A 144,179-nucleotide genomic window follows, 5' to 3' on the forward strand; every position below is an offset into this window, starting at 1 on the left:
GCTTGTTTTTATTCAAGATGGGTCAACTACTCTCCTGGAAGAAATCTGCAGCTCTAAGCTTATACTCCCTCCCCCCCACACACATACACACACTCTCCTCTGGAGGAAAACAGTTATTTGAAATCTAAGAATCAACTCTGCCCATCCATTTTCCCAGCACTAGGAGAAGAAGGTAAAAAAAAAAATACTTGGTTTTGAGTTTAACCTCCCCTTCAAGCTGGCACAAGAGAGCAAAATTATAAGTGAATAGGAAGTTAAAGGCAGTTTTAAGATCTATTTCTAAGTCCGCTGTAGATCTTGTCTTGATTGGAGCCATCTCATTTCTCCATCTTGGCAATTCCCCCCAAATTTTCATAGTGGCCCCGCTTGGGATTCTGGAAGCCACAAGCGTGAGGGAGGTGCACAAGAAACAGATACATAGTGGTGGACAGTTGCAACACAATGAACACAATCAACAGCCAGTGCTGTATTTCTGATCTGCAGGATAAGTAGATGCTTTGTCAAACTCAACCTTACGGTACGAAGCAAGAATGCATTCTTGATATTATTGAAGTTTTTAATATTAAAGAGATGCTAACTCATTGAAATTATCTGTATAGAAGTGATAATTTATATTTGCTTCTCTAAGTTTCCTAATATCCCTGAACCCTCTTAAAATTCTAAAGATGCCCACTAGCTGAAAAAGATTGGAGATTCCTACTATGAAACACAGGGTCTCCCTCTGTATACTTAAGGGCATAATGGTTCAGCCTGCAGCTCAGGGACCTGCTCTTATCAATGAAGAAAGAGATCAAATAACATTGTTCATGTTGCAAACTTATTAAGATAGGACTCACAATAATGGTGACAGGCTCTTGGCATTTGGTTAGATTTGAATAATTCATGTCCCTGGGACATGAATCTATGTGTATAAATGCTGTTAAATTCCAAAATTTTATACAGCAATGGGAAATAGCCATTACAATGAGGGGTGGGCTTCAAATTTTTTTAGCAAAGGGCTCTCTGCCCTAATGACTGGCTGGGTGGGCATAGCTGGGTGGTCATGTGACTGGGTAGGTGTGGCCAACTCAACATTGCTTCTTTGCCCTAATTACCTAAAAAAAGATATATACCAAAAAGTTGTTTATTATTTTGTGCATGTAATACTTAAAAAAAGACAGGGTGAAAACAGGCTTAATAGCAGTGACTGTGAGAGTCTTGAAGTGTTAGTGGAGTTTCTGGTGAGTTACGTGATTCTTACTATTTGGAAATTAATCCCCTCGGAGGCTAATGGCTATGTTACCTGATTTTCTCAATGGCTCTCCCGCACAAGCGCTGAGGATTGTTTATCTAGCTTGTAACACTTTTATAAGGTGTGAAATGCTCTTGGCTGAACGCCCAGAAGTTCAATTAAGCCTATTAAGAGCTTTCCCTTGCTGCTTGTCTTTCTGAGGTTACTGGGGGCTCTCTGAGCCCCACAGTGTCTTAGCTAGGACTCTTGAGCCCCTGCGAGCCCCCAGCAGCCAACCCCATTACATTGCAATGAAAGGTATTAATACTCTACAGGTGGAAGTTATTTTAAATTTTATGTCATATAGTATGCCTTTTTTAATTGTGATGCTTCTGACATGAATAAACAAATGACATCTACAGGTGGGATGCCCAAACGTTTTTGCATTAAGGGTTGTACTTTGAGGATAAACTTCCTCAAACAGATGAGGCCAAAACAACCTCCATATTTAACATCTAATTTAATGCCATGCATAGTTACTCATACGCACACCTACATACTCTCACACTGTAGTTCTATATATTTAATAATTTTCTACTTTGGTACATTAAAAATTGCTTGGCAAGTTTTTTTTGAGGGCCAGAGCTGCTCTTAAAAGACTTTCACATGCCTGAAGAAGCTGATTATTTCAAGCATTTTGTTACAAAAAACTGGATCACTTTCTCAGAGATTTAACTTGGGAAATACTTCTGCATAATTTCTGTAATATCACAAAGGACTTTATAGCAGTAAAAATATGTGATTTGTTGTTTCCTATAAGCAAATCATGAAAAGGTCAAACAACTTTAAGGTTACAGTACAAGTTGGTTTTTCTCCATGACTGTGAACACAGATTGGTCAAACATGCATATATAAACCACAAAATTTATCTAGTAGGGAAATTTAATGAGAAGACATTATTTGGCACCTGCTGTTTGTAACGACTTTAGTAAGGAGTTCAGCTTTGTATTGTGTATATAAAATATTGGTTGTGGTAAAGAAGCAAGTAGTAATCACTATCAGAAATGTAACTCTCAAAGAAACATTATATTTGAAGCTAGAAACAGAATGGTTAAAGTTCTGAACTTTTTAAAATAAGGATAAAATTACAAACATTTTATAATATATAGGAAGATATGTATCTACAATAGCAGGGTTTACTGATTTAAGAAATTAAGTACATTAGAAAGACAACTCCATTTTTTTTCCTCTTCCAGCTGTTCTTTTTTACATTATTTTATCTTAATTTTCTGTTGTACCACAAGTGATTACAGTCAGAAGCATGACAAGTATAAATCCCATTTAAGAAGCAGGAGCAGATATGAAGACTATTTTCCTCTGCTGAAGAAATGCACTGTGCATGAATGCCAGCTTATAAAATTCAGTTTGATGAGAGTAGTAACTTATGCGTCAGATATTAATTACTGTATGGAGAGCTATCCTTCAGAAGCATTCAGACAAAAATTCTGGAAAGTGAAGCAGCTTTTTTCCACCTTCCCAGAAATTAAGCATAATTTAAAATATGCACTCATATATTATATTGCTGATTTTTAAATGTAAGTATTGGTTTTTTTGTTTTTAATTTTAATTTATTGCCAGTAGCTATTATATGTTGTGAAACAGCTATATTTGAACTACTAAAACTTTGTTAGTTATTCAAGTTCAGTACATTATATAGAATGCTACATGTGAAGTACATACTTTGGATTGCCTTACAGGTCTTTAAATTAATTGTTAGTTGTAATTTAACTTTATTAAGACTTTATTGTGATTTACTTCTTTTATACTTGGCCATATTTTTTGTCTAGATGGAAGAAGATCTGGGTAAAGAAACTCTGAAGTTCTAATAAAGACTGTATACATTGGAAATCAAATATTTCATAAAACCTTTAGCTATTAAAAATAGATGTCATTTTAATTTTTCATATAATAATCAATAGCTTGAATTAAACGGGTTTAATTCTCCCAGATTATAATTCCTAGCAAGTGTTTAATATTGCAACAGAAAATATGTCTGGATAATATGAACAAATACTCCTGATCAGACATTATACAGTGCAAAGTTAAATACAATACAAAGTTTATTAAAAATAGGTTGCAAGTGAAATACAGTAGAAATGGGAAACCACAGCAGTTCTTATGTTGTTTTCTCCACAATGCACCAACTTATGAAAAGCATTTTAATTCATATTCACATGGCTTGAATGCCCAATAAGCAGGGGTGGACAACTATGGCAGCTTTATGACCTGTAGACTTCAACTCCCAGAATTCCTGGCTCAGGAATTCTGGGAGTTGAAATCCACGGATTGTAAAGTTGCCTGCCCCTGCCAAATAGTGTTCAAATCCACTCCACAGTAAGTAATATTTCTTTTCTTAAATTCTAGCAGCAACAGTATTCCAGCCACAGAATATCTAGTGTTCTTAAGATAAATTGGGGGACACCTCCTTTTTCCCTGAATAACAGACATAACAAGCATGCGATCCTTCATTAACACTTTCAACCAATTTAATCTCCTACTTCATATTTAACAGGTGAACATTAAAAGAACACTTTCAAATAAGAAACCTGAACTATGTAAAAAAAATATTTACACTCCAATTTTATCATTAACTTGCATTTATTTTTTTTATCATACAACTCTTATTAAAAGTGATTTCTAAGGCAGTAAAGTCTACCCTCTGCATTTGGAAGTGTGCATAATTCCCTAAATATATATTTATAAGAGAACATATTATACAGAAAAATCATCTAAAACCCAATTAAGGACTTTTATCAAATAGAAAATTTGTTTAGAATCACAATATATTGTTTTAAGCATCACACAATGCAAAAACAAACTAAGATGAGGTCTTTATTCTTAACATCAGCTATACATGTAGCTGAAAGATCAGTGGGTGAAACAGATTTCAACCATTTAAAAATTAAATAATCCTGCAACATAGTGTGTAAAATAGCTTGAACTGCCAACATCTTCTACAATATAAACAAAAAGAACAATAGCAAACTAGAGGTACCTTGACCAGCACTTTTCTATACGAATGTCTGATGACCATGCCATCAGAATATTGCCAGGTTCCCTCAAAGGAAATTCTTACTGAAAGGCAATTTTTCTTTCCTTTTGCAGCCACAAATAACCACATTTCCCCTGCGTGTAGTGCTTAATTGCCTGCTACTGATAATTGACATCTTTAGTCTATTTGTGAATATTTAACTTTGGTTTTATCTTGGCTACAATGGAGCTACCGCTTGAAGTTTATTCCATATTGCTAAAGTGTGAAATTTCAGAATAGCTTTAAAACAATACATACGCATACACGCACACGCGCACACACCACCAGACCCAGTGTCCAATATTACTTATTTTTAAGCTCTTATCAATGCTTCAAAACTCAAGTTTTAGAAGTGATTAATACTTCAGTGTAAGAAGAGAGAAGACAGTGGGAAAAATAGGATGCATATCTTGTTACATTGCTGGACTGCCATCAAAACAAGTCAAGTATTTAATATGTCCAAAATCTAGATGTACATAGAATGTTCTATGTGGCTTAGTATGGACATGATAATGGAGCCCTTTTATTTCTAATAATCAAGTGTGTTTATAGCAAGGGTTTATAGAAATTGGACTCCTAATACTAGTGTTCACTATTATGATACTAATCTGAAAGACTAGCTCCCAAGATCTCTTAAAATTTTATATTACCTTACACTTGTATCAAATCTACAGTGCAACAAGCCGTGGTAGTTAGGCAGTTCAAGCTACAGCCACTCTTTCTGCTTAACAGATGTTTACATGTTTTGTAAAAGACTAGGAAGCAACAATTCCAGACAGTTCCAAAAGCAGCTAAAGGACAATGATGTGGAAAAGGACATGACACTTGATTTATTTAATTAAAATATATTTTACAGTGCCTCAATTGTATAAACCACAAGCACTTGGCAAATAATTGATTTTCTTGCTATTGCAACATACAGTTTAGAAAGAAATAGTCCAGACGGAAAAAAATATCTCATTTTATATGAGATGCTCCTCCTCCTTGAACTGCCCCAACTCTAGTTCCATAGAGATTTTCTGATTATTTGATAAGGTGACAGTTATCCTACTTTGTATTTAATTCATTTTCCAATTCTGTTAATTTCCTAGATGCCTTTACTTTGTTAGACACATCTTGACCCTGGGAAAAGAGTCTTTGTCGCTCCCGGAAAGTCAAGTTCTCTGGTGCACCAGGTATATCTGTATCTTGACTGCAGGAAATATAAAAAATATTCAATGTTATAAAAATACATTATTAATGCAGCTATTCTGTTCTTCTAATTAGGCTTGGTCTACAACATTCGCATCCTTTAAAAAAATCAGCTAGATTAATTACTAAACATTAAAAACTGACATATAATTAAATAACAATTTTTCATCATTACATTATTCATACTATTAGAGCATTTGTAGTGTAACTATTAGGAAATCTAAAATATTGTATATAAGGTGGGTTAACATTTGAGATGACTCCAATGCCCTACTTCTGGATTTCTACATATGAACTACATAATGTCAAGATTACATATACTGACTTATATATGACATTTAGCTTCTTGCACTTACATGCAAGAACAGTACAAGACCTATTTTCCTCTCATCACTTCTTTTTATGATTTAGGCTGGACTGAGATAGAATGACTTACCCAAAGTTACCCAGAAAGCTTCTAAAGTTAAAAAATGAATTAAAAGTTGATGTCCTAGTCCAACACTTTACCCAGGCCTAAACATTTTTATTGGATGCATTACTATGTTCAAAAATATTTTAGATCCTTAAAAACCTTTAATTACCTAAACATCAACCAGGAGTATATGTTAATATCTCGCACCAATAAAGTAGCATTTAAAAGCAAACTTATTTCCATTTTACCTTTTCAATTTCTTCTCTCTTGAGTCTGAATAAGGTTCCTGTGAACCTGCAAGTGCTCCAGTAGATCCAGTGTAGTTTGAGCCTTTGTAAAAGAAAAGTAAAATAACAATAACTATTTTTTTTCTCAAAAGGTGCAGTGCTTTAAATGGATCTGACTCTACTTTTAGGTCTAGTCTCCTATCACTTTCAGCTCCCTTATAAGAAAGGGAAAAATGATTGAAAACTGAATATAATGGCAAATATTTCTATCATGACAACTTTTCATCATGGACAATATAAATGAAATCAAATATAAATGAAATAAATATCCAAACTTGCCAAATCTTGCATATACAAATTGCCAAAATTCCAGTGATTTAAATGAAATTTAAGCAGTTTGCATGAATAATTGTAAAATAAGCTTTAGCCTTTCTGTTTATAAGACTAGATGAAAACATATTATAAGATATTAAGAATGTGCAGAATTTGAGAATATAGCCTTATGACAACTTTCCAATATATTCTTTCAACTGCAGAGTCCACAATGAATCTATAACTCTATAATGCCTATTTAGAAATTCTGTTTTTAAAATGTCTATTTTGTTTACATTTTGCAGCACTGCACCTTTATACTTTGCTCTAGTATGAACAAACACAATTGCAAAAACAGCAAACCCTTTACACTACCAATAAATCTTCCCCAAAGGCCACAAGATTAAACACATCATTTGCATTTGAAATATGAACCCATTCCCCACATTTCATAGATTCTCACTTTTTAGTTTTTAAATACTGCATGTGTTTTTCTTGTAAGCCTTGTTCACAAAAGCTATATCACACACTCCTTCCAGTAGTAGTCTTTATTCAGTCATTGAACTTAAATGTTTTATAGATTTCAGTAGTATAAAGCTGTATTTAATATCAGACTGGTGCCCAACAATTAGTTAAAGAGAACTTAATGCATGGGTATTTCTAAGAAATCCCAACTGAATTTAGTGAGATTATGAATTAAGTGAATTAAGTGTGAAACTGAATTTAATGAGGTAAACTTCTAGGGAAACACTAGGAATCTACTCAGAATATTAATATGATGGTTAGAAATTAACTTTGCTTCATGCCCAATTTTGAGCTTATTGTCAGAATAGCAATAGCACTTAATATACCGCTTTATAGTGCTTTACAGCCCTCTCTAAGCAGTTTACAAAGTCAGCATATTGCTCCCAACAATTTTGGATCCTCATTTAACCCACCTCGGAAGGATGGAAGGCTGAGTCAACCTTGAGCCTGGTGAGATTTGATTTGCCAAATTGCAGACAGACGGCTGTCAGCAGAGGTAGCCTGCAGTACTGCACTCTAACCACTGCACCACCAAGGCTCTGTGGATATTATCGTTTTTATGTTGAAAAGTTTATTTAAACATAGAAGCTCATCCACATTAGTATTAGTTATAGTTGCTCACATTTTATTCCCAGATTGAGGAGTGCCAGTCTTCTAAAGTAATCCCAACAATCTAATGGAAGGAGCTTAATTTTGCAGGAGCACCGTTTGCCATACATTCGTTTAAGGACAGCAACATGAGTGTTAATGAGATGAAGAGAGAAGCTGCATAGCGATTTTGTATTATGTGCAAAGAGCTTTTTACTTTAAGCAGACATCCTTCACAGAAGATTGAAAGTTCAAATGGAATATGTGACCTATTTATAAACTTAAAAATATTAAAATAATTAAAGGGATGTTATAGACCGTATACGGAGGTCAGATGATACATTAAATTATAAGGTATTTTTGAGTAACAACTCTTAGCTTGTTTATATATCTTAATAAAAATTATTAGATACAGAAGCACAGAATCATAATTGTTAGGGACTTTGGGAATAATCTAGTACAACCCTCTGCCAAATGCAAGAAGTGACAGATAACTATTTACTTTCTAGTTGAAGACCTCTGGTGAAGGTCTTCATGTAATAGCCTGTTCCACTAACTGACTGCTTATACAAATATACCTTGCATTTTTCCTACTTAAATTGGAGTTTTTAAAATTTCTGTTAAATTCCATCTACTCATTTCAGCAAAATGCTCAATTCTTTCTAGACCTCTTTTAATGTTCTCACTTATATCTAAAGCATTAGCTGCTTCTCATCGCTTTGTGTCATCATCAAATTTTCTAAAGAGTCCCCTCAGCAACCTCATCCAAGTCACTATTGAAAGTGTTGATCATGACAGGGCTCAAGACAGAGTCTGCCATACAAATATTTCCAAGCTGAAGTGGAGCAATTAATAAGCATTTCTGGGTGCAGTCATTCAGTTATGGGTTTATTTAACAGTGATGTTTATCACATTATACTGTTTTATAAACATATTATATAGCATTTCCAAAATACGAAATAATGATTGGCAAAATTTATCTATAGGCAGGGTTCTCTTATGGCTGCCTGGGGAAACATTACATTTAGGAAGTGAATGATAATTCTGAAGTTTCTTATCTTAACTATAATAACAATAGCATTATTATCTGCTTTTACTAGAAAGAGCAATGGTCTGGTATGACCCACTTTAGATTACAGGCTTTTTCCATGATTCCTTGACTATCTTACTAATGCTCCACCTTCTTCCAAAAATATGACTTTTACTTGTATCTTGTCAAAGAATAAATCAGCTACAACCTAAAGCTTTGTAATTCTTTGACATCAGAGTTCCAGTGGACCTACTTATGGCCAGTATTATTCAGTTACATATTTTATAATGAAGGGGAAAGAAGAAAGTGAGGAATGTAAATAGGATAAAGCAAAATAACATAATGGAGAGAACCTTACTTCAATATTGAGCAATGTGTAGTAGAACCCTCATAAAAAGTATACTATATCTATCTGCTTTGTTTGCTTTTTCTAAAACATACACCCATTTCACTTCAAATGTAATTGTTGGTTTATATACTTTCAAAGCCTTTTGCACACTGTTTACATGGCAAGTAATAAGCAGAAAGCCCACTGTTTCCCACAGCAAATAAATATTCTTATTGCAAAAAACATGTACCTCAGAAATGTGAAAGCACCATGGACCAATGAATAACAGTAATAAAAATGGTGAATGAAAGAGGTGTAGATCAAAGCCAAACCCAACAGTACTTTTAGTGGAATTTTGAGAATCATTTGCTTTCAATATATGAAAGTTAGAATTATAGAATTTGATAAAGAAATGGAAAGACCACAGGTTTAAAATAAAATTTATAGCAACAAATCAGATTGAGAGTTGGATCACCACGCCCAAGATTGTGATCAAGTAAGAAAGAATCATGAGAGTGATTTTGTTCAGTAGAGTACTTTAGTGGGAAATTTGTAGAATTTTCAGAGAGATTGTACATTAAAATATTCCGTCTACCTTTTGTGTTGCTGGGATTGATGAAACTTGGCTTGTGTGGTGGGGGAGGGGGTTGGCTCATTTTGTTAGCAGTACTGTTGGCATTGACAACGGAGGGCTGGCATGAGTTGGACAGACAGAAACCATCTGAGACTGGGCGTGGCTGGCGGGAGGGCTGCTGTGGCTTAGGGGGGACAGGAGGAAGGTCATCGCAAGACTTTCTTGTACTGGTGTACTTATTCTGACCTGTTGCTAGACAGGAGTCCTCCTCCTCCTCATCATTGTATGCAACAAACTTGGCAGTATAAATCGTATCAGGAGAGAGGACCTGAGTTTTGAGGTAAGAAGTGTTTCGTTGAGGTGGGGGAGGAGGAGCATTAGATGAAAGGGGTGGGGAGGGGAATTCATATTCCCGTGGAAGCGGAGGTCTGTACAGACCAGGCTCATCGGGCTCCAGCAATCGCCGTTCTGCTTCATCATGCTGGCGGCGCCTCTCGGCTTCCAAGCGATTATAATATTCTTCTTCCTGTCGCCTCTGTTGAGCCAAAGGGAATAAAAGGATGTCAGCAAATGTCAAATACCAAATGCATGCATGGAAATGTTCACATTAGAAAAGGTCTGGATAACTGTTTCTTTTATCAAGGAAGAAAGTCACACTTTCTCCTTTAAATACTGAACTTTGGGTGAAATTCACCCTTTCCAACTGCCTCTTGAGAGGCAGGAAATCCTATGAAATAGATTTTGAGTGGGGGAGTGGTATTACAAATGCAATGCAGAAAGTGTTGCAAGGAGGAAGAACATAGTCTTAGGTCAGCTTTACAAGTAATTTTACTAAACATGCAGAGCAGAGATAATGACAGTCTTTTTGTTGTTGATGTTTTGCTTTCCTTAAATGGGATATAGGAGTTTATACAAAGACAGACACCACTGAAGGAACACTCCTATAGACTGATTCCTAAACCCTGGCTTGACTTATACCATTGTTTTCCTTAAAAGAGGGCTAAATATTTTTTTAAGCCATAAAGCATATTTAAAATAGTGACCACTCTGAAAAAAACAAAGCTATGGGGTGTCCATGACAAGGCATAAGATGCCTATTTAACAGGATGATGAAGTTGCTTTCCATCACTACCTCTAAGGAAAAAAACCAAAACACTTCCCAGCCCTGCTTACCTTTGCCTTTCTTGGTAGCCAGTGGTCTACTTCAATACAAAACACAAGTAACTCCTTTTTTATTTTCAATCAATGTCACTTCCTCACTTTTCTTTTAAATTAAAAGAATACTGACAGGGAGTCTGAAGGATAGTGAAGTTCGGTATGCTGCCTAACCAGTTTCATTCATTAATATTAAGCTTCCAACATTTATTCAAATATTTATCATTTGGAAAAAACGGATGAGATTTCAATCATTAGAATGGTATAACACAGTATCATATATGTCTTAAATGGAAGGGACATGAAAAATTAAAAATGGTGGTGGTGGGAAGATGAACTACAATTAATATTATATGCTAATATTTTACTTGGGATTCCTTCATGTTTAAAATTTTTCCTAACAACCAAAACATTTCATAATCAGACCACTGTCTATCCATTCCCTTCTTTTTGTTTAATGAATCCCACTTATTTAAACCCACTTAGTGTCATTGTCTAACTGGATATGGTTTCTTCTGAATTAAGTTCTTCATTTAATTCTTCTGAATTAAATCTGACAGATTTTTCTTTCTACCTTTTTTAAAAATAGGATTTCAAAACTTCTAACTTTATTCTTATTGCTTTAAAAATAATTTTACCCCTTTAGACTTACTTCCTGGAGGGGATTTCATTTTGATTTTTTTCATTATACTTAATATCTGAGGTCCTTACATTTTTCTTGTACTTTCAGCTTCCTATATCTTTTTATTTTATTTGGATTTCATTTACTAGTTTATATACTGCCTGCTTCTCAAAGACTCTTGAAGAATAATGAAATATATTTTTCTTTTCCTTAAATTGCAAATCCACAAACAGGGTCAGCTTGGCTTTTTATTTTAAGTAGTATACAGAATTCAATACAGTACATGTTAAGAGCCATAAAACCCACTATTGACAATTCTATTCCTAGCTTTGTTGAAGACTTAGTAATACCAGTGGGTCAAACTAATTTAAGTGAAGAATGCAACATTACAGAAGATTAAGTGAAACCTTTTGCTCAGCCTCTCGCTTTGTCCGCTCCTCCTCTTGGCGACGGCGCTCTTCTTCTTGCCTGGCCCTATCTTCTGCTTCCCGTTTGCGCATTTCCTCCAATTGCTGCTGCCGTCTTCGCTCTTCATCCTGTAACTAATGAAGATTTATCTTGTGTTTTACCTCAGATCCTTTCGAAGACAGAAATAATATCTCATGAAGAAAAATCCCCATTACTGTTCAAAAGAACCTTTTTTTTAAAAAAAAGAGCTAATTAATAATTATTTCCTCTTGGGAATTTTCTTTGTATTTTGGAAAAAAAACTTATAAAGGAAATTTTCTCCTGAAGAAATGATATTCATCAGGAATGTACAACCTGTGGCCCATGGCCTGCATGACGACCTGAACAGCTAGTAATGAGGCCCTACAAGATTGTAAATTTTAAACTTATTAACTATATATTTTATATGCAGACAAGATAGTTCCTCTTCATTCAATGCAGCCCAGGCAAGGTAAAATGTTGGACACCCATGCTATAGATTTTGTAGGTATTTCTGTTCTGAGACATTGTTTTTATAGTTCAAACTCTTATGTTTTACCAGTTCTTCTGGGAAGATGCACTAACTATGGTCAATGATAAGTTTCTATTCTTTTCCCACTAGATAACATTCCTCTGGTCTTGACAGTAAACCCAACATATCAGTTATTTAAGCTGTGTATGATTTCATTTTTTCATATAGTAATGTTTTTTTTACTGCAAAAGAGCATTTGGAATCTCTGTAAAATAGGAAAAGTAACAAAAACCCATGCTTTAAAGTGCAAATATTTAATCACATTAAATAAGGATCTCTAGCTATTTCAAATTATCAAACATCTTGTAGAAATCAAACATTTTCAGAAAAGTGTTCCTCAAAAAAGGACTATCATCTCCTTTAAACACCTGTGAGAAGAAGTGTGACAAAAGAATAAAGGAGAACTACTGGACTCTGTCCCACACTTTTTAAAACAGCTAAAATTATACTGTAATTCCAAGCATTGCACCAAGTGGTGTTATTTTAAAGGGGGAAAAATCTAAATTAGTATTTTTTATAAAAGGGAAGGAGGTAAAATCTTTAATTATAATTCCATTTGATAGGTTTCTTGTGTCATGATCAACTGCACTTTGAAATATATTGAGTTCAGTAAGTCTGAATTAGATACCAAAAACTCTTTACATTGTTGAATTGTAGTATCTATGGTTTTCAGTTTAATACTCAAAATTATTTTTAAGAAAGAGAAACTGAATATTGCACTGAGTGATTTACTCAGATCTGATTCTGTCATAATAGATTAATAAAACTGATCAGTACAATACATCTTATACTGATTTCAGTTAATAAAATAGCTAAAACATATCATGAAATTATAAAACTATTCATATATTTTGATGCTTTTAGTGTAACATACAGTTCTGCTCTTCCATCAGTATAGGTAACAACGAGTGTGAAATATTTTTTGTAAAAATATTTTAAATCATCTAAGTTCAAAGGTTTAACCCTAAAGTTTATTCCAAAAACTAAATCATTAAAACTAACTGTAAATACCAAATTATCAAAAGCTTGAATAAGAAGACAAATAATATATTGGAATGCTAAAATACATTAAAATATATGATGTTGGGAAGTTTTGTTTTTTTAAACCATGTGGAAATGAACAATGGAAACCCACCTGTACAAAATGTTTTCAATCTACTGATATATGTTAAATTGTTAATATATGGTTAACTATAGTAGTTCACAAGTAAAATATGCAAACAGAATACAACTTTAAAAGAAAAGTAGAAGAAAAAATTAGGAGCATTCCTCAAGCATTAGGTAAGTATCTTTGCTTACCACTAATTTAATGTATTATTCCTTGCCCTGAAGCACTCTAAAGATAAACAAATATCCAATGCACATTGGATTATCAATAATTAAAAGAAAAAGAAAAAAAGTATTAAGGAAAGGCATTAAAGAGAAAGAAATAAGAACATACCAAATCTAGAACAGAGATTGCTGGCAAAGCAGTCTGCTGCAGGTAATAAGAGAAGGAAAAAGAAAGATGCACAGTGAAAATAAGGATAAATTTAGATTGCACTTTGCCAAAATCATTTTCTTTGTTACTACAGCTGAATAAAAATAAAAGTCAGTGTGACAGTCTAATATTATGTTAGCAAATCTCTCAAAATAAATCAGGAAAGGAGATTTTTTAAAAATATTTTCTGTATACTCTGTTAATTCATTTATTTGTTCTTAAAGATTTACACGATATCAAGAGAACAGAGTATTGTGGGAAAATGGCCAATTGGTTATATTACTTTAAATTTATCATTAAAAAGTAGCAGATCTAATGTGAGCTCTAAAACTCTGCAAAACAAATACAAGATATATTTTGCACAATTTAGAAAGAGTTTAACAATGCATATGGTGCAAATTTGATAATAGTAATGTCAAGCTGCTCAGTAATGAAGAAGAAATGTTTTAAAATTGTATAGTATGTAGATTTTTATCCATACAGTTAGGTTAGAAAGCTGAATGGCAACATCAGAATTAGCAACAATTCCATGTATAGTTGGTTACATTCATTTTATCTACCTAATTTTCAGTATAGAAAAGTTAACCAAATGAAAAATAAATAAAAACAAAGCTATGCATTTAGCAAGAAAATGTGTTAAAAGCAGCAATGGAGAGTAAAGCTTTTAAAAACAGGAAAAGAAGCATAACGTAGAAAGCAATTGCTGTAAAAAAATAACACCCAAGTTGCTGAAATCAAGTTTCTGTTATAATTTGATCATTTATCAATGTTATTTTTTATAGCCCCTAATACAGATTCTACAATTTGTTTTTTTTTTAAAGTATGGGATTGTTTTTGAAGCTGTATTCTTGAAAGCAGATTTACTAAAGAGCTATTTTTCCTGATAAAGATAAAATTATTACTCTTTGGAGTGAAAATTCCAATTCCTATTATGCTATGTACTAACAGATAAAACAAATTCAAAACAGCTTTTAGTGGTCAAAGATTTAAAAAGCTACACTAATGTTCTGGAATATTACATTTGTATCGTACAAATTTAAATTATATAAAAAAATAAGGATAGGGATTTTGTTTTTGAAAAAAAAGGAACTCAAAAGACGGTTACCTCCCCCTAGCAATTTCTGGGTAATAGCTTGCAACACCACTTAATCGACAAATCAGAATAATCAACTTCATTATATGCAATGAAAGACAGGGACATTATGAGAGTCCAGTCCTCCTTTATCCTATAGTGATAACTAATTTATATTTATGCTAGCAATATGTGGGAATTTTAGCCCATGAAATTCATTCTCTTATTTTACCCTCACTCTTCTCTCAGCTTCTAGTCGTTGCATAATCAGCATAGTATCAATGTCATCATCTTCTTCCTCATCTTCATCCTCATCTTTTTGCTTTGACTCTTGAAGTCGTTTTTGGAACTGCCATTCCAGCATGAGCTTGCGTAGGCGGTCATTTTCTTCACCTGTTCGATCTGGCTTATTTTGAAGTTCTTGAATCTCTTTACTGAGCATATCCACAATATGCATCTGCTGCTGCTTCTCCAGCTTCTCCTTAGCATCTCTTTTCCAGGGATCAGGAGAAAGACTATCACTAGAGGACAGTTCTTCTTTACTTATGGTGATATATTGGAGATCTCTTCTTTCAATGGTTCGGGGTTGTTGTTGGGGCTGCAATTCTCTAATGACCGTCTCATGAGACCTTTGCAGTGTTGAAGGCTTCTCCGGTTTCACCTGCTGAAGAGGAGGAAGCAATGATTGAGCTGGCATTAGTGGCTGAGCACGCATCTGCCCCAGTTTTCTTTCCTGCTCTCGACGTTTTCTATCTCGTTCTTCCTCCAAGCGTGCTTTTTCCTTTTCATACCATCTCTGATGTTCTTCTCTCTTTTTGCGCTCTGCAGCAGCAGCAACCTGAGATGACTGGGACCCCAACTGATTTGCAGGTGGAGGTGGTGGTGGGAGAGGTAAATCCATTTGCAGTCCATCAAAGTCAGCTGCATAGTGCATTGGTGGGGGAGGAGGAGGTAAGTCTGTCCTTGTGGACTGAGAAACTGCCAGCAACATTGGTTGAGTAATTATAGGTGTTTTCCAACGGCCAGGTCCACTTTTGGTTAAAGAAGATCCAGAGGGGATACATTTAGAGGAACTGTTTAGATGCTCCTGGCTTGATGTGCTAGAATCCACAGAAGAATTCATCCATGGATCGCTATCTGATTTTCTATCAATATATTCCATATCTTTTTGCATGGCAACTTCTAATTGATTCCTTTCTGCCTGATAAATGTTGTTATCCCGCAGTTCCTCTTGAGAACGTGTTACACGCTTAAAAAAATAATAATATAACATTAGTTTCCATATATTAATAGGCCATACAGCAAGAACTAAATGGCAATTTATTACCTTTGTACGATGATTATGAAATGCTTATTCACTTGTTCTTAAAATCGGCATTGTAACAAGTGACATTACAAGTTTGAAGCTCTACATTTAGCTTTTCATTCCAATCAAGTTAAACTCTAAAACGACTTGAGACAAGATTTTGAAAATATCTTGGAATATGTCCAATATCAGCAGAATCCAGGCTTTTCCTCAGAATAATGCCAAACTATTATCACTTTTAATAGCTTGTGCTCCCAGAAATATTTAGGTCTAAGAGCTTACATGAATAACTAACCTGTCATTCCCCACATTGCTTTGGCAACTTTTATTAAAATTACACACACACACACAAATATATTGCAAAGAAAAAGGAACTATTTGTTCATCCCACTTATTGTTAATCTCCTATTCATTTTTTTAGTTTCTGCAATTATTTAAATGCAATATAAATTCCTTATTAAATGCTACAGTGTCAAAATATACTGTGTTGCTAACTGCAAAGATCTGCAGTATCAAATACAAAATACAACTGCTATATAGAAATATAATAATAATGTACCACATACCTGAAAATTTCTAATCTGTTTATAAGCTTTACAAACTTTGCTGTGTACTTCTACAAGTTATTTTAAGTACAAAACAGACCAGGCAGAAGAGCTGGCAGCTATGAACAAAAGCAACATTTCTGTACTCTTTCAAAGACCTTCATTATGACCTAAAAATGCTTTGTTTTCAATGAATGTATTTCTTATGCTCTATTAGTCCAAAAGCAATGAATACAATGCACATATTAAAATTCACTGACAGATTAGTAATGTCTTGGACATTTAGAAAAAAAACCAAAGACAAACCAGGCATTCTACACTTGTTAAAAATTAACTTATTCTTATACAGTCATTTTTTTTCTCAAAAGCTCTAAATGTGATTCTGTATTTCAACCATCAATTCTAAATATAAGTTGACAGCTTTTCAAGAACAATACAAACAAGCAGCAGGTTTCAAATACAATATAAATGAGTGTAGGATTCTAGTCTAGAAATTGGCCAAATACTATATTTTAGAGACAGTAAAATTGGATAAAATATGAAGATATTTTTAAAACAATGTAATACTAGACCAGTCCTAGTTATAATTCTTATTCTATCTACAATCTCCAAATTACTAATATGATGAAGCAAATTATTTCTAACCTGATTTGCATTATTGATATAGTGATTACTTTCAGCAGGAATTTGGGGCTTTTCTTCATAACTTGCCCATTGATTCTGAATGGGACCCATTCGATCTTGAGACCTGGAGGCTGGAAATGTGAAATACTCTCTGGTATAAGTTTGTGTTGGAATTGGATATGCTTCAGGTCTAGCTGGTAGTACCTGTTCCTGTGTAAATATAGAAATATCATTTATAGATGTCAAAAATAATATCAAGCATTTTTATAAATATTCACAGGTAAAGTTTTTTTCAGTACTTCTAACCTCTGTGCAAAGATTTCCAGTAGACACTGAAGTTATCTTATTTGTAGTTCCTCCAGTATAAACCTTTTTGGTCCCAGGACTTGGAGGCTGATCTATTGAGAGCAAAGAGATTTAAATGTAAAATCAACATTCAAACAAGGAAAGCAAGGCCCACAGGACTTATTAGCTCTTCTTTAGCGATGTTTTCCACCGTGGTGCCAACTCTTGGGAACAGTCTCCCCCATAAGATGTGGCTGGCCCTAACCCTGTCAATCTTCAGAAACGCAATAAAATTTGGATATTTCCCTTTGGCTTTGAGTTCCTCTGTGTGTGTGTGTGTGTGTGTGTGTGTGTGTGTGTGTGTGTGTGTGTGTGTGTGTTTGGGGGTGGTGGTGGTGGTGATGAATGTAATTATTCATCTAAATTTGTTCCCGAGTCTAGCATACTGGGAATAGCAAATGCAGTATCCACGGTCATTGTTTGAGTGGCGCAGCCATATAGATTATTTAAATAATTAATACAAAAATAAATTTCATTTTTACTAATTTAATTTATATGATAGTTATATAAATTCCAATGTTTAGACTTATTTCAGGTCTTAGTTCACAAAAACAGTTGTAAGCTAATGCTTGCTTACTTGCTACATTGGGACTAGATCGGTGATCAGCTCGATTTTTCAGCAGTCTATCATCCCCTGGTAATTTCTTTGGTTCATTATATTCTGTCCAAGGCATCTGAGGGCTTTCAGGTGATCCATTCTGAGCAGAATTGTTATATAGCTCAAAACCTTCACTCTTTGGACGGGGTTTACCTGAGCCACGGCGATCTGAAACTGAACAATGAATATGTATGAGAGAGAGGGAGAGACACAGAGACATAATAATTCGTCTGGTCTGCAATGAAGCTAGAAGAGATTCCATTTCTAAATTCTTCTTTAACCTTTTTCATATGTACAGTTTCAAAAAGCAAAATGTAAGTAGAGTCAGGCAGATACAAAAAAATTAGCTACAAATTTGCTTGGATTTCCTAGTCCTATAGAACTCAAATGGAATGCTCTATACCAGAGGTCTCATTCTCGCGGGCCGTGGGCCAATTGCAGCCCGCAGAACGATATCCTGTGGCCCCCCACCGTGATATGAAAGTATAATATTAGTGTATAATATAAAGTATAATATTATGCGGCCCAGACTCTGCCTCCAGCGGCCCCCAGGTAAATTGTGTTTGAGACCCCTGCTCTATACTTTCTTCAGTCTATACTACCTACACAATGCTCCAGGTTATAATTCCTAGTTTCTTACTAAAACTATAACCATGTTTTTTAGTTAGAAAACATCATTGAGAGTTTCAAGAACAGCTAAAATTCACCAACAGTAGTAGACTACACAAATTGACTTCAGACTAATTTTATACTAAATAAGATCATTAGAAAAAACAGACATCTTTTTATAAAACCTCTTAACATTCAAATTGCTTTACAACACAAATCTCTATTTTTTCATCAAATCATTATAATCCCCCTTTAAGAGCAACAAATTGAGAAAAGAGTGTTGTTATTATTCTGAGGATATAAATCCCACTCAATTAAGAGGGCAATCCTACATGGAATGCTAAACATCCCATTGAATTAATTCTAAGCATCCCATTGAATTCTGTAAGTTTTTAAGAGTAAACAATAAGGTGCTTGCAAAGTAATACTTGCAAGTCCTCTCATGGATGTTCAAAAGCAGATAGTAGCAGGTTAATCCTGAAAAAGCTTTCCAAGATTTTTGTTTGTACCAAATGGAGACCACTGGAAAATTCTCCAATAGTATGCTAATCTGGAACATTGAAAAAACTTCTTAGAAAAAGGAGGTGGCAAGCCAATTCCATATCATTGCTTAGAGCAGAACTTAACTAGCTCTATAAGGTCATTTAACCTTCTTGAGGGAGAGAACAATTAGCATATCAGATCACATGCTAGGTACTTGAATATGCCTTATTTTTATATTAATTTTTCATGTAGATTTTATCTGTGGACAAATGTATTTTAGTTGTTTACCTCTTTGCATCATTGGAGATGGTTGATTTAACAATGTTGCTAAACCATGGTAAATTGCTCCTTGTTTTGCCACTTCTAGTGTGACGACTGATCCTGTTCTTGTCATCAGTTCTGCGGCTCTGAGTAAGATTTGGAAATAAAATGGTGAGTTTGCAAGAACCAGTAATAACAAATTATTGTAGAGCAAATTCGAAGCATTTAGTCAGTAGAAAAATGTACACAATGGATATAAATAAACTATTAAAAGGAATCCTATAGAACCATTTATAAAATAGAAAAGAAACATAAGAAACACATTAAATCCTAGTAAATAATTTTGTCATTTTAGCAAATAATTTCTATCTGGCTAAGTTTAACAGGAAAAAAATCAGAATGTTCTTGTCACTTTGGGTTTTGGCCAAAGCAAAACTTCCAAGGACCCTGGAATAATTTTAGCAAGGAAGTACAAAGCATACTTTCTCTCTGTTTCTGTTGCTTAGAATATTTCACTAGCCTGTGCATCTCTTGATCTTCCCTCTCTTTCCTGTCTCTCTCTCTCTCTTTCCTGTCTGCCTTCAGCTATAGTTACTGATGCCTCTGGCACTTTTCTGTGCTCTTCCCTTTGGTCCCAAAAATTCTGCCTGAAACAAGTTTGAAACAGAAACAGAAAAGCCTTTTTCCATTCCATATCTACATAAAATTTTCTAATATTTGAGTACAAACCACCTGAAATCAAATATTAAGTTTTTATTTGCCATAATTATGTGCCTAAGACTCATTTATAAGCAATGGTGTTTGCACATTAGGAACAAGAACTGATTTTTTGGGCACTATGTTTTAGTTCTAGTGAGCCCCTTTGGGTTCTATAAGGAGTATCATAGTAAAAACAAGTGGATTATGCCATATCTTTTTCATAACCCAACAAAAAGAACTTATTTATATACTACTGAAATGTTTGTATCTGTTTTGAACAGAGGTAAATGCTGCTTCATAAGGGAAGGGAAAGGAAGGGAAAGGGCAATTTCTGATGCTCATTGCCAGCTTCCCACAAGGAATATCAATGGGGAAGTCGACAGGAAGTCAGAAGTTGCTCCCATTCCCACTGTATTTTTGCTCACGTTGTCATTCTGTTCTCTTTATTAGGTAAGAAAATGAAACAATGATCCAATAAGTTACAATTTGTTTAATTGTCCTTAAAATTCTAATAGTGATACTACAATCTGCAATACAATGCTCAAGTATATTACTCAGTAATATTATATCTTACTCATTTTATAACTTCCAGAAATACTGCAAGCTACAACGGTGCTTAAAAGTTTGTGAACCCTTTTGCTGTTTAATTATTTTTTCATAAATATGACCTATGACCTTGAGTTCCCACTCAAATCCTAGGAGTCACTATCAGGAGAACACTGAATAACAATAGCATGCATGGAAGTGTTGCAAGGGTGCCACTATTCTCAGAAAAGAACACTGATACTTGCCCACAGTTTGTGAAAGACCCTGTGGAAAAGCCAACCTATTGGAAGTACGCTCTATGGATGGATGAGACTAAAATAGAACTTTTTGGCTTAAATAAAAAGCATTATGTTTGGCTAAAGATAAACATTGTATTCCATCATAAGAATTTTTACTCCATGTGTAAAACAGTGTCAACTCATAAAACATTTTGTGTACATGTTTTATAGTTGACAACAAAAAGAGGGTGGGTGGGGGGGTTCCAAGAGCAGGCAACACTGTGAAATTGAAAGTACATTCTGTTCATATTTTCTTCAAAGACTGATTAGATGGCTGAAACTTCTGCCTAGAAAAAATCTAATTGGAAAGTATGATTGATGACTCTTGGCTATGGACGTTTTTTGTTGGATGATACACCCAGAGGGGTGTGGGGTGGGGAAACAGGATCAAGGGTGACAGTGAATTACGTATCTCAGAGTTGGCTATGCCCAGGTTAGTGCCGGACATAGAATGTTAACTTCAAATAAATCCTCTTTAATTTTGGGAGAGTGGCTCAAGGCTCATGATTTAATTGGAGTAACTGCCAGAATCACACAGTGGCAGTATGAAAGCAGTTTAAGCCTGCTTTGCTACCTCTGGACAGAAATGGCTTGCCATCATTGACGGAATATAAATTTTGAATTGTACCAGTAAATTCTATTGAAATCTTAATGTAGTGGTTAAGGTGATTAAAAGACACTGGAAACAATAAGCTGCTGCCCACATACTTCCGTTAGACACAAATTTGTAGGGTAGCTTTGGACCATTTTCCATAATAAATGAGGAAGTATAATTTGAAAAATCAAAAGGGTTCACAAAGTTTTAAGCACAATCATATATGGATGGAATGGGACAATTCACTGCAGGCAATTCCATGTGAGATAACTCAATACCATAAATGTTATCCTCCACTGTTTCTTTGACATTATTGTCAGAATAATGACAAAGAAATAATGTCAAAGAAACAGTGCTACATTTATAGCATTGAGTTATCCCACATGGAGTTAGCTATGGTGAGTTGTCCCTTGGTGAGTTGGCCGCAGCAAGATGGGCACAACGAAATGGCTGCGGCAAGTTATTCTAGGCCCTATCATATATATCTATACTAAAAATGTTCTGCGTGAAAATGATTCATTTCAGCCCTTGTGGTATGAGCAATAATATATTGAGCTATGATGGAGAAACATAAACTAGGTAAGAAGAAAAAATACAGAAAACAAACAAGTCACTCCTGTTTTACATCATGTACAAATCTCTGCTACTATGTTTACAATTTCCAGAGAGTATGATATACCTTTCTTGAGAAAGTCCAACCAAACTGCGCCCATCCACACTAAGCAACTGATCCCCTGCAGCCAATCGACCATCCTGGTTACATATTTGACAAAGTAAGAGTTCCATTATTTCACGACATGAAAACAGATTTCATGCAGTTTAGAAATATTTGAAATTAAAACACTAAACAATTTTTTTACAATAATTACAAATAATACTAACCACATCTGCAGCACCACCTTTTACCACAGATTTGACATAGATGCCAAGTTTATCTTGACCAGCACCCTAAAAAGATATGAAGCAATTTAAAAAATATATAAATGCTAAGGCTATAATCATAAAGACATTTTATAGGAGAGTGGTCTAACTGATTTAGATTCTCTTATTTACAAATATCCATCGAATGGATCACAATGTAATTTTTTGAAGCAATCTTAGGAAATATATTTAACTATAAATGTATTATAGAATATAATGCATTTACTATAACACACTACAGAAGACAACACATTTTTAGCAACAAAGTAAAATAAGTAGCACTGCTTAACAATGACTGGTGAGAAATCAAGCTAGCAATGTCTGGAGAGGTATATTCCAGCAATATTTTACACACTTCTACAGAATTTACCATCATCTTATGCATCATCTCAATGTCAGCAATAAAGCCATCTCAAGTACCATATGTATAAAGCATTTTACAGACTTTTAAGAATTCTAACAAGGATAGCCACTATTTCTGTTTTTGTATTTCAGATTGGAATGAAAGAAATTGCATATCTGGAAGTCAGTCTATTAAATTTGAAGGTAAATTATTCCTAAACGTAATGATTTCCCCTGTCCGGTCATATCCAACTCTAGTAGGCAGTGTTCATCTCAATTTCTTAGCTGAGGGAGCCAACGTTGCCCATAGCCAACAGCACTACCTGCACTTAAGTCAGACCTTTGGCAACTAACTGTACTGTATTTTTTATTCTTTTGGTTATGGACATCAAGTATGAGAAATTTCCTTTACAGAAGCTGGGGTGCAAATAGTAGCATTTGCAATAGAGTTGCTCCTTCCTCCAGCAGAGGCCAATGCAAACAATTAATTCCTGACAGTCTGAGGAGCTTAGACAACCTATGTACATGTTTCTAACAATGTTTCTAAGTTAAAAAAAAAACTCTGAATGCATTTAGTCTAAAAATGGTATATGTTATCTGTGATGATTGTCTTTTTCCACAGAGTATACAGCTTTGGGAAAGACACCTGTGCAATGGTGGAGAAGAAAGGGAGCAAGTAAATCACCTGAACCAACTCTGATGATGAATGGATTGACCATTTTCACAGAGAAGTTACTCACAGCCACAAGATTAATCTATTTGTTAAAGGTTTTCTAATAGCTGTTACCACTGGAATATATCAACTCCCATCATGCTTTGTAGTCACATTTCATTTAAAATAATGTTCAATCAGAATAAGATTCTGCTTTCCTTAAACATTTTGACATTTCAGGTGAGTACAATAAAAAGATCATCCTGCAGAATTACACAAAACTCAGCATTTAATAAGCATATAAGGAGAAAAGAGTTCCCTGCAGCATTCTTTGAAGATCAATGAAGAATTATCTCTGCAGTACTTTATTGGAAATAGGGAACATTTTGTATTTGAAGAGTAGTGCATCACAACAATCCTGGTAAAGCTCACAGTACTTTAATGAGTTGCTGATAAGGCAAGTATATGAGCACCTCTACATCCTACAAAATGATTTTTGTCATCAAATCCAAAATACAATATTATACAAGCTTAACAGCCTTATCCCTTTCATTGGAAATATTGCATGGTAAACGTTAATTAACTCAGTTGCAGTGGAGTGGGCAGAGTAGAACAAGGTTAATACTCATAATTAGAAATCTCATGTGTAACACTGGAGATGAATTCCAAGTAGCTGGTAAGCTAATAGCCAGAGGAATGTTTTAATATTGCAATGAAAAAAAAATATTTTCATGAACACTCAGCAATTCAAGCTACAAAGAAACCAGTTGTAAAGGTTTTTAAAAATTACTCCCTCCAGAACTAAACCAGAAGAAAATATAATTCCACTACATTTATAAAGTCCTGATATATCCCAAAACATAATCAAATTTATTCATAATAGCCCCTTATAAATGGTAAAGATTCTTCTATTAGATATTTTATTAATTTCCTATTTCTTCCTAATAATCTGTACAGTATAGGTAGTTTTTAGATGATGAAAAGGAGTACAGAGGAAGCAATTCCAGTGAAAATGGCCTGCCTCCTCCCTCTGGTGAGTGGTTACGTTACAAATTTTGAGGAAAGTCTTATTTCTATCTGATGAATTTATCTGCTTCCCCCAAGTGTGTGTACAATTGTCACTTATCTCCGAGACAAAAAAGTGATTAAATACTCTTATTTCCAGCTTCTATGTTATTTGAGAGAGGCTACTAAACAGAATGTAATAGTAACTGAAAATTTTAAGTGAGACAAATTGAAAGGAAAAGTAAGACAAATCTTACTTTAAAGAAAATTAAATGGGATCAAGCACTTTAAAAAGAGGGAAGGTTTAGAAGTCAAGTGCAATTGTATCTTTTTTTATGAATTGGAATAAAAAAAGAGCTTCAGCTGTGAATATTAAACACAATTATTGTGGGTATATATACACATGCCTACAAATAAGCATGCCTAACATTATGCTGTTTCCTAGTTATACTGTTCCATACCTAAAACTACACAGGAGACAGATAGACATCTACGCACACACACACACACACACACACACACACACACACAGAGAGATAGAGGGAGGGAGGGAGGGAGAGAGGGAGGGAAAGAGAGAGAGAGAGAGCGCACAGATAAGGTTAAGCCTTTTTGTTTGGCTTTTAAAGATTATTTAATATAAAATAATTTTCAAGTTTCCCATTTAATTCCTCCCCACCCTTTTCTCTACAATTTCAATAATTTTAAACTGATTTTTTTTCTTCACCCTTTCTTTGTAAAAGCAACTGAAAACAAAGAATAGCAAATGTGATCAGATAACATTGGTTGTCAATCTATTAAATAACCTGTTAAGACATTTTAAAATACTTTTGCTTTCTAACATCAGAATCAAATAATGTCATGCTTTCTAACATCGGAATCAAAATGATGCCAACATTTATTTTACTTACATGAAAATTTATGAAATGGGAACATTGCAGTCTATTAATTCTTTTATTTATTAATGTCAAATACTTCAATTTTTGTATATCCAGGATTTAAATGCACTTCCATTTTATCAAGTAACATGAAAAGTGCTTAAATTAGATCTGATCTTTCAAACTTAATATAATAATGGTTACTTACAAGTTACAGAAATTAAATCCTGCCACTGTACTTTTCATTTCATATCAGATAACAGGAACAAGCTTCATGTACAAATTCATTTGCTTTTGTAATGCCATAGCTTCAAATAGTAATGTTATAAAAAGAGTGCTCTAAAAATTCATTTGGCTAACAATTTTAGATTAAATAGAAGATTAGGAAGAATATTAAAACTATAAGTTTACAAGGAAACTTTCTCTGTAGAGACTTACCAAGGATTCTGTTCTTCCAACGACTGAAAACCACATTATAACTCCAGAAAATATAACTCCTCACTTGTTTCTTAGATTTTAACCACAACTTTCAGTCTGCTAGATTTTCCAAAACACCCAGCAGGATAATTTGGCCAGGAATTGATGCTGCATAATATCTATCAACACTAGCTACAATCGATATAATAGTCCAAATCATACACAGCTTTGCTACTCTGATTTTCATTTAAAAGCTTTATTAAAAAAAGATACTGCCTAGAAAAAAATCAATCACTCGATTGTACAAGATATAGAAAATCCAAATTAAACAGGAAGTAAAGTGCTGGCTCTCAGATTTGAAGAAATCAAAATGCTAGCTCCTCCCCTCCCTCCCTCCTCCCCCAAGTAATATATTTCTAAAGTAAACTGCATGCACACACTGCTTCCAACTCATCTGGATTTCATAAAATGTAACCATAGTGTGGTTGGAAGTTAAGCAGCATTTAACATCAAAACACATTTTAGACATAATACTACTAAATTTTGCCCTCACTCTCAGAGCATTATTATCCTTGAACCCCAAATAAGCCAATTACTGCCACCCAAAGTGTGCTTCTTGGTACTATTATGGGTACGCAACCATCTAAGTGTCACCAACTAGTTTGCCACTGGAAATCATCACAGCAACAGTGAACAATTCTGAGGAAATCACTCAGAACAGACTGGAATTATAACTATTGCCCTTCAGCTCAGAATGGCTATGCTCATGTAGATTGCCAATATTGTAAACAATATGCTAACAGAAATATAGCTGGCCAGTTAGGCACTTGATCCAATACCACATCTTTGTCATTCACCATTAATGACAGATTTGGTTAATCCCCATTAACTAAAAAGTGATTGAGTATTGTAGTTATTTTATCAGGAATATTATGAATTAGAAATATAGTCTTTAGCAGTGTCAGTAGAATCTCACTATTCCAAACATAAAAGTGATGTAGTGATTGAATTTATTAAAAAAATTGATTAGTTCAGAAATTTGTTTTAAAAAGCAGCCAAATATTTGCATTTGGTTAGTCGAGGACAAGGCACTAAATCAAACATTTCAAATTGCCAGATACTTCTCAACTGCTAAAATGCCATTACAGAATATATGAAGACCAATGACATCCCTTTGCCATTTTCTTCTTCTTTAATTTTAGATAATAGCACCTAAAAGTACCATCTCTTTAGCAGAAAGTTTATATTTATTAACTCTTTATTACAGAACATTTAAGAGCCATTTAAAATACTTAAGATGATTATACATTAAACCTATTAAAATTATAAAAGAAAAATGTGCTTCTCATCTACTAAGGTTACTTTAACTAAGCTTTAATTCTCTACTAAAGGAATCTTGGCTACAAGAGAAAAACAGTCCTGACTCCCTGTTGATTCTTTCCCAAAACCTGCTTCTTGATGAATAAACAAAAATTAATCAATTAATCAGATTAATAGAAATTTTAAGGAGCCTAGAACAGAATAACGTATCAAGCTTATAGCTTGTTCCATTGTCTCATTCTACAAGCTAATTTTTGTCTTGCTTCAAAAAGGCTAGTAAAATTGTTCACTTGTTAATAAATTACACTAGGAACTCTTCAAAACCAAACACCCTTAGAAGTCAGAGATAACCTTACAATGTATTCTATTTGCACCTTAATGCCAAATGTTCAGTGAATCAATAGATTTTGAGACAAAAAAATAGCAAATTCATTTAAGTGGTGCACAAAAGCAATATCACTGCCAAAATAACATTTAGAAATTTTTTACATGTTTAAGAAAAATAAATATCAGACCAAGTTGATCCATGTGAACTTAAAAATCAATAACAAGAAATTTTATTTGTTCATTTGCTATTTATTTATTTTCTGATTAGATTTATACCCCATCTTTTCTCTGGGAGCTAAACATTGTATACATAAAACTTAGGATATAAATAAATAAAAATACCCATAAATAAAAATACATTTACCGAATATATCTAAAAAATGAATTTTCAAACAGCACATTGAATTGGGGGTGCTTTATTTTTAGTTATATGAATTTAGTATTTTTCAATACTGGAGCAGTGCACCATCTGCTGGGTGAAAACTGTTGAGTCAAGAATTTACTTTATTACACTCAGGTTGCTACAAACTTGAAAATCAACAAGCACGCCTTTCTTGCTAGGACAATATAGATGCATAGCCAATGAGATACATTAAAAGTAAAGCCTTTAGTAAATTGAATACAATCTGATGAACACATCCATGTGGTTTCTTGACAGCAATATGGAACTAGTTTGTTGTTTTCTTCCTGATTTTATTTTATTTGAGGGAGGATGAGTTTCTAATCTATAATCATCAATTCATGTTGTAGCTAAATTGACGAGGGTTTCAACTTCCAGGTGCAACATCAACAAAAACTGTCTCTAATTCCACTTTCTTGTTTCCACTTGCTAGGGCAGTGGAAACAAGAAAGACAAAACAGATATTCGTTTGTGAGAAAAAAATGCTGATCTTAACCAAGTGTCCAAACAATCCTGTTGTATTGAGCTTAGACACATGGAAGCTTGGGAAGCTTAAGTTTGTGCCCATTCACCTGAGCAGCCATTCTGCACTTTTAAGTGATTTTCAGCTTTTGGTATTCTACCTTTAGTCATCTGTGAGGTCAAGAACAAGCTGGTCTGCAAGTGTCTCAGAATTAAGAAAGGCTCTTCTCATGTGGAAAAAAATTATGCCATACAATATATGGCACTTGTTATTTTTTCCATATGGGAAACGCCCTGTTTCTCTCATATTAAGATTTCAGTTACATCCAACAGAAAAGTCTAGTGAGATTGCATTGCCTTTTATCTTTAGAAAGCAAGAAATACCATGATGGGCATCACCACATGCTCCCATACCAGCCAGCCTCTTTATTAAGATAGAAACACCCTCCTCGGTCTCATCTGTAATGAAAAGCAGCTGCCCCAAAAATAAAATGGTTATTCTAATACCAGCATTAGTGAAAACTTTAAAAAAAAAATCATTTAGTACCTTAGCAGCAACTATGCTTAGTCCCATCCCATTTTGTTTCTTTAGTGTTACAGTAATTATTTCAGGTTCTTTCCTCAGTGGCTGAGCCTGATGAAACAAAGACAAAATATTGAGAACTGGCTAGAGCGCTTCCTGAGAAATACTTTTGATTTTTTTTAAACATTGACGTTATCCTGCTGTCTTAATTATTCTAGCACTAAAGGGTAAGAAAAAAGCAACAATGACTTATTGGGGGAATGCTTTTTTTTTCCACTGTAAGAAAAAGTTGGGAAATCCTACATTCTAATTTTTAAATATTTCATTATGATGCACATTAGTACAAATCTCATATTTCATTGCATAGTTTAACATATATATTTCTGTTGTCTCTCCTGTAATATGAATACTTGCCAAATCTGCATTGTCTTGTAACAGGTGGCTCTCATAATCTGCACCTTCAAAATATATTGTCCAAGTTCCTGGTGAGCGTGGATGAGGTGTTAACCTGCAAAAAGCTAAATTAAAAAGTTAATGGATAACAAGACTTTTATTTATGCTCAAGTAAGTTAATTAGAACACTAGATAAACCTCCAAACACTTACTCCATAAAGCAGAGGTATCAAACTCACGTCATCATGTTGTCATCACATGACGTATCGGAACTTTTTTCCCCTTTGCTAAACCAGGGGTGGGCGTGGCGAGCACATGATGCATCTGGCCCGTGAGCCGCGAGTTTGACACCCCTGCCATAAAGGATTCATTACTAAAAAAAATATTGGGCATCCATTTGGTAAGTGCATTTATTATAACCTATACCAAACCATAGATTTTGGGTGGTGTACAACAGAGTAATAAAAATACTGGACAAAACCGGCACTAAAAGTATAACTAAATAACTTTATTGTAGCCATTAACCAGCACAAGAAACTAAAACTGTGTAAAGATGGATCTCAGGATGAAATAAAAATATCACTGCACTAAAACAAATTGGATAATGGAATGTGTGAATGATTGCTGGGGATGAGAGAAAGAGATGCTGCTAGGAAACATTCAGTCAAGAAGGGAAGGAGCCTGCAATTGCTTAATTGTCAGGGAATGAAACTTAGGAAGAACCTACCCTAATTGACCAGACTGTTAAAAGTGGTGGTGGAAAGTTTGTACCTTCAGACTTTCAAGGTTCTGTAGCCTTTAAACAAAGTAGATTTAGCTCTCATCTAGTCATGTTTCCTGTCTGGTTTACCTGGGAGGGCTGACATGTAATTTCTACATAAATGCAAGCTTTAAAAAAAGCTAACCTCTTTGGCAGAGTGGATCTAAAAATTCCTGTAATCCATTTGGAATGTTTCGGACAACATCGCATGAGTAACCATCTTCTGGGAGAAGAAAAGGAAGCTGAAGATCAGGGTCCTCTTCTAACTGTACTTCTCTACCATCACTACGAGCTAGTTCATCAGCAGTATTTTCTGCAACAGCTACCACATTTTCTATTAATTCCTGGTGGAAAGAGAAAAATACACAGCATTGTACATGGAACTCAAGGCAAGGGAATTCTACATTTTTGCTTTCTGGAGTTAGTCATGTTATTAATTGATTCAGATACCAAGAGTAATTCATTTGGTAAGATATATTTCAGAAATATTAAATATCAGGAAGAAAATATTTAGGCTATAATCACTGTTCTAGTGATTGTTCAAGGAAACGGATAAACCAAATACAGATAGCCCTTGTTTAATGACCCTTGGGTTCAGAATTTTCATTGCTATTGAGGTGACTGTATAACTTAGTGATGGTAACTGCAGAAGCCCTGGCTGCACACTGTTGTCCGGTGAGGACCCCACACATCTCCTGGCAGCCTCTACATTTTAATCCTTGACCACAGGGGCATGGCAATGGCTTTAACTTTGAGGACTGGTCATAACCATTACAACTTCAAACAACAGCTGAACAAATGGTTGTTAAGTGAGGATATCAATGTCAGAAAATACAAGCTGAAAAAATAAGCATTGGATCATTAAATAAGAAATAAAGTTCCAAATTTTAGAACCATAAGATCTTCTGAACAGAGAATAGCCATCTAATCAACAAAAGCTAGCAGAACTAGAACAACAACATGACTATGGAGAACTCTTTATTTAGCACAGAATATATATTCAGATTGGATGTAATAGTTGCTCGGGAACATCTCCTCAAATAGCTCTAATTTTGTACATATTTAAAAGGTTTCTGACCTTGTAAAATGTACCATAGTGAATACATAATTCAGAGACAAGCTTTTAATTTTTTTTACAGTTAGTCTTCACTTACTGACCACCTGTTCAGTGCCTGTTCAAAGCAACAATATAAAAAGGCAAACTTATGACTTGCCCTTAATGTTATGGCCACTGCAGCATCCCTGAGGTCACATGATTGCTATATGGACAACTGGCAAGCAATCCACATTTACAATGTTTGCACCATCCTTCAGTCATACAATTACCATTTGTGACCTTCACAGCTAGTTCCCAACAAGCAAAGTCAGTGGGGAACCTGGCAGGAAGTCATAACTTGTGATCAGATGGCAGTGCACTTAATGACCCATGGTGATTGGCCTAATAAGCAGCTGGCATTGATGTCTTAAGTTGGTAACATCTCACGTTTCATGTAATATCTGTACTGACAGAATTGCCAACCCCAACTGCAGTAGGTGAGACCTGCCTATATATTCTTTGTAAAGAAAAGTACCATGCACACAATAAAAAACCCTCACTAACTAAAAACTATGTTTTCAATATTAGTATTAGCTTCCTTAAGTAAAAAAGTTTTCATTCACAGCCATATAATTTCCACTGTATTTTATTTAATGCCCTTCAATCACCCACCCACCCCAAATTTAAAAATAAGATTAACTTACTGGTGGGATAAATGGCTCATCTGGGGCACAGTGATAGTTTTGTAGCAATGCATGCAGTTGTAAAGAATTGAGTTTAAAACAGGTACTATTAATATTAGGAATGTCTTCAGGAGAATACTTATCCATAGTAAGTAATGTAGTTGCCTAGAAAAAAAAGATGATTATAAGTAGATCCACTTTGGATTGGTTTAACATTACACATCACAAACCTAATCATCAAAAATGCTTGAGTTTTGTTTGTTCCCCATCATTTGTGTTTGTTTAGGAATGAACTGCAAGACATATAGTATATATTCATTCCAAGCTAAATTAAAAGTGTATCACCACATTTCTATGGAAATTTGACAGGCAAATTTATACTGAAAATTGTTTTAAGGAAATTTTTATAAGCCAAGTAACTCCAACTTTGCATATAGTTCACGTTTATGATTTTTAAAAATTATCTTTTTATCCAAAGGGTAGTTAATAAGAGTGGTTCACAAAATATGATTGTAAATATGAATGTAATAAACATCATATACATCAAATGACTATTTAAATAAATAGTCAATAAAATAGAACATCCAAAAGAGATAGATCTCCTAATTTATGAGGGCCATGAGAGGTCAAGAGACATTTTTAAAATTAAGTATGTTTGAAGCTGGCACTTGGCTGCACAGCATCCCATCTTATCATTTATTAAATATATATGGAACAATAAATAGAACTTGAGATTACCATATCCTTTCTGGTTGCCAGAAGACAGAGACAACAGGAAAGGATTTTCAAAGTGTCTGTGCACTAATACTGTATTCACATTGAAAATTGTGCTGCATGATTTCCCTTTGCTAAATAGTAAGATCTCTTTATTTTCCTTTATCAAAAGTTCCCACTTTCTTCACCAAAACATGAAGTGAGTTTGAAAAGATTCAGTTTAGCAACAACCAAGGCTGTGTCTTTCTTTGAGTTCTGACTGACAAGAAACAAAGGAAATTTTCCTGCCTAGGTTATAATGGCTTCTACCTCTGTGTCAGTAATGTATCAGATAGCTGCCATCCTGTGACACTAAAATACACTGTGCATGTATAAAAAGCCAGTAGGATTTAGTTATATTGTTCAAAAACACTAGCCATGCAGAAAAGCTCTGATGCAAATTTCTGCACTAACAGAAAACTATCAAGACAGCTCCACTTGGGAGGAAAAAGAAGAAAAACAATGCCTCCAGAAACTTCCATCCATAACTTAAAAATGACAGTTGCAGAAAGAAAGGGGCTTTGTCAGAAATCATTTCATGCTGTTTGCATAGTAAAAATAGAATCATAGGATCACAGGGCTGGAAGGGACCTTGGAGGTTTTCTAGTCCAACCCCCTCCCCAAGCCACGAATCCTTATAACATATTAAATATTATAAAATAATATTACAAAATAATTTGAAATAGTACAAAATATGTTGATGTCACAAAGTATACTATGTAGACTTATCCAACCAATTACCAAAGGCATACATCAATTTAGAAATCAGCAGAGCTTTTGCACAATGAAATGGAAATACGGTACAGAACAGAATATGAACTACAATCCAAGGCCTAAAACTGTCTAGTCTAGAAGAACCAAAAATCAGTAACATTATGAAATTTACTAGATTTTTCAACTTTTCAGACCACCCCTTTAAAACTGCACAGAAAAACCAGCCATACTTAGACAAACTGTCCCAACAGTTCTGAATAAACAAAGGCAAGCGAAGGACTTCCGGTTGAGCTTCTTCGGCGAGAGACCAAAATCTGCGATCGTGCGCAGTTTCGATCTGTGCTCACCGCTGGAGCGCCCCGAGCCGGCTGGTTTCAGGGCTAAGCCAACCCGTAGAGGTGGTGAAGAGGGGGGAGACTGCCAGCAGGGTCAAGGAGAGTCGCATCTCTCCTCCCCAGCTGGCCATTACTCTCCTTCTCAAAGGCAGTTGCAGCGGTGGTCAGAAATGGCCACCTCAAAGAAGAACTCGACCGGAAAAGAATGTGCAGGAGGAAGATAAGAAGAGAAAGTTTTGGTTGACCGGGTTGAATCCTGGAATTTGAATTACAAAGAACAACATTGTTCCCAAAGAAGACTTGAAGCGGTGAATGAGAGAGGGAAGGGAAAGGATTTGGGTTTTTTTCTTTTCTTCCCTATATTACAACTAAGAGATTTAAGCAAGAAACCGGCAAAAATCCACTTTGACATTAACAGGTATTTAAACTGAAAATAAAATGTCAAAGGGATGATAAAAGATTTCTGGATTCTCAGAAACTTTTAAAAGAAGGGAAAAAACAAAAGGGTGAGATCTGGAAAAATGGAGGAGACCACCTGGAAGTGAAAGGAATTAACAGTGAAACTTTAACAAGATTCCTAAAAGAAACATTTTAACTGAAACTTTGTAACAAGATAAGAGAACCCCAGGAAGAGAAAGTAGAAAAAAGAAGCAAGAAGAAACAGCTTTGGATTATTTGGATTACTTGGTGATTTTTGGATTTTTGGCTATTGGATCTAAAGGACTAAAATTAATCAGGTGGTTGTTTAAAAGTTTTTAAAATGGTATCACTCTTGGAAGAATTGAGAATGGAACTTAAAAAACAGAAAGAAGATGCACAAGAAGGAAGAGGTTCTTTTGGCTTCATATTTCAATTTTTAGATATTGAGATCCTGAACTATGAGAAACAACAAGAAATGCATGTAGAACAAGAAGGGCGGGACAAAGAAGAAGCAATCTTCAATGACCAAGTATTTCTATGTGGGGAAAAGAAAGGAAAGGGAGGAAAGAGAGTGAAAAATTTAAGATCTGAAAAAACAACCCCCCAAAAGAATAGTTTGAAAAGTAATTACAACATTGGGAAGAAACAGAAGAGAGGATTACAGAAGAATCAGAATTAGAGAGACAAGGGGTCAAAAAGGGAAGGGAGAAGAAGAGGGGGAAGAGGGAAAGGAAAAGAAATTATCACGGACAGAAACAGGATATAGAGAAACAGGGAAAACGTACAAGGATTAAGTCTATTTAGTATAAGCCTATTTAGAAGACACAGAGATAATGGGTGAAAACTTAATTGAAAGGGGGATTCTGCAAGGGTACATAAGATAGTATTATTATATTAGAAATAGAAATGAACTTTGAAAATATGAAACAAGTGCGATTAAAACGATAGATAAAATACTCATTGTAACATAATGGAATGTTTAATAAATAAATGAAATAAAGAGAATGAGAGAATGAAATTAGGAAAGGAGGGGAACATTTTAATTATTATAAATGTGTTATAAAAATTTAAGTGAAGAGAAATATGGAAAACAAAATAATTATGGAAAGTTTATAAGTGTTCACAAGGAAGTATGATATTTAATTGAAAATAAATGTTAAAGATGTTAAGATTTTAATGAATATTAATGATAGAATTGAACTGGAATGGAATGAGTGCTTTAGTTACATATATGTAATTTTTTTTTAAGTATATAGTGTGTATTTTAAGAATGTACCAAGCAGAATTCGATTGGAAGTTATGTGCTATATCGAATGTTATAATCTTAGAGGTATAAATTGAAGCTTAAATAAGAGTTGAATGGATAAAAATTAAAAGATACAAAGGTGTTATCCTTCAATTAGTAACTACAGGGAAAAATTTTGTTTAATGAGAAAAGAAAATATGAAATTGAAACAGCACAGACAAAAGTATAAATATAATGACTACAAAGATATCAAAACTTAGAAAAAGATATATATAATTGAATTTAGAAAAGAATGAGATAATTAAAAGTAAGATTGAAAAAACTAAGGGAAGGGAAAAATTGAGAAAATGTTAAAATAGTAATAAGACATGGAATAGAACACAAAGATGAATATGAAATTGAATTTGTGTCTGTATGGAGAAGTGATAACCCGGGACCATGCTATTCTCAAACAAAGAAAGAAATTTTACTTGTATTATGTTTTGTGAAAACCCAAATAAAATTTTTATTAAAAAAAATATACAAAGGCAAGCATCAGGCACAAATCAAATACTATGGAATCCCATATACTATACAGACTGAACATTAAATAGCACATTCTGAAAATCTACTCATAAGAATTAGATCCACAATTAAATATTGCGTAAGCATTTCCATCCAATTAAGAATTTTCAACAAAAACACCAGAGTTTATGGTACAGAAAGAAACTAGGTCAATAATATGGCAGAACTGAACAAAAAATATGGGGATTTCCTAATTTCCTAAAGCTATTTATTAAAGACAGTCTTATATAATTTGATGAATGTGTCTCAAAAGACTGTGAATTTATTTTTTTCTAATATACTCAAATACCTACTTGTACTATCCGACTGAGATGACAATCAGCAGCCAGCTCCAAACCCTGTTTTTCTGCCCAGGCTTCTATATGACCCAACTGTTGACGAATAATGGCTCCCCAGTAATGTGAACACAGTCCTGAATCTGGATCAGTAACCAATCTGTTAAAAAGCCACATGTTGATAAAATGAAATAGCTGGGAGAAGAGCTGTATTGTCAGGGCTGCATTCACTCTACATCGTCGCAACAGGGACATGGCTCCAGTTAATGTATGCAAGACATCATCTACAAGAAAAAAGTTGCACATGACAATTATTCAGCAATAAATTCTAAATGGAACTATGCAACTATGTTAATATCAAAAGCTAAAGTCTAAATGGAAATCTTTATTACAGAAAGATAACACTGCACATCTTACATTACTTTATAATATATCACATTATATTATAAATTTTTAATATTAATGTAATATATAATACAAATATATTGATATGGATAAAAATAAGCTTTTATTATTTTAATCCTTTACTGCTTTCTCTGACTCTCAGAAACAAAAACAAGCAGTTGGCTATTACTATTGTATAATTGGCAAGTCGCCAAATAAACATAACCAAATAACATAAACAGTATATAAACATGGGAGCAGCAGTCTTTTTCTTATTTGCATCTACAATCTATAATAAATTAAAGGTCACATGTTTCCCTATTTAAGCCATAAACAAGTTAATTAAGGAATCCACTGGTGATTTATAGTTATTACTTCTCAATATAGTTTTATTATTGGGTATTCCAAAACTGTACTCATCACGTCAAAGTTTAACTGAGTTTCTTCTAAACTTTGCACATTTTTTTTAGTAATGCTACTATCTAAATCCTACTCTATAGTATTTCAGTATTACATTATTACACTTTCAGTAAAATAATATAAACCACTGAAGTTTATGTAAAGTATCTTTTCTCCACAATGAAGTTATATATGAGTTTACTGTAAGACCCTCTTAGAGCATAATTATAATATTTATTTACACCTCCACAGGTAAGTTTATGTACTTACATTAACAAGTACATTCTAATATCACACAAACAGTAATGTAATGGATGACCTGGTTTTCAGTAGGTGGCCAAGTTCCCTAAATAAATGTCTTTATTTATAGGTAAATAAAATATTTCTTATTGTGCATGAATATACTCAGCAGGGTTTCCTAACATTCTCGTTATGCTATCACAGTCTTGTTAAGATAACATACGTTATAATTAATATAACATAAAATATTCTAACCTATTTTAGGTCTTTGAGGATTATTCTCTTCTGGATCATCAAGGAATGCAGGCATGTAGTTATTAAGCTCTGACTGAAGACAGTGGACTAAGTATCTGAAAAAGTAAATTGTGTAAAACTGGTGAATAGTAGACAATAAGTTCAAGCTTGTAGTGCTATGAAAAATAATTTCATCACAAACACAGAAAAATCTACTTCTCCCAGATGTTCCCTATATGTATCACCTCAAAAATAAGTCCCATTGTTCTGTGTTGCTTATTTTCAAACAAGTATTATAGTAGCATACATACATTGTGTGTGTGTGTGTGCGTGCGCGCGTGTGCATGTGCACACAGCCTACACACACACATACACATATCACAAGTTGTGAAACATCTGTTACATTATTTCCAAGAAATAGAAATATTCTGGCACTAAAATTGAATTAAACTATTAAAATTTGGACCAGCACAAATTTATAAAAAACTAACAAGTATCTCAAATTAATTATTTTACGGCACTATTATTTTTGTGGGAGGAATTACTGATTGATTTCCCTACTTAACAAGTTAGGAAAGGTGGACAGTGTACAGGAATTTCATATATTTAACATTTTTTTCCTGATTTTTCTTTTGGGGGGATAGGAAGGTATCTTAAATTTCAGGTTGTCTTTAGGGAGGGGGAGCTACCTTAATTTTAAAATACTATGCTAATCCAATATTCCTGAATACTCCTTAGAGCTCCAAACTGAATGTTTCTTTTATAATCATAAAACAATTTATAATTTTTCAGAATATAGTAACTATGCCGGTATATGTAACAAAATTATTTTAAAAATTAGAAAGAATACACATCAGAACAGTTACACTTTTAGAAACATATATTATTTTGTTTCCAAACAGATTTAGAATTTGTTTATCAGAATAAACAATTTCTCATTAAGAAAAATTAAAACAGATCCACAAGCATAAATTAGTTTTTCTTACTTAAATGCCATCTGAACTAGGTGTGCCAAAACATCTTGAGCATCTAATGTGATTCGGCTTAAGTCTCGATCCTGCTTAATAAAGTTTAGCAACTCAGATGCATTTGCCATCCAAAAAGCAAGTGCGCCAGCAATATTCTTCTGTTTCTGCAAATATTGAAAAAGGGCTGTAAACATCAACATAAATTCATCCTGTATTTCAACTTTCATTGTCAAAGGCTCTGTTAGATAGACCAGTACCAACTAATAACCAAACATATCTCAGTTACCAGATATTTGCAAAGAATTTATATGAAACTGCAAATAATACATAGTGCATGTTACAACTGCTTTAAATTGCAAGTTGAATGACAAAATATTAAATTTTCCAAATGCTGTTAATGAAATGGACTTAGCATGTTGTCATGAAATGTTGAAAGCTTAGATGTATGCATTATCTGGTAATCTGTATGTGTGTGAGCACACATTCTTTAATACACACTGTCACCCAGATACTGCCTAGTCACTGGCTTTGACACTAAGCAGTATCAAGTACTGATCTATCTCACCCTTTCCCGACCACAAAGGCTAGGCCAGGCAACCTCAGATGAGATCCAAAGAACAGAACCACAGACAAAATAAACAAAAAAGGAAGGAAAAGAACTTTTGTCATTACATCTCTGTACTGAAGTGCGTTAAGCAGAAATTATGAAATGCTGATAGGCTGCGCAGTCAAAAAAGGATTTTAGTACTGCATGTTCCAGTTGCTGAATGAGTGTTATGTTCAATCCAGCTGTAGAAATACTGTATTTTACATGGAAGCAGCATGAGAAACTGAGCTAAGCCAACATAGCTAGGATCAGTTCCCAGCAATATATCCTACCTGATCAACCTGGTCTACCTCCTGGAGAAAAACGAAGGAAATCAAACAGAAGAAAGAAACTTGTGAACAATCATGACATTTTGGAAATGAAACACTAAAATATGAAAGCACAAGACTTATGCTCAGTCACATTAAAACATTTCACTGGGGGAACATGATATAACTGAGAAATTAAAAGATATATATATATATATATATATACACACACGAGAACTTTTTAGAGGAAGTCCAAGTTTTTCCTCCAGCCAATCTATATATATATGCATTAATACCAATAGTATAATCCTACATGGAATAATGTCTAAATCTGTCCATGGAAGCCAGTAAAGTCTTCTATCTTGGCAATTCTTCACCACACTAGCCATAACAGTTAGTAACAGTATTGTTAGAGAAATAAAAATAAAACCTCTACCAAACAAAATAATGCATTCATTCAAAACTTTATACTTAGGATCCAGGATCTCCTAAGCCACTCTTATATTACTTCTCTATCGTCTTCCTTACTGTTTCTCACTATCATTTTCTATGCCTCCAAATAATACTTCCAAACCACTGAAACAATGCTTCACAGCAAGATCAGAGACTTAAGACCACACAGATATTCAGTGTAAGCCATGGGAAGTGCTGCAGGAAAAGGAGGAGCAATGGCTTAACAGCTCACCTTGGCCTCAGCTGAAAGACTTCCTTGGCCAAGTGGGCCATTGTTGCTATTTGAAAGAATCTCCTACCAAGCAATACAAATGAAACTGAAATTGTACAAGAAAGGGAAAGAGGTTGCTAAGGAGGATAGGTTGATCCACCCTACAACAGTGTCTGCTGGGTAAGAACTTAAACATCAAACAACATTTCCGTCCTAGGCAAAAGAAGTCTCAATCAGGCAAGGAGAGAGAAGAGAATGGAAAGCACAAAAGGAACAATATTTTTGCTCATCAACAAACGAGAGGAAAGGGCAGGATTGTTGTACTCATATCCCCCCATAAACCATCATTGCAGATACAATTAAAAAAAACAAAATTAGATACCAAGCCAATCATAAAATAAAATATTAGTCTTTTGGTTAATGAAAAGTGATGCCAATTAAATAGCCAAACTGAATAGGCCTCATGTGTAGCTTTCTTTTATGAGTGGTTATGCTTCACAGTAAAGCTCTTTTGTTTAATATATCTTTTGTTTAATAGAATATTAGTGATATTCATGATTGTTTTTTTCAATTTTGACCACTACAGGTTTTTTTATAAAAGATCTTTAGTGCTATAGCCCCTGAGGTAACAAACTTGTTTTCCTGTGGTATTCATGCAATCTAAATTTTTCAAGAGAAAATAGAAATGTACTAATTTGAATAAAATTACTGGGGATAGACAAGGGAGATTCTTTTTCTTACTTTTTATATTAGTTTCTTGTATCAGTTTTATACATATAATACAATTCTTAATAAAATTATTGAAGCAATAATTATAGGTCATTATTATGCAAAAATGTTAGCTATTTTTAAAATCTGCATGAAAGACTAACAGGAACTAGTTCAGACAATCACCATAAGTCAAAGACTCACTTAAAGTCACACATATATACACAACGCCTGTCTCATAGAGTATGAGGCAGTGCAGCTAAGCCTGCTAAATAAGATGGCAGCCTGCTTTGAGAAGTGTTCTACTGGCTTCTATTAAACAGTTTTTGCACATTGGTCCTTGCAGAATCATACTTCAGATCTGCAGCATCATTAAAGTAACAGGAGACACGTGAAGACAGAAACAAGACAATTTAAAAGAAAATGAAAATTGAAACACTTAATAAATTGGCTGCATAACTAGGAATATGTTGTTCATATAAATGGAATTATTTGGACACAGAATATAAAAAATAGAGTGATGCCCAAGTTATGGCACCACTTTATATTTAAAAGCTTGCTATATTTAATTATAATTATTATCAATAATAATGTATTGTCCCTGCATAGATGGATAACAGTTTGGATCCAGAGTGTTCATTCCATAAACAGAAGTAATCTTCCCATGACTGAAATCTTGCTGAAGAACACAGTTCACAATTCATCTCCTCCCTACCACTGCCACCCACATCTTTTCATCTTTTTACCAACTTTCTATGCAGTTTTTCTGGAGGAACTGACCCACCAGCCCACAATTTTTGGGAATTACCCACCTACAGCCATCAGCCAAAACATGTGGAAACAGGTTTTTTTATTCACAGCAACTTTCATTAAAAAGACAGAATGATAGGATAGTAACATGATTACCATCATATTCCACAAAACTGAACCAATATTGATAAGTCAAATAAAATTTGAAGATAATTTAAAATAGATTTATGTATCAATAAAACATATGAATATTTACACTATAACAGATCATTTGTACATCTTGTTCACCATTCCATATCAAGAAATATCACTGTTTTTAAAAAACATTTTCAATATTTTTTGTAGGTTCATTGCAAATGTCTGACTGCAGTTTGGTCACAACAAGAATTATTTCATACACAATTACAAATGGCATTATTATATCCAAAAAAAAATGTGCTTATGATCTCTAATATAAATGCAACTTGGTAAAAACAATCCTGCAAAAGCAGTCTTTTTTGTGCATGTAAAAAAATTAGTAGGTTCTCAGACTGAAACTCACTTGTATAACTCCTTCCATCATTTTCACCATCTTGTTGACTATTGCAATGACTTTATGAGTTCGTTCAGCAGGACTGATGTCGGGTCTGTACTGGCTTGATAATACATACCGACATGTCATGTACAGAACATAAGTAGGCGATAGCTTAAAATGAACTGTTGAGCTATTGGTGTAATTGATGATGGCAGACAAAAAAGCATCCTCAGCTGAAGAACAAAACAAAAAAGGGATGAACTAAGTCTGAATTAAAAAATCTAAAAAGCAATAGTAAGACACCATTTCAAGAAAAACCCCAAATTAAATTATTGGGATCACTTTCATAACTCAAACATTAACACCAAAATATTTTTACAAGATTAAATTACTGAAAATTAAATAGAAAAGGGCAATAACAGGCAAGTAAAACAAAATGCAAAAAGGAATTTAATAAATCTGTATCAGAGAACTCTAAATTATGTCCATACTACTAATTTAAATGAATTTTCCCACCATTAACCTAAAACATGGCAATTAATTTAGTAACATTTCTGATTAATTTTATACATGGACGTGGAGTTATTCTTGTCTTAATGACATAATCAAAACCATGCATTTAGCGTAAAGTATTTGATGCCATGATCACTGCTAGCAAATTGGCAAAATGGCTGCAGATTAATCCATTTCGTCTTTCTTGGGCTGCTGCTTTCTAAAATATTTAACAGAGTAGGCCTATCTTAAATTAGAAAGTTCATTCTTGTTAACTAAAGCAGATCCAAATAACTAAGGGCTCTGACCAAATCCAGGACAAAACTTGTATTTTTAAACTGGATTTTATATTCCAAATCATATGGAATCAGAAAGTTGCTTACAGACATAAATTTAAGCACTTATTTTTATATCATTATTGCAGATAGTCAATTTTTATATTCAAAATTATCAAAATAAAACATTTTGTAATAAAAATCATTGTTACTCTTCATTATTTTTGTAAACAAAAATACATACTTACAGTTTTCTCTGAATTCAACACTTGCAGGTAGTATCAATTCTGGACCATCCTGAAGTCTAGAGGCAGAAAGCAGATCTTCAGAAATCCAGTTCAAAGAGAATTAATTTCACTTTCAAGAGATAAAGATTTTTCCAAAGGTTTTTGTTTTATAGTTGTATACATTTTTATGTATACATATGAAATACAAAAACACTGGGACACAGGAATTATATTGTGTTACTTTCCTGCTCTTACTATTAGATTCACTGAGGTTACATTTGCTGAAAAGACAGCAAGCCTACTTGAATTGAAGGTCTGCACTATTAATGCATTTGAAGCACACAATTTCTTGTTCAAGTCAGTTCGCCATCTACTGTAATTAGATCATGTTACTTAAACTTATAACCAGGGAAAACAAAAGTGAACAAGAGGTTTATTTATAAACTATATTATAAAAGTGTTACATAAGGGAGGGTTGTTGATCAGATAGCTCATTCAAGAGTAGTCATCTGATAGATTTCAGTATGCTGCAGTACCCAGAAGTAAAGATTCAGGTAGTATGAGTAGAAAACAAGAGAAAGAATCTCAAAATATGAAGGTTTGGAGATTAAGTCAGGACTTTTAATTTGGCTGAATAATAAGTTATGAGCCATTGAAAATAGTAAATACTGGTATTATATGATTATGATGCCTATTTTTAATTTATTTCAGAAATACAATCTGCAGGTGAATAGATTACAGTACTTACAGAAATATTAAATGCTGAATAGTGTTTGCCAGCTTTAATTAATTTCTCACATAATACTAGATTTAGCATGGCTTAAAAGAAAGCTCCCCCCCCCAAAAAATTAAGGTTGCTTCAAGCATGTGACAAAACAAATGTAGTTTTTTTGGAGATTATCAATCATCTAGGTCATGGTTGTCTCAATGGTACTTTTCAAAAGACATTTGGACTTTCTTGTTTTTTTCCCTGAAAACATTTCACTTCTCATCCAAGAGACTTCTTCAGTTCAGAAAGCCATAGTAACTGAAGAAGCTTCTTGGATGAGATGTGAAACATTTCAAGGAAAAAAACAAGAAAGTCCAGTTGCCTTTAAAAAGCTCTTTGGGATTTCAGATTAGTTGTGATCCAAAGAAGTAAAAAAAACCTTGACCACCCCAAGACAATGGTTCCACCATGAAGAACTGAACACAAGTAGCTTGCTCCCCCTTTCACCACATGGCCTCAAATGCAAGAAGAGTTGGGAATTGTCCAGAAAGAAACTCTATAGGCAGGATATTAGATAAGTATGAACAAATTGTAACAAGCAAAAAAAAGGTACTTTACAGAACTTGTGGCATACTATAGCTGGAAATGGCTGTAAAATTAAAAAAAACCCACTAGTATCTTAATAAAAGATATAACCTATTATTTGGAAAGACTTTTCAAAGTTTTAGTTTTCTCCATAAAAATACATTCAACTTTCTTCTCAAACCCGCCTTTTGTGTATTTTTTAAATTTAAAAATAAATGCTATTTAAATTTTAGTCACAAAATTTTTAAAAATATTTTTGGTACCTGCCATCCTGCTTGTGATAATCTTGCTGTTCTATTCTGATCATTGGTTTCACCATGCTTCGTTCAGCTGTGCTAGAAGTTGACATTCTGTCACAGTCCAATCTATTGCTGCTCTGCTCCATACAACATATATCCAAAAGTTGTTTTAGTGGATTTAAATGTACTTTCATATAAAATTATGAATCCTCACAAGTTTCTTAAAGATTTATCTTATTAAATCTAGTAATAATGAACATGCTTTCTGAAAACTGTCTTTCTAAAACCAAATAAGCAAATGTTTCATCTGAAGATTCCCTGTCCATTCCCATGTGGCATTCCAACAAATCTCCTCCCAATATTTTGCATAAATTCCATGAAAATATTATTTGACAAATCAATGTGAAAAGGACTGCCTGAACTTTTAAAATAAATCATCAAATCATTCAAAGCACTAAACAGAAAACTGAATGGTTATACTGAGATGTTCCTGTGTTCTTTAACATATTTAAAGTACCAACTGTTAAGTCTGATAATAGTCATGCTATTCAGACTAATAATCTGTTACCTTGCTTGTAGATAATCCTGTTACACTTTGGATGTCTCCTTCCAAATCAAAAGTAGTTTCTTGTACACCTCTGAGAAGGCAATATACATTCAAGAACTACATGATTAGGAACATTCAGTAAACATTAAGCATAGATAATAAAAGCAATTCTTACATAATTGCTCAGTAATTATCACCGTTAGCAAATTCACTGTGTATTTGATTCACATAAAAGTATAAAGTATCTGAAAGTGTTAAGAAGAGGTGTGCACATTTCAGTTTAAACTATTTTGAGCATGTAATTTTACATGTCCTGGGCGTTTTGAAAGTATCTTTGGATCAAACAGAGCTGACCCTAGCTCAAAATAATATTCACATCTGAAGTGGAAACCTCTTCATGCTCAATATGATTCAAAATCTATCTTCCTTCCTTCCTTCCTACCTAAATGTAGGCAACCTTTTATTTTTTCCAAGCCTGGACATTTCATTTATCAGTTATTCTATCAATCTTGGATACAGTGGAGAAATGTTTTAACTACCATAGTATTGCAGCATCTCTCATTCTGAAATCTGATTTCAGACAATGTAAAATACCATGAAATACTTTTCCTCTGAATTTATTTCAGATCTTTTTAAAATGGATGGAACAAAAACTAAGTCATACTTTCAGTGGATTTGCTAACAATTATTTATTGATTTCAAGACAGAAATACCATGATGTTATTTTAAAGATCTCAAATACTTAATTAGCAATTGTCAATAGGCGATTCTTTTCTTCTATTGATATAAACTGAATTTTAATACTGCATGACACTACATATTTTTATAATGTAACAAGAACCTGCAAGAATTGCAGTTAATGTATTTAAATACATTAAATGTATGTATATTTGCTTATTTCATCATATTACAGGGTACTGATACTTTTTGTTTATGTTAGTATTTTTTCTAAAAATAAATTAGCAGACCCAGTAGACTTTAGATCCGGTACAAGATTGAAACATCTTTTGTCATCCTAGAATAAGATCTATATTGGAATCTAAACAAAAGGAAAACAATTCTAATTGAATGACTGAACTTTACAGCAAAAAAAGTATCCTTCTTAGACAAAGATGAACTTCAGAAATACTAGACATAGGCAAAATGCCAATCAGTCTCAAAAGATGATAAACAGGGTAGGTCTTATGTTGATGAAAACAGACTTTTTAAGGATTATGCTCATATTGTACAACTCCCTACATTGGAAAGTAAGTGACTTCCTACCATTCAGATGACCTTTTGCCATCAGTTACTTAAGACCCTTTTAATGATGGTATTAGCTTCAGTATCAAAATAAATTCAATTTTAATTACTACAATTTCCCTCTTCTATAACTCTTCTTTGTAACTTTCAATAGCATCATTTATAATGTTTTTAGTTGCCATTAGTTGCCTAAATAGTCCATAAGAAGGGTAAAATATAAATGTATAAATTGATTTCTGCTAATGTACAGTATTATTAAAATCCTAACATTTAATCTAATTATGAAGACATGTGAATTGCAGAAGATTTCATACAATGGAGAACAATTACTGGTGAGCAAATTAACATCATTATCAGCTGGCACATTTCATAAAAGCACGATACATCTTCACCATCTTAAATAATTTTCTAAATTTGAGATTACTTCTTAAAAACTATGGATTTACCCAGATTTGAGACGTGAACTTTTGACCATGTGGCTTGCATCTAGACGTCCTTTAGGAATATGATCTTGAATGGGGTCCACAAATTTAAATACATGAGAGGTCCCAAACTGAACTTTCATACCACTTTGCAGCATAGTGGTCTCAGAGATCCGTTGACCTTCTACGTAAGTTTCAGCATCAATGCTTCTGGGAGTCACTGTAACAACTCCATCCATGTTAGTAAGGTCACAGTGGTGTGACTGAATTCCTGGACCAAATAACTGAAGATACAAATAATCAAAGCAAAAAAATCAGGATTTAAAAAAAATATAATAATAAATGTGCAATCATCTATATAACTCAAAGAGATATCCATTTTTTATAATTAAACCACAAATTGTTGCAAATTGATGGCATATAAGCAGTCATCAATCTAACATTATATAAGCAGAACAGAGTTGGTAGAGTGTAATGGGATCAACAATTAATTAATTGGTAATCAATTCATTTCTAGTAATAATGCTCTTATTGTAGAAAGTTACCATTTATTAATATTTAGGCTATTTCAATATATCACAATTTGCACCTTTAACTACTAAAATGTAGCAGTAAAATTCATTTTTTTAAAAACCAAATAATCATTTAATTTTTTACTATGTTTTATCTTGTTGAAGCAAACTAAGAACATTTATTACTAAGAAGTGATTGCAAACTTGAAATGAGATCTATTCCACAGTATGTTTCCAACCAATTTTATGCTTTTATTTATTTATACTAAGATGTGTTGAACTGACAATTTTCTCACTCAATCATTCCTGCCTAAATATATCCTTTAATATTTCTGTGGTTGTGAATTATTTTTGGAAGTAATTATAGTAAAATGTTTTAATGAAGACAGAAATCATAATTGACAAAATCTATGAACACAGAACAAAATGATACAAAAGTATTTTAGGAATCATTGATGAAACAGAAGCAAATTATATTTTGCATTTATTCAAATTTAATCTAAGTCATGATTAATTAATACAAGACAGTGCTTTAGGTTTGTGAGGACCTTTATCCTCTCAAAATCCATTTGGCACATTAGGAATCCAATACTTCTGAATACAATTTAAAATATATCACAAGTGCCAGCATACCAAGAATATGGATCAAGAGACATTTGTGGATTTGCTAATTTGAAAATCCACATTTTTGCAGATCACTATTTGGTGGGCTTTTTACAAATAGCAATAGACTTATATACTGCTTCACAATGCTTTACAGCCTTCTCTAAGTGGTTTACAGAATCAGCATATTGCCCCCAACAATCTGGGTCCTCATTTTACCAACCTTGGAAGGCTGAGTCAACCTTGAGCCGATGAGTGATCAAAACTTCTCATACAAGGAAAGTTAAAACATAAAGCCAAGATCCTTATGACTCATTTCAAAATGATAGAACACATACCTATATTAGCCTTGGACAGACTCAAAGATTGTCTCTTTTCCCACCTACTGGATACACAGTTGTTTACAACTTTTAACATTCAGGTACCTACTTTTACTAAAGCTATATGCTCAAATCAGTGTAGTGTATAGCTACAAGAAGGATTTGACAATGGTTTCAAAGAATCATTTTAAAATACTGCTCAATTTCATGTTATTAATTTAAGAATTTGGCATGTAATTGCCTTTCTCCAACATCACTCAAAATATTACATCTTCTTCAAATGTTCCAATAGACCTTTGTGCATTGCAATGTTAAAAAACAGTTCACATTCTATGCCCAGCCTCACTTGGAAATTTTGTATTACACATGTCACAAAGATATTTTAGCCTCACAACTGTAATTTGCAACCAATTACATTTTTGTTCATATACACTAAATGTGGCTTACAGACATAATTCTTTAATACTCTGAAACTTGAACACAACTTTTATGTAACTATTTGTCCCAAAATACTATTGCTCACCTGAATGGAGTTGTCATCAAATTTTTCTGTACCAACTTCTGTCACACTTAGTTGCAAACGATAGAGCTTTGGTTTATCTCTGGAGTCAGAACCATCTGTAGCAACAGATAATTTTATCATTAAACTAAGCAAAAGACACTAATTTTTAAAGATATAATCATGTACAGTAGTCCTTGACTTAATAGACCCGTAGCTTAGTGACTATTACCATGGTCTCTTCCAGGACTGTTTATGACACAGCTTCAAAGTTCTGATGCTCCAACCCACCCCCCGCTGAATCACATGATTGCATTTTGGGCACTCAGCAATTACAGTCATTTGCAATACCCCACACAATTTATAACAATTTATAACATTTGTTGCTGGAAACCGGTGTCTACTTCTGATTTCAGGCAAAAAATGCCCATGGATTCGCTTGATAATTGCTTCAAAAAAGGTTGTAAAATCAGGTATAGTCACATGGTGATCTACTTAACGACCAGCACAATGAATGATCTTAATTCTGGGCATAGGTCAAAATTCCCCATATTGTGTCAAATGCCACTTCAAAACTAATTTTAACTATGTTTAAAAATCAATTATCCTCTGTGCCACCAAAAGACTGCTCTAGAGGATCATCCCTGCCTTCTGCTAGCTCTCATTTTCTTCCTCTGCAGAAGGAAAAGGTTGCCTTTTATGTTAATTCATTCTATTCTACATATTTTCATTTGTGTACTACTAAAATATTAAATAGAATACTTCTTAAATTATCAAAGAAATCTTGTAACCAACCAACCAACATATATATGTAGGAAACACACTACAACATTAACGGGGACTTCAATCATCCTGATATCAATTGGAAAACTAATTCTGCACCACCTATATTAATTAGGCCCAATTCTGTTAAAAGTAACTGAATACTAAGCAGAAGTGCCTCTAACCAGGTTAATGCCTCTCTATGCCAGTTTGTCTGTAGGTGAATATTATGGATTCAACTGACTTTCAGGAGCTATTAATATACTGTTGAGAAGGGGTGTAAAAACCACTTTATGCACAAATCGTTGCATGCAAAACTTAGGGGGGGGGGGGGGGGGGGGGGGGGGGGGGGGGGGGGGGGGGGGGGGGGGGGGGGGGGGGGGGGGGGGGGGGGGGGGGGGGGGGGGGGGGGGGGGGGGGGGGGGGGGGGGGGGGGGGGGGGGGGGGGGGGGGCGGGGGGGGGGGGGGGGGGGGGGGGGGGGGGGGGGGGGGGGGGGGGGGGGGGGGGGGCGGGGGGGCGGGGGGGGGGGGGGGGGGGGGGGGGGGGGGGGGGGGGGGTCTCGCCCCCTCCTCCCCCCTCTGCCGCCCCCCCCCCCCCCCCCGGGGGGGGGGGGGGGGGTGGGGGGGTGTCCCGGATGTGCTCAATTGGATTCAGGTCTGGGGAACGGGTGGGCCAGTCCATAGCATCAATGCCTCCATCTTGCAGGAACGGCTGACACACTCCAGCCACATGAGGTCTAGCATTGTCGTGCATTAGGAGGAACCCAGGGCCAACTGCACTAGCATATGGTCTCACAAGGGGTCTGAGGATCTCATCTCGATACCTAATGGCAGTCAGTCTACCTCTGGCAAGCACGTGGAGGGCTGTACAGCCCCTGAAGAAATGCCACCCCATGTCATTACTGACCCACTGCCAAACTGATCATGCTGGAGGATGTTGCAGGCAGCAGAACGTTCTCCATGGCGTCTCCAGACTCTGTCACGTCTGTCACATGTGCTCAGTGTGAACCTGCTTTCATCTGTGAAGAGCACAGGGCGCCAGTGGCAAATTTGCCAATCTTGGTGTTCTCTGGCAAATGCCAACAATCCTGCACCGTGTTGGGCTGTAAGCACATCCCCCACCTGTGGACGTCAGGCCCTCATACCACCCTCATGGAGTCTGTTTCTGACCGTTTGAGCAGCCACATGCACATTTGTGGCCTGCTGGAGGTCATTTTGCAGGGCTCTGGCAGTGCTCCTCCTGTCCCTCCTTGCACAAAGGCGGAGGTAGCGGTCCTGATGCTGGATTGTTGCCCTCCTACAGCCTCCTCCACGTCTCCTGATGTACTGGCCTGACTCCTGGTAGCGCCTCCATGCTCTGGACACTACATTAGACACAGCAAACCTTCTTGCCACAGTTCGCATTGATGTGCCATCCTGGATGAGCTATACTACCTGAGCCACTTGTGTGGGTTGTAGACTCCATCTCATGCAACCACTAGAGTGAAAGCACCACCAACATTCAAAAGTGACCAAACCATCAGCCAGAAAGCATAGGAACTGAGAAGTGTTCTGTGGTCACCACCTGCAGAACCACTCCTTTATTAGGGATGTCTTGCTAACTGCCTATGCTTTCCACCTGTTGTCTATTCCATTTGCAAAACAGCATGTGAAATTGATTGTCAATCAGTGTTGCTACCTAAGTGGACAGTTTGATTTCACAGAAGTGTGATTGACTTGGAGTTCCATTGTGTTGTTTAAGTGTTCCCTTTATTTTTTTTGAGTAGTGTATTTAATGTCAGAAAAACCTAAAACCAATGTGATGGATAGATGATAGACATACAGCAGAGAACTGTTATTGAAATCTTTAAATGGTTTTTAAATGGTTCAGGTATTCTAAGATAAATTATTTCCCAAAGCAGTAATTTATATTTAAGTTTAGCTAAATAGAGATGTATAACATTCATTGATCCAGGAAAGGAACTCCAGAATACTGTATTTTCCCCAGAACTATGCTGAACGTCCTTCCAGATAATGTTGCTTGATTTCTACAGTTTGCCTTTTTAATAGTAGCTTTAAGATCGTAAGAGTTAATGTAGCACTATCCAAGAGATGGCAGTTTAATAACCTTTTAAACCTTTATTTGAAATCACATTTCTAGAATAAACTGCATTCTGTATTTCTTTTAGGCTCCAGGTTCCCTCTGACTACATTCAGAATAATGCTGATTAGCAAATGGATCCTTGTGAAATGCTCCACGTACAAGAGAAATATTAAGCATTACATTATTTGGTTTACTTGTCTCAGGAGCCATTAGGAATTAACAGAATCTCTACCCTGAGATACCCAAAGAATTTATGAAGAAAAAACATTATTGCAATGAATATTACTGCAATGATGACACCATTAAAGCCAACCTCTTTAACACATTCTTTGGCTCAGTATTATAAACAGCAATGGATCATGCCCAGTATTTCCTAGTCAAACCACAGACAACTACAATGATCTAATACATATCGATTTTACAGAAGACAATGTTGAAAAAGCACTACGCAATCTAAAACCATCTCTATCTATTGGACCGGATGGAATATGTGCCTATTTCTTAAAAAGGCTATCCACTGCCATAGCTGAACCTCTAAGCATAATCTTTGGAAAATCTTTCAGGACCAGCTCCTTGCCAAAACTATGGTCACAAGCCACAGTCATCCCCATTTTCAAAAAGGGAGACCCCAGCCTAGTTGAAAATTACAGACCAATCTCTTATTGCTGCGTCACCTGTAAAGTCATGGAATCAATTGTTAACCAATCCATTATCCTCCACTTAGAGACAAACAACCCAGTCTCCAATAAACAATTTGGTTTCAGGAAAAAACTATCCTGCAATCTGCAACTCTTACATTGCAAAAACATATGAACTACACAACTCGATCAGGGCAAAGCAATAGACACAATCTACACAGACTTCTGTAAAGCCTTTGATTCAGTGGTACATGGCAAACTACTCCTAAAACTAAAATCTTATGGTGTCTCTGGACACCTTCATAACTGGATAGAAGCACTGCTGTCAAACAGAAAACAAATGGTCAAAATTGGGAGCGTCCTATCAAATTCTGTAACTGTCAACAGTGGTGTCCCCCAAGGCAGTGTTCTAGGACCAACTCTTTTCATACTCTACATAAATGACCTCTGTGATCATATCAAGAGCAACTACGTCCTCTTTGCTGACGATGTAAAGCTATTCAACACCACCGACAATACTGCTACCCTTCAAAAAGACCTCGACTATTTATCAGAACGTTCAAACAAATGGCAACTTCAAATCTCAACAAACAAATGCTCTGTCGTAATTACATATTGGCAAAACAAAATCAGAAAATAAAATATAGGGTGAATAGTCAAGACCTTGTTGATGATCCAAACGCTGTCAAGGACCTTGGAGTACTCATCTCTAATGATCTAAGTACTAGAGCCCACTGTAACTACATAGCCAAAAAGGCATTAAGAGTTGTTAACCTAATCTTACGTAGCTTTTTCTCTGGTAATATCACACTACTAACTAGAGCATACAAAACATTTGCTAGACCAATACTCGAATACAGCTCATCAGTCTGGAACCCACATTACGTATCTGATATTAGCACAGTTGAGAAAGTCCAGAAATATTTCACAAGAAGAGTTCTCCACTCCTCTACTCGTTGCAGAATACCTTATGCCAACAGACTTGAAATTCTAAACCTAGAAAACCTAGAACTATGCTGCCTTCAGTCCTATCTAAGTATAGTGTATAAAATCATACATTGCAATGTCCTATCTGTCAATGAATACTTCAGCTTCAGCCATAACAATACAAGAGCAAACAGCTTCCGGTTTCCCAGGCTTCGGCGACGGCAGGGATTCGCGACTCTGCGCGATCCCTGCCGTGCTAGCCGTCTTGGTGCCTCCGATCCCGACGGATCTGGAGGATAAGGCTGCCCTGTTGGGGCAGCCGAAGATAGGGGGGATCCGGACAGGGGTTGAGGGGTATCACAGACCCCCTCCCCAGCCGGCAAAACCCCCTTTTCTCAAGGCGGTGGAGCGGCGGTCTTAATGGCCGCCACGAAGAAGCCGGCAACTGGCTTAAGAATGTGCAGGAGGAAGAAGGAGGAAGTTACAAAGTGTAAGTTCTTCTTGGCTGAACTTTAAGGACATATTCAATACCTTGAAAACTACTATTTTTTTGGATGTTACAAAGTTCCCAATGGAGGTTTCCTAAAGCGGCGAATGAAAGTGCTGAAAGGGAAAGTTACTCTCCCTCCCTTACGGAACTAACAAATGGACATGGAAAATCTACTTTTTAACAGAAGGTAAAAATTTAAAGCCCTTTGTTACAAGTGGGAAGGGAGAGGCTTGGAAAAAAAAAAATTATATTAAGACTTTGTTGGAGGAGATGCCTTGAAGATTAAGAGACTAGAAGCTAACTGCCAAAAGGATTTAAAATACAGATTGGTTTTTTTTTCCTAACTGATATTACCCCAGGAAGAGAAACTGCAAAGGGAAGAACTTCGTGCTTTGCTTGGACTGTTTGATGACTTTGGGGAATTGTTTTAAGTTTGGAAATATTTTGGTTGGCTTAATAACAAGAAGAGGATAAAGAAAAAGAAGAAGAAAAAGGTTATAATCGCTCTATCTCTCGATGAACTAAGAAAACAATACGTAAAAATAAGGAAAGAAGGCAAGGACGCTATGGGAGAAGCCTTTTGTTTTTTAGAAATGGCGCTTGCTATTTGTCAGCAAGTTCAACAACAGCTGGAAGAAGCGGAGGAAGAAGCCATTTTTAATTAACTAAAAAGTTTGATCAAGAAAGAAAGGAGAAAGAGAGGAGGGAAAAGGAAGGACTTAAGACTTAAAAACATATCTATGAAAGAGAAAAATAAGATGCAAAATCAATATAATGTTAGAAAGCAAAAGGAAAGAAGAATACAACAGAGAGGGGAAGCCAAAAAGGTGGAGGTTAGGAGAGAAGTGGGTAAAAAGGCTAGGTGGGTCAAGAAAGAAAGGGAAAAGGGGGAAAAAAGTCACAAAGGTATAAAACAAGATGGGAAAAAGAAAAAAAAATTTAGGGACAAAGGGTAATGTATGATTTTTAAAAAAAAGGATTCTGCAAAGTACACATGATAGTATTGTATTTGTATTAAAAATAGAAAATTAGAATTTTATAAGATTCAGTAAAAGATTAAAATATTAAAGTATAATGTTAAAATGTTTAATAATGAATGACTTTAAGTTTACTAAGCAGAATCAGATTGGGATTTAGGTGCTATTTTAAATGTCAATTTAGGGGAATGATAGAAAGGCATCATACTCTGATTAGTGATTTCAGGAGAAATTATCTTTTTTTATATTGAGAATGAGATAAATGTTTAAATGGAAAAGAATGGACAAAAGATATAAATATATTGACTTAAAGCAAGATGAAATATATAAAATAGAATTAAGAAGAGGGAAAAGTGGGGAGGAGTTATATAGAAGATATAGAATGGTAAACAAGATAGGTAACGGTATATAAGAAGAGCATGAATTTAATTGAAGTCCATACAAAAAGAGGTAATCTGGGGCCAAGCTACTTTCTAAAAGGAAGTTTTATGTTTTTATGTTTTGTGTGTGTATGTTCAATTGAGAATTAATAAAATCTCAGAGGAATGTCAGATGAGAATAATTGTAAACAAGTCAGAGGGAAATATAAATATGATGATTTAATAGTAGATAAATATAGAAAAGAAATTTGATTGAATAAGACTAAAGAGAAATAATGTGAAATTTGTTAAAGGGAATTTATGTGTCTATATGGAAATGGGGTAAATTAGAAGTATGTGATATAAAATAATGTTTTACGTGCCTTGTAAAGATTTATAATGGAAAGAGGTTTTATGTTTTCAATGTTTAATGAAGTTTTGTTTGTCTTTAAAATTAATAAAATTTGTTTAAAAAAAAAACAATACAAGAGCAAACAATAGATACAAACTCAAGGTTAATCGCACCAAACTAGATTGCAGGAAATATGACTTCAGCAACAGAGTGGTCAATGTCTGGAATACTCTACCTGACTCTGTGGTTTCTTCCCCAAACCCCAAAAACTTTAACCTTGGACTTTCTACTATTGACCTCACCCCTTTCCTAAGAGGTCTGTAGGGGGTGTGCATAAGCGCACCAGTTCACCTACTGTCCCTGTCCTATTGTTTCTTTTATTTTTCTTATATGTATCCATGTATTCATAACTATGTTTTTACTTATACCTATTATCTTGTAAGCAGTTGACAAACCAAATAAAATAGATTAAAAACAATGTGTTGTGATTACAATGTGATTATAAAACTGAAACTTTCATTTACTTTGTCTCAACACTGTTTATAACTAAACAATTATTGAATATATTGCATATATAGTCCTACAAGAGCATTATGCAAAAGCAGCAGATATAGTGTATCTGCTGCTTTAACTAATTTGTTGAGCTTTTCCCCTACAATGAGAACATCAGGAGAGAATCTTAGAAGATGCTGAGTTTTGGTAAATTGTTTAGTCAACTTCCATTCCTGCAGTATCCAAAATGTTTTTAGGAGAATAGTTCTGAAAAATTAAATTTGGGAGTTGCTATCAAATTCAAAATTGCCATAACCAACCCCAACTATCTGTGGCATCAGCAAGGACTAGGCTGGGCTATAAATAAGCTACCCGCTGATACATTCCCCCAAGCAGAACCATCAAAGTGAAAATCTGAAACAAGAAAGATCTGCATTTTTCCATACCAATGTATAGAGGTTATTTTTAATTCTGCAGGAAGGGAGACAGATGTTGGAATTAGGAATAAGACATATCCCTTATTTTTAAACCGTCCATTCACTCCCCCACAATCATGTGTCTATCATTACTTTCAATAATCTCCAACAATTGAAAGCAATCCCCATTGTCAATGAATTAGAGGATCCATTTTTGCTTGTCACACTGTTTTTTTCTTAACTGCTTCTTGTATTACATATTAAACAGAAATAAAGACAAATGCCTTAGCAAAGCTGAGATAGCAATTAAAATTGACCCTGTATTTGTTCCTTTTCTAAAGTACCATTAAAGAGAGTTGAAAGAATTCTGTAACCCCACAGATCAGATGGCTGCTTTATTAAGCCAGTCTCTCCTCTGAGTGCTAATAGAAAAAAAGAGAATATGATACAAAAAGGCCGGCCTTTCTCTTTAATAATAAGAGGAAATGCCTTAGGGTAGTAGATAGAAACTGACTGCTGACTGCCCAGTTTAGCAAAGGGGAAAAAAGTCCCAATATGTCACGTTAACATGACAATGATGTGAGTTGGGTCCCACAGTATATCAACTGAATCAATTTTTCTGGGTAGTCAGTAAGAATTAGAGATTATCAAGACTGCAAATAACCAGGCCCAAATGCACTGCAGGCTTTAATGATAACCAGAACTTTGAATCACTCTCAGAAACCCACTTGCAACCATTGCAGTCACAACAAATAGTGTTACAGGGGCAAACGAAGGATTGGGCCCCTTGCTGTGGCTTTCAAATAGTTTTCAAAGTCAATCCCATATACAGCAAATTGCAATAATCCATATGGGAATTGATGAAAGCATGGATGACTAAGTATGGGCTCTTGAACTAGGAATGGGCATAATTTTTGCATAAATTCCTGCAAAAGCCTCTGAGCCAAGATGGTCACTTATCCTTGAAAGAAAAGTCATGAATCTAAGATTTTCTCTCTAAGATGGCACCGCCAACGGCTGCCTTGGTGAAATGCTCTCTATGGATTTCATACTCAAGAGACCATCTGCTAAGAATTGGGCAATATTTCTTTAAGGAGTAGCTTTCTCTGTCCTCATCCCACTCACCTCTTTGCAAACACAGGAGGAAGCAAATTACCTGGAGCACCACCAAGCACATAACAGTAGGTATCATCCATGCCATTAGGCAAATATTCGCTGCTGCATAAGCACTCAACACCAGCCTTCCACCATTTTGCAGCGTAGGACCAAGCAGCTGATTGGCAGTACTTTCAAGTAAGCAAATGTAACTGTTCAACAGCTGATCAGCAGTATCACAACTATGGCTGCTAAGTGGGTATAGCTACTTCATATCTTCCCCAGCTGCTAGACTGATTTTGACATCTCTGGGATCCTGCTTCTTGCAAGGCTCCTCTTCACCAGCCATTTTGGCAGCACTGATTGCTTCAGCTTCCACTACTATTGTAATCAAAGTTCTTAAAAGTGGCCAACAGTTCCAGTAGCACCAGAAGAGTTTCCACTTTTTCCATAGCCATTATCATCAACCTTCCTAAACATACTAAACCACCTAAATTCTGGTTTCACAGACCTCTGTACCTTTATGAATAAGCAATAACTCCCCAGCGTGTTCTTTTATTAACTTTTTTCCTCACTGAGACCTTAAAGAATTGACCATTTAAATGAATCTTAAGCTGACTGATTAGTTTACCTGCACCATCACCATAAAGACAAGTTTGAAACACAAACAAGTTTCATCATTCTAGATGTAGTCAAAATGATTCAAAGCACTTAACGAAACTCTACAAGAAAATATTTAGATTTTTTTTTATATAAGATGGATAATTTTGGAATTATTATTTTTTTAAAAGGCAAATGATTTTTTTTTAAAGGCAAATGATTACAAGAAATATTGTTACCATACAATCAAGACAAATTTTACTATCAGCCTAGCTTTTTTGCAAATTAGGGAATAAATAAGAGTCAGCATGAACTACAACCCTAGTTCAACTTCTTATAGCCCAGAGGTGTCAAACTGTTGGCCCGCAGGTTGGATGTGTCACATGCAGACCACGGCAACTCCAGCTCCATGAAGGGAAAAAACATCACGAAACATCATGTGATGGCAACATGATGCTGCAAGTTTAACACCTGTGTTGTAGCCCTAGCATAAAAAGCATGAATAAAATAATTTTTTCTCACTCATATTATCTTTTATGGTTATAGCATTCTAAAGTTTTTGAATTTTTGTCCCATCAGTGGTTTCATGTGGGGTTGTCAAAATAAAGCCATCCTTAGTTTTTAACTGTAATTATAATAGAAATGAATAATATATGGATTCAAGTTATTGAGCCCAAACTAAATACTTTTAATTAACACTGGCCAATTATAAAGCCAATCTATCTTCTGTAGATCCAATATGAGCTGGTTCTTCTCAGTTAATTACTATGACAGCAAATTCTCCCAGAAGTTGGAATATAATCACAAAGCAGCCAAACTTAGTACTATTCTGACTGGTTCTCTCATCAATGTTATGCTAGCAAAGTCAAAGACTAAATCCTATGGTAGTACTAAATATCATTATGTGAGCTCCAAGTAAACAAGCAGATTGACAAGACAATTAGATACAGAGTATAGTAAGGACATTGTATGTCAAGGTAGTAAGCAGACAAAGTTGACCTGGGATGCAAACTGCCTCTATAAATCAGCAAAGAGCCATAGGGGAGAAAGAGAAAACTAGGAAGGCAAATCAGCCAAACCCTCTGTTAAGAATGCTAATGCAAATGAAGCAGAGTGCAAGCCTAGGAAACACAAAAACATTCCAGTTTCCCTCCAGGTTGTGGTAATCTAACTTCCGGGAAACTGCTATTCTTCAGTTGTTCTCTGGAATGTTCCATTCTTGGAATGCATGTTATACACATATAAAACTGCTCAGCACAGTTTGTTACAAGTCTGAGAACAAACTTACAGTTTGGGATTAGGAACCAAAAATAAAAATAAAAAATATGTTTTGCACTAGTCAGCTCTCATTACTTAGACATATTTTTTTTGTTTGAGCTCAGATAAAGACTGCTCCCACAGTATCAACTCCTGCTTCAGACCGGATCAGCTCTCACTTTTATTTTAATTATAATAATAAAAACATATGAAAAAGGGGTGTGTGGAGAGAAGTATGAATGTATGTGCATGTGTGTGTGCATATACACAAAGACATATATACACAAACAGAAATCTTCTTCCCAAAATACGTGCCTTTTTCCTATATTTGTAAGGAATTCATTATGGTGAAATTTATGATACAAAAGTCTGAGATCATTGACTGTGGACACACTGTTTATTATTTTTTAAGAAAGGTAATAACCCAAGTCTCCAATGTATTGAAATTATCAATGACAAATAGGAAAACCGTAATCTTTCAAAAGTCATATATCCTGACCATGTTTCGGTGTATATGAGAAAGAGAACAATTTTATTATACTATTTAGCAATAAAAGAAGGAAAATGAAAGCTTTGTTATCAAAATGGACAGAAGCTCTTTTTGCTAACATAATTTTAGTGATTAGTGAGAAACAGCAGTATTAAATTATAGAATTACCTTCGTAATTGGGATAGTTGTAGTAGGCAAAGTGATTCCTTCTCCCTGGGATTAGAAACACATGCACAGGACCCAGGTGAAGGCAGCATCAGCAGGACAGATACCATGCAGAACATGCGGAGGAGGGCAGCGAAAAGAAAAGATAGGAAAGAATGAAACTGTAGGCTACCAGCACTTACTCAATTTAAAAGGATGCAGTGTGTTTAATACTTTCAACTTTAAAAACTGCACAGAATATATAGACATAGGTGTTGTGGATGGATTAATATGATTAAGTAGTTGGCAACAAACTGCTAGAAGAAAGCACAGAAAAATCACCATATGAAATGAAAAGGTCATAATCGATTGTACACAGACAAGAAAATAATTTTTTATAGTTCTGTTTTATTATACTCACTGTTCTGTCTTTATTTTTTACAATTATACCAGGATAATATAATATACATTTAAGCAGAGAGTCCTGTAACTATATATCCACCAAAGATTTATTTTTTGCAAATATAGATATAACAAAATATTAGAATCTTGTCATGTGATGTACATTATATTGAAAAGTATGTCCTACGCAGAGAAAACTTGCACATGTTCTATCTTATTTGACGGAAGTATACATTTATTTTGTTTTCAGCAGTATACTGACAAAAATATGAACAATGGAACTTACTGAGCGATTCAGGCCTAGTCAATTTCTCATGACAGCCTAAATCATTTATTTCTGTGAGAATGAAATAAGGAAATATCTGCATCTATCATATTTTAAGCTGCCAGGAGAAAGGTAATATATAAATGCAATAAATAAATAGGGCATGGAACATAGCAACTAAAAGCTAGCATACTAATTGTAACATAAAATTCATATCCCATTTCCTTTATTCCAGTTCACAAATAATTCCATGCATTACAAATATTGAAAATTTAAAAGTAGCTTTGCTGACATAATGTCCTCAATTCCCAAGACCTCAATTATAGAGGGAAAATTCAAAGAAAGATCAATTTAATAATATAATAGCTTTATTAATTATATTAATAATAATCTTAAAATAAATAAAATCAATAATGCTCCTAGGAGAATAAAAATGCCAAATCTAATCTGAACATCTGGCTGATTGTGCAATGAGTCATTAAAATGAATTTGACAAATATTTTAAATAAGTTATTTTTAATATAACTTTTTCTATAAAAATATAAATCTGCTTGAATAAAATTCCTTTTCAATAAATTAACTGCCCTACATAACTAACTCTTAAGGGACAGAAAAGTTGCAGTAGAATTAGAACTGGTATCTAACGCTATATTTTTCTATTCTATATTTTCTTAGAATCCTATTCCAAGATTCTAAAAATCTTAGAATAAGTATACTTAGACTATTAAAAACTATTATTTAGTCACGCATTATGTAAAAGAAAGTTTATTAACTAAACATTTTTAATCTATAGTATAATTCAATCCATAATGAAAGCTATCAAATTAAATACATAATTGCTCCTACTAAAAGACTGAAAACTATTTTTCTTCCTCTTTTCAATTAAAAATATAACATTTCAGAACTTACAAACATAATAGTAATAAAATAGGAAGACAGTGACAGTGATAAATGGTAATAAATACCAAAGCAAAAATAAAAATAGGGCTAAAGTAAAGTTAAAACATCATCCAGTGATTAGAACAAATCTTGATGAACGTAAGAAAACAACATGTGAGGAAAATATTCTAATTTGCAAGATGGCATCATCAAAACAATACATCCCTTTGTCACTCTCAATTTCATTTTGCAAGGACATTGGGAGAGACCTCTTCAAATATTGGGTCCACAAGACATATAGGGACTTAAAGGGGCAGACAAACAGTTTAGATAGTATTTTGGAACAGACCAGAAAGCAATGCAGTTGTAAACTCAGTTCTGAAAAAAACAAAGTTCCAGTTATGTGATCTCAGCAATTTAGCAGATACAGTACATGTTCAGTTAGCTTCAGTTTTAGGGAAATCTTCAAGCAAATCTAAAAATTCAAATGATTACTTTTCTTTTTGCCATTTGTCTACATTTCCTAATCAGAAACATTAAAAAGACACTTCCTTAAGCAAAGAAGATACTTTATAGTGCCTTTTGGGCACCAGGGACTGGTTTCATGGAGAGAGATTTTTCCATGGACCAGAGAGGGTGTGGTTTCATGTACTGCCTGCATCCCACGGATGGGGCTTTCCTTGTTTGAGCAGCTTGGTTTCTGACATGCCACGGACTGGTGCTGGTCCACGGATCGGGGGTTGGGAATCCCTGTTATACAGTACATTTGTGACTCGTCAAATCTGTAGCTAACCAATTGCCAAGGTGAATTTACTGATGAAAAACATCAAAGTCTATTACCATTCATGATGACACAAAGTTTTTTAAGTAATATTGATCATTTCCACATGCTATAGCACAGTGGTCCCCAATCTTTCTTGGTCCATGGACTGGCAGCGATGGCTGGGGGAAGTGATGGTTTCACACACGCAACTTAGCTCCCATGCATGTGCAAATGAAACTTCATGCGATTGCCCGCTGCTTGCGCAGCCTGGTTCCCAACAAGCTGTGGACTGGTACTGGTTTGTGGACCAGGTTGGGGACTCCTGAATGCAGTACTGCAGGCTACTTCTGCTGACCGTCAGCTGCCAGCAGTTTGGCAGTTTGGGTCTCACCGGCTCAAGATTTCCTTCCGAGGTGGATAAAATGAGGAGCCAGATTGTTGGGGACAATATGCTGACTCTGTAAACCACTTAGAGAGGCTATAAAGTACAGTGAAGTGGTATAGAAATCTAAATGCTATTGCTATAGCATCAATAATACTTAAAACTATGCACCATTACACAATATATTTAATGCTTTATAAAAGAATCATTCTGTACTTTTGTTATTAAAATTTAGGTTCCAAAGACCGCATCACTCATATAGAATATCTCACGTACTTTTCTTTTTTGATCCCCTGCCCTTATCTCAAAAGTATTATCTTTATTTTTAACAGGTCCTGCCACACTTCTGCTGTAACCATATCAAATATGTCTGATGGACATTCATAGAAGAGTCGTTCTTCAGAATCATATTTCAACAAACCAAGTATTTCAACAAACCAAGACGCCATACTTGTTCCACTTTAATTAGAAGCTATGATCTTATAAGTGATTATACAAAAATAAGTGAATACAATTAATTATCAATCAACACACTATAAAACCAGGAATTTAGAAGTATAGAAATGGCATGCAGCTCTAGTGTTATACTGGAAATAATTTGATGTTTCAAGAAGCACCTTATCAAACAATAAAATATAAAGATGGTTGACTGCATCGGAAAGCAATGTTCTATTCTACAATGGTCCATGTGAAACATAAACATAAAATAATGGGGGGAGGGTATGAAACTGGTTACTTTTACAAAAGAGAAAGTACTTTCACTTTACATATTTCACTACTTATTCCCACTATATGAATTCTTGTACAACCACTTATAGTATCTTAGAAATAGCTATTTTTCTTCTGATGATAATCTTTGAATGTATCCCAGTATTTAGATTAGGCACAAAATGTTTGACTAGACAGCTAGAGCATAAAACTGTAAATGCACGCATGTAGTTCTGTGAGTCATGCCTTCTGTCCTCCAAATCGTTTTTGGCCCACAAACTCGTTTTGTAAGCACTAAAGATGCTGCCTAGCAAGGCATGGGCTCACTGGATCATGGGATGCCCTCAGAAAGAACTGCGGCCTAGCTGCACTGCACTTTAGTCCAACTCAGTGGATCTCCCGGCAACAGCAGGTTCGTTGTCTAGATCAAGCAATTAGCACCTTGAGGCCTCTTGCACCCTGCCCTCTAGACGACCCTCCCCTAATCTCATGCTGTGTGGCAGGCGTTCCTTCTGAGGAGACAAATCCTCCACAAAGCAGCAGCAGCAGCAGGAAAATAAAGTTCAACCAGGGAAGGCCTGCTGGAGGCAAAGGCTGTCTGAGAGAAAAGGAAGGAGGCAGTAGATGCTCTTCCACTTCAATGGTCTCTTTTTCCAGGCAAGGCATGAAAAAGATGGTGAGCAAGTAAGAAAAATCTCTTTGTCAGGGGAAGAGATAGAAGGAGGGAGGGAGAACTCACTCTGCAAGGCAAGGAGGCAGAAAGGAAAGCAAAGCAATATTTGGGCAGCTCCAGTGGAATGGATTTCCTACATTATACCATTCTTGATATGTTCTTCTCTGTCAGCTATAGTCAAAGTGAAGTGGTTCTCTTTCAAAGGAAAGTTTTTTATTTAATACATTTATCTTTAAAGGCATATCGTGTGGTACTCTACATTCTCAGCTAATCAGGAACATTTCTATCAATATATGAAAAGACTTTAATGTTATGGTCTTTAAGGTAGTGACCTTTTCCTTGTGTAACACTCCTTTGATTATTTTAAGACAGACCCCAGATTTATGCTAACGTAGTTAGACTTTAAGGAAATTATTTTACTATTGCTACACTTCAGAAACACAAATATTATACATCGAATATGTATAACAACTCCTATTCTGGTTCTGTGTAGATATAGTTTATCTAAAATATTTAACATGCAAAAAAGCTCCAATGGCTTTTTCTGGATAACCCAGAAAAACACAAAGAATATCCTCTATTTCTTTTCTTTTCTATAAAGGTGTGCAAATTGAGCACATATATTCCAGACTGGAAGTCTCTGAAAGCCAATCACTCCAAACACAAATAACATTTTAATAACATAATTCTTACCTGGACTTAGTTCAACCAGGTAAGGTAGTTTCTCAGGTGGAAGAGAAGAGCCATAACCAGACCTATCAATTCTTTCCTTTCCTTTTAATAGTTTTACATCAACTTGCTTCTTCAGCTTCTTTGGGACATAATCAAGTGGCCGTCTTTTTAACTGAAAGACTAATATTCCTAAAATACAGAAGCACAAATAGATCATTTGAATGTGACCTAAAAAATATAGAAGCATAAATTAATTACACTAAATGGTCAATGGCAATCTTATTGTCCTATTACAAAGTTACAAAATTAAAATTCTCTATCACATGCAGCTTCATTACAAAATCCACTTCCATTCAGATGTACTACCAATGTTTATTTAGTGCTAGGCAATGGGCCTACACAAACTTCACTATATAAGTCCTACTTTTTTTTAGGCCATATAAACACTTTGGACTGTTTGATAGTTCAGCCACTGAGGAACTTACAACATCTCAATTCAGATTCAGGTGCTTCAAGAAAGTCTTTTGTTATTTATTCAAAAGTCTGGGCAAAAATTTCATACCCTCTGGATTTGTTTACAACTCACCAATGGTAGTGTGTCAAAATAGTCACTAAGTTGTGTTACATACCTTAAAAAACGAAAATTACCTTTATCACTTGGCCATTCCCTAAATATCTGAAGTGGACACTCATCATCATCAAGGATAGATTCTTTAGCACCACTATCATCAGAATGTTGAGCACCAGGAGGAAGCATGACCTAAAGAAAAGCCAGGTAATAATAACATGCTTCAATCTACACCCTGCTTATACTTCAGTTTAACTTGCTACTCAAGGACAACGTTTTAAGCAGAGCTTTTACTTCTGAGTTTCAGTATTACAAAGTAAAAAAGGTAGAACAGTTATAATATGACTGAAGTATGAACACTGTGTCTTTGGTTCTTTTAGCTTTGCCTCTCCTATCAGTAGAGAGTTGAGGACTAGCTCTTTCTAGTAATACTGGGTCAAGGCACTATGCATCTTTTTACTAAGTAAAACAAAATAGTAAGGTCCTCCTTCCTACCTATATATCTCATGCTTAAAGCAAAATTCATAGATTTGGGGTCATTGGAGGAAGACTGTGAGAGGGTGAAAGAGGTACAAAGATGGAGAAAGCAAAGGAATTACTTTTTTGTTAGCTATAAATGTGTTTGTACAACTCCTTAATGTCTATAGAGCTATTTCCTCTATAACACAAATTGAAGATGGATCCAGCAAAAAAGTTTAAAGGTTATTTCAAAAGAATTACCTTGAAAAGGGCTTATTTATTTTTATGTTTATTCCATTGGATTGCTTTACTAAAGCTGCTCTGAGAATCATACATTAAAGCAAGAAAAAACAAATCATTTCACTAATTTAACCAGTCCAGAATAACTCTTATTTTAAATTACTACTTGACTACTAATAGCCAAATCAAATCAGAAAGACAAAACACTTACTGTGTTAACACTGGTACTGACTAAGAAATAAGTGTTCTCTTGTCAATAATAATGTAAAATAGCAGATATAAAAATCAAATGAGATAGCATTGAAAGACAACAAATGTTCAGGAATTAGTTTGACATTATTATTTTTTCAATAATTTACTCACACGAGCAATACAATATTCCTTGGGGTTTTCCTTTTCTAGGCTGTACTTCTCCAGGGCCTCAATAACTGCAAAATCTGCAGTATCTGTAGTAGATAGTAGGATTGTCTTGTATGGTATATTTGGTTTCAAACTATCTGCATAAATTCTTAGTGTTCCACCTAAAAAATAAATTATTAATTCAAGTTATACGTACCAATATATGATTTGATTTCTTTCATAAATTTCATGGAATTCCCAATAATAATTTCAAAATGAAAGATCTTTCTCAAAATACAATGACTTTTTCTGAAAAACACCATGCTTTCAATAACAATTATAACAAATGTAATTATAAACCTCTAATTTTCTAGGAGTATTTTCAAAAGGTAGCCTTTTAGGAATATTGTACTCTGATTGAAGAAAGATTTACTTGTCAAAGAAAATGTCTAGTTTTGTACACTCTTGCTAAACATCCAACCTTCAAACATCAAATAAATTCCTTGGTTTTAATCTAAACTTCCACCTGAATCTGGCCTGCCATCAGAACTCCGAAATTCTTGCATTCTTTTTTCTAGCTTCTGTTGTCTCCGCCGTTTCATTACCACTTCTGGGTTAGATATTGTTCGAGTGAAACTGGTCTCAGGCATATCTTTGTAGACTTCTGCTGCAAGACGAGAGTTTTCACTGCCAAAAGAAATTTCAAGAATTATTCAGAATCTGCAAGTTTATAGTACTTTTCCTTTTTAAAAAATAAAAAACTTATACTTTCTATACATAAGTTTTATACATATTAATGTGAAGCCAACAGAGGTATGTACCTCTGTTACTTAAAGGTACTTGACCAGATAAACAGTTAATTTATTGTAGTCATTAATGGACAAAACCATTTATCTGAAACCCAACCCAGCTTATCATCTCATCAACCAGTTTTTTGAACATTCTCATAATTTTTAGGTGACAAACAGTTCTAGGATCTTAGTGGTATAAAATGGTCACTAAGTGATGAGGAAGCTTTCTTTACATTTTCTCCAAAAAGTTTGCTTAAAGTAATTCCAAGAATAAATGTTAGCCTTCAAGACTCCTTTCTTTCGTTATCTTTTTGGCTGCCATAGTAATGGGGGGAGGGTAAATCATTTGGGCTTTGTGGGGTGGGAAGTGTGCTGAAGGCTTTAGAGAATGAACTGTATAACTTGGGGAAAATTTTATTGCTTATGCTTATTTGCTTGCTTACTGCACAACTGCAGCTCTTTATCAAACTAGGCCAAGGTGAACACCCAGATGCCTGCATCACCACCTGAAGATGTCCCACATGACATTATACACATCTTTGATTGGACGGACCGTTTGAACTATTGTGGGTGGGAATGTTGCCATAACTTTGTATATGTGTTTTCCACGCGTAAATTCTCAGATCTAGAATTCTTTTGATGCTACCACTTGATTTCCAGTAAAAGTTTCTTTTCTCTATAACAATGGAGTCTAAGAGTGTCTTTCTTGGATTTTGAATGGAGCACCATCTGACAATTGAGGGATGAGCAAACATGTATGGCTTTTTGCATATGAAGACCACGTATTTGAAAACTTATTACAAAAAAGGGCACTAATAATTCTTAATTTCTGGTTACTATTAAAAGTATAAAAAGTATGGGTAGTCCTCAACTAACAACCATTTGTTTAGTGACCATTTGAAGTAACAACAGCACTGAAAAAAGTGAATTATTCTTCACATTGACAATTGTTCTTCACATTTACAACTCTTGCAGCATCCCCATGATCATGTAATCAAAATTTGGATTCTTGTCAAGTATATTTGGCACGTATATTTATGAATGGAAGTGCTGTTCTGCACATAAAAATTTTTTTACAAATAAAGTTATGTGGTAAGAACCAAACAGTAAAGTAATTTTAAAAAGACCTATTTTAATAATTCTTGTAATTTTGTGATTTGAGACTCACGTATCATCTCCATGAAATGGCCCGTGATTGTCTAAAGTTTGTTGCTGTGCTTCTTTTTCTCGCCTCTTTTTTTCTTTTTTTTCTTTCTTTGATAGGGTCCGCTTAAAGTTTTGTATCACTCCTTCTTTTTCTTGTTTTTCAGGGCCATTGCTCTGAGCCTTCTGAAACATGTCAATTTTATTAGTATTTTGATTCATTTGTATTTTTTTTCAAAGCAACACCATTCAATTGTAAATACCAATGGTGATAATAATAGTAAAATTATACTTTTGGCAAATAATCAGCAAGAATTATCTCAACATTTGACCAAGATGATTAACACAGAATGGTTACAATTTATTCACAATGCTGAACCAAAGTTTACTCCTATGTGGATACAGTTCTGTGTGCCTTCAAAATGACAACTTTTACACTGTCTGGAGAGTGACTATTTTTACTTTGACAGAATTCAGCTTCAGTGTCATCTTCCAATCAAAGATTATTTTTAAAGGAAGTTCTGATTATTTCAACAAACCAATTTCATTATTCTTGACCTATAATCAGGGGTGGGATTCAAATTTTGTAACAACTGGTTCTGTGGGCGTGGCTTAATTTGTGGGTGTGGCTTGGTGATCATGTGACTGGGTGGGCATGGCCAGGTGACTGGCAAACCAAATACAAGTGGTCCTCACTTAATGGCCAGTTGCTTAGCAAGTGTTCTAATTTATGACTGACCTTGCCAGAGAGCTACTTGACCTGTTTATGGAGCTTTGACAGTCATGCATGCACGCACGCACGCACGCACGCACGCACACACACACACACACACACACACACTTTCAACCCTGATATTCTTTGATTCTGTAAGGATCTCCTGCTGGAGGGGGTTGGACTAGGTGACCACCGAGACCCCCTATAGTCCAGCCCTAGATTGCTGTGCTGCTTCAAATAATCTTCTGAAGCCAGGGTTTGTGTCCTTCCTTCCCCTTCTTTTTTCTCTCTCTCTCTCTCCTTCCATGTATTTATCTATCCATCCATACATCTCATTCATGTTCTCCTCTGTCCCTCTTTTTCTTCCTTTCTTCTCTTCCTTTCTTCTCTTTCTTTCTTGTTCTCTTTCTTTCTGTCCCTTCCTTCCATCACCCTTTCTTTGTCTATCCCCTTTCTTCTTTTCTCTTCCTCTCTCCCTTTTTTCTCTTTTCTTTCTTTTCCTGTCTCTTCCTTCTCTCTTACTTTCTCTCTCTCCCCCCTCTTTCCCCCCTTCTTTCTCGCTATTTATTTCTTTTCTTTCTCTTTCTTTCTTTCTTTCTTTCTTTTTCTCTCCCTTTTTTTTCTTGCTCCGTCTCTCTCTCTCTCTCACACACACTCACATACACACCTCTCACACACTCACAACCACACCACACACACACACACACACACACACACACACACACACACACACACACCTGGGACGAACTGAATGATCCGGCAATCTCAAGTCAGCACTGAGTGGCGGAAAAAGGAAAACTACCTCCACGCATGGCGGTGGCTGCAGCCGCGCTTTGCTCACCCGCCCCCTGGACCTCGCAAAACACCTCCGCGGGTGGCAGAGGCAGCGATCCTGGCTCTGGGGACCTTGTGTAAGCGGCTGCAGTGGTGCTTTCCCAGCAATAACAGGTAGGAGAAGCAGTCCGGAGCCGATACAAGCTTCTCCATTTTTGTTTCCAGCTGGGAGAATGAGAGCGCCTCTCTCCCAACAAAGCAAGAAGCCTGAAAGTCCCCCTCTCATTGAATGGGCTCCCGGGCGGCAGAGAGAAACAAGATTCAAACGAGCTGCTTCTCTTTTGATGAGAGGGGGATTTTCAGGCTTCTTGCTTTGCCAGGAGAGAAGTGCTCTCACTCTCCCAGCTGGAAAGAAAAATGGAGAAGTTTGTATCAGCTCCGGACTGCTTCTCTTACCTGATCTTAAGGAGCGTCTCCCCGCATGTGTCCACCCTCCCGGCCCCACCACAGCCACCAATGGCAAGAGGGGGAGGCGGAGAAGGGTTGCCTGAAGGAACACTTCCACTGCACGCACACATGCACACACAAAGCGGGGGGAGAGAGGTGGCTGTGCATCCTGGAAACGCGCCGGTAGTGGGGAATTTCCTTGCTTTGGAGGCAGCAGCAGCAGAGCACACTGGGGCGTTCTCCCAGTCGGATCCAGCAGCACCAGGGGAAGAAAGAGAATGTTCCCTACTCTCCCGGCCAGTACTGCCATGGCCCCGCAGCTTCTTCATGGCCAGGGGAGAAATACAATGTTCCCTTCGCTCCCGGCCATCACGGCCATGGCCTTGCAGTGGGGAGGCAGCTAGCTAGCTAGGTCATGGCAAAGCAAGCCAGGCAACCCCGGGGATGGGGTGAGGGACAGTGCAGCGGCCTAGGCTGGCCCAGGAGTCGACTCAACCGGGGCTTGCTTGTAGGCTCACTCACCCAGGGAGATCAGGGCTGCGGTGGAAAGCAGGCAGCAATGGCAGGTGAAGGCAGGTTAGCCGTGGTGGGCGAGATGAGGAATAATGGGCAGGGTGGCAAGTGGGCAGGCAGGAAGGGGCAGGGCCAGCCAGGGGCGTGATTTACCGGTTCTCCAAACTGTGCAGACTCATAACAACTGGTTCTATAGAACCGGTCCAAACTGGTAGAATCCCACTCCTGCCTATAATTTATTTCAAACCAGAATTATTTGAGTGAAGTTTCTGTAGAAGTTAAATTACCAAAGGGGTATAAGGAAAAGATTTCCCCTATCTTGTCTGGTCCAACTCTAGGGGACAATGCTTAATTCTGTTTTTTAGTCCAGGGAGCCAGCCCAAGGCACACAAAACACTGTTACCTTCCCACCAAAGTGACACTTATTTATCTACTTTCATTTGCATGCTTTCAAACTGCTGGGTAGGCAGGAGCTGAGGCAAGGATCGGAGCTCACCCCATGCTCAGGTCTTGAAACTGGGCTGTCAAGCTCAACATCTTTAACCACTGAGCCATTGTGCCCCTCAAAGCGTGTACTATAAGCCTAATAAAGGTAGTCTCTGGACGTCAAGGAACAGCTTGGGGCAGGGTATGACCTGGGTTCAGAAAGCACCTTGCTATTAGGGCCCTGGTTGTCAGATGGCTCTGCTTGAGAGCAAGGCTCTGTACTTATCTGGGCCGTGGTCCTGGCCTTCTGGAGTAGAGATATAAAGAGTGCTGGGCTGAATAGCGCAGTGAAGGCGGGTGGGTCAGAAATAAATCTTCATCTTCTGAAAATCCCTGCTCCCTTTGGTCTTTCTCCCCATCACTGATGCCCTACTCCTAATTGAGTGGGCTGGTGATTCTGCCCTCTGGTGCCTAAGTGCCTCCATAAGTACTTGGTATTGCATGGTCTGCAATGGAGGCTCAGACCCCAAGGAAGGGGGGGATGGCTCTACCTCTGCAGGGTAGAGGAGTGGAAATGGCGTGAGATATAAGGGCCTTAATTTCCTCAGACAACTCTGGTCCAAGTCTGTCTGCTGAGCGGAGCACCGCCACAGTGGGAATACATGTGGCCTCTGGAACCCTGGGTCTATTGCTAATCTGTGATTCTGCAGGATTAGGGGCCATGGAAGCAAAGGGAAATGTTTGTTTGAATTTCCTCTACTAAAGCGAGATAAACCTGCTCTCTATCACCCTCTAGTGACCATGCTCTTTGAATTGCAGTCAAGTCTTGCATTACTGGCTGTTGAGGATGGGAAAAGCCAGCCTTGGCTGGGGGAAGGGGGAATACCTCTCCTGTTCAGCTTGCTTCTCAGCTCTGGAAAACTGCTTTTCAAGGGCTTCTTGCCTTCTACTTGCATCCCTTTCTTCTGCTCTGGTAGGTTTCCTTGAATAAATGGCTTTTACCCTTATTTTGTCTGCTGCATCCCTGCTTGCAGATCTAGCTTTTCTGGAATTCTGTTTAGAAGATTATTTAGAAAATTTGGGCTCCACGCTATCTGCTGAGTGATCAGCCATTGTATAAGCTTGAGCCTTGAGACTGCCCTGGGAGGAGAGGCTAATTGCTCAATCTTCCTAAGCCCCTGTTAATCTTCAGGCAGTCTTCAGCCTAGGTCTTCCTCCCCTGGCTGTTAGCAGTGGCAGCAACACCAGATCCCTGGGCTAGCCTGTACATACGCCACGTGGTCACAGTCAAAATGGCACCTGCTGGCCCTGACAATCTTCTGCAGGGCACTGTGATCGTAAACGGCTGCTCCGGAGGTACCCAGGTGAGCCGAGACATGCATTCTGTGTGTTGCTTTTGGCGGCGGCTGGGCTCTAGGGTGCACCTTCCCAAGGGTGGGAATTAGATGTAGAGCTACCCCCTTTATGCCAGGCTGGTTTGGGCCGTTATTGGTAGTTCAGGGAAGCCGTGCGATAATAGGGCAAGAAGAACAGGCTGTTAGAAATCCTTTTGCTACCCGTCTTCTATTCTTTTCAAACCTTTTGGGGAATCCACACTTTAGAAATAGCTGCTTTTACAAAACATGGAGCCAATCTTTACCATGTCTCTATCGGGCCAAGACTGAGTCGTGACTGGGGCTTCCTGGGTCTGACAGGAAGAGGCGTGGCACAGATTGATGACTCTGGGCAGAAAGGCAGAATCAACCCATGTGTGTGTGGATTCTCCAATCAGCATGCTGGAGAACTCAGATATACACACTAACACAGCTCAAATATGTATACATATACAGAATATTGCTTCTTTTTACCTTTGGAGGAAGTGCATCGTTTTCATTCTTAAGCACAAATCTTCCTTCACGATCATCTTTGTTCCAATTTAATTGTACAACCAGAGGCTTCTCATCTATATCCAATCTTCTTTCTTCTTCAAAATAAGAGAAAAAAGACAAGATCAAACACTGCAGAATGTTGACAATTAACATAGCAGCCAAGAAATGATACAGCAAACACATTTAGTTAACAGACTTCTCTTGTACCATAATGGAAGACTATCAAGTCTTTCAGTTTATCAAAATGAATAAACTTCCAGTAATTGAAATTTGAACCAACCATTTCTCACCTGACACTTATCAGGTGTGTTAGAACTACAATTTCCAAAATGTCCAGGCAGCAGAATTTTTGGATGACAATTCTGGGAGTATACAATATAAAAAGGATTTTATTTTTTTAAAAATGTTGCTTTGAACATTTAAAGTCTGTCCATAGGCTTCAAAAGTAGGTTATAGTTGTCCAAAAACCAAACATGTAATGAAATGTTTAACTATATAAACATGTACATATACAATTTAAAGTTTCTTCAATAAATGGGGAGGGGAATCACTCCTTTTTAACTTACTAGTCTTTTTTTCACCAGAACCTTAAGAAAAAATCTTCCTCTTTGACAACGTAAGTTAATACTGTCAAGGGAATCATTTTGTTTTTAGTCATTCATCTATTAAAAAGTAATCAGCCTAATAATATATAATTATGAACAGATCAGATTTAATAAGGACAAGATTTAAAATTAAGAATTAATGTAAGTCATCTTAAGTTTCTAAAAATTTATTAAACTAATGGGATATAAAACAATGCTTGCTTTAAAACTACCTGATACAACTATGTAAACTTCAATTTACTAATTATTCAAGTAACTACTGCAGTTCAACATCTATTAATATTCAAAAGACATGTTCCTAAACCAATCATGAATTAAATGAACAGCTTCATTATCATATAAAATGCACTAAAATCAAGTATAAGACAACAAATGAATAACATCAAGTATAACCATCAACCTTAGAAATGCTAATGAAGATACTGAAATGATAGCTTCTGCCTTTTAGGATCAACAATAAAAAACATCAAGTCAAGAAATATACCACAGATTAGCAGTGTATTTAAAATCACCCATGAAAAGATACTCATGCCATGATGTTTCTATACCTACTACAATGATCAGAATAGTGCAAGCACTTTTCCCTGTGATACTTTAAGGCAATGAAAGTTGGACTTTGAAGAAACAAGATGGAATATTGATTTTGGTGTTAGAGAAGACTCTTGAAAATATAATGAATGACTAAGGAAATGAACAAATGAATCTTCAAACTGCTCAATCCAGAGTTTTACTTAAAGTACAAATGACCAGACCCAAATTATCTTACTTCTGACACATTACGCAAAGACATAGCTCTCTACCAAAAGCTCTCTCTAATACTGGAAAAGAGAAGAAGAGAACAGCCATGAACAAGGTGGATAGACTCAGGTACAATAGCAATGGGTACTGTAGATCAGGTTAAGGACAGGTCATGATAGAAAAAATCTATATGGTCAGTAAAAGTTGCCAATGGCACAATGACTCAAAATTAGTCAACCAGTGTCAAATACAGGTTATCAGATCACTATAAGTCACTGTAATCTCTTTAAAGCATAAACAAATCACTCAGCTAAATAGAGCAGTAAACAAGTATTTCTTCTTAGTTGCTGTTACCTGGATGCACACCAACCTGAACTTTTTTTATTAAACCAAGAAACAAAAAATAGTGAAACTTGGGTTTTTTTTTGCCTCTGTAGAAATACCATATTCTACTTCAGAAACACTGCTAAATTTATGTCAGTAAGTGATTAAATTAGAAACTCATTATATAGATTATTTAAAAATATCATTTGGAAATGTCTTGTATCATTTTATTATGCTACAAAAATATGTATGGAGATCAAATAGTAGTAAGAAAACTATGAAAATCACGTAAGATTAATGAAAAGCTTCCCTATATCAAGAATAAACCTTCTGTTGCAGCAAGAGCATCTCTATAATAAAATATGAAAAAACAACATGCTAACAGGAGAACAATTTGGCTGTTTTATTATAGAAGAAATACATTTTACAATATTTGTCTTCCAAATGTTGGAGATGAGGCTACTAACTTCTGGTCTTCTTTAGAAGTCTAGCTGCAGAAGATGTGGCCTGTTTCCCAAATGTTAATCTTCCAGAGAGTATGCAGCAGAACAGCAAGAGAAAATTCTCATATGTACATGCACATCTGCTCACTTAATATTGCATTTAGTCCATCATTAGGTATTTGAATCTTTGACATATCATTTTGGAAACCAGTTATATTCTCTGCATTATTTGATGACATGGAAAAGTAACACCTGCATTCTTAATTATAGGTTTAGCCTCTGAGTTTCTGTGATGACTAAAGCAGGTAAAATAGAAAAAGTTTATGCACACTGGAACTGCTTTTAAAGAGGATTCTCCAGACTGTCCTATTAGTTGCACTCAGCATAGCTTCAGAGTCATCAAACCTAGGTTTCTTCTAGTGACTGGGAGCAGGAAGAAAATGCTCTCTTTTTACTTATGAATTAGCTAATCTGTCTCCACAATATAATGAAAAAAGTAAAGTGCTTTGCTATAATTCTTATACATGTATCTTCATAAATTTCTTGATATGTAGTTCTAACATTAGGAGAGAGAAATGAAAACAAACAGGGCAGAGTAATAAAACAGGTTTAAAAATGAATGAATGAACAAATATGGTGAGCAAAAAGATGTGGAAAGAATAAGGAAAACATGGCTAAATGAAAAATTTGAAGACTAAATTGGTTAAAATGCTGATTTTTTAAAGCAGACAAATATCATCTACACGGAACATTGTTACACCTGAAGAAAAGGGGGGAGAGAAAGACATTTTTAAAAGAAACACATAGAGTCTGGCTTAAGGTCTAACTACTTTCAGTACCAAACGTTAATGCATCTTTCTGAAAAGTCTGTAGAAAGTTTCTGTTTTCGTATGATAATAGAAGCCAACATATTATTATGCTCAAATATGCCTTTCCTTTTTGTTTACCACAAAGCTGATTATTCTATTTTAATGTTTTATTTCTTCCTGCTCACAAATTGACAAACAGTATTCATATAAGAATGTAGTAGCACTGAGCTTTAGCTTTTCATCTATTTATCAGCAAACTATTACATAAGATCCACGTTTTATTTTATCACGCATATACAAATAAAGGTATTTTTTTATTCTCAGAGTTCTTTTACATAAGCAAAGAAGCAATTGTTCCCTCTCTGTCTAAGGAACCAGACTTTTTCTCGTATACAGAAAAGTGGACCCAGAGCATTTCTATCTACAAGTCAAAAGGGGTATCTATAGGAATTAAATCATTACACTTATTTAAATATTAAACTTGTATAGCTGCCCATCCCACTTGGAGGTGACTCTGGGTAGCAAACAACAATCAGATAAATAAAATAAAATAAAAACAAAATATACAATATAAGCATCCTTAATAATACATGTCATAACAGTGAAACATACAAATCACAAGAGAGGGAGGATAAAAATGGCCATCTCAACAATGGAGCCATCTGAACAAGTCTTTGGTTATCCCAGGTCTGACAATGTAGTCAAGACTTCAGGGCTTTTGGGAATATCAAAAAGGACCGTGTTATTCTCCTCCATGCTGCATCGAGAGCCCAGGATGGGTTGACTCCTTCCTATGATGCCATTTAATTGAGTCTGTACTAAAATATAAACTCCAGCCCCCGGAAGAGACCCCAGCTTTTGACTCAGCTCCTTTCAGTCAGTAGCTGTGTCTGAAAGTTTCTGTTATCTAACACTCACCAGAGATCTTCAGTGCCGTTTTTCCTCGTTTCAAGCAGCCCCCAGGATCTGGGCAGCTGCTCTTCCAAGAGAGCAGGGCTCTCTCTCGCTCTCTCTCCTGCAAGGTTGGGAACAGCGTTGCCAGAGCGCTGTTCAGGCAAGTTGGGCAGCGTCTGTAGACCTCCCCCACGCCTGCAGTTTGAGCGGTCGTAAAAAAGTGATCGGCAAACCGGTACCAGCGTTAGCTAGCTGATCGTGTGCCCAGAGGCTGCCCTTTGCTGACTTCACTCGGGGCTCTTTATAGCCTAAGGAGAAATTCTTCAATCTCAGAGCCTGTTTCCCATAGTCAGTGGCCATCTTAGATTGAAGCCTTCCACCACGAGATGAGCAGCCATTTTGTAAGCCCGGGGGCCAATTTATACCCTAAGGGGCTTAATACAAAAAATTTACAAACCGTTTGTTTCCATTGTAAGAGCCTTTATTCTTCAGATGGAGCAAGGGTCAGGCAGAGTCTGACTTCCTAATGCACCCCCAAAAAAAAATTTGACCTGTCCTGTCTCTCGGGACATTTCAAGGCAAGACCTCATGAATCAGGCCATTCAACTCCTTGAAATCCGAGCTATTCAAACCTGTTCCCCCCTCTCAATGGGGACGTGGGCTTTATTCCCATCTTTCATCATTCCCAAAGCCTCAGGGGGGATAGCGAACCATCCTGGATCTAAAATTTCTCAACCAATTTGTAAAATACAGGCTATTTAAAATGCAGACTCTGCATTCTATTTTAGAGAGCATTCGGGAGGACGATCTCCTCTCTTCCACTGATCTCATGAAGGCTTACCTCCATATCCCCATTTGGCCTCATCATTGCCAGTTTTTCCATTTCTGTTATCAGAATACCCATTATCAGTATCAAGCACTTCCCTTCGGCCTCTCATCGGCTTCAAGGGTCTTCACGAAGGTTCTGGTGGCATTGATGGCATCTCTGCTTTCTGTTCCAGTGAGGATCCAATGCTACTTGGACAACATTTTGATTCTGTCCTCCTTCATTCATGCAGCCCATCGGGATCTGCAAATTACCCTGTCATATCTCCAGAGTCCAGAGATTTTTCCACTGCTGTCCACTCTAATGGTTCCTGCTTCCCTACCAATGAGCAGGAACCAGCCACTCATCCATCAAGGTCCCGCTCCCGCCACAAATCCGGAGATCTCTCAATTGGTGGTATTCCCCATTAATCTGGAAGGGACTCCTTTTCAGGGTCCCAGACAGATTAGTGATAACCACCAATGCCAGCCTCCTGGATTGGGGTTCCCATATGCAGGGCCAGATAGCTCAGAACCTTGGTCCAGGTCAGAGCAGGCCCTTCCCATAAATTAGCTAGAGCTCAGAGCCATTTTTCTAGCTCTCAAGCATTTCAGGCACTCAGTAACCGGCTCTCATGTTCTAGTCCTTATGGACAACATGGCCACCATGGCTCATGTCAACCGGCGGGGGCGGATGAGGTCCAGAGCCCTCATGGGAGAGGCTCTACGGTTGGGGTTATGGGCGAGCAACACCTGTTGTTGATCTCGGCGGACCACTTCTCCGGGATCAACAACTCCCAGGCTGACTGGCTCAGCAGCCTAGTCAACCAGCCAGAATGGTCTATTCCTCCTTCTCTATTCAGGGATCTTTCCCTCAGATTCGGAATGCTGGAGATGGATCTTCTCCACTCCTCAAATTGCCCAGGTCACCAGATTTCCTTGCCAGGGAGCGGAGGGGACCAATGCCCTTTGGTGCAGATGGCCCAAAAGTCTCCTCTATGCCTTTCCCCCACTCCCATCATTCCGGCAGTAATTCGGAAGATGTTGGGGGAACAGCGGAGCTCCTCCTCCTGTCACCCTATTGGCCAAGGACGCCCTGGTTTGCGGACCTGGTCAACCTGCCAGTGGCTTCTCCTTGGAGGATCCCAGCCCATCTAATCTCCCTTCATCAGGGGATTCTGCTCCACCCGGAGCCCCAGTGGCTCAAGCTGACCATGTGGTACTTGAGCGGCAATGGCTAGAGGTGGCTGATCTTCCTGAAAGGGTCATCATCACTATCCTGGCATCTTGCAAACCTCCCACAAGGCACATCTATGATGCCACCTGGAAGGCCCTTCCTGATGGTACCTTAGGGAGGGTCTCTCTCTCCCGCTTTAGCCTAGTTGGCAGAGGTTCCTTCAGCATGATCTGGAGAAAGGTTTGGCCCCCAACACCTTACGCAGGCAAGTTAAGGCCATCTCCTCAGTTCTTTCATGGGGTTCACTTCCTTCCTTATCCCATCACCCTTCAGTCAGGTTTTCAAAAGGGGCTTCCAACCTGCACCCTCCGATGGTTCACAGGTATCCTTCCTGGGATCTTCATGTGGTCCTTTATGCCCTTACAAAGCCCCCTTTTGAACCCCTTAGAACAGTGTCTCTCCGTTTCCTGACTCTGAAGGTAGTGTTCCCCGTTTCCATCACTTCAGCCAGACGGGTATCCGAGCTCGCTGCTGTTTTCATCAGACAGGACCTTTGTTCCTTTCACGATTATAGGGTTGTCCTCAGTCTGGACCCCTCATTTATTCCAAGGGCTAACACCTGTTTCACAGGTCCCAGGACATTATGTTGCCTGGCTTCTGCCCCCTCCCACACCATGACTTAGAGCAGCAGTGGCACTTGCTAGACGTAGGTAGGGCTCTTAGAATATACATTAAGCGCACTTCCTCCTTCAGGAAGTCTGAAGCCATTCTGTTTCCTTTTCCCTTCTCACTTGGGGCACAAGGCCTCTTCTCCTACTATTAGCAGGTGCATCAGATCTTGCATTGAGCAGGCCTACAAAGCTGCGGCCCTTCCAGTTCCTCGAGGTCTGACGGTGCACTCTACCAGAAACGCGGCCACTTCAGCTGCCTGGGCAACCCAAGCACCCTTGGAGGAGATCTGTCGTGTGGCCACATGGACATCTCCATCTCCTTTCATCAGATACTACCGTCTGGATGTCTTTGCCTTGGCAACTGCAGCCTTCAGCAGACGAGTGGTTCAACAATCGGTGTGATGAGCCGGACAAGGACCCACCCATGGACATGCAAGCTTTGGTATGTCCCATCCTGGGCTCTCGATGCAGCATGGAGGAGAATGGGCGTTGGTAGAAGTTACCATGAATGCCCTTTCTATCTATGCTGTGAGAGAGCTCAGCCCCTCCCTTGATTCGTCCGGAGAGGGTAAGTCATATTCCTGTATTCATTTGTGCTTTCAGAGACACCTTTCAGTCTATCAAGTATCTTCGCCAAAGCTGGGGTCTCTTCCGGGGGCCGGATTTTATATCTTCGTACAGACTCAACTAAATGACATCATAGGAAGGAGTCAACCCATCCTGGGCTCTCTCGCAGCATAGATAGAAAGGGCGTTCAGGATAACTTCTACCAATGCCCAATCTAATTTGGGGGGAGTCAAACAGCTTAGATAGGGAGGTTGCCAAGAAGCAGAGTGTTTGGTACAATATCAACAGTCCCAACTGATTCCTAGAGCCCAACTTAATAAGTAGGGCCTCACAATTGGGGACATATGGGGCAGGGCCACTTCATAAGTATCTGTGTATATTCTTTTGCCAAAACATCTTTCTCACCAAATGCATAGAAAACCATTTCTTCTCTTAACTGAATAAATATTCTTGCTCTTTCTTTTTGAAACTAAAAAAAAATGAAACCTTATATAAAAGTCTATATCACGCAACTCTCCACAACGAGCTTTACCAACTGCCATAAATTGCAATCTATTGTTTCCAACTGGGATCTTGGAAGCATTCATTTTATCACTGTCTTCCTCAAAATTAGATAATGAAACTAAATCATATATATCACAAGAACTATACAGTTATCTCAAGTTATCTCTTATTTAAGCTAATTAAACTGCACTAATATTCTTGATCTCAGAGGAATAAAAATATCACTTTTTAAAAAAATCCCCAATGCAGATAGTAACAAAGGTGAAAGACATAAATTAAGCAACTTGCAGAACAGAAGAGCAAATATTTTTCCCCACAATAAAGTGGTAAAACAATGAGGATTAAATATTCTGTTTTTAGCTCATGAATTTTAGTAAGTCATACCAATATTTTTTATCTTTTTGAAACCTTAAAGATTGTCCTTGAGAATCCAAAATAATAACAAAATTCTATCACCAATCACTTTTTTCAATTATGATCTTCCTACAATGATTAAGAAGTCAATCTGAAAGTCCACTTTTATTTTTTTATAAACAAATTTCACCTACCTGAGGAAAAGTACCTTTAAGAAGGCTCCATTTCAAATGGTATAAAATAAAATGGCTCATTCTGGAACACTATCTCTAACTCTGCTAACCTTGGATTAGACAGTGTTTTATAAAAAATATTGGTATTCTAAATGGTTTCTCAAAATAAATTGTAGTTGTAAGAAAACTTACTGCATATGAGCCTTTTTATTCCTGTTAGGAGGAAGGTTATCATATCTGTGCCAGCTGAAAATTCCAGGTCATTTTCACTGTTTCTTTAGCATAAATGACTTCAGAAGGCGATAATGTTTAAATACCATCTCACCTTTTTATATACGCTGCTCAAAAAAATAAAGGGAACACTTAAACAACACAATGGAACTCCAAGTCAATCACACTTCTGTGAAATCAAACTGTCCACTTAGGTAGCAACACTGATTGACAATCAATTTCACATGCTGTTGTGCAAATGGAATAGACAACAGGTGGAAAACATAGGCAGTTAGCAAGACATCCCCAATAAAGGAGTGGTTCTGCAGGTGGTGACCACAGAACACTTCTCAGTTCCTATGCTTTCTGGCTGATGGTTTGGTCACTTTTGAATGCTGGCGGTGCTTTCACTCTAGTGGTAGCATGAGACGGAGTCTACAACCCACACAAGTGGCTCAGGTAGTGCAGCTCATCCAGGATGGCACATCAATGCGAGCTGTGGCAAGAAGGTTTGCTGTGTCTGTCAGCGTAGTGTCCAGAGCATGGAGGCGCTACCAGGAGACAGGCCAGTACATCAGGAGACGTGAAGGAGGCCGTAGGAGGGCAACAATCCAGCATCAGGACCACCATCTCTGCCTTTGTGCAAGGAGGGACAAGAGGAGCACTGCCAGAGCCCTGCAAAATGACCTCCAGCGGGCCACAAATGTGCATGTGGCTGCTCAAACGATCAGAAACAGACTCCATGAGGGTGGTATGAAGGCCCGACGTCCACAGGTGGGGGATGTGCTTACACCCCAACACCATGCGGGACATTTGGCATTTGCCAGAGAACACCAAGATTGGCAAATTTGCCACTGGCGCCCTGTGCTCTTCAGATGAAAGCAGGTTCACACTGAGCACATGTGACAGACGTGACAGAGTCTGGAGACGCCATGGAGAACGTTCTGCTGCCTGCAACATCCTCCAGCATGACCGGTTTGGCAGTGGGTCAGTAATGACGTGGGGTGGCATTTCTTTAGGGGCCGTACAGCCCTCCATGCACTCGCCAGAGGTAGCCTGACTGCCATTAGGTACCGAGATGAGATCCTCAGACCCCTTGTGAGACCATATGCTGGTGCGGCTGGCCCTGGGTTCCTCCTAATGCAAGACAATGCTAGACCTCATGTGGCTGGAGTGCGTCAGCAGTTCCTGCAAGACGAAGGCATTGATGCTATGGACTGGCCCGCCCGTTCCCCAGACCTGAATCCAATTGAGCACATCTGGGACATCATGTCTCGCTCCATCCACCAACGCCACGTTGCACCACAGACTGTCCAGGATGTAGGGGATGCTTTAGTGCAGGTGTGGGGGGAGATCCCTCAGGAGACCATCCTCCACCTCATCAGGAGCATGCCCAGACATTGTAGGGAGGTCATACAGGCATGGGGAGGCCACACACACTACTGAGCCTCATTTTGACTTGTTTTAAGGACATTACATCAAAGTTGGATCAGTCTGTAGTGTTGTTTTCCACCTTAATTTTGAGTGTAACTCCAAATCCAGACCTCCATGGGTTGCTAAATTTGATTTCCATTAATAATTTTTGAGTGATTTTGTTGTCAGCACATTCAACTATGTAATGAACAAAGCATTTAATAAGAATATTTCATTCATTCAGATCTAGGATGTCTTATTTTTGTGTTCCCTTTATTTTTTTGAGCAGTGTACAATTCAAGGAGTATACTATTCCCTCCTCTTATTTTCCCCACAAGAGCAAAGCTGTGAGGTGAGGGTGAGAGCAAGGGACTGGCCCAAAGTCATCTCAAATGTAAAAAAAAGCCTGAAGTTCAGACTCCTGATTTCTAAGCCAGCACCTTAGCTATTATACTAGACTGACTCTCTATACAGGACTATTATAGCATAATCATTCAGATCAGTGATGGGATTCAAATTTGTTTACTACTGGTTCTGTGGGCGTGCCTTGGTGGGCATGGCAGGGGAAAGATGCTGTAAAATCTCCAGTCAGAGGTGGTATTTGCTGGTTCTCCGAATTACTCAAAATCTCCGCTACCGGTTCTCCAGAACTGGTCAGAACCTGCTGAATATCTCTGATTCAGATGATCATTATGCTATTATTGTACACTCATGAATTGCAATTGCTCCTTTAGGAAAAAAAAGTATTCATAGCCACAATCCCAATATTCCAGGCATGTTTCCTAAAATGACCCAACTCTGAACAAGCTTCCAATCCTTCAAAACTTAATGTAAGATTTACATCAATGAGATATGCTGAGATTCTTTTTGAGCCCACAAACTTACTAAGGTATTGGAATGTTCTGACTGTACATGTTTTTACTGGTAACATATTTTGACATTCTTAAATTTTAGTATATCACTGCCAGCTAGCAATTTCTTTTTCTTAAATGTTAACTGCTGAAATTGAGTTAAACAAGGTACTTTATGAAGCCTTTTTTTCACTCCTGCTGTTATTTCTTTTTTTAAGAGCCCAAATAGAATACACTAACCTCCACTGACGTGCACCTCATAAAGTGAATATTTGGGGGATGATAACATTCGCATATCTGGCCGGAATTTTTCTGCAAGTGTTTCTATCACATCCTGAGTTGTGGCAGTACTAGACACACGAATACACTTTGTTGCAAAATTTCCAGCTGCTTTGTCTTGAAAATAAAATCTCATAACTCCATGGAATTCCAGATCCTGCAATGAAATAAACAAAGTCAATTTGATTCATTTTGATTAAAATAAGCTTAAATGTGATTAACTGCATTACACTAAGAAGAAAAAGTATACTAATAGAGGGGTTATTCTACTTGTACTATATGTACAAGAATATTAAACTGGAAAACTTTCACAGTATAACAGGGAGAGAATAAACTAAAACTTCTTGGAGACTATCCTGTTTTAAATTTTAGTGTTTTTCATGTAAAGTATATTTAGATCTTTGAAGAACCAGAGGACATATAAATTATATAATACAGGCAAAAATTACTACTTTGACAGTGTCTAGAGATCATCTCCAGACGCACACATTTTACCACATTTCTTAATGCTTTCCAATTGTAGTGGTACTATAAAAAAAACAAATTCTTGGTCAAAATAAAAGTTGAAAAGTTAAATTTGAGAACTCTAAACATCAAAAAACCAGAACAATAAGCTATTATTGTTTTTAGCCTTGTATATTTTTACAAGAAATGTCTTTGTTATTTCATTTCCAGTGAGATCAATGTTTTAATTAGTGCTGATCACAGAAAGTTGGTGCATTTGGTCAAGTTAATTAATCATCCTAAAAGATGCATGACTCCCATAAACCACGAGTGAACAATCACTTGACAGAATGGGTGTTGGTGGAAACCTGGTGAACTTATTTGGGTATGGAAAAGTAAGCAACCTGGTAGCCCTGGCTGTTTCCCAAATCCCTTGTTCTTAACCCTCATGAAGAAAAATTGGACTGTGAATGACACCGTTGTTCCTGTTGAACTTATGGAAAATTAGAAAAGTTGGAAGCTTTGCTCCAGGCTCAATGTGCCAGAACTTCTATTCTCTATGTTATTCTGCAAAATTAAGCATATATAATTCAGATTTCTCAAAATTAATACTTAAATTGTATTAATTTTAGGAAAATCACAGCATTACTATTTTAACAGCCTTATAAATCATTTTCAATTTTTATAATCGCTTAATTTAAGCAGTCAAACTGATTGCCACTTTAAATTCTGACAAAACGTAATTCATATGTGTGAACCAAACAGACTTTTTGTTGTAATAACATGCTATAGCTAAGAGACTCTGATAATTTAATTTTATCTAAGCAATTAAATAGTATAACAACCATGAACAAATCTCAAGCCCTTACTAGATTAAACTATTTTAATCAATAATCTTAACCAAATATTCAAGTATGTAAATAATGTTCATCAAATAATTATTTCACTTTTCCATATTAATGTAACCAAATTGATTTTTACTATGAGGGGCAGTCAGTTTTTAAAGCAATTATGTGGAATCTCAGGATTGGAACCAGGAGCACTGTAATAGCCTTAAGATAATAACTTCATGACATCTACCCAATCAATTATATAAGAGTATTTTAACCCAATGCAATATTTAGGCTAACAATGTAACATAATACATCTATTGACTGCAATTTGATGTGTACATAAATAATTTCATTCTCTACTTCTCCCAGCAGATTCTAAATTTGAGAAGTATTAACTACAGCAACAAATGCAACATAAAAATGTTTCAACAAATGTAACATAAACTGCAGTTGCATACTTTTAGGAACATTATGAATAGCTTTACTAAACAAAGCAACAACAAATAGAAGTTTTAAAACATTTTGTTCACCAAATGAAATGCTCATAGAGCTTTGAAGATGTTCTATATGGAAAAAGCAAAAGTGTTAGCAGTCCTTTTATAATAAAAACACTATAACAATTAGACAGACAGAAAGGTTAGTGGTTAATTCAAACAAGCCCTCAACAAGCAACACTGTGATTGCTGTAGCTTGAAACAGAAAAAAATGCAGAAGCAACTTGATACTTTCTAGTATCACTATCAAATTGAGATGCTCAAGAAGGTACATTACATTGGTACTTTCTTATCCTAATGTTTGGGATTAATAATTTGCTCAAAAGTAAAATGGGCCTGTTGTCAAGTACAATCCAATTTATTAACACGCATGTACCTAGAAAGAAAGAAAAACCCACCTCAGCAATGACAGCCTTCTTGCTGAAAAGCAAGCAACAGCATTCAAAGATAAAAATGGGTACCCCTCAAATATTTAGATTCAGTAATAAAGATTCTTGAATTAAACAATCCCTAACCCTAACCCAGAATTGCCCACTCCAGCCTTCTCCCAAATCAAGCAAAATTTCCACTCAACCCCTCCAAAAAGACAATCACATGGCCTATTTCTATGTACGTTATGTATGCAACTATTTATCAAAAATCACTCCAAAGATATAATAAGTACACAGAAACATATTTCCTATGGGTTAGCTATACTGGGAAGGGAAGAGAAAGGGGAAACAATAAAATAAAAAGTGACAAAAGTTCTATTTAGGTATTAGGAGATGCTTAAAATCCACTAGCCATCAACTCCCCTAAAAAAGTTAATTTTCAATGCTTTGCAGCCATTTTCACTTCCTTCTATTATGTGTTTTTAATACTAGTATCTCCTCAGCCAATATAGGACAACCCCCCTTCCCCTAATTCACAGGTAATTATGAAGATGGAGGAGAGCGAGCTTGTTTTGTTTAGCTAGGATTAGTATCTGGGTGAATGTACTTAGCATAGATTCCTTAGCACTCAAAGCTTACATGAAGAATAAAAACACTGAAATGCAGCAAAAGTAAAATTAGGTTTTCAGATACACTTAAAAACTAAAATAATAATAATAATAATAATAATAATAATAACAACAACAACAACAACAACAACAACAACAACAACAACAATAATTCAAAGACAATATGAAGTTAACAATGCTAATAATTCCATGTCATTCCTATCAGTGAAATGACATCAGTAAAACTATTATATGAACTACCATTTTATAGAAATACAAAGTTCTCCCTATTATTTTGTTTTGCTAAATTGTAACACTGCAAGTTTGGGATATTTACCTTCAAAAGTAATTTTTCAATTTTCTGAATAACAGAGCTTACTAAAACTGTAATTTAATAGTATATATATATGGAAATAGCTTTTCTGCTTTAAAAAAAAAAGCTGTTTTAATTCTACAAAGCCACTTCTCAGGTGATTCTAGCAGATACACTGTAAGCACAGTTAAAAGAAGTTAATGCACATATTCTTCATTGAACAAATATTTTATAAAATTTGCAAATTTCAATTCCAGCTAGTCATGTGTCCCAGATTTTGGACACATTTTGTAGATTAGACCATTTGAGGTTCCTTGGTTCAAAGGGTTTTGTCCAAGTTGCACTGTTTTACTTAGTTAAATAAATGTTACAGGAAAGAGAGTGTTAATATATATACAATAGATATATTTAATATATACAGTAGATAAATGTGCACAATGCATGAATAAAGCATCTCTTTTTTGGTAATTTCTATGCATCATCTAAGTCATCAGGATCAGCCTAGGGAAATGAAGGTGAGCTAAATGAAGAACAATAACTAAACTGAAACTCAGTAAATTAGAGGCACTGTGAATGGCTGAGTTTCATTCAATAATTAGGAAAGTAATTAGGGAAGGAAGGCTGTACAATGCTCATGGAGCACACCCCTCATATTTAGTTCCTTAAATATCAGATGCATCTTTTTCCGGGTGGGGGGTGGATCTCACTTGGCCTAAAGAACTGCTGATAATACACTGTTTGCCTTCAAATTGGAAGCTCTACACAAGTATGGAGAGAATGTACTTTTTATATAACAGAACAGGGTCATGATCTGCTGGTATTTAGAGACTAGCTGTAGGAAATCTACATTGCTATAAGGTCCTGTTTAGGATCCTACTGTCCTATTTTTCATGCGCCTCCCACCAAATTTCTGTATGGTGACATGAGAAAGGACATTCTTGGTACACATGACCAGGTAAGAGAATGCTCTTGATTGAGTTACAGCTGACACCATTTTCATTTGATGCTGGTGTTCCACATCACATAATTTCAAGATATTTATGTTTTTAGAAATTTTAACCCTTATCGTAATTAAAGGGAAACTGGGGTTTAAATGAATGTACCCTGTTTCTCCAACAATACGGCCTCCCCCAATAGGAAGTCCCAGCATGTTTTATAGTCATGAAATGAAATTAAGCCCCTCCCCCCCAAATTAAGGCCTATATTAAAACATGTGAAATGGGGGGGAAATGGCGGGGGGGGCTTGCTGTTAGGAATTACTTTTGTTGCACACCCACTTATGGTGCTGCCTGCGTTGACCCTGATACAAACTGCCCCACCAACGGCGAGGTCAACATCCAAGCCGTCGCCGCCTGCCCTAAGATGCAAGAGGGGGAATTAAGTCACCCCCGAAAAGACGGCCTAGCCATTTTTTCGGGGCTCAAAAAATAATAAGACCTGGCCTTATTATATGAGAAACACGGTAATCACCATGTAGTTTTTTTCCAAAAAGAAAGATCAGGATATAAATGTTATGATTAGAATTGGAAAAGTTGATCCCAGTTTTCCACTGGTTTCATTTAAATACTATGTATAAAACCCATTACACTAACTTATCAATTCCATTGATAGAAGCAAATCAGATGCAGAAATATTAAAAGAGATTATCTGTTAAAGGATTATTTTATCAATGACTCTAGGTAGTAATAGTTGTATAATTCTTATTGCACACTGAAGAACTAATGAAATGGCAGTCCTGAAGAACAATTTGATAGGACATTTCTAACAGGAAAAAAAAAACACTGCTGTTGAATAAAGATGTATTTATTCCAAAGGTTTCTATGAAGCTTTTTTTCCAAATAATTTTATTAAGAATAATTCATGTAAATAACATAAGTCAATACAAACTACAAAAAATGTAAATATAAAATACAAAAGGGGAATTGGGAGGTGAAACAGGAAAAGAAAGAAAAGAAAGAAAAGAAAAAGAAAGCAGAGATACGGTAACTTCTTTTTTCATCCCAGTAGGTAAAAACAAATTTAATAGTTTATCGCCATCTCTTAAATAAAACATAATCCCTTTTCTCAAAACGTATCTCTTAGGTAAGGAAAATCAAATCAAATGCTGCATCAGTCAATCTTTATCAGCAAAATCCAGTGAAGATAGGTTGTCTATGGTACTTAATAGCTTTAAATAATATGAATTCTAGCCATATAAATAACACTCACTATTTAATATGAAATGTATGCCAACTGATTTCAATAGAATTAAATAAGAAATAAACTATTTTGTGTTCATGGGCTTAAATATGCCCACCAATACTATTCCAATGTAGTGCACCTACCTAACTAGGGGGGAAAGAAAAAAAGAAGAAATGTAATAAGCACTCTGTATACATTGTGGTAAAGTTGGAAGCTAGACTTTGTCCACCACAAAAACTCCTACATGTCCATCAAATAATACATATTTTTTAAAGAATACTCACAATATGTCCTCAAAATTCCAGTTGTACAACTAACTGTGATTCTTTTTAGTAGATCTAACTTCACAATTACTTATCATTTGAGGAACTATCACACAAAACGTTGATACAGTAATTATTTGTTATGATACAAATAAATGTTTACTGACATATTTAATCGATAAAGCTTCAGAATACACACAGCATATTAACTATGGTGATAAAACATTCTGAGTTGGAGGGCAATGGAGCAATGGTGGTATTCTACTGGTTCGGCCCGGTTCTGCCAAGCCGGTAGCAGTGATGAGCAGCGGAGACCAAACTGGTTCTCTCCACCTCTCTGCTGTTAGGCCCACCCTCTTGCCCGGGCTCCCATACTCATCTTTATCCTCTGAATTTGAAGCGCAGCTACTTTGCGCTGCACAGCAGTGTTCCACAGCAGTTTTGAAGCAACCGGGAGAGTGCAGGCTTGCAGGAGGTGAGTTAGAACACCTCTACACCTGCACAAATGCCTCTGTACCTGCGTAAAGTGCGTGTTTGGCACACGCACGCAAAATGTGTGCACGCGTGCAAAGCGTGCCCATCAAGTTACGCCCACCAAACCAGTGGTGACAATATTTGAATCCCACCACTGCAATGGAGAGTATTTTTTAAATTTTGCATACCTGTATAAAGCCAGATATGAATCCCATCCAATCTCACATGTGACCCTTACACATTTTGACCTCTAATTCTATCCACTGCTGTAATATTTTTCCATAATACAGTGTATATGTATTACAAGAGCTGTGGTGCAGTGGTTAGATTGCAGTAGTACAGGCTATGTCTGCTGACTGTTGGCTGCCTGCAATTGGCAGTTCAACTCTCATTAGGCTCAAGGTTGACTCAGCCTTCCATCCTTCCATATTGTTGGGGGCAATATGCTGACTTTGTAAACCACTTAGAGAGGGCTGCAAAGTACTGTAAAGCAGTATATAAGTCTAAGTGCTGTTGCTATTGCTATATTTTGGCAAGAAAACTGAATTCATGTTTATACTAGTTCTAGTGGAAACAATAATATTCAACTTTCATAAAATGATGTTTACATATTTCAATTCAAAAAGGCTATCACATCATTTATTTTGCTTATTCATTTACTACTGTATATATAGTCAATTTCCTCATGCAATTAACTGATATCTGTCTTTTTGTAAATTGCAATCAACTAAAACTTGACATGGCAAAGAATATTACTATGTTCAATTAAATAAAATTTAAAAACAATATTTCAGAAGCCCTGTCAATATATTTACCATCTTTAGAATTCCCTTGCTTTCCTCTTTTTGCAAACTCCCATAAATATCTTAATGAGATTTCTTGGCAATGAATTTAGACAGTTCAAAGTTTTCACACTGAACACTCAGAACAAAACAATGCCACATATCTGCCCTTTCTATTTTACATATCACTTCTTTCAGTCAACTCTTGTATATAAATGTGAGTCATAAATTACCAATTAAATCTTTAGACTGTCAGTCTGGATCAGTCCACAATTACATTTCAAATATGTTCTTTTACATAAATTGCAAGTAATATCAGTAAGAAAATGGCAGTGTCAGACGTGCCCTACAATTATTACAAATGCTGCCACAACATGTCCTTGACTGACAACGTATTAATACAAGATAATTTACAATTTATTCCTGTATATATTAAGATCTACAGATTATTTAATTAATTATATGGTTTTAATAACAATTATCAAAAAGTTATGAGACAGTGGTATCTTGGCCTGCTGAGAGTCTTTAAAGAATCTACAACTATGTGCATCAGTCTACAGCCCTCCTGTCCTTAATGAGGCAACATCCCAGTCCTAAAATGCCAATCAAATACATTTCTCATCAAAAGCTTCACTTGGACATAAAGTTTGAGTTTAAGAAACACAATTATAGTTCCTTCTATTTTCGGTCAATCGTATTGCCCTTGCTTATGATACTTTTTCTCTGTTTTGTTGTTGCCTGATGAAAACTGAAAAGGATGTTGGCTTTCTATCCAACCCACAATGGCAGGCTGAAAGTATCTTTTTCCAATATATATCTAGCTGCCAACACATCTCTCCTGCTACTGCTGAGTGCCTGTTATAGTAGTAATGCTACTTAGCAACAGCAATAGCACTTAAGACTTATATACCACCTTTACAGCACTCTCTGAGCCATTTACAACATTCAGCATATATTGCCCCCAAAAACCTGAGCCCTCATTTTACTGATCCTGGAAGGATGGAAGGGTGAATCAACCTTGAGCCTATCAGGATCGAATTGCTGGGCAGAGTTTGCCTGCAATACTGCATTCTAACCACTGTGCCACCACACAGCGATTAGAATGCAGTATATAAACGGATATGGAATTCCTGTCCTTGACTACCGAAATCACAGAAAATGTTTGTCAGCTATGAGGGTTATCTAATGCTGAAATGCTGCTTAATTTGACAGGCTAACCTGTTTAACAGCAAGCCCTCTCTTGCTGAAAACTTTCTGAAAGAGAACTCAAATTTTATTTTGATCTTCTACCCTTAGGCTGTTTGGGGAAGTGAAGACTGGCCATGAAAGCCAATTGGGTGACCTTGGGTTAGTCAGTTTGGTCTAATGGTTAAGGCACTAGGCTAGAAAGTGGGAGACTATAAGTTCAAGTCCTACCTTAGTCATGAAAACCAGCTGTGTGATCTTGAGTCAGTAACTCTCTTTCAGCCCAGCTCACCTCACAGGGTTGTGAAGAAAATAGGAGGAGGAAGGTGTGTTGGATATTTGTTTGAGTTATTTGTAAAAATAATTTTAAAAGGCAGGATACAAATAAATAAACAAACAAACATACAACTGAAAATGAACTATGTATGAAATTCTGCTGCTGGTATAAAAAAATCTCAAATTAGCTACAGCTCTGCATGAAGGAAGACAAGCAATTCCAACTCCTTCTGCTAGCATAGTCTACATGTCTATTTAGAACAATAATTATCAAAGAGTGGATAAAGGTCTACCATATGATTCTCTGCAGCCTCTTGACATTCACAGATCAAAACATGCTTTCTGCCCAAGTCACACTCAAACATTAACAATTAGCTGATATGTCAGTGTTCTACCTTTCTGCATGCAGCAGCAGTAGATGGCTCATGAGACAGTGACTGAAAACTAGTTCCCCATTGATAGGTCAAACAGTAAAAGGAAATAGGTTTCAATTATAGTTACGGACTGTGAGCCTCAATATTAAGTGAACTAGAACCTTATATATGAAACACAAATAGAAAAGCACAGTTAAAAATATAGTAAAATGGAATATCATTGGGCTTCTAGTTCTTTGAGTCTCAGAGATTTTTACTGAAGAACATCATTTACTGAAGAACATATAGCAAGTTTATGCTAAGAATTATTATTATGGCATGAAGTGCAAAAAAGTTAAATAGTCTTTTTCTTTTGGTTAAAATTTAGTTTAAAAAGACCATTAGAATGGAAGGAATGAGAAGGCATATAGAAATGTAATTATAATCATTATGTCAACAAATAAAAAAACCCATGCTTCCAAAAATGAAAATATTGGGATAGGGTATATACTGTATGTAGCCTTCAACTTATGACCTGTCTTTTCACAATTCAGTCATGACTGCCTTGGAGTGGGTGCTTTACAGCCCATAAAGCATTTTTGGGCATCATAAAACATTGTGCCAGTTCTCCTTTACACATACACACACACACACAAACACTCATATGGCCACATTTCCAGCACTTAGCAACCTGTTTGCATTTATAATGGGCTATCTAGTGTCCTGTGATCACCATCTTCTGTGCCAGTTTCCCCAGAAAGTCAATGGGGAAGTCGAAAGGGAAGGTTGCAAGCAGAGGGGACATAGGATTAGAGTTCCATTCCCGCAGCATGCCAAGGAATTTCTTCCCCACTCCATACAGGGAGAAGTAATCTTTCCTTGCGCTGGAAGAATGGATCTCAAATCTGGCAAAAAACTACTGTGGTTTTTTTTTCCCCTGTAAGCTTTTTTCCTAACATTAAATGGGTCTTTTACTCTTTATCCTTCTTGTAACTTAAAACAATATATATAAATATATATAAATATTTTGGATAATAGATGAATGATAGTGTTCTTCTATATGAAAAAACTTCTTTAAAGGTGCAATGTTGTTTAATTTTCTGTAAGTTTTCTCAAGACTAAAATATTATGTTTATTGCCTTTCTTCTCAGTTTTTGGTCTTCATTCTTTTAACCATTTTCTCTAAAATTGTTCCTACTGGAATACTGGGTACGATATTTGATATGGGCCCTGACCAGCAGCACCGGTAAGAATGAACATTACATACAGAGTTCTGCTTTCCTGTTATCTTGTGCCTTACAATCTTGTGATTGTAAAACAATCTGAAAAAGAAAGTATGATAAATCTGTTGCTTGAACTTGCTAAGCAGGAAGAGTGGTAGTCCATACTGAATGCTATCTGCCATCCAGCTTATAAAAACATATAGCTAGAGCAGGGGTGTCAAACTCAAGGCCTGTGGGCTAGATCCGGCCCATGGGGCCAGGCCAGAAATAGCAAAGGACTGTCCCATGGTGCCTCTGCTAGCAAAAATGGGGCACGGGGGACCGTGTGCAGTTCCCATGCGCCCCATTTTCTGCCATCCATGCACATCCCCCCATTTTGGTGCGCCATTTTAGCCGGCAGGATGCTACAGGAGGCATTGGTCCCATCCTCCACCCACCACCTGGCTGGCCAGTCCCAGAGGAGAACTACAATGCTGATCTGGTCCTCAAAGAAATCCAGTTTGACACTCCTGAGCTAGAGGATGAAAATCTAAACATTTTTAAAAGTACAGGAAACAATGGAGTATATTTATTAAGATTTCTGCCTATCCGCCTTTTTCTTTTTCAAACAGGTATGTTTATTCTTAAGAATATTGAGATTAGTTCTTTTGTTCTAGTTTTATATAGAGAGACGTTGTTTCAGGAGTAGAAAATATAAGGCCATCCAAATATTATTCTACTACTTTTATCCAGCATTTCTAATATGAGATAAAAGTTGTATTTCAATAATATATAGGAAGTTATACTTTCCTTTCACTTGTTTTAAAAAAATCATTAGCCTTGTTCTGAGTCAATTATCTTTCTTGTAAAAATATAAATTCAATTTATCAATGAACATCCTAATAAATTCTTTGTAAAAGTTTTAATTTCAACTTCTATAATTATAATATATAATTATGCTTTCTAGAACATAATAAGAATTTATAGAAGAAAATCTATGAAGAAAAACATCTATACAAAGAACAAAATTTGGAATACTTGAAAATTTCTATGTGAAATATAAAAGCTTGACTTTTGATTTTTGTAAAATGAATAATTCAGCACCATTCAGTACTGTATTTAATTGCGAAGCCCTTTTGAAAGTAGCTTGCATATTTTGTTCCTTAAGAAAGCACTGTGCTATGTCACTAATAGTACAACACTGGGAGTAGGTAACAGTAAATAGCACCCCACATATTGTTGACCTACAACGGTGACCAATCCAACAAGTATAACTAAAATGCTGGAAGTTGCAGTTAAGCAACATTCAGAATACCACACTTAGCCTACACTGTATTATGTTTTTCAAAACGTATATTCACTGCCTGTAATAAATAAAAACGCTGCAGGATGAAGGTCAAGTGAATTGTAATAGATAGGACAGAACTGCTGGGGGAGGAGAAAGATTAGGTAAAGGCAAGATATGCCATAGAGAACCTGTGCTTTAGAGCTCTTATTAGGTGTGGCATATTGCAAGGGATTCAGAAGCATACATTCTTTGCCAGGGAGTCTCTTCTATGAGACTTCAGGTAATCTTTGAATTACAACCATTTGTTCAGTGACCGTTCAGTTACAATAGAAATGAAAAAAGTGACTTATGCCCGTTTTCACACGACCGTTGCAGCACCCTAGTGGTCAGGTGATCAAATTTCAGATGCTTGACAACTGACTCATATTTATGATGGTTGCAGTGCCCTAGGGTCAGGTGATCACATTTTACGACATCCTGACAAGCAAAGTCAATGGGGGAGCCAGATTCACTTAAGTTGTTACAACGTTAACAACTGAAGTGATTCCATTAACAACTGTGGAAAGAAAGGTCACAAAATAGGGTAAAATTCACTTAGCAATTGTCTCATTTAGTAAGATAAATTTTGGCTTAATTGTAGTTGTAAGTCAAGGACTAAAACAAGATCCTCATTCTTGCTCTTAATATTCATAAAAGTTACTAATACTTGCCTGTTTAAGTAGACATCTGGAGATGGAAAAGGTATTGAAATATGTACAGTACTTAGGATGTACTTAGGACTTAGTGTGTGTGAGTGTGTGTGTGTGTGTGTGTGTGTGTGTGTTGTTCAAGATATTATTGTCAATAAGTGTATATTGTTTAAATGCACTTATAATAAATAAAAAATATGGCCGAGGAACATAATTTATACATGCATAAATTAAATGAGGTACAAACAGAAATGAAATCATGAAGTCTGTGTAAGACAGAGAATAGGAAATAACTTGGTTACCATGACAATACAGGTGTTTCTCCACTTTCATGTTAAAGAAAACAAGTTCAGCATGGCTTAAGTTTAAGCAAATTCCATTAGATAAAATGTTCAAATGGTTATATGTTGCTAAGTGAATTCTTTTTAAAATACAAGCATGCAAAGACCACTACAGTCTAAAGAATGGTGGCCAGTGTACAGACGTAATCTAATATATCCGATGCATCAGGTAAGCATTTGGCAATACAAATGTACAAGGTGACTATACTGGAGAATTAAAAGCATTGTTCTGCTCTACAAAAGCAAAACAAACTCAAATTGCACAAATAGTGGAGTTTCAGGGAAAAGGTAACCAAGAAACATAAAGAATTATTTTGTTTACTGAAGTGCATCATTAAATGTTGTTTTTAATAAGAACTTAAGTTATCCAAAGACTGCACTCTTCCCTGTGGTATTTCCTCAGACAATGATAATTTATGTACCTGTGCCAAATTTGTTAACTTGAAAAATACATTTTGAGCAAGCATTACAATAAAATTTGAATTGCTAATCTAAAACACAGTTTTCTGTTTGTAAACTGAAAGCTCTAAGCGTCATATAAGTGAGGAAAAAATAAACAATGCACACATAACTGATCTATATTTAAAATAAACTAACAAGTGTTTTCCTCCAAAACAACCAGTTTCAGCTGTCTATATCCTTACTTAAAAAACTTCAGAGAAATAAATATAATTTAAATACTAACTAAATAGATCACATAGATTGATACACAAGAACATTTGCTTTTTTGAAGCTGACCTAATTATTAAAAAAGGAAATCTAACATATTAGATATTAATCAGAAAGCTTTCATTAACAATTTAAGACCAATCACACTCAAATGCAAATTTCATTTGTTATCTTTGGAACAGGCATGTGACAAATCTCTACCCAATAAGCAGGTATCATAGTCCTGTTTTGCCCAAGGAAAAAACAGCTTTCAAAATTATTAACTACATCATTTCTCATATTAGACTTGTATACACTCACAACTAGTTAAAAATATAACAGCACCAGCATTTAACTGTGGCTTTAAAATTATTTTTAAAGTTTTTCAATTTAAACAGAAATTTAATAAAAATTTATCCATGCAGTTTTCCAATAAAACATTTTTAAATATTTTGAAAGAACCACTTAAAATTAACTTCAAAAATACAGTATATTTAAACAAATTAGTCTATATATTTGGGATAATATTTTGAACACATTAAATGTTTTCAGTGTTTATCTCTACACACAAATCAATAAATCAGTACAGAAATCAATTGGTTATCAAAATTTATTTTAAAAATAAATGTGCAATATGAAACTGTCTTTTAAGTGTCTAAAAGATCCTGATATACTTTCTATTGATCCTGAGATTTCTAAAAAGGAATAACAGCCCTATTATGTGCACTTTCTTAAATCGTACTTCTATGGAAATTAGAACGCAGGGCTTTGCAAGGGTGGTAATATTGGGGCTCAGCCAGGAAATAGTCCTCAAATTACAACAGTATGTTTAGTGACCTTTCAAAGTTACAGCAGCACTGAAAAGTGACTTATGTGGTAGTTTTTCACACTTACAACCATTGCAGCATATCCTTGGTCACATGATTAAAATTCAGATGCTTGGCAACTGACTCATATTTATGACGGTTGCAATGTCCTGAGGTCATGTGATCCCCTTTTGCAACCTTCTGACAGGCAAAGACAATGGGGAAGCCGTGTTACTAACTTAACTGCAGCGATTCACTTAACAACTGTGGCAAGAAAAGTCGTAAAACGGGGCAAAAGTCCCTTAACAAATGTCTCACTTAGCAACAGAAATTGTGATCGTAAGTCGAGGACTACCTGTATTGGGGAAAAAGTGCAGGGGAAGGGAGTCAGGAAGTAGTTGGGGAATCACTGAAAGGAAACACAAGGCTGATCCGGGGATTGCAGTGGCTGGACAAGGCCTGTAACAGGAACGGCAATGCCTCCAAAGCGCAGGAAGGTGGGGGGACGGGACACATGGGGAATTGGGGGGAAGGGGGCGGGTGCCTGGAGAATCACGACCACGGGGGTCGGTGGGGGAAGTGGTAAAGCCAAGGCACGGCGTCCTTCTGTTTACAACCCGAAATCCTTTCCTCGCCGGGTGGAAATGACGACGGCTGGCAATTTTGCAAGCATTAAAAACCTGGGGTCAGGTACAAGTAGATTTATTCCCTGCCGAGAACTACCGAGGCCCTCGTAGAGGCCGGTCACTTTCTAATCAAAAAAAGGTAACGCTAGCAAAATCCAGATACTCTCTCTCCACTCCACACACACCCCCAACTCCATCCCTCCTGCACCCCAACCCGCCGGCACAATCGATGTACGCGAAGGAAAAGGGGACCTCTTTCCCGGGAAGACGCCGGGTCTCTCACCTCGGGAAGGGGCGGAGTTTCCCCTCGGCGAGGATGGAGGCGTCCGCAGGACGGGAAGATGGGGGGGGGGGAGAGAGAGTTGGGGCATGTGTGGTTGTTGAAGAGGGGAGGGGAGGCGGGGGAAGCGGCCAGCAACAGCAGCGGTTTACCTCTCCACCTCCTGAGGCGGAAAAGAGCGGAGCGGGGAGGGGGAGAGGCCGTCAGGGAAAAACAACCTTTCTCGTATTTCTCCCTCTCTCTCTCTCTCTCACCTCAGTGGGGGGACTGATCTCAAACAGGTCCAGCCGGTTCGCGTTCCAGTGGTTGATGATATCGGCCAGCTTGCGCCGTTCCTCCTCGCGGCTACCTCCACCACCACCACCGCCCGACATCCTTCTCGGCCGTCCTCCGCGTTTCTCGCAGCCACCGACACGACGGGAGGGCCCGGGACGGCCCGGCAACGGAGTTCCCGGTGAATATGTTGGGGTTTCCCCCCCACCTCACAAAATATAAAATAAAAATAAAGCGGGTTGGTGGTGGGAGGGTGGGGGGAGGCGGCGAAGGAAAAGGCAAGCAGGGCAACCAATCCTTCTGGTGCCGCCCCTCGGCGAGCAAATCCTCCTCCTTCACGCAGCCCAGACTTTGCCCTCTTCGCTTCAAGTGCAGGGCACCGAGAGGCTCGGAGGTTTTGGTGGCAGCGCTTCCTGTTCGGCAGCGTCTCTCCTTCGCCTCACGGAACAACGCCGCCGCCTCGCTCCCCGCCCCGGTTGTCTCCTTTCCTTCCTCCCCGCCTTTTCTCACAGAGAGAGAGAGGGAGAGAGAGACAGAGAGACGCTCGCAGACACCGTTTCGTGCGCGCGGCCGCCCCGCCGTTCTATCACGAGCGCGTCACAAACGCCGCTCACCTCCTCCCTCCCCCTCCTCCTCCTTTGCGCGCGCACCTCCAGGAAAGCATCCGCGCGCCGATGTCAGGTCAAGAGCGGGCGAGGGCGCGCTGGGAAAGCTGCTGAACGCCTATCGCTCCAACCTTCCTCCCTCCCTCCCTCAGCGTCTGGGTTTGTGTGTGTGCGTGTGTCTCTGTGTAAGAGGAGGAATTACTAACACTTGAGGGCGTTGAGTTTGAATCCGCGTGGACGAGGGAGAGCCGCGCGGTAGCCGGGCAAGGCTGCAAGGAACAATGAAGGGTGGCGACTGAAAAGGGGCTGGGTCTGCATGGAGGACGAGGTTGCGGATAAGAAGCGCTTGGGAGTTAGGTGCGGGTTTATTTTTGTTTCAGTCGCCCAAGTTCGATAAAGACCCGGGAGGGCTGCTTGCAAGCAACCTGCCGTGAGTCGCTGAAGAATAAAAAAGGCACAATGTGAAGAACCGGACTGTGCTGGACTTGAGTTTAAAGTAGTCTTTTTTAATTGTGCTGGAGCCTTGTTCAGAGTTGGGCAAGTCTCTATATCTTATTTCCATTTTTTTTCCACAAGAAAAGTCTGGTTTGGAATAGACCATGGAACGAATTTTCTTGGCAACGATCCTCACTACACCTGTCCGGTTAATCCGGTTGAATTTAGTGAGGTCTGCTGCCGAATGCGTGCTTTTAATGTCCCAGGATTTAATTCCATTGAACTCAAGATAGGTCGGGCAAGTTCTGGCGGTCATTGAGGTTATTTTTTTCTCTTAATCGAGCCTGTTCTCCCTAAAACAGCAGAAAGAATTTCAGAGAAAATACAGGAAATTCTACATGAAAAAAATTTGCAACTTTGAGATAAGATTATTATAAAGTATAGTTTCTAATTCTGTAAAATAGCCATAGCACTTAGACTTGTATTCCACTTCACAGTACTTTATGGTCCTCTCTAAGCGATTTACAGTGTCAGCATATTGCCACCAACAATCTGGGTCCTCAATTACCAACTTAACATTATTGAGTAAATAAGCCTTGTCTACAAAATGGAAAATACTCCAAATTTCCTAATACATATAGAATAAACTGATTAGGTACTTCATATTGATTAATTTCAGAAAGCTTATTTGATGTTACTGTGGGAAATGGATAGGCAGCAGGTGCCTTGGGCCAAAAAAGCCTGAATAAAGTTTTATGTTCACAGATGCAGATGCAATATAAAAAGGAGCTGAGGGACTGACTTTTTTGAAATTACATACATGCTTATCCATTAGCTACCTAATGAATGAGCATGAATGTAAGCAAGATGATATACATGCCCTCTCTCTAGGCAGGCTTGTAGAATGAATCATCACCTTGAACAGTAAATGAGAGAGAGTAGAGAAACCTGTAGTCATTTGTACCCAATTTAATTAGTTACATTTGTTTAAAGAGGGCAGAGTGAAAGTCCAAATGATTAAATTGCTTAAAACTTAATCAGTGGTATGTTTAAGTTAACTATGGTCCTTTCTTAGAAGTATGACTTGGAACTTTGTGTTCCAGTCACTTCTGTCATTGTTCTGGGTCTATATCTGTAAGTACTAAGTAATTAAAGTCTGTTGATACAAAGTCAAGTTAAACAAATGACAACTCATTCATTAATTTGATTATTTGATTGTTATCAAATTAATAAAATGAATATACAAATATAGAGAAATTAAGAATAGATTTCTCTAAGCAAAAAACCTGACCAAATTCCAGGAATGTTTGTTTCCAAAGAGTTTCATCTGTGCACCAATTATTCATCAATTAATAATGATTTTCTGTGTTATTGCGACTTGGAGAAATATATGTTTTTTTTCAGTGTTCTACATTTTATCCTGTAAATTTATCTTGCAATTATAAACTTAAAAATTATGTGTTCCGGGATGTGGAGGCCTGTAATGCATGCTCAATAAATTGCAAGGGATTTATTTATGGATGCACAGAATTTATTTCCAATTTCTTGATAATTGTCCTTTTGTCTTCTGTTAAGGTTGTGCTTCTGATAGTAAACCAGTTGTTTCCTATAAAATAAATGCTAGATCCTCATTTATAAAAGACTTTTCATAAATCCCCTCTTAGAGTATAAAAGTAGGCAGATTTTTTTTTTATTGAACAAAGTAGTGGCAAAGATCTGATACAAAGATGAACATCCAACAATTGAAAGAACCTGTGTTTAACAGGATAGAATGGAGAGTGCTTGCCTATAACTTTGCTAAGAGTCGGACCCGACTAAATGGTTAAAATAGTAATGGTGGCAAGGATACCTCCCCAATGAATATTCTGTCTTCTTTCTCATCCAAATGTATTTGAAGATGTTGGTATTTTATTATAGAGATGTCAAAACACTTAATATTCAGTATTGTTTTGACTGCATTGTTGCTTGACACATTTAAGTATTTTTGTTGTATTTTTAATCATATGTCAGGTACATCAAACTCCCTTTGACTCAAAGCTGAATAAATTGGTTCCACTGCAACCCTCCACATGAGTCAAGGCAAGGGAGAGTTTTGCCTGAGGACTATGCTTAAGAATTGGCATACAATCATGTGCCTTTGAAGAGGCCACAATAAGGTATTTACTATGTATTTTCACATACCCAGGCAGAATGAAAGAGCTCGTGCATCACATTCATATAATAGCTAGATACATACATTGTTATCAGCATAAGCTACCAGTTCCAGCTAAATGCTAGTGGTGTACACTTTATCATCTTTACCCTTGTTGTGACTATATTTTCTCTCAGATCCTTGGAAAATAAGGAAAATCTAAGCCTAGAAATGACAACTTTGCACATGATGAAGATCAGAACAATGGGGAAAAAACAAGAACTTACCATTTTAAATGCAGCAAAGAAAAGATCCTTATTGCTTGAAAGCAACTATTCACTATTGCTTGAAAGTCAAAAGTCTACATTGGTTTACTCAAATCCTGTAAGAGTTCCCTGTAATCTAATTAATTTCCTCTTTTAAATTGTTGTACAGGAAAATTAAACGTTTGCTGAATACTACTAAGTATTTAAAATTGTATTTGATTTGGGATGAGATTAGTCAGACAGCCTTTACCAATGAAGGCATTCTAATTGTATTTTAAACCTTTAGCAATACTTTTGCAAGTAAGTCTAAGAAACTGATACGTTCATCACCTTGTCTCTCTTATTTCTCTGTTAAATGAATGTTCAAATAGTAGGACGTCAAAGGAAGAACATAGTTGTGCTTTATCTTTTAACCCTAGTCATCTGCTTCTACGTTGATAGGAATTGAATGGTAATAGGAAATTTTACTGATAGACATTAGCAGTATCTAATAGATTCCTGTAGTAATTTTGCCTGATGATAACAATAGCTATGCTATCTTAAAAACACCTGTATTTGTTCTGTGTACAAATTTCAAGGTTGAAGAAAGGTTTCTACAACAAAGATAAAATTTCATAAAATGTATCTAGATTCCCTCCTCTCAAAATGATGAAGTAACAATATTTATTGTTAAAATGAATATGCGCCAACATACTGAAAAGCTCTAAGGGAGAGCTCAAACTCACGTTGTCACAGCAGCGTCACATGATCTATCATGATTTCCCCCCTTTGCTAAACTGGGCATGAGCGTGGCCAGCACGTGACACATCTGGCCCACGGGCCACGAGTTTGACAACCCTGCCCTAAAGTGTATCAATTGATGGTTTTATCTGATAGAAAGTACTTTTGCAAATTAAAGTGTCCCAATTTTGATCAATCAGAAGTCCTTAAAACTACCATTCCCTTCAAGTTTCTTGGTGGAGAGTGGCTGTGGGGGCAGGGGAGGTAAACAGCTTTTTGGAACAAAATGGTATATGGCACGAAGGATTCTATTGGATAGAATTACAAGGGAAAAAAACCTCTACCTTACAGAAATGGTTACATTTTCTTTGAAAAATTGTTTATTACTGCAATAAAAACTCATAAAAGGACTGTTAGAAAGTTCAATTCAAATAATAGATGTATCTAAAAATATTAAAACCAAAACAAATATAACCCAAAGAGCTGTCATTGTTATTATTTACATGTGTGTTTATTCAATTTTTCTAGTATGTTTTTAATAAATTATTTTGCATAGGCCAGGTAGAATCATATTTAAAATACTATATTTAGCCAGAGGTATTGGATTTGTACAACACAATATATATTATTTTTTTAAAAGGAAATAACTGCCATCTTTTTCCTTGTTGATTGATAGTGGGTAAAATGACCTATTTTCTGGACCACTAACTGGTCCAAAAAGTAGATTTTTAAAAACACCAGTAAGGAACATTTTTTGTGCCATTTATGTCACAATGCAAAAAAATTTTCTCAGTCTTAGGCATTCCCAAAATAATTTTTAATGTATATTCAGCTTACCTAGGACTTACATTGTTCACTACAAATATTTGCTATTTAGTCTGAAAATTATCTAGCATCGTGCAAACACACTAAATGTTGCAAATAAGGAATGCTGATTGTAGAATTTTAGCTGACATCAAAATTTAGGTGTCTGGGTCACTGAATTATAGGCCTTTAATACTATATTCTAAATATACCTTTGCAAAATAAAACAGAAAAGAACAGAAACAACCATACTACTTGTGGAACAGAGTTTTCTGGAATAAATTTAGCAGTATGCCTAAAATAGCTTACAAATTGTTAATTCATTTGTTTAGTGCCAGTGCACTTAGGTCGGTGGTTCTTTCACATAGTATATCATAGGGCTGTGATGGCGAACCTATGGCATGCATGCCGGAAGTGGTACACAGAGCCTCTTCTGTGGGCATGCGAGAAGTTGCTGAGAAGAACCCCATTGTGCATGCACGCGCCCCCCACTAGCCAGATGATTGTCGGGTGTTTACTGCATGGGAGACATGCGTGCGTGCACAGAGGCATGCAGTGTAGGAGATCATCCACACATGCACAGAGGCATGTGCACACAAAGGGGGTCGCACACACAAGGGGCAGGGGGAGTTGTGCGCATTGCATAGGGTGCAGGTGTGCGAACAAACGCACTTTTGACACGCAACATGGAAAAGGTTCGCCATCACTGTCTTAGGGATAGTGATAGATGTCAATATGTTGATATTGTTGGCTTTATTGGAGCCTCTTTTCTTTCAAAAAGTATAAATTTTATCCTCAAATTCTCCTTTTTCACCAGATTCTGAGCTTTTTCTGATATACAGGTGTTGTTCCTAGCACATTTTCTTACCTGTATTTGGCAATACGATTTCCCTTTTCATCTTTTCCTATCAGAAGAGACAAAAATAGATCTCTGGGGGAGTCCCTGAATGATTGGCATTGCTGTGGGAAATTACTTCTGTATTACAAAGTAAGCCTAGCCCAGCAATAGAATTTAATTTTATATAGTCTTTTAAAAAATTAAAATTTTACTTTATAAAATTTAGGATGGGGCAACATTTTGGATTCAATGTTTTTAAAGTGCCCCAGAGCTCATCAGATTTATAAACCTGTCTGCAGCTCTTTATAGCAGCCGTGTCTTTCTAGAACATAATACGGTTGCTGTAAAGAGTTACAGACATGTAATGTTCATCCTCCTCATGCCTAGTAGCTACTGACAGTACATACTTCCACCCCATCCCAAGTGCTAAAACCCTTTTTTTAGGCCTTGATTCTTCCCTATGATCAGAGTGACTTAGTGCACTACACAAAGCCTAGTCTAATCTTTGAGCCAATGGAAATCTTAGAATTCTGGTTTAAATATTTGCATGCCTGTTTAAATATGTGAACAAGCTACAGTATGTCTAAACTTAAGATTCTTTGTAAAGGAAGCTGAGCAACTTATCCAGGTTCAAATATTAGGCATTAGTAGGGTGAACAGAAAGCAAATAAATCATGCAAAAGAAAGGAATTTAAACATTTACTTAAGTAGGACTCCAAATTTTGATTATGTTGATTCAGAAATGTTACTGGGGCAGAATAATTGAATACAATTAAATTATTTTTATTTATTTGAACTCTTCCTACATAATTACGCTTACTTATAATTATGCTTACTAATTGTAAAGTAAACTAAATAGAAAACAGTGGGGCTTAACTTCTGAGTAGGCACAAGATTTTACTAATTTCCCTTATTTTAAAAAAAGGAAAATCTGTATGTTCCTTTGCAAAATGATTCCAGAGTTTGTGAATCAACGCCATCACACTTACAACCAGACTCACATCTATTGAGCAAAATAACAAGTTCATTGTACTCAAGCTGTAACATTAATATCATTGCTCTAAACAACTTGTGGTGAGAAGTTAAGTATATATTTTCATGCTTTTCAAATTGCACACTATGACTAATAGATACCAGATAAATCAGTAAATGCTAAAAATAAGCCATGAATAGCAGATTGAGTATTAACTAAAAAAAATCCACCCTCACAAATGTGTAAGCAGTATTCCTACAGATTCCAAACCGATTATCTAGAAGCACATTCCTATCTGGTATATATGTGGAGGCAAGCTTTTTTTTTTTTTTTGCACCACAATCAAGGTGAGAATTTAAAAATCATTTTTGTCTCTCATTTAAAGAAATCTAAACAGTCAAGTTATAAACAGCAAAAGATAAATTATTTGGAGATTGAAGCAGACAAAGCCCTTACTCAACAGTAATCATTTTCTGGTCTTTCTTCAGATTATATCAGTCTTTTTCATTTTATCTCAAGACCATAAATATTCCATAAAATTACTAACACATTGCTGCTTTTCCATACTTCCAAAATATTCGCTGACTAAAGCTGATGACTCATTCTGTACTGGATTAATAAACAGATATACCATTTATCCACTTGGAATCACTAGTGATTTATTGGAGATTATGGGAATTCTAATGCAACATCTCGAGAGGGTACCAAATTGTGGAATTTTTCCTAACATCCACTTAGATACACAATTTTGTATGTCATAAAAACGCCTTCTCACTGTTAACAACCTAGTTTGGAATGTATTAAAATATTTGATCACATCTATTTGTTTGTGCTCTTTACAAATATCTGGGGACAGAGTCACAATGCATCTTTTCATTCTTGGAGGAAGAGATTTCCAGAGTTCTTTTTTCTGCCTGAAGAAAGTCTACGCTTGCTTGAAATATGTATTGTTATTAAAGGGTGTGGTAATTTTGGAAGATGAGATACAGCAGTCTTCTAAAATAAATGGCCTGGTAATCCAAGTCTGTCTTAACAAAAACAAGATATTATTTCATCCCACATGGTAATTTACATGGTCCAAAAGCAATATCCTTCCTTCCAAAGATTTATATCTCTGGCCATCATATGCATTTATATCTCTGGCCATTGTATGCAACATAATCATGAGCAGCTGATAATAAAACAGGATAAAAAGAAAAGAAAAATCAGCATAGAATCTTCCAGAGCTCCCAAACGCAATACATCCTCAATGTATCTCTCAACAACTTTACTTGGCTTCAATTTCACACCACCCAAAACTTGTGGGAAAAGCCAGATCGTCAAAGATTTTCAGAAAGCTAGGAAGGTAGGGGCCTGCTAGATCTTGGGGAAGTGCAGAGACCAATACTGAGAATCTGTGATGCCTAGTTCTCACTAAATGGTAGTTTTTAAGAGGAAGAACCTGGAGAGGACCTATCCTATCTGACCTAATGGAACAGGCAGATACCCCCAGGGAGAGGCAGTCTGCAATAATTTGCCCTGTGCCATTCAAACTTTAAAACTGATAACCAGAACCTTGAATCATATCTAGAAAGAATCTGAAAGTCGATGCAGTTAACACAGCAGTGGTGTAACATGAGCCCTACTTTTCTGGATTGTCTTCATGGCCAACTCCATGCAGAGGTGCCAACTTTTTCCCCCAACACCCCTTGTCTTCCCAAGGAGATATAGCCCATATAGGAATAGTGTTCTCACAATCTTTCCTTTCTTGAAAGGATGTGTGTGATTATATTAAGAAAATAATTTGGGGCTTAATTAAATCAAACCATGTCTCTGCAGGCTTCAGGTTTCTCCCTGAATTTCATGCCAGTGTCAGGTATTATATATATAGAATGTGAAGCAATAAGAACAGTACTTTTCACTTATTTTTGTGCAATCATGGCCAAACAATTCCTAGAAATCTGGGATTAAGGGCATGGATTAAAGCTCAGAAACCATGGCTAGAAATATTCCCAATTAAGAACTATATCAGTCTTAAAAACTAGGTTTTCAGATATTCATTGCGGAGTCATCAAAAGTGATATAATCATTTGAAGTAGTTCTGTTCTGTCAAGTCACCATAGTAATTACCTATTCTCATTTTTTTTAGCAATGAGTGTCAGTTTGAAGAATTAGATTTTAAATATATTGGATTATTATTATTATTATTATTATTATTATTATTATTATTATTATTATTATTATTATTATTATTATTATTGGAGCAGCATAATGGCTCAATGGTTAAGATGCTGGGTTTGTCAGCCAGAAAACCACCAACCCAGTTCAAGACCTGAGCTCCACACGAAAGGGCGAATTCCCATATTTGCTCCAACTCCTGCCAACCTGGCAGTTCGAAACCATACAAATGCAAGTAGATAAATAGGTACAACTTAGGTGGGAAGGTAACGGTGCTCCATGATGTCATGCTGGCCATATGACCATGGAAATGTCTTCAAACAATGCTGGTTCAATGGCCTTGAAAGGGAGATGAGCACCTTCCCCTACCGTCAGCAACAACTAGCGGAATAAAATCTGCAGAGAGTCCTTTGCCTTTACCTTTTTCACTATTATTTATAGGATTCAGATTTGAGTCTAGAATCCAGTATTTTAGTGGAAGAGTACTAAAGAAGGAATCACAGCATCATAGAGTTAGATGGGACTCTACAAATCCAACTCCTGGCTCAAGGGAATTCCAATTTAAAGCCAGCCCAACAGAAAGTGGTCTATAGTCTGCTAAGAAACATTTAGAGATTTACTGTATCCCATGATAATTGGCTTCACTATCAAACTGAGCATGCTGTGGGGGCTTTAACATTGAATGGGAATCTGCCTTCTTGTAATTTAAAGCCAGAATTCTACATTTGCACTCTGGCATGCTTCAATATGTCATCCCTTCAATTGTTTGATTAGTGCTATCATATCCCTCTCAGTCATTTTCTTTTCTTGAACAGTAATTAATCAGTCCCAACTCCATCAGTCTCTCCTGATGAAGCTTGGTTTACAGGACTCTTGTTTTGCTAAAATCAAGGCATATTAAATCTACCCCAATCCCGGTGATAAAAATAATGGGTAAAAAAAAGAACATCTTAGCAAGACTACAGTTAAAAAAAGTTCTACAGACTTCTATTAATCTTTGCACTGTTTTCATACAGATCAAACCACTTTATGATCTACTTTAGATTCTTCCCAGGTATTGACATTAGATTTACAGTATTGCTATATGATTTCTCCTTTCTCCACCTTTAGAAGGTAGGAGCAACCTAGAGGTGGTATTCAGCAGGTTCTGACCAGTTCTGGAGAAGCGGTAGTGGAAATTTTGAGTAGTTCGGAGAACTGGCAAATCCCACCTCTGACTGGAGATTTTACAATATCCTTCCCCTGCCACGCCCACCAAACCATGCCCACAGAACCGGTAGTAAAAAATTACTGGTTCTGTGGGCGTGGCTTGGTGGACATGGCAGGGGAAGGATACTGTAAAATCTCCAGTCAGAGGTGGGATTTGCCAGTTCTCTGAACTACTCAAAATTTCCGCTACCGCTTCTCCAGAACTGGTCAGAACCCGCTGAATACCACCACTGGAGCAACCGTTGTCTTTCCTCCAGTCATCTAGCACAGTACTTCATTGATCTCCTGAATTTCTTAAAGATAACAAGATGAGATTTTATTAGATCATCATCAATCTGTACATATACAAGTAGCCCTCAACTTACAACGGTTCATTTAGTGACTATTCAAAGTTACAAACAGCACTGAAAAATGTGTCTTATGACCATTTTTCATACTTGCGTATTTTGCAGTATTCTTACGATCATGTGATCAACATTCAGATGCTTGGCAACTGTTCATATTTATGACCTTTTCTGTGTACCAGGATCATGGGATCCCCTTTTGCGACCTTCTGACAAGCAAAGTCAATGGGGAAGCCAGATTCACTTAACAACCAGGTTACTAACTTATCAACTGCAGCGATTCACTTAACAACTGCGGCAAGAAAAGTCATAAAATGGGGCAAAGTTCACTTAACAAATATTTTACTTAACAACAGAACTTTTGGGTTCAGTTCTGGTCGCAAGTCGAGGACTCTGTAAAGTGTCGATGTGTCCTACAAATGCAGAAAAAATGGGAATGCATAAATCAGGTTAGGTCAAGGAAAAATTAGATTTAATGTGCCATGCAGATATAACTTTTATTGTGCAAACAGAGCCAATATGGTTAATTCATAGTGTGCTATAGCTCCCAGACATTTTTGTGTGTCTCTGTACTTTCTGATAAATGGCTGGTGAACTTGCCAACATCTTGTCCTCCACTAAGTTTATTAAAAGGAATGGGTGTTTTCAATGTGCACCGATGCATTTGTATGATTTATATGTATTAAACAGGATGCCAAATATTCTATTCCAACCTGCGGGTCAATTGTAGTATTTGTGGAGAAAGTTAAATATTCCCTCTGAAAATAAACTACAACCACAGAAACCGAAAACATTTTTCTATTTTTGCTCACCGCCATTGGCTCTATTGACATGCAAAGATGAAATCACAAACCAGGTAGTTTTCCATTTCTCCATTTCCATTTCTTCAATTTCTCCAAATATTGTGACAGATCAGAAATTCCCAGCGTATACAGAAAAGAATGCATTTTATACTTAGCTGGTATTATAGGGTAAAACCTTTAAAAAGGAAATCATTTGATTGGTATAACAGCTGACCTATTCATAAATATAAGCAAAATTAACATTGTAGTACAGGTAGTCTTTGTTGGTCACTAAGTGAAATTGTCACTAATTGAAACCGCTACTGTGTTTTATGACCTTACTTCAACTTTCTGTCAGTTTAAAGACCTGTAAAAGTCATAAAGGTGAGGATTGTCCACAAAGTTATTTTTTCCCATCAGCAACATAATAGCAAATGGTTGTTAAACAAGCCAGTCGCTAAACAAGGACTTCCTGTGCTGTTCATGCTATATGATGCTAGGAAGACATTAGGAAGCCTTTGTAGGGACCTGCCCCAAGTCTAGTTAACAGTGTCCCATTTCTGGTGCAGCAATAGCTTGCAGAGATATAAGCTTTGATTGTACAACATGCTTACTCATGATTCACTGAATGAGCCAATGTTTATGAGTTCACACAACATGCCTATTAGGCCAGAAGGTCGCTTGTTAAGCTGTAATTTAGTAGTATGCAACTACACCCTTATCTTTGTTGAAAGCCAAGCCAAAGATAATGCACAAAAGCCCCTGCAAAAGGTAAGAAACTCTATCCAAGTCAGTCTTAGGGGTAGGGCCAGTTTTCCAAAATCCAAGGCTGGAACTGTTAAGAGATTCATGGACAAATATTTGAGTTCATTTTGATGATATGGATGTGCACCATCCTCTACAAAGACTTTAAAAATAAGCTAAAGCAACACAGTTCATCAAGCAGTAATTTGGCACTAAAGTCAAATGATTTCAAATGATTGTTTTCGATGTACCAGGTTTTACTGCTGATTTCTATGATTTCTATATGTTTTGAATGGTTTTGTTTTACTTCATTGGGCCTTACATACAGTCCATTTGTACTGGGGCTGGTTATAAATATTATAAAAATTAATGAGTTAAACAGCTGTTAGAAAAATAGGAATTAAAATTAATACAAATGTCATCCCCTTTGGGGTCTAAATAGCCTTAACACTGCATACTTTAAATCAGGGGTCCCCCCCCCTTGCACAAGTCGAGCTGCGTGTGTATGTGTACTGTCCCACAGCTTGCACATGTGTGCCAGCTCACCACTCGTGTAACCTGGTTTCCCTCTTCCCGCCACCAGCTGAGCCACCAAGCCGCAAAGGTTGCATCTGCTGCTTTAAACAATCCTTGATTCCTCCCCCTCCCCCCAAGTTCTGAGATAAATCAGGGAATGAAATACCTGGCCCATTTTGAGTAGTGTATTTCTTTCCCTTGATATTTCTTTTATGTATTTGTTTTTATTTGTTTGTTGCCCAGAAGTATTGTTGACCTGGACAGCCTCATATACATCTAAAATATAACTATAGAATGTTTTATTAATTATTACCATAAGTGATAATTACGTTTTTTCCCCATGATTGGATCAAATTAGATCATTGGGATCATATAGGCCAGGAGTGTCAAACTCGATTTCATTGAGGGCCGTATCAGAAATGGGTTTGACTGGGGCGGGTGTGGCCAGATTGGCATCACTCGTGTCGGGGGAGCCTGTGGCCCAAGCACTCTGCCAGAGGAAACAGGCTCCCAAGCTCCGTTTTCAGCTGGGATAGCCTCATGATAGCCCCTCTGCCAGCAAAACAGAGCTCAGGAGGGCTGCGTTTTTGCTGGCAGAGGCACCGTGGGCCTTTGCCGTTTCCAGGGTGGCCTCGCGGGCCAGATCTAAGCAACCCATGGGCCAGATCCAGCCCTTGGCCTTGACACCCCTGATATAGGCTATGGTTACCTCTTAAAATGTTAACATACCTATTTCATCACAGAGTAAGAAAAGGGCATATTTGAGTTAATTGTGCTTCCCCACCCCCACCCTCACGTTGATATTTGACCAAAGTGTTCATAATTGCTGTAATAGATGCCTCTTGTAATTAACCTTGCATTAACCTATAATACATTAGATGGACTATTGTGGCTTGTGAATTGCTTAACAACTTCCTTGATACTTTTCAGTTTGAGGCACTGAGTGAAAACAACCTTTTTGGATTCTTTGAGGATGTATTTCGGTTCATGGATACATTTGTTTGATGAATTATATTTTTCTCACTGCTGAATGCCTAAGAACCCCATTCATTTCCTATTGTGTAGTCCATTTCTTTCAGTATTTTTCCATTGTTTATCAATGCCCCCAATCTTCTCTGAAATCATGTGCCTACTGTATATTCTGATTAAAACATTGGCATGAGTATTATTTAGAACAGATGAGTGAAACAAAACCTGAAGGAAAGGTAGTACACTTAAACAGATTTTATATAGGCAAGTGATGGTGACAGGACATGATAAATAGGGTGTGCTCCCTCTTAGTTTTCCATTGCTCGATTTGCATGGTCTAGCTGGGTTTACATAACCAACCATTATCTTGCAGGCTTTCTGTAATACTCAAGATTTGGCTCTAAACAGCTGTTTATACATCCAGTGAAAACCTGCCTATTGTTTTCATTATATGCACTCTTCAGAAGGTACCAAATGTAAAACGCTGTTATTAGTGTAGGCACAAGTCAAAGGGATGGTTTAAACATTTTATTCTTAAAATGGTGGTGTAATTTGTGGAGAGTTTATTATGAGTCTATGAATCCAAATGGCATTGTCTTACTTAAGTAAAAGCTATGCTGGAGAGGCCTTTACTAGAGCCTTGCCTTGCCTTCTCCAATCTGTTTGGCTCCAGACAAACTATTTATTCATTAAGTCCTTTCCTCTTTGACTCCACTGTCTATCCCACCCCTTCAAAAGATTACATACTTCCAGCAGTATGAAACAGTTTATATATTTAATAATGTCATTTAGAAACTTTGCTCATTTGTGGTTTGCATGAGAAGTACAACTTAATAATGTTATTGAGAGTAAGCTCTTGTTTTCCTCTGTGTAATGCATGATGCTTTTACAGCAAAACAGGCAGAACTTGAGTTACAGCGTAGCTCCCGAGAGCCACTTACAACTTGGTTTTGAAGTTTTGATGGCTGCCCCCCTCCCCCAGTCACGTGATGGCATTTTGGGAACTGGTAACTCTCTCACCTTTATGGCTCTTTGACTGTGATTTATAATGTTCTTACTCCCAGTGTCCAGGACAAAAATGCCCATTGTATACAATGGGTTTTTTTAACGACTGTAGTGTTTGCTTACTCACCATGGCATTTGCTTAATGACGACTGCAGAAAAGGTTGCAAAACTGACTGCAGTCATGTAGTGAGCCACTTAATAACTGGCAAGATTTACAACCATAATTCTGAGCTCAATTATGGCCCTAAATCAAGGACTACCTGTATATGATGAGGAAACTGTTCCATTGGCCCAATACATTTCTCATGACAAGTCATTTCTTAGGACAACACGCCACAACCAACTCGCCATGGCCAACTTGTTGTGGGACAATGTGGTGAGGGGCAAAAGTTACTTAATATGAAGAAATTGTGAAATAGAATCATTTAAGAAAAGTTGCAAAAGGAGAGACAAAATGAAAGGTGAATAACAAAAATTAAATTAATTTTTAAACTATTTTAAATGATGAAATAAAATTGTTGAATTGATCTGCGGTGAGTTTTCCCGTGGCGAATTGGCTGTGGCGAATTGTCCCTTTCTGACAGTGGTATGCTAAAGAACTTTTAAAGAAATTTAAATTGGTGATACTTGTATGACCAAAGATAACTCTGCTATTGTTCTAACAATACTGCAATATTTTCAATGGAAAACAGATTAATATAACAAATACCAAATATTGAAAAATATTAGAGTCCTTATAAGCTCAGGGTTGTACTTTCTCTGTATCTGAAAAATTAATGGGATCATTTTTGTTCATTACTGAAACAGGACAGCTTATGACAATAAAGGATAACCATTTTGTTTTGCCAAGATTTGAAAAGGGCTGCATTTCATTTGATCCAATGCAATAAATAAATATTTATGCTTAAATTAATGTAATAATGTCTAATGCGGGGGTTCTCAACCCTTGGGCCGTAGAAAGGCACTGGTCCACAGCCCTCCAGAAACCAGGCTGCGCAAGCTAGCAAAGCCCCATCTATGCATACATATCCAGGCAACGTGTGCTGCTCCAGTCTGCGAAAAAACCAACCTCCACGGAACCAATCCTATCACCCAAAAAGTTGGGGGCTGCTGCTCTAAGGTACCAAAAGACCTCTTGTTTTTGTTTTAACAGAGGAACAAAACTGCTTCCCTGGAATTTCTTATAATCATTTCACTGAAGGTGCAAGCTTTTTATTATGTGAATTTGGGACATGGATATACTGTATTATGCTGTGCAATATTTAGTGGTGTCTTCTCCCTTGTGTTGAGGCCATAACTATCCTCATATGTCCTCAGCTTGTTTTGTTTTGTTTTGTTTGGCTTCATGCACTATTTTATTTTGTCTCATAACAATCCAGATACCATGTATTTCTTTTCCATTTGATAAATTCCACGTTTGTTCCTTTTACCATTGTTGCCTCCTCAGTTGTAGAAAACAATTCCAGCATGAATTGCACACTCCATCTCTCTCCACACACACCCCTTGCTCTCTGCTCTCCATTCACCCACTTTTTTGGTTATCCTATTGATGTATTATTCTCATTGTGTTCCTTCATCATTGTTTATATTATTGTTCTATTATTTTACTCCTATTTACACTCTTTTCATTTTTCTCATTGTTCAGCCACCTAGAGTAGGCCCATGGCGAGATAGGTGGCAAATAAATTTAACAAATAATAAAATAAATAAATAATGAAATCTGTTGTTCCAGTTGCTGATCCTGCCCTGCCTCTAATATATGTAATGTGCTGAAAAGAGAGAACAGCAAAGCTGTTGGGGACTAGATGGGACTATTTGGTTTACCCATAAAACATCAATACAATTTTGCAAACAGTTTTGAAAATTAGAATTTACTGAGTACAGTGGTCTCAGGTGATAATATTGTCAATATTGGCTTTTTCATTTTCCCAGGGATGAACTAAAAGACATTGATATCAGCTTTGATTCTATTTTGGTACGTATTTCATTTTCAATTGATGAACATCGACTCAAGAATTTTAAGTGTTATTAATAAACAGCCACATTATTAAAATATAACAGACGAGCGGTCTGCCACCTCCAAGTGGTGTCCCCTGGATGCGCGAAGCCGTCAAACGCTGACCGTAACTGAGAGCAGACCCTCCGACGACAGGCCCACGCGACAGGCCGGCTGGAGTACTCAAATGCCGCATCAACATGGTGGAAACGTCCACTACAAAACACACGTCCAATGCTACCACGTTCGGGGGAACCGACGGGCGCAGGAGACCATTGGCCTGCGCCAAAAATCAACGAAATGGTCCACGCAGAAAGCACGGCGCACCTGCACCGTGTGAGAAAGCTATGGCGACTGCGTCCGGGTCCGATGCGCATGGAGACTACCCGATCCGTGTGAAAAAACGCAAGCGGGGAACAGAGGACTGCCAGACGCTCAAGGTGGCCACCTGGAACGTGGATTCGCTGACTGGACGCTTGACCGAGATCGTCAGGGCCATGCGGGACAGGAAGCTGGACATCTGCTGCCTCCAGGAAACTCGCTGGAAGGGCAACAAGGCTACGACTATAGACGGCTACAAGATCATATACACCAGCTGTAAGGAAAACCGCGGCGGTGTAGCTGTGGTTGTCAGTCCAAGCTGGCAAAGTTCCGTCGCAGAAGTTAAGCGCCTCACAGAACGACTGATGATAATCGTCGTAGCAACCGAGAGGCAGCGCCTACACATCTTGTCCGCCTACGCCCCTCAGACCGGATGTCACGAGGAGGAGAAGGATACCTTCTGGGAACTGCTCGACATCCAACTCAGGCAGATCCCACACGAAGATGACATCATCATCTCGGGCGACCTGAATGGTCATGTAGGGCGGGACAAAAACGGACACCAGTGCCACGGTGGGCACGGCACAGGCGATACGAATGAGAATGGCCAGAGGATCCTGGACTTTGCCGACTCCCATGATATGACCATCACGAATACCTGCTTCATTAGGCGAGAATCTCAACTCCTCACCTACCATAGCAGAAACAGGAGCCACCACACACAGATCGACTACATCATCGACGACGAAGAGCCGCTAAAAACGTGCTCAACGCCAAGGTGTACCCGTCGAATCGAGCAGTCAGCACAGGCCGCTGATGGCGAAGATCAGGATCAGCAAGCCCAAGACCAGGATTGACAAAAGGAATGCAGACCAGCCACGAATCAAGTGGTGGAACCAGAAGAAGATGGCGGGACCCCTCATCAAACCGGAGCAGTTCCTGCAGATGGTCGACGGGCCACAGGAAGCGTGGTCCATGCTGAAGAGCACTGTTCACACTGCCGGCTGCCAACAGCTTGGTTGCACCAAGCCAGGACGGAGACGCATCGAACGAGATACATGGCTCTGGACACCGGAAGTACAAGATGCCGTACACCTGAAGAAACGGCTCTACAAGGCCTTTCTTCAGGACAAGACCAGCGAGAAGCTCTGCGAATACAAGGCGGCCAAAAAGGCAGCCAAGAAAGCAGTAGCGACAGCCAGAAGCTCCCACTACGATGACATCTACGAGAAGCTGAACACGCGAGAAGGCGAGAATGAGATCTACCGCCTAGCCAAAAGCAGACACAGGAAGACCCTGGACATTGACCAGTTTCATGGGATCAACGACGAAAGGGGAAATTTGATCGTCAACCCCAGAGACGCTGCGGAGAGGTGGCGGCAATACTTGAGAAGATCTCCACCGAGGAGTTCCCACACCCACGAACCCCGCGAGGTGACCCAGTTGAAGGCCCAGTCTCAGGCATTTATGCCAGCGAGGTCGCCGGCAGCCATCAAGGCCATGAAAAATGGTAAGGCAACAGGACCAGACGACATCTCTGCCGACTTCTGGAAAAAGGCACTACCGGGCTCGGCATTGTGGCTGTGCGAGCTGTTCAACAACATCGTCTCCACGGGAAAAGTGCCACACGACTGGTACCGCAGCACCACTGTTCCGATCTGGAAGGGAAAGGGCAGCCCAGCGGACTGCTCCAACTACAGACCGGTCAGGTTACTGTCACACACTATGAAGATCTTTGAACGCGTCCTTGATCAGCGCGTTCGGGACATCGTCGACATCAGCGTCAACCAGGCTGGATTCATCAAGAACTGCGGCACCACCGATGCCATCTTCGGTGTGCGGATGCTGATGGAGGCTCACAGAGAGAAGAAAATCCCGCTCCACACCGCCTTCCTAGACTTGGAAAGGCCTTCGACCGAGTCCCGCACGATCTCATCTGGTACGCACTGCGAGATCACGGCGTGTGCCTGAGCTGCTCGCACAATGGGTCCAACTCCTGTACAGATGTCACAAAAGCCGTGTAAAAGCGGCAGCTGGGATATCAGAGGAGTTTAATATTACTGTCGGCGTACACCAGGGCTCTGCTCTCTCACCACTGCTGTTCATTCTGGTGATGGACACAATTACACACGACCTGTACACGCCCGCCCCATGGACGCTGCTCTACGCCGATGATGTGTTCCTGGCCAACCTGTGCAAGGCTGAACTCGAGCACCGAGTCCAACAGTGGCACGACCGCCTCGAGCAGTTCGGGCTCCGGCTGAACCTAAAGAAGTCCGAATACCTGACCACTGACAATGAAATGACAGGCTCCATCCACGTGAACGGGCAGGAGCTACTGCGCGCCTCCACCTTCAAGTACCTGGGAACTACTCTTGGGGAAGAAAGCCTACTACAAACTGAGGTGGCAGCCAGGATCAATGCAGCGTGGGGCAAATGGAAGTCCGTCACGGGCGTCCTCTGTGACAAGAAGATGCCGATGCGCCTGAAGGCGAAAATCTATAACTCTGTGGTGCGCCCGTGGCCATATACGGCGCAGAATGCTGGCCGACGACCAAAGAAGTCGAAAGCAGACTCCAGATAATGGAGATGCGAATGCTCCGATGGTCGGTAGGCCTCACCCTACTCGATCGCGTCAGGAATGAAGAAGTGCGTAGACGGTTCAACGTCGTGCCCATCCCCACGGTCATGAGGCAGTCCCGGCTACGATGGTTTGGCCACGTGAGCCGCGCCAAGGAAGAATCCATCATCAAATCTGTAATGAAGGTGACTGTCGGAGGAGCGAGACCGCGTGGTAGACCTAAACAACGCTGGATGGACACGATCAAGGCCGATCTGGAGATCGCGAAGGCAGACCCGACACGCGTGGCAGACAGAGAGGTGTGGAAGCAGTACTCAAGGACATTAGCGGACCTCGCCCGAGCGCGAGACAAACGCTGAAGAAAAAGAAGAAGAAGAAGAAGAAGATTATTAAAATATAACAAAGGAGTATTTTTTTAAAAAACTTGTTGATGAAATTTTTCCACATAACTGAGAGATCTACATTAGATTCTTTATCACTACAATTTCTTCAAAATATGTGACTGAAGGAGAGATCTTCTCTTGATGCCTATATATTTAATCTTTTCTGCTTAAACAAGTTTTGTAGGATTCTGTATTGGTTAAAAAGAAGCTGTTTAACCTGTGTGGCCACTCCTGACAGTAAGGCAGCGAAATTATGGGTTCTGTGTGTATATAGATGTATATACCCACACTCTTGCACAGGCATAGTCCTCATAAAGAAAAATGTCTTAAGCAAACAAACTGAGAAGCAACCTGATTTCAGTAAATGCTTCTCCCAAATTGTCCTTACATTCACAGTCTGAAATGAATAAATATGAGATTAAAAGTTTTAAACACAGATAAACACAGTCATTAAAACCACAACATAGTTTCAGGATATTGTTCAGTAACGTACATTATAATCTAAACGACCTCCTCTTCCTTAATTTAGAGGGAACTTTCCTGTATTTTATAAAATAAGTATAGAATCAAACATTTCCAAACTGCATTTTTCTTGGTGCCATTTTATTACTTCTTCAGATTATGATATATTTTTCCAAGTTCATTCTAATAACATGATACCATAAAAGAATGGCCATTTTGTGTGATATTACATTGGTTTTTGTATTGGCTGCTTCTGCAGCTTTAAAGGTAAAACATCTTCATTTAGTGTAAAATTGCTTTATGGGTCTTTGAATGTCTTTTTTAATTAAAATGCTTCTGTTGGAAGAATTATCCTTCTGGGTTCAGTTCCAAGTGGGGAAAAACACTGGAAACATGGAGGCTGTTTGGAAAGATGGTTTAATGGTGGACAGGATCACATGGCTTGAAGTTCCAACATGAAAAGGATGATTACATACTTCAAGATGTTGGTGAAGGAAAAGAAGAGCCAAGATGCTGAGAGACCCTTAGTTATATACCCTCTGTTGGGACCCACCTTTGTGTTTCCTGTTCCTGTGTAAGAAATGTATCCCATTGGCTGTCAGACTCTCAGGGGCAAGTGTCTCCGGTGAAGACCTAAGTGCTGGCTGATGCAATCTTCCCAGGTCAGGTGATGAGATGGGTAGAGGCCTTTGTTATATAGAATACTCTGGCCCAGGTCTTAATGGCCCTCCCATTAACAAAGGTGTGGGGTGAGCTTCTGTCTCTCTGAGTTTCTACTTCCCTTTTAGGAGAAATCTTCTGCCCTTTTTAATATTTCCTAGGATATTTCATTTTTCTGGGAGAGGGATGGGTGCTAACTTCCTACAATTCATATGACTGAAATTATTTTCCAGCAATTCTTCCAATAAAATCTTATCAGATATAAGCTTCTTGAAAACAAACAAAGATCTGTAAAGCCATTTTAAATGAAGGGGTGAATTGAACGGCCATTGAGCAGGGATTCCATAGAAGAGGGGGTACTGTATGGCTGACAATCTGATTTCCCCTGAGAGATTACGTTGATATATAACCTCCTGTTTGGTGAAGTGGTTAAGGCACCAGGCTAGAAAACAGGAAACTTGAGTTCCCATTTTAGGCATGAAGCCATCGGGATGACCTTGAGTCTGAAACTATCTCAGTCCTAGGAAGGAGGCAATGGCAAACCACTGCTGAAAATCTCGCCAAGAAAACTGCAGGAACCTGTCCAGACAATTTCCAGGAGCCAAGGCTGACTCACAGGCAACCCCCACCTCCTCTTCCCCAAAGCAAATTAGCCTCCTGATATTGGTATCTGGTTTTTCTTTCTGCACCTAGCTCATTTGGGCCAAGTTAGCTTTATTCATAAAACTGTTGCAACATCTTGGCACAGAGGACGAGACCAAGTTTATCAGTTTCCTATAATTAACCCAGGAGCACATTCACATTAGAACAGCAAAAGGTTTAACTTGCAAATCAACTTGTCATCTCATTGTTTCTATTTTCTCGGGCTGTAATGATATGACAGGAATGGTATGAAACTATTCATTTATCATTGGCAGACAAGACATAAGGTATTCATGAAATACTCCCAAATCTAACCTTTAGTTTTGCTGCCTTTCTTCTGCTTTTAAAGCATCTCAGTGCACACACTGATTCTAAAGTCTACTGTTTATCTACATTGTATTTATTGTTTCTGGAAGAAAGCCTTCTCTATTATTCTTAATTGTTGCTTCTGTTTTATTGAGCATCATTAAACATAAGCACAATCTTTCTCTTCAGTCATGAGTTATGGAATTATCAAAAAATTATTTCATCAAGTTTATTTGAGAAATTCATAGCCCAAGAAAGAATCTCTCAGCTGTGTATAAAAGTTCAGTTTTGCAGTAGATGAGAAATACCACAACTTGAAGTATTCATCAGCATTCACATAATCAAATGGATTTTCCTTTTTTTTTGTTTCTTATTTGATCAGCTGTCTCTGTGTTCCTTTCAAATAGAAACACACCCTGCTCTTCCAAATTCATCTGATAATCAATTTCATACAGAATATATCTGTAGGAAGTATACCTATAGCATAATAAACATCCCACTCGTGTTTGCTGCAGCAAATCCCTAAAGTATTAAGGGCAGCACTGTATTCTTAAATGCTGATGTATCCTTGTTAGAAAGCTACAGCTTAATACAGGGGTCCCCAACCCTCCTGATCCGTGGAACAGCACCAGGCCGCAGCATGCCAGAAACTGGGCCATACAAACAAGCAAAGCCCCATCTGCAGTATGCAGGCAGCACACAAAAGCACGCCCCCTCTGATCTGGTTGGTTATTATATTGATTATTCATGCATGTGCCAGGTGCTACACAGAGCAATAGTGATGTTCTAGTGTTCGCTGAGATTGCTACATGTCCATATGGAGCACTGAATAAAATATTCCTGAATAAAATATTCAAATACTCTGAATAAAATATTCCTCTCACTTACCTCCCAGTACCTCTGATATTGTGGCCCAGATTTTCATGCCATAACTACTATACCTACATCTATTACACCTACATTTTAAAAACAAGCACATCATGTGGTAGCTTGTGAAATTAAAACTATTCTCATATACACCCTTAAATTCATGGCTTTACATCCCACATACAACATTAATCTATAGTGGCTTGGGTTTATTACAGCCAAATTAAATGTAATACTCGTAGTTTCTTTAACAGGCCAGAGATGAATGCAAACTATATAGATCAGGGCTGTTAAACTCGCGCCCTGCAAGCCGATGCATCATGCGCTGGCCATGCCCATGCTCGGTTTAGCAAAGGGGAAAAGAGTCCCAATACGTCACATGATGCTGCCATGACAATATGAGTTGGACACCCCTGATATAGACTTTAAAGCAGTGTTTCTCAATCTTGCAATTTTAAGATGTGAAGACTGGGGAATTCTGGGAACTGAAGTCCACTCATCTTAAAGTTGTCATGGTTGAGAATCACTGTTTTAGTGTTTGGGTAATGCAATTATCAGGCTGTACTGTATACTGGGTGCTATATAGAGCATATCTCAGTTTACATTGACCTGATAGGACAAAGGGGAAAAAAAACAGCTGATTCTACATTGATCCACCATGTCCTTGTATTACAAAAAGTTAATGTTTTGCTCAGCCATAAAGTAAACAGAAACTTGCTATGGCAGAAAGGTTATATAACCATAAAACTAATATTTGTATTTGCTTATATTTAGGATTCAAGCCAGCAAATTCTTAGTGTTATTCAAATTGAGCTAATCAGGTCTTAAAGCAGTTGTGGTTTCCTCTCACTCCACTGTTTCCGAGATCTTGGTTGCTTTGGGAACGGGAAATTCATTGTCCTCTAGCCAAGTCTGAGCTTCTACTTCCAGAAGCCACAGCCACCCAGCCAAAGTTGAGGAATAACTGAAGTCAGGAACACTATCTGGAAAGCTATTGATGCTCTCTGCCTGGGTTACACTAAGAATCCAATCCTTATGATGAATCCTTTACACCAGGGGTTCCAACCTTGGCTACTTTAAGACTTGTGGACTTCAACTCCCAGAATTCCTTAGCCAGCAAAGCTGAGGAACTCTGGGAGTTGAAGTCCACAAGTCTTAAAGTCTTAAAGTTGTTAAGATTGGTTTAGACTGTGTTAAATGAGAATATGGGTGGCACTAATTGAAGTCTATAAACTTCAGAGCTGATATTCCAACCTTAAGTTGCTTGAAACCCAATTACTTAAAACTCTGTATCCCTCAATGATATTATCTCTCAATCATAATGGTCTGAGCAGTAGGTGGATTCAAACAGTGCCATTGAATGTGTACCTCAGTTATGGAATTAACTTTTAGGCAAAGATAGACTACCTCTTATATAAACACATATACACATATTAGCTAGTTTCAGACAAAAAAATTAACAGAGGCTTTGTTTATCTATGCATTCACCCAGCAACAATTTTCATATGATCAAACTTCAAATTAGTTTCCATGTTAATTAATGCATTTTAGTTTTGCTAAATGGTTTCATTTATTTTAATGAGTTCCTCTGGGCCATCTTAGAATGAAGAGTGATATGAAAACATTAGCATTCATCAACACTATTATATGTGCAGAAATGGGCAAGAGATATGTTGGTGGACTACATCCTGCCTACCATTATTGACCAGGTTGCCTAGGTCTGCTGGGAATTGCAGTATAATTCTAATTCCACGTGCTGCTCACCCATCTTATGCAATATACAGACCAGAGAACTGATACTCCTTATCATAGAAAATATCAACTGTTCCTCTTGTTCAAATGTTATTAATTCTACATTTGTACTTGGTTCATGCCTTTTAAAAACAATCCACAAACAGGTTCCTTTCTTAACCTACGGAAGTAAACAGTAGCAAGTAATAATAAAATTGGTTGAACAGACCATAGCAAGAAGAAGAAAAATGTTTGGCATTCTTGTTTGGGTGGAGATGGAGCAGCTCATTATTCTTTTATCAAGCTTTCTCATCATGTAATATTCTAGAAATACATAGCTAGCATCTTGCACCAAACATAAAAAGTTGAGAAGCTAGCTCAGCATCTTTTTCAAACCTTGAAATGATTTCTAATTATTCTGAATGAGAAGGTGTGCCATTGGCTAAATATCACCCTTTTATTTATGTGGATGTCTCGGGATAATGTTTGTGGAGATCATAAAAGCATTCAGCATCAGTTAAGCCTGTTGGTCATTAGGAAAAAGCAGGGATGAGCAACTGCCTTTAGTGAGAATTCATTTTGTCAGCCCTGCATTATCTGCAACAGCCAAACATATTGGTTTCAGTCCTGGAAAAGAAAATTGCACCACTAATTTCCACACAAAAACTTATTTCTTAAATGTATAAACTGCACTAACAAAATGACTTGTCAAAGCAAACAGGAGAAAAATATGAAGAAGTTACTAACGTATTATTATTTCTTTCTTTTTGCTTCTGTTGTCAGAACTGTGTTAAGCGGAGAGCAAGCCTGACTGTTTTTTAGTCTGTCAGTGTCTCATTTTTATCTCAGTATGGCTAGAGCTTTCAGACTCCATAACTGTGAAAGATACATTACAGAAAAGCCAAGTGTAACGTTTTCATCAAGGGCCTTTTATCATCTTTCTCTCTGGTCTGTCGCCTGAAGAGCTCTGTATGAAGTTCAACTGAACAAATATTCTGTATATTTATTTATTTATTTATTAAAATCAATGCCTATGAAATAAAATGCAATGTGTTGCTGTGGGAAAGCTGGCATGCGCTGAATTCTGTTCAGAGAGCAGCGGAGTGTAATGATGAAGGTGTTGGATAAGGCTGGGGAGATCTAGGTTCAAACTGACCCTCAGTTGTGGGTGAGTTTGAGCCAATCTTTCCCAGTCTACCCTACTTCACAGAGATGTTATGAAGAAAATGTGAGGAAGAAACTATCACATGAATGTAGGCCACATGAACCCCTGGAGGGAAGTTTAAAAAACCTTCGAATTTATGTAATCCCTCTGGATCTGTATTTCCAAGATTGCCTTCTTCAACCTCTATGAAGTCTTTGTAAGACTACACCTAGAGTACTGCATCCAGTTTTGGTCACCACACTATAAAAAAGATGTTGAGACTCTAGAAAGAATGCAGAGAAGAGCAACCAAGATGATTAGGGATTGGAGGTTAAAACATATGAAGAATGATTACAGGAACTGGGCATGGTTAGTCTAGTGAAGAGAAGGACCAGGAGAGACATGATAGTAGTCTTCCAATGTTTGAAAGGCTGTCACAGAGAGGAAGAGGTCAACCACTTTTCCAAAGCACCCAAAGCCCAGACAAGGAATAATGGACTAAAACTGGACAAAGAGAGACTCAACCTAGAAATAAGGAGGAATTTTCTGTCAGTGAGAACAATCAACCAATGGAACAACTTGCTTTCAGAAGTTGTGGGAGCTTCATCATTGGAGGCTTTCAAGAAGACTGGACTGCCATCTGTCAGAAATGATGTAGGATCTCCTGCTTGGGCAGGGGTTGGACTAGATGACCTACAAGGTCCCTTCCAACTCTGTTAATCTGTTAAACTGGATACCCTTCAGATCTCCTAAAATTGCAGATCCTGGAATTGTGACCGAGAAACTCTGTCTGGCTTTCTTTGTACTTTCAAGAGGTGATCTAGAGGCTGCTACGTTATTTTTAATGTTCCCTACTAAGCCATACAAGAGTTATGCAGGCACAAGCAGAGAGGAGGATGACATGGCTTCTCTAGTTCAGATGGATCACTTGCTATGTGAAATGCTCTCTCTTATCTGAAGCAGCCCAGGGAAACTCTTAGAAGCCAATTCAAAACATTTGGCAATCCTCTGGGGTCAGAAAACTACAAAAGCTTACATCCACACCCAACCCCCAAAGTGAGCACCGAGGAGGTTAACAATCCTCTCCTGTGTAACTCATGTAAAATAGTTCAGGCCATATACAGAGAAATGTGGACACACCTTTGAAACTTTTCAAACAGTGCTTACAAACAGCTCCTGTGATTTCCTGTGCCAGAGAAAAGGGAAGCTTTCAAAGTGGAACGGCAGTGTTCCTTAGATGCAGGCTTGTTTTATTGTTTGGCCCTGCTTATGAAATCAAATTTAGAGTTCAATGACTGTGTGTGTGTGTGTGTGTGTGTGTGTGTGTGTGTGTGTGTTGAAAAAGCATTTTGTCCTTAAAGTTCAGAGTACAGTGACCATGTCCCCTTATCTCACAATAGTTATTTGAAACAAGTCAATGAATCATTGGTAAACTCATTGTCTAAATGAGACTGAGGCTTTTGGGGGGAGGAACAAGGGAATGCTTTATAATTCATAGGTTTGGAGTATATACTTTTTTAAAAAAAGACATGTACTTGAAACGTGTACTTGAGAAAACAGTTTTGAAAGTGTGGTATATTCTGCTGAAGTACTTTCTAAAGTCCGGATTGGGTGCAGGACTGTGCTTTGATTCATACTGAGAACAGATTTTGTTTCTAGGGTATGTGTAAGAGTAACTACTGATTTGCCTAGGTCACTGAGTCAATTTATAGTGTAGTTAGTAAAATTCAAATTTAGGCTGACGTCTTCATTGGACTGTCTAGAGCAGGAATATAACTTGCACCTGTGAACATTTTTTATGACACCTGCAACATGCCCCAGTGTTGTTTGTGATTTATTCTATTTGGAATTTCTCATGGATAAATCAGGAATATTTCCTGTTGTCTTTATGCCACTTAATAGAGAGGGATTAGGGAGGGATGAGGAAATCCACATGACAAATAGGGCAGAAACAGCAACATCCACATCCATGGTGATGCCAAATGATGGCATGTCTGCTTTGATATCCATCACACAAATTCTGCAATGACATACTCGCGTCAGAACATCTGATGAAAATTCATGCATTGCAGTAGTTGTGTGATTACATCATCAGGCATATTTTGTCATTTGCTCCTATTTGCATCACCCTGCAGCCGCCCATGGACAGGAAGGAAGTTGGGGACTTTGTATATTAGGATGTAGATTACATGCATTTCTGCAAGAGGAGAAGGGCATTCCAGAAAGTGAAATAAAACTCACCAAGGGCTTGGCGATGTAACAGGTTGCATTCAGCTTCCCTATTCCTTTGAAGAAATCATCCACCAGCGTAATAAAGACTGCCTTTGTCCAAAGGACAAATGAGAAATGGACTCAACTTATCATTACAGCAAAAAGTCATCAAGAGTTAAGAACTCATTACTTAGTCAAGGAAGCAGTTGAAGAATGATACATTAGATATTGGATGATCATTATCCAAAGGAAATATATTTTTGTTTGTTTATATGCAGGTTTACTCAGGATTTTACTATATTGTTAAAATATAGTGGGAATTACACCCTCTTCTGCAAACATTAACACAGTTCTTAACTCTTTATGGTTAGCCTTTCCTGGATATGTTCATCTCTGGGAAGGACATGCAGTAAATTCAAATAAAAGGTGTTTGTTTTCACTGCCCTGGTCATCAAGCTGCCCAAACAATATTTCTCTAAAATAACATTACTTAGACACCTCCATGACTGCCTCCCTTTCTGTCAAAACAATAGACCTTAGAGTGAAAAAAATGATTTTCCCTGCAAATGTCATGTAGGTTGTTCATTGTGAACCCTCTGTCTGATTTTTTTTTTCTGAGCCTTGCAGATCCACATTTACTTTAAAAAAAAGTGCTGTCAAGACTGTGGACCTTGTATATTGGAAAAGATGTTCCTGCATTGGAAGGCATCAAGAGATTTTACAGTCCCGATCCTGTTCTCTGTCTACTAAACTTCTAAAATAGTGGTGTCCAACCATAGCAACTTTAAGACCTGTGGACTTCAGCTCCCAGAATTCCCCAGCCAGCCAAGTTGGGGATTGAATTGAATTGAATTTGGGGAGTTGAAACCTACAGGTCTTAAAGTTGCCAAGGTTGGACACTCCTGCTCTAAGATGTACTGTTCTTTTCTCTTCTATATGAGTTGCTCATGTACTAGCCAATATACAGTTTTGTATATCTGAGAGCTACAACACTGATCCCCAAACACTGTGTATTTTCATGTGATATGACTCTTCAAAGTAGGGGATTGGAATGCAGTGACTCCTGCTTACACCACAGTTTGTTTTTGTTGCAAATCCCGGAAACCTTCAACAATAGCATAGCTGTCAGCACGACAGCACTTGAAGCATAATTTGCAAGGTGTATTTCATCCAGAACACTTACCGCCACTTATTCATGGATCCCTTAAGTGACAGAAAGAATGCTTGAACTAAATTCAAACATGAGAATCCAGCAACAATTAGATTGCTGGAAATGGGAGCCTCCTATTGCCATCCGAAAGAGAAGTATAGATATAAGAGGAATGTTAGTCAATGTTATTCATTCGGATGAATGCTTTCTAGAACATGTCTCCAATCGTCATAAAGTTACATTTTAGAAACTGAAACTGAAAACTGACCCTTTTAGTTAATCACAGGTAATTACAGGTAGCTCTCAAATTGCAACCCATTTGCTTAGTAATCATTACAACAACACTTGAAAAAGTGACTTTTGTCCTGTTTTCACACTTACCACTGTTGCATGACAACTGGCCTGTATTTATGACGATTGCAGTATCCTGGGGCCATCTGATCTCTAATTGTAACCTGCCCATTTGGCCTCTGACAAGCGAAGTCAATGTGGGGGAGCCAGATTCACTTAAAGACTGCAGATTCACTTAACGACTGCAGCGATTTGCTTAACAACTTTGGCAAATGTTGTGAAATGGGGGCACAACACTTTACAACTATCTTACTTAACAGTGGAAATTTAGGGCTTCACTGAGGTTGTAGGTTGAGGACTACCTGTATGACGAAAAAACATTTTTTAAAGAAAGTATCTTGTATTCACACTACTGTATTACAGTGTTAAAATATAATACTATAAAATGACCTCAGTGATTTGAGATCTATCAGCCAATTTTCCCTACAACAACAAACCTGAGAGGTGAGATAGGCTGAAAGAGAGTGACTGCTCCAGGGTTATCCAGCCAGCTTTCGTGCCTAAGGTAGGACTAGAATTCAGTCTCTACTTTAGCCTACTCTCTCCTTGGTTGTTTAGGGTTCAAGAACCCTATGGAAAGCATGTGTTACTCACTGAATAAAGGCCTCTAGCAGCAATATTGGTGCTTGCATGACTACATTCCTCTTTAAACACTAAGGCTAGTGTTTAAACTATGGTTTATCATAGCCAAGATTTGTATTTAACCAGAGCCATGGTGGCACAGTGGTTAGAATGCCAGCTGCCTGCAATTTGGCAGTTCAAATCTCACCAGGCTCAAGGCTAACTCACCCTTCCATCCTTCCCAGGTGGGTAAAATGAGGACCCAGACTGTTGGGAGCAATCTGCTGACTCTGTAAACCACTTAGAGAGTCCTCACTTATACTATAATAAGCACTATGAAGTGATATATACGTCTAAATGCTCTTCTTCTTCTTCTTCTTCTTCTTCTTCTTCTTCTTCTTCTTCTTCTTCTTCTTCTTCTTCTTCTTCTTCTTCTTCTTCCTCCTCCTCCTCCTCCTCCTCCTCCTCCTCCTCCTCCTCCTCCTCCTCCTCCTCCTCCTCCTCCTCCTCCTCCTCTTCTTCTTCTTCTTCTTCTTCTTCTTCTTCTTCTTCTTCTTCTTCTTCTTCTTCTTCTTCTTCTTCTTCTTCTTCTTCTTCTTCTGACCCCATAAGCCCTTGTAGAGTGGAGTCTGGACAACTGAATGGATCTAGCAGAGTGCTTTAATGGCCAGATGCCCTTCCTGTCACCAATTATAAGTCTAAATGCTATTGCTATTGCTATTTATGCTTTTATGGAAAACTGAGTGGTTGGGACCATATCCTACATTGGGAGGGGAGGGGATATTCAAGGCTTTGGGGATCCTTCCTCTTCTCCTTCTTCACCCTCCCTCTCTTCTTGTGTTAGGTTTATAGTAAGACTTACATTACTGTTTTAATACATTTCCATCTCAAAATGGCAAAAAACCGTACCATCAGCAAATATTTCAAGGGCCAAAAAAAGTGGCCCTTGTAGTCTTGTGGCCACAGATTACCCATCCTGGCTATAATTTAATAAATATATTTCTTTAAGTTCAACCATGATTAACTCAAAGAAATGGTGACAATAATTTTCAGGCATGCTTAAAATTTCACTCAGATACAACTGAGATTAGAAGCCATGTTAGTGCTTTGGCAGAAAAAGAAGCCAGTGGCAAATTTTATTATGATGTAAAATTTTAGAGGACAAACACAGTATGAGATATAAGGCCTAAGTGTTAAATGAGCACAATTCAAGGGATTGCTGGACACTTTGTGATTTATTTATTCCTTTTATACAGTGGAGTTTACATGCTCCATATCCTGATTGCGGCTTAGCTCTTCATTTTTAATTTATTGAACATTAGCATTTCATGTTCACTAGTTTGCAAAGTTTCCTGATTGACCCAGTGTTTTTCTCTGTAGTGTCTTTCTGAAAGAAAAACAAGTTCATAATGAACATGCAGCTACAATATGTCATGTCCTTTCCATGGCTTCTAAAAAATTAGTCTCTGAATGGAAGGCAATGTAATGTAATTTAATTTAATTCTAATACGTAAATTAGTATAGCAGTTCTTTCCCAATGACTCTTCCATAGCTGCTCATGAGTATAGCAATAGCTACTGAATTTGAGTTATAGCTGGTTTCTAATAAGTAAGTCTAATTCATTATGAATATACTATTATATATTTTAAAATATTGGTTATAACTCATATACCAATAAATTCAGAAAAATATAAAATAAGAAATGTTAATGAAGATAAATATTGTAAATATATGAGGAAGCACATTCAAAGAATAATACAGCGGTTACAAATGCACATAAATGTCTGAAATCTTGAAGTTGGTTATTTCTACTTGTAGTTTTGTTAATCAAAAAACGATGATTGTTTCCAAACTTTACAAGGGCCTAAAAGGCCCAGTGGTATTTGGCAGGTGGGAGGGGATTCATGTCGTTTAGTAGCTTTTCTAAACATTCATTCTTTTTTTCTCTACTGCTCTGAACATCGAACAATTTAGCAGTTTCTACAATACTCTGAATCCTTGAAATTTTGTTCTCTTAAGTTTCATAATTCCTTGTCAGACAACTTAGAAATAGGATATAGCATGCTTCTCCTCATAACAACAGTATTGAGCACTCCTATAACAGAAATGGATACACTATTCTGCTGTCTCCAGATATTGCAATGTCTACAATCAAGACATTTTTTTGTCTTTCCAATAACAATAATTAGTGGTTCATCACACAGCCAGCCAGATATTCAGACCACATTTGACATTCACACAATCAGCCAGATATTTAGACTGGATTTGGATTTTTTGTCCACCTATTGAATCTTTCCCAAGAACCTAAAGCTACCTTTTTCAATTGACTGATTTTTTTAATGCTGATAGTGCTCAACTGATTATTTATTATTCTTTTATCCTGTGTATATATATATATATATATATATATATATATATATATATATATATATATATACATACTATATACCACTATATACCACTATATATATATATATATATATATATATATATATATATATATATATATATATATTTGTTTTCATAGATTTTCATGGGTACAGGTATGTAGGTCTAGGTGTGTTCGGGTCTTTTCCCATGTAAGATTAAGAGTATCTTGGTGACCTTTCGGTGAGGTCTTATTCGCCATCCTCAGGCTGATGCTTTTGGCTTCGTGCTAGTGCAAGCAGTGTGTGATCAGAGCTGCCGTCTCTCTATAAATACTGGTGGTGGGGGCTGGTGTGCTGGGCTGGTTGGCTGCACTGCTGCCTCTTGATTGGTTGATGGAGTTGATGTTGGTATAATGGGCTGTGTGATGACCTTGTGAGTTTTGTTGTGGAGATATCCTGGATCTTGTGCTGTAATCTCCTGGGTTGTTTGTTTTGTAGTGATCTTTTTTCCATTAGGGCTCTCATGTTTTAATGGCTTGGGTAATGGGTTGTGTGATGGGCTTGCAAGTTCTTTTGTTGTGATATCCTGGGTCCTGTGTTGTAATCTCCTGGGTCGTTTGTGTTTTGATCTCTTTTCCATTAGCCTCCTGTGTTGTAACAGTTTGGGTAATAGGTTGTGTGATGACCTTGTGAGATATATTGCTGTGGTATCCTTGATCTTGTGTTGTGATATCCTGGGTCATTTGCTGTGTTGCAACTTCTTGAGTTCTTGTGGTGTAATATCCTGAGTTTTCTGATGTGATATCCTAGTGGGTGGCCATGATGTAGCACTCTGGGTTTTAGTCTGACTTTGAGTTTGGGGTCTGGGTCTGTGTTCTTGGCATGTGTCAGATGAAACCGAGCTTCCTATTAAATGATAGTCGTCCATTTACTCGGAGCCAAGCTGCACTAAAAGCCTCCAATATAGGAACGTTGCCAGCCAATCAAGACAAAAAAGCCACAAAACAGACAGAAGATATTAGAAACATCAATCAAGTAGAACACAGCAAACTCCAAGACCAATAAACACAGACCAAGACTCCCAACCAATCAGGATGAAGAAAAAAACATTCTGGCACAGCAGTAGGCTAGCCCCAAATTTAAAACTGAAATGGCTGTGAAAGTCTGACTCACGGGCAAACACAATACAGAAGCCTGATGATGGCAGATGAGATTCTGCCGAAACGTTGCTACAACTTTAAAAGCACAACTATAATGACGTGGGAAAATACCCGAAGAAAGCTGAATACCATATATGTAAGTACCCGTGAAAACTTAAGAATACACACACACACACACACACACACACACACACACACACACACACCTCAAGACAGCAAGCATACCTAATGCTTCTGCCTTCTATTGTCCAAATAACTTGAGACCATGGCCTAAGACATAGGGAGGATGACAATAAAAACACAGTGTCATTTTCAAAGAGTTTTCGACCTTAATTATGTGTCTGAATGGTCAAACAATTCGCAACTCCAAATCTCGACCAACAAATGCTCTGTCCTAGACATTGGTAAAAAAAAAATAGTATACCAAATACAAGCTAGGCGGATATGACCTTGTTGACAACCCTCACTCTGTCAAGGACCTTGGAGTACTCATATCAAACGGCCTAAATGCCAGAGCTCACTGTAACAGCATTGCCAAAAAGGCTTTAAGAGTTGTAAATCTAGTCTTATGAAGCTTCTCCTCCAGTAATATTGAATTGCTAACTAGAGCATACAAAACCTTTGCTAGACCAATACAGCTCATCAGCCTGGAATCCACACTGTATATCAGACATTAATACAATTGGGCGAATCCAGAAGTATTTCACGAGAAGAGTACTACACTCCTCTGCCCGCAACAGAATACCCTATATCACCAGGCTTGAGATTTGGGGCTCAGACAACCTTGAACTATGCTGCCTGCAGTTGGACTTAAGCGTAGTATACAAAATTGTCTGCTGCAATGTCTTACCAGTCAAGGACTACTTCAGCTTCAATCGCAACAATCCAAGAGCATAAAACAGATACAAACTCAATGTAAACCACTCCAAACTTGATTGCAGAAAGTAGAAGTTCAGCAACAGAGTGATCGATGCCTGGAATGCACTATCTGATTCTGTTGTTACACAGGGGTGGGATTCAACTGGCGGTACTACCGGTTCGGTGATTACATTTTGTGTGTGCATTTGCGCGCATGTAAAATAACCTTAGGCTGTGCCATCTGGACAGCTGAAAAGCGCTGCGCGCAGGTGCACAACGTTCAAAAAGCCTCTTTTCCCCTGCTTTTTCAACCTCAGCTGTGCCATGCAAAGCGGTTGAGGTTGAAAAAGCAGGAAGTAAAGGACAGCAGCAAACAGAAACGATTTGGTGTCTGCTGCTCTTCAGAGCTATCGACTCTATAGAACTGGGTAGAACCGGTAGCATCCCACCCCTGCTGTTACATCCTCAAACCCCCACTCCTTTAACCTTATAAATTATCTACTATTGACCTCACCCCATTCCTAAGAGGTCTGTAAGGGGTGTGTATAAATGCACAATTGTGCCTACTGTCCCTGTCCTATTGTCCCCATTTATTCGTACCTATTTCCTGTATTCTTACTCATGTTTATACTTATACCTATTATCTTGTAAGCGATTGACAAAATAAATAAATAAATAAATAAATAAATAAAATACGAATGGAGAAGAGTTTAAATAACATCAATTCTCAGCATCCGTATTTTCCAAATACTTTTCTGGAATAAGAACTCTTTTTCAGCAATGTCAGGGTGAGTCACACATTTGGCCTGAAAATTATGAAAGAAGCTTACACTGTGCATAAAACTCTAAATAAAAATAATTATAATACATGATTTTTAAAAATGAGCACAAGAAAACAAAAAGTGTCAGTAGCTCTGTGCAACTTTCATTTACGTATTATAAAACTTCCCCTGCAAAGCTTCTCACAAATAAATGAGGCTGATGGTGCTTTCACCAAAGACAGCTGCTGCGGTAGCTTTGCTTTCCTGATTATGAATGGATCTTAATGAAAATAGGCTCAAGGTTGATTGATATGACAATCAATCTAAACATGCAATTTTCTGCTTAGCTGTGGTCTGTGTACATGGTCCTCTGAACAAGAGCTGTACTTGTTCATCTCCTGGATCTTAGTCTGGTTTAGCCATTCACTAGAAAGTGATTCACTAGAAAAATCCTGAAAAATACATTGCAAATGGAATCGAAGTACCATTTGCCAATTATGAATGCTCTATTTTTTTTTAAGTACATAGAAACACATTTAATGTTTGTCTTCTTATTTATTTCCACAGAGAGTTATGCATATGGTACAGTACATCAAATACAGATATTAGGATGGTGCTTGGACTGTTCAACCTGCTTTATGGCCAGGCCTTTAATTCTAGTCCTACACTATGTTCAGGGATACAACATAAATGCTTAAATGGCATCCACAACTAGAGTCTAAAGTTATCCAACCAGTGATGTCCTGGAGCAAAGTTTGTGTTTCTTGTTCAAAGCAGGTATTGGTAACGAGCAAAGAATTATAATCTTAAAAGAAAAGTATGAATGTGTATGCAGATGCTCCACCGTGAGTGAAAATGGTTGTTTAACTTCATAGGAAAATCTATATACTGCGAATATTTTGGAATAAGCCAAATATAATGGCACTTGTTCTGAGCCAGGCTTCATCCAACTTAATAAAACACAAACTGAATTTAAAAATAAAACCTTTTTTAATGCGACCTGGGAATTACTTGCATTCCCAGCCAAAACTCATTATACATAGTTCCTCCAGATAAGAACATGCTTTTCAGTGCTGTAGAATGCTGCCAAGAAACAGAAGTCCAATTCAGGCTAACATAAACCAAGCCAAAAACCCAGAAAAAACCAACCAGAGTACAGAGCTTCGGAGATTACTGAACTGCTTTGCTTTCTGCAAAGCTTTTCCTCATTGAGGTCTGGCTTTTATTCCTTATGGGAGAAGCAATCACCTCCCAGCCTTACTCCCGAGTCGCCCCTTCTACTTCAGCTGCTCTCGCCTTCTAGCTGCTCTGTGCACATGTATATTGGGAACAGGCTCCCTTGGGTCCTCTGCTTCGCTGCTGCCAGACTCCAAAGGCTCTGAAGGCAGCACCCCACTCCCAGATGGTCCTGGCCCCATCCCTGAATCAGACGCAGGACCCTCATCCAAGTTTTCTCCAGACTCCCTGACTGGTTCCCTTTCGTCCTCACTGTCCGATATCTCTGCCGGCTGCACCGGCTGCCGGTGAACCACAACAGCACTGCCGTACACATAAAGACACTGCACCAGGCAGAACACACAGTTGTTGTTGTTTCTAACCTGCATCTTTGACTCTGCTTAAGAGCTGAACAAACTTATTCCTGAGCCAACTGCACTATATTTAAAACTGTTGTAAAGCCAGTCCCACTTTTTTCTTTAATGCTGCTCTGTGGACGTTCTGGATGAACCATTTCTCCATTTTGCCTCCCAGCTTCTGGACTTCAGATATTTTTTCAAGGGGTCGGTGGCTTTTCAGGTCCCGTTCATAAGAATGAGTAGGACTTTTTGCATATAATGGGACAAATGAACACAAAGTGAAAGAGGAACATGAGGAAAGGAAAGCAACTTATTTTATTTGTCTTTTAAATGGAATAGGCATAGGGGATTTTTTGTGTAAGTCCTGCAGTTTGGGAGAGGCAGTGATCATTGTTCCTTATTCTGAACACTTTTCGGGGTGCAGTTTGAAGACGGTCTATAGCTGTCTTCAAGATCCTTTTGAGGGACTGAGGGATGGTTGGGATAGTGGTGTGTTACTGACCTCAATTGTTATTTGTTGACAAATCGGATTCAGCAACCCTATACCTAGTTGGGTAAAAATAAAACTGTCTGCAAGCAAGCAAACAAATTCAGAGAGCACCAAGGTCTCCATGCTTCAATTTCCTGTATATCTTAAGTCCATACAATTAAAAAAAACATTCAAATCACTTCCATGACTGCTGTTTTAAGCACATTCAGTAGTGATCCATGTATACCAAAGTCTGATCGATTAGGGAGTGTGGAGATATGGGATACATGCTGTAACATGAAAGTGAATCTGCAATCCAAATTCTTTCAAGGTGTGAAACTAACTAAATAGTTATGGGAAAAGATCCTGTAGTACCAATCCATTTATTCAAATGCACATTATATTCCTGGGGGGAAATATCAAATTGTGTTTTAGAGAGTGAGAGTTGTACAAAAATCAAGTTGAACCTGTTCTCCTTTTATATCTCTCTGTATACAAAGCTACTAATCAGAATTCAGGCACTGCCTGCCAAATGTGAATAGTTGTTTGACAACAGGTTGTGACTCATGATGGTAAGCTAACTATCTCACAATGCACAGGCACATCTCTCATTGACACAAAAGAAGACCTATCTCAGGATAATGACAGCAAATCCAGGCATTGTTAATGGCCAATGCACAGGGGTTTCAGGCTTCCAAAATGCAGAAAAAGGAGTAGCATCCAAATTCTATTTTGATGCTTATAAAGAAATCTATCAAGCAATATCGAGCTCTTAGCACTGACTGCCCTGATGTTTTAATCATTTGTAAAGATAAAAAAATTGTGTGTAACACCTGTGCTTTGCAGATTGAGAATAAGAATTACCCTAGCAAGCAGAAAATTTATATTTTGTATGCATATTCTTATTCTAGTTCACAGGTCAGCAATCTTTTCAGCCACAAAAACAATGTTTGTGTATGTGTGTGTGTGTGCAATACACAAACACACAGAGAAATATTCTTTCAAGATTCAGCAGTAATATCCCAGGAGATCAGATCACTTCACATAAAAATGCCTTCATTTCACTTGCTTGTCTGAAATCTGTAGTTTTCTCTCTCTGAGATTTTCTGCAGATTTAAGGACTTCACAACATTTCCATTACATTACCTAACAGGGTTGTGGAAACTTTTGTACTAATCCACGTCTCCTTGCTAACCCTTGTTCTTGTCTGACTCTTTTCAAGCTACTGAAGACTGAGTGAAGCCTTTCGGTACAATGACAGTAGAGGTGTTTTTCTGGAATTTCTTGATAACTTTCTAAGGATATTTTAGCAGTTATTATGCAAACAAAAGGACTCTCAATATTTGGAATTCATACTTTATTTGTTCAGTACATATTCCCCCTTATGCCAATACTTTGAGACATGTTACAAACCACAACACTCCCTAATATTTTTGTTAAAGGCTATTCCACCCCTTTTTTTAATCCATCGGAAAGTTATCTGTGGGTTATTGGTTGTTTTTAGTCTTACACTATTTCAGAAATCAATAAAGCTTCAGTATTCTCTTCCAAATTGCTGCATTTCCTGGGGACCAAATTCTACATTAATTATTTGCTATTCTTTCCAATAGTTAATGGGGGGGGGGAAACATTTTGAGATATTTTTAGTTTTAACTTTCAAATGAATTATCTATTACAGGAATTTACGTGTTGTCAATCTTCTTCTATGTGTATACATACATTGTTACAAACATTGGGAAAGGGGTCTAAATTTTACCTGAAATTTACTTTGGGAAGTTTTTCTTTAATTAAAGTCCTTGCCCAAATAATACTGAGAAATATTTCTAATAATACTTTAGGACTGTGAGCCTCATGGAAAATGATATTCAGATGGTTCTTGACTTATGACCATAATTGAGCCCAACATTTCTGTTGCTAAGCGAGACAGTTGTTAAGTGAGTTTTGCCCCCATTTTATGACCCCTCTTGCCACAGTTGTTAAGAAAATCACTGCAGTTTTAAATTAGTAAAATGGTTGTTAAATGAATCTGGTTTCCGCTTTGAGTTTGTTTGTCAAAAGATTAAAAAAGATGATCACACGACCCTGGAACACTGTGACCGTCGTAAATATGAACCAGTTGCCAAGCATCTGAATTTTGATCACAGGACCATGGGGATGCTGCAACAGTCATAAGTTTGAATATTGGTCATAAGTCACTTTTTCAGTGCTGTTGTAATTTTAAGGACTTCCTATATTAACAATTTGATTATTATTTGCTGCTTATTATTTCCAATCTTTTGAATCATTAGGAGGAATTATAAGAATCTGGGACAGGGATGTTTTCAGTGAAAAATGTCAAATCCCATGAAAAAGAATTAGAATAATAAATTTATTTTTATGGCTTCTAGCTGACTTCTGTTGAAGTAATGTTCCTAATACAGTGGAAGTACATGGATGGACATTCATGTACTCAACATTGTCTTGTTTTGAATATTTCAAAGTGTACTATGTTTGCTATTCAGATATCTTTGCAGCTGGTTCTCCCATATTTACTGCTATCCCTACAATTTTCCTTGTTATGCTATTTCATGAACCACAACATATTAGTCATCTGTGAAACATTGTTTTTTCAGTCACTGAACACAATACTATGCCTTGAGAAGGAATTAATGCATTTTACAAGGAATTAATGCATTGTAATGTTTGTAGTTTGTTTGATATTAAACTAGGGCTTAACTGGATATTTCCGTTGGTGGTGAGTTGAATTTAATGCCCCAAGTCATGTTGAAATTTTTAGAAAAGAACCCATACAAAATGTGAAGTCCAACATTAGCAGATTCTAGAAATCTCAGTGCATGCATCTATTTGCAAAATTAAGCAGATCTTCTGAAAAACTTCCAAAGCTGCTCAAATATCTTTTCTTCCTTCCTTTATTGAAAGTGCAGTCATACATTTTCGGCTTTCTCTTCTCTATGGACTGAACTGGTTGGATACTTCCCTTCATTAATCAGTCAAGGCCCAGCTGTTCTTCAGGCCAGAAACATTTAGAACAGGGGTGTAAAACTCATGTCCCATGGGCTGGATGCATCACACACTGGCCATGCCCACTCCCAGTTTAGTGAAGGGGGCGGGATAAATAATATGTCATGGGACAACAATGTGATGCTCTGAGTTTGACACCCCTGAGTTGAATTTTTCATTTTTCATTTAAAAAGTATCTCTAGAAAATGAATTCTGGTTTTGGGCCAGTCAAATATAGAGTGTTATACAAATCTACTTAAGAAAAATGATTGTTCTATTTCATTTTTGCTCTTTTATATTACCCCAGCTTCTTCAACTCATTTTTATTGTTTTTATAATCTGGACTCTAGGAGAAACTATATGCAGTATAGCTCTTCTGCTTAAGCTAGATAGTCCAGCTTCATTATGCTTTTCAGATGTTAGAAAAGAATAATATCTGGGATTATGATGATTCCATTGTTGCTGTTGTATTCTGAAACATTCTGGACAAATAACTAATTCTGAAATATTTGTGCTACTTAAATTGCAAATGACAATGTTTGCCCCATTTTACAAATAACCATTTTAGAGCTGTCTGAAAACTTTTCTCTGTCATAGATCATCTTTCTTTGAAAATGTCTATTGGTAGCTTCATAATAGCAATGAATATAACAGAGCTTATGATGACAAGACTGGCCTGGCCTCCCTCTTTCTCTTTCTCTCACTTTCCTTTTTTTCACATTCTTCTCTTTCATCTTCCACCTTCCTAGCCACTCAGGGAGATTCCAGGAAAAGGACAATCTGTTGCTTGGCAAACAGCTGATTAAACTTCTTCAGATAACTTTTAAAATTCATCCTAGAGGTGAAGTTGGCTGGAGAATTCTGGAAGTGGAAGTCCACAAGTCTTAAAGTGGCCAAGTTTGGAGACCTTTGATGTAGAGGGATGTCTAACAGTCAGGGAATTAAATGCAGAGTCTATTGCAAATAGATCATGTATGGAAAACATTATTTTATTCCATTGCATTATTTAGCTTCCCTGCAGTTCAGGATATTTGAAATGGTGCTTTCAGAACTTTTTTTTAAAAAAAAGGTCAGTTCAGTTTTCCTAGAAACTATGATCTCATTCCCATCTGTTGATGTTTTCAGGTTTTCAACTTCCTTGTTGGCTTCCTGCTATTTTGAGCCAATCCTTTGTATTCTTCTACATAAATAAGGAGACAGGCTAGGGTTATATTAAACATGCTGCAAGTACCAATTTTTTATTATGTCGGATAGGTAGTTCTTGTGAAGCAATGCCTACAATTCAGGAAACCAGATAGCCAATGTGACCTTTGTTATGCAATAAACAGGTTTGTCATTTTGTGCCATGTTTTTAATAGTAATACTCATTCAAAGCAACTAAAAAGTCATTTTGTGCCAATAAACCAAATACAAAAATCAAAGCTATAAATCAAAACTATAATTTAGGTATAAATTCTGTGTCACTAAACTCTCCTGAACTATTGTGAACACTCTATTAACTAGGATGGGTAGGCAATCCCATTTGGTACCAATATTTATAATACAAAAATAAATAAATAAAGGAATCAGCTCTAAAGTATGAAAGGTCAAATTATTTAGTGCTTACATACATCATATTGATCACCTTGTTAAATTGCATGAGCAAGGAGCCAATATTATTACTTGGATACTAGTGGTGTTTCTCCCTTCCATCTGCCACAATTCCTGATATGCTGACTTATCATAATGGAAACAGGGGTGTTTTAAAGAGAGATAAGTTAAAATAAAAAACACTGAAGTTTATGCTAACAGTATATACTCCCGACAGGGTCATCTGGGGCAGGAACAGCTTCTAGGCTGACCAACCAAAGTAATTAGATGCCCATATTGACTAGCAGCAATGTAGGAAGATGCTAGAGGTAGATTATCACTTTAGGGATAATGACAAAGGCACCATTTATACTATGTGGGAGAAGAGTATTATTCCAGGAAAACCACATGGATAGAGAACATTAAATAATTGATGATAAAGTGCCAGATGATGGGCGGTTCCCAACATATCAGATCAGATGGCACTCAACATGCTGCTGAGCAAGAATTGAGGATCTTTCAGAGTATTAAAGGGGTTTATGACATTAAAGGCTTCGGGACTTCTAGTTGTTAATATTACCATTCAAGAAAAGAAAATCCAAGGCAGAATTACAGTGGGAATTGGAATGTTGTAAGAACACGAGAAAACTCATGTTTTCTTATGATGAACGATTAAATAAGTTTAATAGACATTCACACCTTAGGGGTCATCAAATTGAAATGGACTGGAACTGAACACTTGCCAGTCAAAAGATATATTGTTTGCTATTTGGCATATAAAAAAACAAAGAAGGAAGAGTTGTAGTCAGAAAAGATACAGTGGAGACTGTACTTGAGTTCAGTGTAGTCAATTACCCAATAATATTGATTAGGTTTTGCAGACACTGTTTTAATATAATGGTTATCCAAACGTATGCACCAACTAGTGATGTACAAGAAAATGAGACTGGTGGGTTTTATAGATCAGTTTGAAATTGGTTCAGTTTGAAATTGACAGAATATGGAAGCAAAATGTGCTGTGTATAATTTGAGTCTGGAATGCCAACCTTATAAATAGCATGGAGGAAAAGACAGCTGGATTGTGTCCTAAAAAACAGAAATGAAGTCATCAATTTCTGACAATCCAGTGGTCCTTTTCTTTGCTTCAAACAACTAGAATAATGTCTATATACATAGAGATCATAACATAGAGCCCCCAGAAATAAAATTATTGGTACAAAAAGAGGGAAGAGCTCAATTATAATAGCAAAGACACATCCAGGAGCCAACTGTGGAACAGTACATGAACAGCTCATGTGCAAGTTTCAAGTCACACTAAAATAGAATAAAGCAAACCAGTTTCCCTGATATTTTTACTCACTATTTTCAGGGAGAGTGGTTGTTAGAGAAGCAACAACTTTGGAATGAAATCAATAGGTTGTTAAGGATGAATGGGAAAACAGAGTACCAAAACCAAGAAACAAAATAAATTAAACTGGAGGTCAGAGCAATAGTGGAAATTGCCAAGAGGAGAAGACATCTGTAAATATGACAGTTTTTAACAAGATATCATGATTCACAAGAAGTTTCCAATCTTGAAATTATATGCAAAATGATGTCAATGGAACGGGTCTAAATAAGATCAAATAAACATAGAAGGAATCTTCTGAAATCCTGTATATCATTACCATGTTTGAAAAATAAAGAAATTTATGGCAAGGAACTGAAGAGCAAGAATCATTTGATCAAATCTAGAGTCTGGAGACAGAGTGGTAGAAATAGAGTCAGAGACAGAGATGAAAGAGGCAGAGATAGAGTTATTCAGATGTAGCAAGTTTCTGAGAAGTTTCTCAGAAAATGAGAACACAGGAAAAAAGCCCCACTTCTCTTTTGTCCTGTGAACTGTTAAACAAGATATTGGACTATTTCAGCTGTTGGTTTTTCTCACAAGAATTTTCTTATGTTAACATCAAAGGATATGCACTACAATGACTGAAATTTCTGTTTGCAAAGCCACAAATCATAGTGTTAGTACTGGATTGAAAAGAAATTGTTCTATTCTTCACACTAGACACAACATTGGTAAAGGTACTCCTGAGTAAAACTCACAAATTAGAGATTTAAAATGGTTGTGAGATAAAACTCTGGCTTTGAGCAATTTTGGAAAAGGCCAAATTACAGATGTAGTAAATAAATAAGTCATAAGTTGCTTAACTGTTACAGTGCATTAAGTTATTCCTGGGCAGGTACAGCAAAGGATTTCCAGATGTCTCCCAAAATGAAATCTCAGTGTCCTTAACACTAGGGGGAAAATTTATTGTTATTGTCCTTAACAATAGGGGGAAAAATTTGCATCCATCATGCATTTTCTGCTTTAGTTTTTCTTCTGCATGAGCAGGAAAAGGGAGGATTCATTCAGGGTTCTGCATCTCCCCGTCAGAGGATTCTCTGACAAAGAAATGTTGTGACCCTAAAAAAGAGAAGATGCTCATCATTAGCCTGTCAATTGTTGCTTGTGGAACCTGCTGTTAGTTTCTGTGTTGATATTCTAAATAAGCTCACTGAAGCATGAGTACTTTGTCCAATCAAGCCTGGTGTTAAGACTTACTAGGGTGCTAATAATTGCAGAGATTGGTAGTGAGCCAAGAGCTCTGATCCCTTCTCACAAAAGAAAGCACTATGTTGGTCACTGAGTTTGATATGGATTTGTGCTACATTTTTTAAAAAAGAATGATTGCCGCCTATAATTATGACACTCTTGTTACGAAACTGTTGTAAAGTTAGATGTATATGTGTTTTCTTTGTGTTCAGCACATGTCATCCATGGCTAGATTTCAGGTTCCCAGGAAGTGAGATGGGAGGGGATTTGCAGACTAATGTATGTAATTTATGTGCATTTATTTACATCTTAATATGAAATCTGTTGAAAGCTTAATACTCTAGAGAGGTAATTTAGCAGTGATGCAACACTGCCCATTTCTGTGGGAGGAGAGTCAATTGCATCTTCAGATAAAGCAGAATGTAATACTTGCAATTCACTATAAATTATGTTTACTCAGAAGGGTAGTTCTATAAAATTGGATGAAGATTACCCCAAAGTAAATATGGTCGGAGTTACAGGCTCCACGCAAATCTCACTCCCACTTTAAAAAAAATTCTTAGCTTTTGGGAATGATTTATATTTTGACTATGAAATTAGTAGTACAAACCATCCTTCAGTGTTGGTTATATTAGCAATCCATCTCAGTTGGCTCAGGTAGACATATTGTCTTTTCTCTAGTAAGAGAAGTTGATTTTGCTGCAACCAGACAAGTCAATTTTGCACAATGCTTTTTGAGTTACTCAATTAAAGTCCAACATAAGGAGTCAGTAGCAACTTCCTGTGAACTGGGATTCATGTGAGACTGTAGGAGAAGAAATGGAAGAACCTGGGGACAGAGTGGAAAGTGAGATCAGCCTAGAATCCCTATATAGCCACAAGTTAACTAAGACACACACTCCTTTGAGTACCGGTTACTTCTTATCTAACTCTTATCAGGTGCAGGCCAGAGGTGGTATTCAGCTGGTTCTGACCAGTTCTGGAGAACCGGTAATAGAAATTTTGAGTAGTTCAGAGAACTGACAAATACTGGAGATTTTACAGTATCCTTCCCCTGCCACGCCCACCAAGTCACGCCCACAGAATTGGTAGCAAAAAAATTGAATCCCACCACTGGTTCAGGCAATTAGTTAAGAAGATTCCTGTGATAGGCTTTTAGCAGTAAATCAGCTTAATTGAACTTTCATGTGTGGATCTGGCCTTTTCTATCTAACGAAGACTGAAATATATCCATAAAGTCAAGCTGAGCCTTCAGCATTAGTTATATCAAAATGTCTTTGGTCCAGGGAAGTAACTAATTTATCATGCAATTGAATGTCCAAAGTAGTTATACAATTAAACATCGAAAGGCAAGCTCATGTTAGATCTCTGGATAATATATACTGTATAAAAGCTTTTGTCCACCAAATGTATAACAGCAAAAAAACCAAAAAGCATCTTTAAATCAGATTGTTGAGGAGGAAAAAAATATGATGAGTGTCTTTATGAGAGATATTATAAGTTAGGATCTTGTTAGAATTCCTGGACTGAGCAAGTACTTAGAAGCAGTCTGTAACTCAGTTTACATACAAAAGTTTTTCCAGTTTCAGATGTTGTGATTAGAAAATAAGGACTGTAAAGCTGAGAAAACCTGCATGGCATCAGAAGTGGGCCTCAAGGTGTCATTGTACTGCTCTTTTGAATTCAGTATTTGTCCTTTTATGTGAGCTGCATATGCTGAGAGAAGATTTAACAGAAAGTGTTCAGTATACCTGAAAATAAAATTCTGCTGTGATTCATTGCTATTCCTCCAGGAATGAGACTGATTTAACTTGTAATGTCAAGAGTTATGTCTTTAAAAAATACAA

General features: G+C 37.2%; 1 protein-coding gene and 1 long non-coding RNA gene across 41 annotated transcripts; one reads left to right on the forward strand and one right to left on the reverse strand.

Moving 5' to 3' along the window:
• Positions 1 to 3,312: 3,312 nt before the first annotated feature.
• Positions 3,313 to 98,519, reverse strand: AFDN (afadin, adherens junction formation factor). 40 transcript variants are annotated; one of them, XM_087938140.1, is made up of 35 exons: positions 98,112 to 98,519; positions 83,362 to 83,557; positions 72,564 to 72,676; positions 67,867 to 68,024; positions 66,434 to 66,594; positions 65,932 to 66,089; positions 64,950 to 65,061; positions 64,323 to 64,490; positions 59,582 to 59,626; positions 48,500 to 48,594; positions 46,566 to 46,825; positions 44,899 to 44,968; positions 44,355 to 44,467; positions 42,819 to 42,874; positions 41,831 to 42,036; positions 39,192 to 39,212; positions 38,331 to 38,476; positions 37,366 to 37,460; positions 36,106 to 36,371; positions 31,802 to 31,945; positions 30,207 to 30,405; positions 29,323 to 29,426; positions 28,933 to 29,019; positions 22,547 to 22,612; positions 22,344 to 22,417; positions 19,574 to 19,692; positions 18,173 to 18,367; positions 17,557 to 17,648; positions 17,272 to 17,460; positions 15,008 to 16,024; positions 13,665 to 13,700; positions 11,673 to 11,807; positions 9,510 to 10,023; positions 6,153 to 6,234; positions 3,313 to 5,493 (listed from the first exon to the last, which is right to left on the reverse strand). In XM_087938140.1, exons 1-35 carry the CDS (start codon positions 98,229 to 98,231, stop codon positions 5,349 to 5,351), a joined length of 5,757 nt encoding a protein of 1,918 aa, XP_087794266.1. In that variant the 5' UTR covers positions 98,232 to 98,519; the 3' UTR covers positions 3,313 to 5,348. The 40 variants fall into 40 exon arrangements, with proteins under 40 accessions (XP_087794266.1, XP_087794265.1, XP_087794264.1 ...); XM_087938139.1 differs by having other exon boundaries at positions 66,434 to 66,597; XM_087938138.1 differs by having other exon boundaries at positions 67,867 to 68,027; positions 98,112 to 98,501.
• LOC148127678 (uncharacterized) lies at positions 98,175 to 102,767 on the forward strand. The gene is made up of 3 exons (XR_015744541.1): positions 98,175 to 98,311; positions 101,181 to 101,326; positions 101,499 to 102,767. It is a non-coding gene; the product is annotated as an uncharacterized LOC148127678 (long non-coding RNA).
• The last annotated feature ends 41,412 nt before the right edge of the window (positions 102,768 to 144,179 follow it).

The sequence above is a fragment of the Pseudonaja textilis genome, chromosome 1 (genome assembly GCF_049901715.1).
Source record: "Pseudonaja textilis isolate UNSWEBS1 chromosome 1, rPseTex1.2, whole genome shotgun sequence".
NCBI lineage: Eukaryota > Metazoa > Chordata > Lepidosauria > Squamata > Elapidae > Pseudonaja > Pseudonaja textilis.

Coding starts and splice junctions, on each gene's coding strand:
- AFDN (XM_087938120.1), bottom strand. CDS start 98,231: ATGTCGGGCGGTGGTGGTGGTGGAGGTAGCCGCGAGGAGGAACGGCGC. Junction 64,491..64,949: donor GGAATGGCCAAGTGATAAAG/GTAATTTTCGTT, acceptor TCTGTATTTTAG/GAATATTAGTCTTTCAGTTA. Junction 48,595..59,581: donor CAACTATCCCAATTACGAAG/GTAATTCTATAA, acceptor CTGTTGCTACAG/ATGGTTCTGACTCCAGAGAT.